The 124323-nt window shown below is 41.9% G+C and overlaps 1 protein-coding gene and 1 long non-coding RNA gene across 3 annotated transcripts; one reads left to right on the top strand and one right to left on the bottom strand.

Annotated features, from left to right (window-relative positions):
- Positions 1–22171: 22171 nt before the first annotated feature.
- On the bottom strand, positions 22172–86549 carry asic4a (acid-sensing (proton-gated) ion channel family member 4a). Of its 2 annotated transcripts, XM_058393662.1 has the most exons (11): positions 85464–86549; positions 51769–51864; positions 34993–35137; positions 33077–33204; positions 32202–32355; positions 27662–27715; positions 25901–26057; positions 25690–25781; positions 24632–24711; positions 24200–24310; positions 22172–22774 (listed from the first exon to the last, which is right to left on the bottom strand). In XM_058393662.1, the coding sequence occupies exons 1-11, from the start codon at positions 86055–86057 to the stop codon at positions 22646–22648; spliced, it is 1740 nt and encodes a 579-aa protein (XP_058249645.1). In that variant the 5' UTR covers positions 86058–86549; the 3' UTR covers positions 22172–22645. The 2 variants fall into 2 exon arrangements, with proteins under 2 accessions (XP_058249645.1, XP_058249646.1); XM_058393663.1 differs by lacking the exon at positions 51769–51864 and having other exon boundaries at positions 85464–86543.
- LOC131355285 (uncharacterized) lies at positions 74090–87703 on the top strand. Its single transcript, XR_009204845.1, has 3 exons — positions 74090–74233; positions 74767–74869; positions 86953–87703. It is a non-coding gene; the product is annotated as an uncharacterized LOC131355285 (long non-coding RNA).
- Positions 87704–124323: the final 36620 nt, after the last annotated feature.

Genomic DNA, 124323 nt, shown 5'->3' with positions numbered 1-124323 from the left:
TGAAGAAGAAATCCAGTCTAAAAGCTGAGAGTGGTGTAGATTTAATCGTCTGACTCTCTGACAGATCTCCATCATCTGAAGAAGAAATCAGTTTGTGATGTAGAAGCAGAAGATCCAGAGGAGCTCTGAAGTGAAGCTCAGACAGAAATCTTCAGATAAACACCACGTAGAGTGAACAGCCTTCATTCAGAAGCTTTGCCTCTTTAACACAGAGCTTGAAGAGTTTTAAAGGCTTGTTCTGCTCTGTGGTTTAAGGTGGAATGTGGAAGTGTGTCTCTCTCCAGAATCGATTAGATCCCCGTTACAGCGTGGAATAAAGGTGCTCTCCGAGTTTAATGGAGAAGAGCGTCAGGTTCCAGGAGGCTGTTGCTCAGATTAGTCCTGGTGTTTGTAGAGGAATTTAGAGCAGCAGCAGGAATTTTACTCTTCAAGACTCGCTTATCTCTCTAATGATGATAAAATGAGCTCAGACAAGTGAAGTAAGGAGAAAGAAGTTTTAAAGCACTTAACACAATTGAGCAATTATTTCTGCATATCAAGGATACGAAGAGATGAACTGCAGTCTGTAGAGTTTCAGCAGCATAACCTCGGTGGCTTGAAGCAGGATAAGCAGGATATGGTAAAAATTGCTCATAATTACTGAAGTACTGAGTCTGGAGCAGAGATGAGCACAAGGTCAGAATAATGGACTGATAAATGGACAAGCACTCGGATTGATGATTGATCCTGAACTGTGAATGAATGCCATGTGGAGTGGGAATGGACAAGAGTCTGAGACATGGACCATTTCTGGAGTGTCACATCACACGTTCCTTTATTTTTACAAGTTAATTAAGTGTGAACGCATTACTCATGTAATCAGATCTAGTTTTCCATCTAACGCAGGACTGGTGAGGAAACAGATGACTCTAACTGTAGAAACACACAACAGAGTCGTAGCCTGAACAAAGCGGCGTTCTCCTTTCTCATTAATCTCAAAGTGACAGCTCAGCGTGAGCGCTAATTCCGATCCCTCGATTCTTTATTTGCTCTCAGTCACGCAGTAAACATTCCCTCTTTTTACTTTCCTGATTGATTGTATTCATTTTGGGTTTCCCTTCCCTTAGGATACACAGAAAGCTGTCCCTCTGACAGAGTGTAGTGTGTAGATTGGGTAAACAAAAAAACACAGAAAAACAGCCTAAAGCCCATTAAAAAATGAATAGAGAAGAGGGAAACATTTTTATTCCACTGCATAGCAACTGATACCCAAACTCAGAAACATGCTAAGAACAGATAAGGGAGATAATTATAGGCTTTCAGTAATAATGCTAGAAGTAGGTTTAAAAATAAATGAAAAAGGATACTGGCTGATTGCAGTGCTGTCTACATTTACACATCTGTATGTGAAAATAGAAGTAAAAAAATGCATGTGCATGCAGATATATACACTATGTTGCCAAAAGTATTGGGACATCTGCCTTTCCATGCACATGAATGTAATATGGAGTTGTCCCGCCCTTTGCAGCTATAACAGCTTCAACTCTCCTGGGAAGGTTTAGGAGTGTGTTTATGGGAATTTTTGACCGTTCCTCTAGAAGCACATTTGTGAGGTCAGGCACTGATGTTGGACGAGAAGGTCTGGCTCACAGTCTCCACTCTAATTCATCCCAAAGGTGTTCTATGGGGTTGAGGTCAGGACTCTGTGCAGGACAGTCAAGTTCCTCCACACCAAACTCACTCATCCATGTCTTTATGGACCTTGCTTTGGTCACTGGTGTGCAGTCATGTTGGAACAGGAAGGGGTCATCCCCAAACTGTTCCCACAAAGAGCATGAAATTGTCCAAAATGTCTTGGTATGAAGCTGAAGCATTAAGAGTTCCTTTCACTGGAACTAAGGGGCGGAGCCCAACCCCTGAAAAACAACACCTGAACTCAATGATCTGGAGGGGTGTCCCAATACTTTTGGCAAAATAGTGTGTAACTTTAAGCATTCATGAAAACCTTTAACAGTGCTTTTCCATGTATGGAACCTTTATCCTTTTTCTCTTATCTATTTATTATCAGCATTTACATAATTTCCTGTCCAGTGTCACCCAAATGAGGATGAGGTTCCCTTCTGAACCTGGTTTCTTCCTCATATCATCTCAGGAAGTTTTTAGTGAGTGCTCAGCAGGGGTAGCTTGATGGACCTGCAATTTGAACTGACAACCTTCTGACCAGTAGTCCAATGCCTTAGCCACTAAGCTACCACACCCCACAACGAGAGTGCAGGATCCTACCGCTGGACCACCAGGAGTCTTCCAACCAGTAAAGAGTACTGTATTTAATACCTCATGTGAAGATGATGTTCTACAGGTACAAGCTACAGCTGGATGATCTCACTACACAACACAAGGCTGTTATAAATCTTTCACCTCACTCCTGTGTCCTGTAGGCTCCACTCATCATTCCTCAAACCTCTATTTATTTAATGATGTCATTTTTATTACCACTTGACTTTTATTTCACTTTTCTTGTTCTCTTCATATAAATATATCTAAAACTGCTATATCTGACCTTCCAACACAGCATTATTGTAATTTACTGTCTCCAGTCATCTTCTTCCTCTAGTCTAGGAGATCGTCATCAAATGTTTACAGCATGACCTTCAGTACTGGAGTGGAGCACTCACACACACCAGACAATACAACATGTGTGTGAGCTTTGAGTGCGCTGTGGTCATCTGAGACAGACGATAAAAACCCTTGGTTCCTGCAGTGGGTTCTCTGAGGAACAAGGAACAAATAAAAGCCACTTCCACATCTCCAACTCTTCTGCTCTTCTATTCTTAGACACTTATAGAACTCTTTATGATGGGCAGATGATGATGATGATGATGATGATGATGATGAGAGATTTGAGTGAGCAATTACAATCTTCCTTGTCTAATGGTCCATAAATTTAATTATCCACGTTGTTAAAGATTTCAAGCCTCAAAGTTAATGGGTTTTGCAGCAAATTGCAGCTCAAGACATGACAGGAACTAACAGGATCTCTCAGAACAAGAGCACATTTTTCTCAGAACATTCTGTTTTAAATCAGTTCTACAGTGATTATTTTTAATCTTCACGCTCACGATCTGAATGATGTCTTTCACCTTGATGAATGTGAGAGACCTGCTGAAGTCTGAAGTGGAAGATACCTCAGAAATATCAGGTGAGATTTTTAATGCTCTTGTCATTGTAATGAATTTTCTGTTTTGTAAGGATAGTTTATGGATGTTTTATTTCCAAAAATTCTTCCTCATTTGAGAGATTTTCTTTAACGCTCTGATCTTTAACATGATCAAGCAGAAGAAAGCTAGAAACTGGTGACTCAATGATGGAAAAGAATAATACCCTCATCTGCAGTCAGTGATAAATACACACAGTATTACACAACTCTCTCTCTCTCTCTCTGTGATTCATCAGACCAGTACACCTTCTTCCATTGCTCTTTGGTCCAGTTCTGAGGCTCACGTGCCCATTGTTGGATCTTTCAGCAGTGCACAGAGGTCAGCACGGGCACACTGACCGGTCTGCGGCTATGCGGCCCATGCACAACACATTGTCCTGCACTGTGTATTCTGACCCCTTTCTATCAGAACCAGCATTAACTTCTTCAGCAGTTTGAGCAACAGTAGCTCGTCTGTTGGATCGGATCACACGGTCCAGCCTTCTCTCCCCACGTGAATCAATGAGCCTTGACCGCCCATGACCCTGTCACCGGTTCACCACTGTTCCTTCCTTGGACCACTTTTGATAGACACTGACCACTGCAGACCGGGAACACCCCACAAGAGCTGCAGTTTTGGAGATGCTCTGATCCAGTGGTCTAGCCATCACAATTTGGCCCTTTGTCTTTGAGGACAAAATGTTCACTTGCTGCCTAATATATCCCACCCACTAACAGGTGCCATGATGAGGAGATACTCAGTCTTATTCACTTCACTGGTCAGTGCTCACTGTTATGGCTGATCGGTGTTCTTCAAGAACATGGTGATGGTAAACAGGTGAGAGTGATTAGAAGGTGAACATGGAAGTGTGTTGTAGATGTTGGAGTTTGGAGCGGCCATGTTTGTAGGCCATGGTGCGCTTTGGGAAATGGAGTTTGTGTTGGTTGTGTCAATCTGATGCATGAACACAAGTGACATCAGTACTATAAAACAAACAGCACAATAATAAAGAAAATATAAAAATTAATTGTCTTAATATCATTAGACACTAACCATAAATTAAAGTTATTGGACAAACTGCACTTAACTCCACTGTTGCATTTACTCTGAACGTTATGATAAAACTAGACAACATTATTTAAGATTTCTTTTATAATATAAACCTGCTCATGCCTGCATATGTTTTTTTCAGGGTTTATGAGTTATGATAAATGAAGATTAATGATTAAATATTACAGTAAAAGCCAAAGTATTAAATGTAGAAAATCAGACAATTAATGAATTAACTGAATATGTTTACTGACTCAGCTGACATTTGAGTTAAGTTGGAGCCAGAAACTGAGACAGAGGAGAGTTTCAAAAACGTAAAGGTGATAATCCAAAATATTATGCAAACTCAGTACCAAGGGAGGGGCAGAGGTCATGTGATCAGCCTACAAGAGACAATCCAGGATATAATTCACCATGTGTTTGTGAATCTCTTTTAGAGAGTCCTGTGTGTGTGTGTGTGTGTGTGTGTGTGTGTGAGAGAGTGTTTCAAGGCAGCCATGTCTGATGTCTCTAGGCTGTAGTGTTTGATCTACCAATCTCTGGGAATTTCACTCGCAACAGTTTCTAGACTTTATACCAAATATTGCAAAAGATAAACACAGTCCAGTGATGAGTGGCAGTTCTGTTGATGAGACAGCTCAGAGGAGAAGGCTACAGAAACTAAAAGAACCACCCTGTACCTCAGATTTCACAACAAACCAAACTTTGTGGTTGATGGGCCACATCAGCAGAAAACCACCTCAGACACGTGTCAAATAAGAGCAGGAATGAGAGGCTAAAGATCTTCTTCTGCTCTTCCCTAAACATAGCCATTTCCCATAATGTAATCAGAATCAGAATGCTCTTTATTGTGAGGTGTGCTCATGGCCAGAGGGCAAAACATATACAGTTCTTGGATGGTGGACAGGGGGGCAGAAATAATCCTCTCAGCCATCCTGATTGTCTGTTATAAATTCATTCTCTCTAATTTGGTGATAGAACCGTGATAGAGTTACACAGGGCAGGCTCGATGATGGCTAAGTAGCAGAGCATGCGACAGGTTGAACTTTTTTAACTAGTGAAGAAGAACATCTGTTGGGTCAATGTGTGTCTCTCAATTCAGGTTCTGAGAGATGGTAGTGCCCAGGAACCTGAATGACTCCACTGTAGCCACAGTGCTGTCCAGGATGTTGAGGGTGGGTAATACTGGGAGGTTCCTCCTTTTGTCCAATACCATCTCCACTGTTTTGAGAATGTCTAGCTCAGGGTTGCTGGGACCCAGACCAGACACAGGCTGTTCAACCTCCCATCGCTGTCTCTGATGACCATGGTTTCGTATGCAAACTTAAGGAGTTTGTCAGAGGAATCCTTAGCATTGCAGTCATTTGTGGACCAAGAGAAGAGCAGTGGAGAGAGGAGAGGAGTTAAGACTGGAAAACACCGCCCTAAAGTAAAGCTGCAGAACCTACCACTGTATCCGCAGGAATAATTCTACAGATGAAAAACTGTACAGGTGACTCTCCTTATCAATAGAACCGGCCCAGAGACCTGAAGGAATGTTGTAGTGCTTTCTATTCTGTTTATTTATACTAACCTTCCTGCTACTGTATACTGATAAAACACTCAGCTTCTTTACAGCAGAAATGCACTATGTACTATTTTATTCATGTGCTTGTCTTCTCCATGTGCTACCTGTTTTTCAACAGCTTTCTTAACTGCAGAATCTCCAGGTCAGCATAATCACTGGAAAACACAGTTGAATTTAATATTTAGAAAAGTACACCACAGTGATATCTGAAAAGGTTTCCAATCAGTACTGATTGAGCATAATAAGAAAAAGAAGAAGAAGAAGAAGAAGAGGACGGGGGAGAAGAAAGAAGAAGAAAATGACCTCTATAAATATCCACTGCAAAACAAATCATTTAGAATTCCTATAGCTCATATAACCCACCAGATATACTGTATACTGTACATAATGAATAAAAATCCAGCAAGAAATAGCATAATAAAGATCCTGGAGTTTTTATGCTAGAGCACACTGTTGAAAAACAGGAAGTGTTGAACAAAATTACAGCTGTCAGAGTGCACTTGAAAGCTCTGCCTTTCACTCCAGATTGAAGTGAAAGCTTTTTACAGTCTGTTAAAATTGCAAAGGTAGAAAGTCAAACACTGGAATGCTTAGCTTGTCACGGGACATACAGTCACAATGTAATGAGAGTGATTACCAGAGCAGATGAAACTGAATTCAGGAGGTCTTTGTTTAGTAATACCTCAGGAGAACGTTATTTGTAACCTGGAGGAAGAAGCTATCTTGTGCATGAGCCATTCAAAGATTTTAAGTAGACCGCAATAAAAAAATACGATTTCTCATTTCTGACTTGATCCTGAATAGAGTAATCTCGGGATGTCTCGCAATGCCAATGCCTGTATCTGTTAGTCTTCAAATCATTCATTCATTTGTTTTTCTTGTCCTCTATCTGCTGCTGGTTGCAGTGTAAATGTCTGTAACTGTGAGATAAAACATCTCCAGCAATTTCTCCAAGGTAATGACTCTTACTCCCAGGTCTCCATCGAGTGGGCTTCGTTATATGGCGTCTGAACCACATCAACTGGCTCCTCTCAATTGAGATGAGAACTGGCTCTTATTTGAAGATTGTAAGGCCATTAACTGTGGAGAAACCTCATTGCAGCCTCATTCTTCACAGTATCTCCCCACAGCCTGGGACAATAGGTGAGTGCAGGGACACAGACTGACCAGTAAACTGAAAGCTTCATCCAGAAACTGAGCTCCAGTTTTACCACCACAGACCCTTCGTGGAATGAGACATGGTCATGCTGAAGAGGTTTGTGTGCTTCACTGAACCTCTGGGATATCAGAGGTTCAGTATCAGAGGTATCAGATGTCACTCTGAGGATGAAAGGTGAGACAAAATGCAATACTTATGACACTAACTGTAAGACTGAATCTTGACAAAAGCATCTCAAAATGTGCAACACAACAACAACAAAAAAACCCATAAAGTTGATGGGCTACAACAGCAGAAGATCCACTCCTGTCAAACAAGAGCTGGAATATAACCTTACAGGGAGCAGTTAAAGATCCACTTAAGGCCAGATGATGTTCCAGTCCAGTGATGCCCAGATGATATTCCAATCCATTGATGGCCAGATCATGTTCCCTAGACATGGCCATTTTCAAAATAGTAATGTAGGCAATACATAATCTGCTAAAGTATCTTACAGCAGGTTTTGGTCAGTGAATTGCTGGATGTCCTGCTGGTGCTCTGAGAACAATGGATAATTGGAGCAAGGCTGGCCTGTTGGGACAAGACAGTGTCCACCCCACTCAGGGAATGTGCTGCTCTCATTTCTTGCAGCATAGAACATAGTCTCAGAACAGGCCTAGTTAATCAATGATGATTCAGAGCCAAGGCCAGGAAGCAGACAAGCAGATTAATCCAACTGTCGGCTAGCTGCAATGAGTCTCCACCTAGGGTTTACAATATTGAGATTTTGTCTGTTCCCTGAGCTAAAAAAAGTGTAGAAAACTCAAAACAAAATTTGTTCTAGTAGCCTGATTAGCATAAAACTAGATCATAGTGCCAGCAGATTTGATCTGAAGCTAGGACTGTTACACATTAGATCTCTTTCATCTAAAGCACTCATTGTTAATTGGACTGATCTGGGGATTAGTGTTCCATTTTTAACAAACAGGGATTAAACCAAACGAATTTGTAGCATTAAATGAATCTTGCCCATATATAGGATTCCTTATACAGCTCTGGAAAAAAATAAGAGACCACTGCCCAATCTCCAGATGTGAACCCTATTGAAAACCTCTGCTCTTCCCCAACAGCAATGAATCAGAAATCAGAAAACATTTTATTGCCAGGTACAGCAAAGGGTCAGCAAAGAGCACTTTACAGTACTAGGAATTTGTCTTGATGTCAGGTGCAAACATATACATAGGTATGAATTGTCTGTACAAATGTACACAATTTTACAAAAGAGCTAGAATAAGTTAAATAAATACTGTATAAAGTGACTTGCGTGAGAAGTAGTGCAATAGAATGTAAAAAATGAAAGCAACTGTCCAAACATATATACAGATGTGAGGCATGTACACAATCTAGAATGAGATAAGTATTGTGTACAAAAGTGTGAGTTTGAATGAATAGTAGTGAGAAACTGGTGGAGATCATGGAAATACATGCAGATCGGGGTTATTCCTCCAAATACTGATCTCTTAATGTTATTTACACAAAGCATTAACACAATCTGTTTACAAATGATTTGCATTTTGTTTTATTTGAGTTATTAAAGCTCTGCTAATACTGCAGGATCTTGGGTTATTTTGATGTGTTGTCATTTCCTTTAAATATACACTCTAAATAACAATAGTTATATTTGGAATTTAGGAGAAATATTGTCAGCAGTTCACAAAAACTGAAACAAAACTCTTCATCTCACCAATACATGGCCCTGGAAGAAAAAAACAGAAGAAACTCATTATTTTGCAATGGGCTCTTATTTTTTTTTCCAGAGCTGTATTTCTATACATCAGTCTCACCTAACAGGTAGGGGAGGAGGTGTCACGGTGATGAGAGGTGTCACACAAACACCTAGATACAAATTTAACACCTTCAAAGTTCTTTATACTAAGTTAAAATATGTAACCACAAAGAAATAAGTCTAACTAGACGATTATTTTAATAGTTATTTACAGAGCCCCAGGGCCATACTCTGAATTCCTCTGTGAATTTGTAGATTTTGTTTTAAACCTAGTTGCTTCTCTCAACAAAGCATTAATTGTTAAAGACTTTAATATTCAATTTGATTAAAGTAAAGACCCTCTGAGAACAGCAACTTTGAGTGTTGAGAGTCAGCATTTCGCTACACCCTAGATAATGTAGCTCCACTTAAAAGAAAAATAATTAGAGGGAAAAGCTAGCACCCTGGTATAAAGACCACACACAGATGCACAGAACACTGGGAATGTAAATGGAATCAAATTGAACTGGGAGTATTTTAAGTCTCATGGACAGAAAGCCTCCTGAGCTACAAGGAAATCTCTTAGTGCTAATAGATTAGCATATCTTTCCACTCTAATTGAGGATAATGAGAATAATCCTGATTTTTTTTAATTTAATACTATAGTAAAAGTAACTAAGAATAAAACCACTGTAGAAATAAATGCCATCAATATGCAGTAGCAATGACTTCATGAATTATTTTGATGGAAAGATTGAGAACATTTTTTGACTATTAGTTTAAAACCAGACTATTTAATAGCTAATCATGTAGATGGCAATATTACTATATCAGATCAGCGCTTAGAATGTTTCACTCCCCTTTGAGAGACTGATTTAATTTATTTATTTAAACTAGCAGTTATTAAAGCCCTAATTAAGAAAAACTGACCTCGAACACTGTCATCTGTCCAGCTACAGGTCAATATCAAACCTCTCCTTTACCTCCAAGATCCTAGAAAAGGCAGTAGCACAGCAGTTATGTTTTGAGCTACACAGGAATAACATTCATGAAATCAGTCAGGATTTAGGCCTCATCATAGCACAGAGACACCACTGGTTGAAGTGGAAATTGACCTGTTACTGACCTCTGATCAGGGTTGTGTCTCTTTGATGGTGTTGTTTGATCTTAGTGCAGCTTTTGACACCATTGACCACACTGATCTACTTGATAGGTTAGAACATGTTATTGGTGTTAAAGGAACAGCCCTCTCCTTGACTAACCGTTATCAGTGTGTAGATCTAATGTAGAAATAATGACTTATCTATGCATACTGTTATGTTCGGTGTTCCACAAGGTTGTGTTTTAGGCCCTCTCATTTTCTTCTTATACAGATTGCAGACACACACACACACACAGAAAATCAATACAGCAGTGTAGTTGTCAGGCAGTCAGTGTGAGTAAGTCAACTTTATCAAGCATGTGAGAAAGAGGTGTTAACAGAGACAGGGTTGCACTCTGTGGGATTCAGACTGATGTTATCACTTCCTGAATCTGCTGCAAACATTCTTTCAGCTGAAGGGTCACTACCACTGGGATAACCTCTGTTTTAATGGTCCTCGCTGTCTCTAGTTTCACCTTCAGTCTCAGGATTTTCTCCACCACCTCGTATCACTTCACATTCAGTGCAGAAAATGTTTTTATACAGAGTTAGTAGATGTCCTGTTTCATAACAAACTGCTTAGATGGTCAAAATGATTTGTTTAGCTTTGTTACTTCTCTTTATACATCTCTGATTGAAAGGTTAACTCCTCCCCATTCCCACCTCTCTCTCCAGAAAATATAACTACATTCATCTTGTAAAAATATTTTCAGATTATACAAATATAAAAAGTCTATTTCAGAGTACAGGTCTACATCAGAGTACAGCTCTATATCAGAGTACAGGTCTACATAAGAGTACAGCTCTATATCAGAGTATAGGTCTATATCAGAGTACAGCTCTATATCAGAGTATAGGTCTACATCAGAGTACAGCTCTATATCAGAGTATAGGTCTACATCAGAGTACAGCTCTATATCAGAGTATAGGTCTATATCAGAGTACAGCTCTATATCAGAGTATAGGTCTATATCAGAGTACAGGTCTACATCAGAGTATAGGTCTACATCAGAGTACAGCTCTATATCAGAGTATAGGTCTACATCAGAGTACAGGTCTACATCAGAGTACAGGTCTACATCAGAGTACAGGTCTATATCAGAGTACAGGTCTATATCAGAGTACAGGTCTATATCAGAGTATAGGTCTATATCAGAGTACAGCTCTATATCAGAGTATAGGTCTATATCAGAGTACAGCTCTATATCAGAGTACAGCTCTATATCAGAGTATAGGTCTATATCAGAGTACAGCTCTATATCAGAGTATAGGTCTATATCAGAGTACAGCTCTATATCAGAGTATAGGTCTATATCAGAGTACAGCTCTATATCAGAGTATAGGTCTATATCAGAGTACAGCTCTATATCAGAGTATAGGTCTACATAAGAGTACAGCTCTATATCAGAGTATAGGTCTATATCAGAGTACAGCTCTATATCAGAGTACAGCTCTATATCAGAGTATAGGTCTATATCAGAGTACAGCTCTATATCAGAGTACAGCTCTATATCAGAGTATAGGTCTATATCAGAGTACAGCTCTATATCAGAGTATAGGTCTATATCAGAGTACAGCTCTATATCAGAGTATAGGTCTATATCAGAGTACAGCTCTATATCAGAGTATAGGTCTATATCAGAGTACAGCTCTATATCAGAGTACAGCTCTATATCAGAGTATAGGTCTACATAAGAGTACAGCTCTATATCAGAGTATACGTCTATATCAGAGTATAGGTCTATATCAGAGTACAGCTCTATATCAGAGTATAGGTCTATATCAGAGTACAGCTCTATATCAGAGTACAGGTGTATATCAGAGTATAGGTCTACATCAGAGTATAGGTCTATATCAGAGTATAGGTCTACATCAGAGTACAGCTCTATATCAGAGTACAGGTCTATATCAGAGTACAGCTCTATATCAGAGTACAGGTCTATATCAGAGTACAGCTCTATATCAGAGTATAGGTCTATATCAGAGTATAGGTCTACATCAGAGTAAAGCTTTATATCAGAGTATAGGTCTATATCAGAGTATAGGTCTATATCAGAGTACAGGTCTATATCAGAGTACAGCTCTATATCAGAGTATAGGTCTATATCAGAGTATAGGTCTATATCAGAGTATAGGTCTACATCAGAGTACAGCTCTATATCAGAGTATAGGTCTATATCAGAGTACACGTCTATATCAGAGTACAGGTCTATATCAGAGTATAGGTCTATATCAGAGTATAGGTCTATATCAGAGTATAGGTCTATATCAGAGTATAGGTCTACATCAGAGTACAGCTCTATATCAGAGTATAGGTCTATATCAGAGTACACGTCTATATCAGAGTACAGCTCTATATCAGAGTATTGGTCTATATCAGAGTACAGGTCTACATCAGAGTACAGGTCTATATCAGAGTATTGGTCTATATCAGAGTATTGGTCTATATCAGAGTACAGGTCTATATCAGAGTACAGGTCTACATCAGAGTACAGGTCTATATCAGAGTATAGGTCTATATCAGAGTACAGGTCTATATCAGAGTACATGTCTATATCAGAGTATTGGTCTATATCAGAGTACAGGTCTACATCAGAGTACAGGTCTATATCAGAGTATTGGTCTATATCAGAGTATTGGTCTATATCAGAGTACAGGTCTATATCAGAGTACAGGTCTACATCAGAGTACAGGTCTATATCAGAGTATAGGTCTATATCAGAGTACAGCTCTATATCAGAGTATAGGTCTACATCAGAGTACAGGTCTACATCAGAGTACAGGTCTACATCAGAGTACAGGTCTATATCAGAGTACAGCTCTATATCAGAGTATAGGTCTATATCAGAGTACAGGTCTATATCAGAGTATAGGTCTACATCAGAGTACAGCTCTATATCAGAGTACAGGTCTATATCAGAGTACAGCTCTATATCAGAGTATAGGTCTATATCAGAGGACAGGTCTTTATCAGAGTACAGGTCTTTATCAGAGTACAGGTCTTTATCAGAGTACAGGTCTATATCAGAGTATAGGTCTATATCAGAGGACAGGTCTTTATCAGAGTACACGTCTATATCAGAGTATAGGTCTATATCAGAGGACAGGTCTTTATCAGAGTACAGGTCTATATCAGAGTATAGGTCTATATCAGAGTATAGGTCTATATCAGAGTATAGGTCTATATCAGAGTACAGGTCAATATCAGAGTACACGTCTATATCAGAGTATAGGTCTATATCAGAGTACAGGTCTATATCAGAGTACACGTCTATATCAGATTATAGGTCTATATCAGAGTATAGGTCTATATCAGAGTACAGGTCAATATCAGAGTACACGTCTATATCAGAGTATAGGTCTATATCAGAGTATAGGTCTATATCAGAGTATAGGTCTATATCAGAGTACAGGTCTATATCAGAGTATAGGTCTATATCAGAGTACAGGTCTATATCAGAGTATAGGTCTATATCAGAGTATAGGTCTATATCAGAGTACAGGTCTATATCAGAGTATAGGTCTATATCAGAGTACAGGTCAATATCAGAGTACACGTCTATATCAGAGTATAGGTCTATATCAGAGTACAGGTCTACATCAGAGTACATGTCTATATCAGAGTACACGTCTATATCAGAGTACAGGTCTATATCAGAGTATAGGTCTATATCAGAGGACAGGTCTTTATCAGAGTACAGGTCTACATCAGAGTACAGGTCTATATCAGAGTATAGGTCTTTATCAGAGGACAGGTCTTTATCAGAGTACAGGTCTATATCAGAGTATAGGTCTATATCAGAGGACAGGTCTTTATCAGAGTACACGTCTATATCAGAGTACAGGTCTATATCAGAGTACAGGTCTATATCAGAGTATAGGTCTATATCAGAGGACAGGTCTTTATCAGAGTACAGGTCTATATCAGAGGATAGGTCTATATCAGAGGACAGGTCTTTATCAGAGTACACGTCTATATCAGAGTACAGGTCTATATCAGAGTACAGGTCTATATCAGAGTATAGGTCTATATCAGAGGACAGGTCTTTATCAGAGTACAGGTCTATATCAGAGTATAGGTCTATATCAGAGGACAGGTCTTTATCAGAGTACACGTCTATATCAGAGTACAGGTCTATATCAGAGTATAGGTCTATATCAGAGGACAGGTCTTTATCAGAGTACAGGTCTATATCAGAGTATAGGTCTATATCAGAGTATAGGTCTATATCAGAGTATAGGTCTATATCAGAGTACAGGTCTATATCAGAGTACACGTCTATATCAGATTATAGGTCTATATCAGAGTATAGGTCTATATCAGAGTACAGGTCAATATCAGAGTACACGTCTATATCAGAGTATAGGTCTATATCAGAGTATAGGTCTATATCAGAGTACAGGTCTATATCAGAGTATAGGTCTATATCAGAGTATAGGTCTATATCAGAGTACAGGTCTATATCAGAGTATAGGTCTATATCAGAGTATAGGTCTATATCAGAGTACAGGTCTATATCAGAGTATAGGTCTATATCAGAGTACAGGTCAATATCAGAGTACACGTCTATATCAGAGTATAGGTCTATATCAGAGTACAGGTCTACATCAGAGTACATGTCTATATCAGAGTACACGTCTATATCAGAGTACAGGTCTATATCAGAGTATAGGTCTATATCAGAGGACAGGTCTTTATCAGAGTACAGGTCTACATCAGAGTACAGGTCTATATCAGAGTATAGGTCTTTATCAGAGGACAGGTCTTTATCAGAGTACAGGTCTATATCAGAGTATAGGTCTATATCAGAGGACAGGTCTTTATCAGAGTACACGTCTATATCAGAGTACAGGTCTATATCAGAGTACAGGTCTATATCAGAGTATAGGTCTATATCAGAGGACAGGTCTTTATCAGAGTACAGGTCTATATCAGAGTATAGGTCTATATCAGAGGACAGGTCTTTATCAGAGTACACGTCTATATCAGAGTACAGGTCTATATCAGAGTACAGGTCTATATCAGAGTATAGGTCTATATCAGAGGACAGGTCTTTATCAGAGTACAGGTCTATATCAGAGTATAGGTCTATATCAGAGGACAGGTCTTTATCAGAGTACACGTCTATATCAGAGTACAGGTCTATATCAGAGTATAGGTCTATATCAGAGGACAGGTCTATATCAGAGTATAGGTCTATATCAGAGGACAGGTCTTTATCAGAGTACACGTCTATATCAGAGTACACGTCTATATCAGAGTACAGCTCTATATCAGAGTATAGGTCTATATCAGAGTACAGGTCTATATCAGAGTACAGGTCTATATCAGAGTATAGGTCTATATCAGAGTACAGGTCTATATCAGAGTATAGGTCTATATCAGAGGACAGGTCTTTATCAGAGTACAGGTCTATATCAGAGTATAGGTCTATATCAGAGTATAGGTCTATATCAGAGTACAGGTCTATATCAGAGTACAGCTCTATATCAGAGTACAGGTCTATATCAGAGTACAGGTCTACATCAGAGTACAGGTCTATATCAGAGTACAGGTCTACATCAGAGTACACGTCTATATCAGAGTACAGGTCTATATCAGAGTACAGGTCTATATCAGAGTACAGGTCTATATCAGAGTATAGGTCTATATCAGAGTATAGGTCTATATCAGAGTACAGGTCTATATCAGAGTATAGGTCTATATCAGAGTATAGGTCTATATCAGAGTACAGGTCTATATCAGAGTATAGGTCTATATCAGAGTATAGGTCTTTATCAGAGTACAGGTCTATATCAGAGTACACGTCTATATCAGAGTATAGGTCTATATCAGAGGACAGGTCTTTATCAGAGTACAGGTCTATATCAGAGTATAGGTCTATATCAGAGTATAGGTCTTTATCAGAGTACACGTCTATATCAGAGTATAGGTCTATATCAGAGTACAGGTCTATATCAGAGTACAGGTCTATATCAGACTGCAGCTTCACAATCTCTATAGCCGTGTTTAATATTAATTTAAATTCCTTCCTTGAGGAAAGCTACTAGCATATAATTAAACCTTATATTAAATCCCACAATTAATTAAATAAAACAGTAAATCTAACCTGGAATTCACTCTATTATTAAAGCTTCCATAGCTAACATATAATTAAATATAACATATAATTAAGTCCTTATATCTGCCAAATTTTGTGAAAATTCTTGATAAATAGGCAATCATGCAAAACATCAAATATATTTTGCAAAACCTATTGCAAAATTAAAAACTGTTAAAATGGCAAAATAAAGTGATGTTTTTAAATACTTATAACATTCCTGTTCTTAGCTGATAAGCATCCACCAAAAAAAAAAATCATAGCTCTCTGTATTATGTATTATAAATTGTTCATCGGATGCTCAATAATGCAATTTACAGTTAATAGCAATATAATATAAACAGTTAATAACGATATTTATAAATATTTATAAGCTTTATTTATATTTATATGTTCAGTAGACACACTGACTGTGCTTTCAGCAGTTTATGATAGTTCTTAGTAAATTTTTGTAACTCTTCCTTCGTGTTCTGTTCAAAACTCTGAACACATCAAATTAATGCTAACTCTTTCTGTTGACTTTTTAGGAGTTTGCTGACATTATCTGTGGTAGAAATTTGACACACATCTAGATCTTAGTGACTACGGCCAGACTTTAAGAAGTTGCTAATTAATATTGATCCCACAGCAGGTTCAGCAGCTAATAACCTAACTGCAATTAGTAATGTCAGTCAAAACTGCACTGATCAATCTCTGAAAAGTAGCTGGAGCATTACTATATACTGCAAGAAATTATCTAGCATAACAAATGCTGAAGTCTCGAAGCTCAGGGAGTTAGTGGACCATGCCAATAGCCCTTTAGTGAAGTCCAGATTAGAAGCTAAGTTGGAAGAGCCAACATTACCAATGCAGTCATCTATTCTTGATAAAGGAAAGAAATCAGAAACTATAACCACATTCACCTGTCGGTAGTCTGTACAGAACCTATATTTGGAATCAGATTTGGGAACAAGTAAAGGTAAGTAAGGACTTGAGCTAGGTTTAGCTAAGCCAAGTTCCAAAAAACACCAACTTATTCCTTTATAGAAGCTCAGCTTGCCATATTAGCTGATTCAGAGGTAGAACATTGGCTTGAGAGGAAACCACCAAATAAATGTTACAACCCAGAAACGTTCTTCTTTTGTTCCTCTGGCCAGTGATCTAACTTTGAAGATAAGTCTGATAGCAGCAGGGTTTGACAATCTACCATATGCTTATATACACTATATTGCCAAATCAACCCTCCAAATCAATTAATTCAGGTGTTGTTTTTCAGGGTTTGGGCTCCACCCCTTAGTTCCAGTGAAAGGAACTCTTAATGCTTCAGCTTCATACCAAGACATTTTGGACAATTTCATGCTCTTTGTGGGAACAGTTTGGGGATGACCCCTTCCTGTTCCAACATGACTGCACACCAGTGACCAAAGCAAGGTCCATAAAGACATGGATGAGTGAGTTTGGTGTGGAGGAACTTGACTGGCCTGCACAGAGTCCTGGCCTCAACCCCATAGAACACCTTTGGGATGAATTAGAGTGGAGACTGAGAGCCAGACCTTCTTGTCCAACATCAGTGCCTGACCTCACAAATGTGCTTCTAGAGGAATGGTCAAAAATTCCCATAAACACACTCCTAAACCTTGTGGAAAGCCTTCCCAGAAGAGTTGAAGCTGTTATAGTTGTAAAGGGCGGGACAACTCCATATTACATTTATGTGCATGGAAAGGCAGACGTCCCAGTTTTGGCCTGGCTCGCAGTTTCTGCTCTGACCTTTTGGCCCATTGGGGTCATGGTACTGCAGTGATCTCCCCAAGCAGGAGACGTTTTAAGTGAGGGTGATGCTTTCAACAGTCTTCAACATGCTAATGTGACAACTGCAGACCTGCTGCTCTCAGTTAGGAGGATAACAGTGTTAAATCTATGCATTTTAACTATGTGTAAGGGGCAGAAAATGTACCAAACCTTGTCTCCTGGCTGAAGAATTCTGAGCTTTGCCCTTCTATCATAATTCCTCTTCAAGCAGAGCTTCATTATCTACATCACAAACCTTGTGTATTCTTTCACATATATTACTAACATAATCCAGCACATTACATGAGACAGCATCACTCTCAGACAGGAGGTCCCCCATTAAAATCTTCAGTGGACCTCAGACTGTATGTCTAAACACTGATTCTTCAGGACTGACTCTTGTACTGCTTCATGTACTGCAAATAAAACCAGCAGAAGGTCTACATCCCAATCCTGTTCTGTATGTTCACAGCACAGACGTTAGAGAATGATGAAACCACTCTAGGGCACCTTGTGATTTGGGGTGATATGTGTTGGAAATCTGATGATGAATCTTCAAAGAGATCAAAGCTTGAGATAAAATGTTAGACAGAAAGTTAGTTCCTTGATCAAACTGTTCTACTCTAGGAAGCCCAGAAACTTGAATTTAATCAGTGCTTTGACTGCAACTGGTACTGTGATCTTTTGTAGTGGAATAGCCTGAAGGTAACAGGTCGCTACTCACATTAGTGTCTACAAGTATAGTTTTTCAGACATCCTCTTGGGTGAAGGACCTACACAGTCAGCTAGAACATTAAAAATGCTGGGATTGGGTGTTAATGAGCAGATCTGGATTGGTTTACCTGCATAATGACAAATATGGCATGGAAGACAGAATTTAGTGACATCTGTCCTTTAAGCAGGCCAGAAGAATTGCTTAAGGACACAAGTATAAGTTTTACTAATACCCAAATGTCCAGACCAAGGACATGGGCCTTGTGAAGGACATGTTGAAGATACACTGACAATCTGACAACTTTTTTTAATGCTACATGTCTGGAGTCACAAAGGACACAAAGGACAGACACCTCTCCAGACTAGAATCAGATGGCTGAGCCTCACCAGGTCGCTCTCTGCTAACAATCAGTTGCTTCATGTCCCCCTTGTTAGGGCTTGTGCTCCCACTGGTGATGGAACAATTGGATAAGATTTCTTAATAGTTTCCTAAACATCAGCAATCCTAGTAAAAATATATAGACATGCCCTGACACTTCTCAAACTGAGAACAAAGAGTTGGTTTATTTAAAATTTCAGGAGCCATGTTACCACCAGCTAGGTCTTTACCTTAATATGAGATCTATTCCTTCTAAAGGCAATGCTTCATAGTGCCATATTAACCAGACCAGTGACTAACTCTGAGCATAAATGAACTTGATGCACTGGCAGTCTTACATAATCAAACCAAAACACATGAGTTCCACTAAATGTTTAAAGATAGCAGCTATTCAGGTCGGGAAGGTTTAAAAATGCTCTTATGTATAAGTACAAATTTATCAGTGAGTGTACCAGCTTCAAGCAGTGCTGAAACCTTACGTCAGATGGATGACTACCTTCTCAGGCACAGTATTTTTGAATTTTTCTAACAAACTGAGTTTTCTAAGACTCACTATCATAAAGGTTGAAGTGTACTATTTATCAAATCATTTCCCTTTCTCTGGAAAATTCAATAAAGGTTTGTGAACTCGTTTTTTTAGGGTACAGAACCTTTATGCTTCTGAGGCTCATTTCAGAATCTTGCAGTTTTTCTACAGCTTCCCAAAGAACAAACTTCATGAACCTTTCCTATCAACAAGCACTGCAAGCAAGCAAGGAAAGACCAAATCCCTTTTAGCCAAGTGAAGGTTGCTCTGTGTTCAAATACATTAAAAATAAGCATCTACTACAGCTTGCTTAAATGGAGATAGCAAGACAGATCTGTATACTTAAATCTGACTTAAGCAAAGTTCTGAAGAATCTACCTGAGGTTCAGAAGGAGGGAATACAGGAGGAAGTGGTGGAGATTTCCAGGAGGACTTTATGGGATCAGATCTGATGAAGAATCTCTTTCTCTGTCTCCATCTCCATCTTACAAAACACCTTTTCTTCAGACTACACCAGAACACATCATGCAGAATGCACCTTTAGATGAGGCACGTCTCCAGAGCCATGAGAAACTGATGAAAGATGTTTAACTCATGCTCTAACTCATGGAGGAACCTCTCCTTCCTCAACTGCACCAGAGGTCTGCATTTTTACTGAATCGTGTCCAGACTCTCCCACTGCAGTGTCTACTTGAGGACTTAAGTGAAGAACCTTAAATTCTAACAGATTAGCTAAAACTATTTGTTTGATCCTTCCTACAGGGCTCACAACCACAACACAAAACTACAGAAGCCAAAGGAACGTCAAAAGACTCACAGCCACCACCAAGAGCACAACTGCTTTTAAGCTAATGGCTCCAGCATTTATTTATTTAATTAACATTAAAAGCCTCTTGGGGATTTAAAGATCTCCTGCACAGGATGAGTGCACACTAGCTACGGCTCTGGATTTTTATTACAATACAGTATACGTTATTCTACTTTAAGCAGCTGTAACAAGTGGCCAGTTGAAGGATGACCAATGTAGCAGGTGGTCCTTAAGGGAGAGATTCCAATCCAACACTAACAACACAAACATTAGCATGATGTTAACAAACAGCAGCAACAGTTAGCAGAGTTAGCGCAAAGCAAAGAACAGACGCTTAGCACGGAAGAGCAGCAAAGCAGACAAATGCCATCACAAGCCAAGAAGTTAGTCAATAAACACAGTGTGTGTGTGTGTGTGTGTGTGAGAGAGAGAGAGAGAGAGAGAAAGAGAGAGAGAGAGAGAGAGAAAGAGAGAGAGAGAGAGCCAAAGGGCTGGCTCACCATCACTTCCATGCACACTTTAAAGACAAACTGAATCCCATTTCAGCCGCATCCCACTGATCATTTGGCTTAGAGGTAACGATGACTGACACTCAGTCCACCAATCAGACAGAGAGCTGCGGAGAGAGGGAGAGAGAGGAAGAGGGGGAGAGAGAGGAAGAGGGAGGGAGAGTGGGAGAGAGATACAAGAAGGAGGGAGAGAGAGAGGAAGAGGGAGGGAGAGTGGGAGAGAGATACAAGAAGGAGGGAGAGAGAGAGGAAGAGGGAGGGAGAGTGGGAGAGAGATACAAGAAGAGAGAGAGAGGAAAAGTTAAGAGGGAGACAGGAGGAGAAGGAGAAAGGGAGAGAGAGGGAAAGAGGTAGAAAAGAAGAGGGAGAGAGGAATAGAGATAAAAAGGATGAGATGAAGAGAGGGAGGGAGAGGGAAGGAGGATAGAAGGGGAGAGGGAGAAAGGAGGAGAGAGAGAGGAAGAGAGGGTGAGAGAAAAAGAAGGAGAGAGGAAGAGAGGGAGAGAGGAAAAGAGGGAGAGAGGAAGAGAGGGAGAGAAGAAAAGAGGGAGAGAGGAAGCAAGTAGACAGACACAGACCTGTACACACTAAAGCCCCTGCATGTATCACCTCATTATATATACTGTATCACTCTCACTGTATCTCTCAGGATGATCATCTATATTTATATTATTAATATGTGTTAAAAAAAGGTCTGTGTCTGTGAAACCCAACATTACTATACATGTTATCTTAAAGGTGTGAAATCTGTGTGTGTGTACGTGAGTATATTATTATTATTATTATTATTATTATTATTATTATGCTCTCTGATTAGAAACCTTCCAGAGTGTCACTGTGTGTTTTTAGGCACTCTAACCCGTGTGTGTTCTGCTGTCACGACCGCGACCTGAACACTCAGTACTGGACACAGCAGGCGCTGGACTGATGACCTCATTAATAATCATTAACAGCAGTGAAAGACTTCAGCTGGACACAGAGAATAGAACAGCGCTGTTTTCTGAGTTGTTCAGGTTGTTGTGTAGACATGGCTGTGATACTCTGAAGTGTAAGGATGATGAAATGTCTAGAGTTGTGTAATTGGGCTTTAAAATCCTGCAGCTGACCTCAGGGAGTTGTGGACCATGTGAATAATAATGAGACTTTATTCATTTTTAATTCTAGGGACTGCTACTGTAATCAGAAACACTGTCCTGAGATCAGCCCAGGATTTTTATTCCATCAGAAGTGTCTAAGACAGGGCTGAAGAGCTCATGATGTCAGAGCGCTGATGGAAAATACACACAAAAAATGATGCAATACCATTCAAGCTACAACAATAAAATAAATAAATATGACTCTGTTCATTGAATTATTAAATAATATCATCTCCTTTACACTGGACAAAAAGTAAATTTGAGGACTGATTCATATATGTTCATAATGAAGAAACTGAGCTGAGCAGATGAAGGTCAGCACAATCATTGTTCTGTATACACACTCATATGAACACACACACACACACTGATGAACTTCTCTACACAAGCCATATTAGAAAATCAATATCTTTTAATACAGATTAAGTGATTCATCATAAACAGTTGAATATAAACACTGTGTTTAGTGTGTGTCTCCTACAGAGACGAATATACACTACTGCTCTGATACACACTCGCTCGGGTATACAGCGAGAAGACGCTCGTGTCCAGCACTGACCGAATATCATGTCCCAGTTACTGAAGAGGGAATTTTACAGGACAGCTCAAACTTAAAGAGAGAAAACAGAGGAGAAGGAGCGCAGCTGGAGAAAGCTTTGATTAAAGTCCTGATCCAGCGTCCAAACTGCTCCAGCACTCCAGCATATCACACACACACACACACACACATACTGTCCATTCCAAGCACAGGTGTAGAAGGTGAGCTTTGGCTGGAGCTTTAACTGGTGAAAAGAAGATCCGAGAGAGATAGAGAGAGAGAGAGAGAGAGAGAGAGAGAGAGAGAGAGAGAGATGATCCATAGTGTTGGTCAGCAGGCAAAGTCCTCATTTTGATGACGAAGGTGATGATGATGATGCAGATGATGGTGGTGGTTTGGGAGGAAGGTTTTGGTGAAGGTCGCACCCTCTGCGTTTCTCTCCGTATGCTCACTGACTTCCTGTCAATCAAACACAGGAGAACGAGGAGCTTTAGTAACTCACACACTGAGACTTCAATATAACGTCATTTAACTGGATAATCCGGAACTCCAGATCCCACCTTAATTATTCCCGAATCTCAGACCGAGACTCAGAACGCCTCTCTCTGCTGAGACTCACCAGGAATTGTTAAGAAACAATGGAACTTATGATCAGGTCTCTGAGCTCAGAGTTTCCCGGTTTGGGGCGTGTCAGTAAAAAAACATGGTGGAATCAGTGGATGCAGTGTTTCACCGATCAGCCATAACACTGTGAGCAGTGACCGGTGAAGTCTGAGTATCTCCTCATCATGGCACCTGTTAGTGGGTGGGATATATCAGGCAGCAAGTCAACATTTTGTCCTCAAAGTTGATGTTAGAAGCAGGAAAAATGGACAAGTGTAAGGATTTGAGTGAGTTTGACCAAAAGGGCCAAATTGTGATGGCTAGACCACTGGATCAGAGCATCTCCAAAACTGCAGCTCTTGTGGGGTGTTCCTGGTCTGCAGTGGTCAGTATCTATCAAAAGTGGTCCAAGGAAGGAACAGTGGTGAACCGGAGACAGGGTCATGGTTGGTCAAGGCTCATTGATGCACGTGGGGAGAGAAGGCTGGACCGTGTGATCCGATCCAACAGACGAGCTACTGTTGATCAAACTGCTGAAGAAGTTAATGCTGGTTCTGACAGAAAGGGGTCAGAATACACAGTGCAGGACGGGTCAGGGCTGTTTTGGCAGCAAAAAGGGCGACCAACACTATATAAGGAAGGTGGTCATAATGTTATGGCTGATCGGTGTGTAATATGTAACAATAAAGTTTATAGCAGATTCAAATTAAAAACAAAAAAAATTAATAAAAATAAAACACATCTGATGATGTACATTTTTGTTCTTCATTTTGTGAGTTTTAAAAAACCTTTTTCTTTTTTGTAGTTAATTAAGAGAAGGTTACTGACACTCAGTAGGACATGCTGAGAAACAATGAGGCTCAGAAACTGATTAAGAAATGATTAAGTAACTGGATTTTTGACTGAAGGAGTTCAAATCAGCAAGGACCTTTATCATTAACTGCTCTGTTGTGTAACAGAGATAAATGTAAAGAAAATGCAAGAAAATGCAAATATGACTTGGTGAGAAACACTGAGACTCCTCGAAACTTGCTTGGGAGTGAGTGAGACTCAGGGAGGAGAATGTGCGAGAGTCTGAGACTTACTGAGTCACACTGAGACTCAGAGAGACACAGTGAGTTGATAATGAGACTCAGTGAGACTTACTATGATCTACTCACTGCTACTGAGACTTAGACACATGATGAGACTAGTGAGACTCGGTACAGCTTGCTAAGGCTCAGCTAAGCCTCCCTTAGGACTCCTTTAGTGAGATTATTATTATTATTATAATTATCTGACCTTTGTCTTTGTGTCCTGCAGGTTGACTGTAGCTACAGTGCTGGATTGTTGTTGTGGTCGTTTTTCTTCCTTCTGTGGCCTCAACACACGCTGTAACCTGAACTTAAGCACCTGCAGAGAGAGAGAGAGAGAGAGAGAGAGAGAGAGAGAGAGAGGGAGAGAGAGAGAGAGAGGGAGAGAGAGAGAGAGAGGGAGAGAGAGAGGGGAGGGGGCAGAGGGGGGGCAGAGAGAGAGAGGAGAACAAAGGACACAAGAAGCAGATTTGGGACAGTGATGGAGAGGAAAAGAGGAAGAAATGAAAGGATGAAGTGAATAAGGAATAGAGACAGCAGTGTGGATGAAGGTGAGAAGCAGCACTAATGAAACGATGTCTCAGAGATAAGTTCACTCATCAACTCCTTTCATTATACAGCAGCAGCAATTAAAATGTACCTCATAAATATAGTCGAGGATCTCGAGGACGGTGAGGATGCTCGCTCCAATGAACAGTCCCATCTGTCCTCCGATATCACCTGAGAGGAAAACAGGAATAAAGATGAAGGATGATTAGGACAGGGACCGAATGACATGGCGTCCATCAGGTGTGAGTGAGACTTGGGTCCTGAGGCCCACAGCACTGCAGTGTGCAGCTCCGCCTCATTGAACACACCCGATTCGGCTCATTAACTCAACACTGCTTCCTTCATGAGCTGAGCTCAAGGTGTTCCAGCAAGACACACAGATCCACACTCTCACCTTCCTGAGATGCAGCTAGCACACGGACGGTTTAACCTCCAAAACAAACAAAAGTCTGAGTGAACAAATGACTCATTAATCCAAAAAACCTATGATCATAAATTTTAGCCAAAAGGTTCAGCCCAAGATCCTACAGCAAATGAATCTATTAAACATGAGCCCATAAAATTTCCCTCTGTAAACATTATCTTAGGAACCTAACATCTCAAGAACCTCACTCCAGGAGTTACAGAGCAGGAACTTTAGACCAGGAAGAAACTCTGGACTATGAACATCACCGTTAGACCATGAAGTTCTGCCTAGGAGCTTTAGAATATGACCTTTAGTCCATGAACATAAGCTCAGGAACTTCAGATCATGAACGTACCACCAAGAAACTTAGAACATTAACATAAGAACCATGAACCTAAGACCAAGAACATTAGACTGTGTAGACCAGGAATTTGAGATAAAGAACTGAAGTCCAGGAACTTTACATGAGCTTTCATTCCTGATAAAGACACCTTCTTACAAGTTCTAACCTAATTATGGGACTTCCAGGATAATGTAAATGTTCTGTAATCACCATGGATTAGAGATGAGCTGCTTGCTCAATTAAGCTGATTCCTGTCCAGAGGAAAATGAAGAGGAAGACCTGAACTGACCTGAGCTCATCACCAGGTTTACAGGAACTCAGGAGAGAAAGGGGCTAGTGTTAATTACCTGACCGCACTCTTTTTTTATCACTAATGACTGACAGCAGCTCAGATCCTCACCTAATAACCCTGCAACATCGTAGGCTTTCTTCTGCTCGATGGTCTCATAGTTCAGGGCTTCGAAGAAAATGTCCAGAATGAGGAAGTTTTCTCTGGAAATTACAGGAACATTATCATGTTTTGAAAACTGAATAGATAAAATAGACAGATTACGTAGTAATAATAATAATAATAATAATAATAATAATAATAATAATAATAATAACAAAACCTGATGTAATCCTCTGACTTGTGGTATTTTCTGGACAGGTATCGTGCAGAACCTTTACTGGGAATCTTCACCATGGAAAGCTCTTTGCCGTATCGTGTCAGATTACAGGGCGTCTCACATGCACATGAGAACTCACCTGAACTCTTCTGCAATAGCTCTATAACACACACACACACACAGATGAGAAGGAGTGTGATGAAACTCAAGTGAGACCATGAGCTGAAAGCCTCAGCTAGAAATCTGTTAGACAAAGTGCAGGATTGGATTTATGGACTGTTTGACGAGCAGGATCGTAATTGCTCACATCTCTCATCATTGTCTCCTAATAAAGTGAGCTTCATGAGCTTTATGAGCTTCATAAAACACAAAGAGCCAAGCACAGCACCTCTGAAGACCTGGAGACCAGGATTTGACTCAGATTTGGCAGAGAACTGTGTTTAGAAGTATATATTGCAGTGTGTGTGTGTGTGTGTGTGTGTGTGTGAGAGAGAGACAGAGAGGACATCATTAATGAACACACACTGTAGTCCATGTGTGATGGAGTTAGAGTGCTCCTATTATGTGTTATTACAGTAATTCCAGTGCATCAGAGCTTACAGTGTTGTAATTTTCAGTCAGAGGTTGATGAAATGCCTTGGTGATTCTCCATAAACAGCAAGACCCAGGATGAGTATTGAGTATTTCACTGAAATCTCAACTCTGTAATCTTCTTCTTCTTCTTCGTCTTCTTCTTCTTTATATCAAGACCCTTCACCAGAAACTACACATCATGAATTTAAGTCCAGAATCTTCAAACCATGTCCAGAAACTTTCGACAATGTATGATGGAGTCTTTGTGCCCCTGTAAGTAATGAAGTTTTGATCAGCAATTCCTGAGCCCATCTATTACTGGGTGTGGAATAGCACCACACACACACACACACCCACACACACACACTTACAGAAGTAAAAGGATGTTTATTTAATTTACACCACTGGGCAGTTAAGGGTTAAGGATCTTGCTCAGTGACAACCTTCTAATCAGCAGACCAGTGCTACCAGCAGACAGAGCTACCACTGACTGCCCTTCTCTGGACCACTAGATCCCAACGCTGCTCTTAGAACCCTGCTCTTACAAGGCTGTGAGAACCATGGCTCTACAAGGTATACTAGATGTTGGGATGGCTTAGATGATGGTCACTTGGTCCAAGCATCTTCTTAAACAGCTTCTCCTACCAGGGTTTGGGACTGGACACACAGCTGCAGCTGTCTCTCATTCTCAGTGATGCTACAAATCAAATCTCAAATCAAGTGGACAGGAGGACCTTTTGGAACAATTTATGAAGCCTGGATGCAAGGAACCACTTCAACATCTGTCTCATTTTCTTGCAATTTCATCCCAATCCTTAAACAAGATCAGGATTAGCTTCTCATTAATATAATCTGCAAGGTCTAGCAAGAACCTCAGGGTGTGTAATTGACCAGCTGTGCTGTCCAGCAGATTCACCAATGATCTCAATTACACTTGGTCAAATCTTTTAAATCCTTGAACTGTAGAACTTTACTTAAGTTATCTTGAAGTCCTTGCCATTGTGTTGAAGTTCTTCGTTCTTATGCCCTAGAACCGTTCCATATGACTATCATGTAGCTGCTGTGTTAAAGCTAGCTCTCTGCTTTGGAGTGCACATGCTTCATAAACAAAGGAGTCCGAAAGGAAATCTCTATTTTACTTTAGTCAGCGGAGCTTGCAGGATCTTGGCAGAATGAAAAATACACGCTTACCCAAGGCTTTGTCCACGCACTTGAGCTTGTCAGGGGGGCAGATTTCTTCATTTCCTAGGAACAAAAAACAAAATGAATTTAATCAACCATAAAAAGTAAAAAAAAAAAAAAATCAGTATTACAGTAAAACAATTGCTGATACAGAAGATGTGTGAGCGGCCTGCTAGAGCGAGAAGATCCAGATCATCAGTCATGTTATGATGCAGAACATTCCTCAAGTCCACCTCTGGACACACCTTGTGAGAAGCTTTTTCTTGTGTATCTTCATTTTTTTGTGTTTTTATTCCACTCTGATTCTCGCTTCATTGACTCTGCTCTGTTTTTTAGGGACACTGATGGAGTCAGAACCGCTTCAGGAAACCAGCAACCTTTTACAGGAATGTTAGAAAGAGTAAGAATGATAGTTTTACCTGCCAGATGTGCAGCTAGCAGGTGACTGACATCCAATCAGGAAAAGGATGTCTAACTCCAGAAAACATGGTTAAATGACTGAAAGCTTAAAGTCACCATTTCTCTCCATGCTGGATAATGCTGCACCATTTGAAAGATAAAATAAAACTAAATTGGTAAGATTCCATGTTGTGTGTAAGGAGAGGCTTTTACCGCTGCTGCTAAATCAGGACATCTCTCCATCCTGTGAATGAATGGAATATTAAAGGAGAGTGTAATTAAAAAGAACAAGAGCCATGCTTGGTGGCAGCTCACTACAATGAACATATAAATCACAGAATCTTTCATTTTCAGACTTAATCATAATCATATATCACCTCCAGCCCAGTCCAGCTCCATCACCGTCTGGAGAATGGGCCAAGTAAACGTAGCTGTCAGTAGCTAACACTCTGGAAACAGTCTCAGAGGGAAGGTGGACAGAGAGATAAGACTCACGGCCAGATGCTGTCTGCTTCATGGATGGTAAATATGGATGTGTGTGTGGTAGAGAGAGAGAGAGAGAGAGAGAGAGAGGGGGAGAGATGACTGTGCAATTACTTCCTCTAGTGTCTGGTTCTCATTAGTCATTATTTTCCCTTTTTTCCTTCTTGCAGTTACCTGCTGATTCAGTCAGCCCCCAACCCTCAGCCATCCAACCCCCCTGGTGCTCATATTTAAAAAGTATTTACAAAAAAAATTGATTTCTTCTCCTTGCCAGGTCCTCGCTAACGGCCAGAACTCAACAGTGCGGTGATTAATTAGAGCGGAACCTAATTGTGGCATGTGATACGCATGGCTCTCTAAGCTAATGTTTGGCCAAGACCTCCTTTTTCTCATCCCATTAGGGATAAGATTGATTTGGAGACAAAACAAAAGGACCCCGGTCTCCATTAGACCCGTGGTGGCTCTGAGTTTTGGATACGCTGCACTCATAACTCATGGGCTGAAAGTTCATTAGCAGGACACTTGGATTGAGGACGAGGCTTTTGTCGCACTTCCATCTGAAAGCAGGCAGCCATATTCATTTTCACCCTGAATAGGCATTCAGACCATTCACCTCATCTAGCCATGAAAGAGTAGAAAAGATTAATGGTTACTCGTATAATAATCTGTCGTATAATTATGAGATTATTCTCATCTTTGCTCCTTTATACCGCCGGAGTCTCATTGTGCAGTGTTTCTGAGCTGTTCCTGAGCTCCTCCAGGTCATGATTCTAATGTTTTCTGCTCCATCTGAGTCACATTAAGCTTACTACAGGGGTCATCACCTGGTAGACTGAAACCCTGCTGAATATTTTAGTAGACTTATGGAAGGCTGAAGACCTGCCGCTTCACCAAGCACTCCAATTCGTTCAGTATCAGATACCTTAGAGAACTTCTACCGCTGTGCACTTGAGAGCATCCTAACCAGCTGTATCTCAGTCTGATACGGGAATTGCTCTATGATGGAACTGAAAGCACTACAGAGGCTCATAAAAACCACCCAGTGCATTATTGGGACCTCACTTCCTGCCATTGAGGACGTTCAGAGGAAAGCTCGTAGCATTGTCAAGGACACCTCTCATCCAGCCCATAAACTGTTTACCCTCCTACCCTCTAGAAAGAGGTTCAAGTGCTTTTACCCCACATTGGTCTCCTTATTGAACTCTTCAACCCACTAACTATATATATACACACTATATTGCCAAAAGTATTGGGACACCCCTCCAGATCATTGAGTTCAGGTGTTGTTTTTCAGGTGTTGGACTCAGTCCCTTAGTTCCAGTGAAAGGAACTCTTAATGCTTCAGCTTCATACCAAGACATTTTGGACAATTTCATGCTCTTTGTGGGAACAGTTTGGGGATGACCCCTTCCTGTTCCAACATGACTGCACACCAGTGACCAAAGCAAGGTCCATAAAGACATGGATGAGTGAGTTTGGTGTGGAGGAACTTGACTGTCCTGCACAGAGTCCTGACCTCAACCCCATAGAACACCTTTGGGATGAATTAGAGTGGAGACTGTGAGCCAGACCTTCTCGTCCAACATCAGTGCCTGACCTCACAAATGCGCTTTATGACATTTAATGTCTTTACATTTTGTTGCCTTGTACATATGCGCAATGAAAATAAAGTTGAATCTAATCTAATCTAATCTAATCTAATCTAATCTAATCTAATCTAATCTAAAACAATGCCTTGACTGGTGTGCTTTCTGCTTCCTCTCCCTGCTGTACTAACCCTTTCTCTAATCAGGTTTTAGTTCAGTGCTATTCTTAGTCCCTAGTCGACTAGCATGAGGTTGTTTTTTTTGTTCTACTGCCCAATGCTCTGGATAAGGAATTAGATCAAATAAACATGTGACATTAAAAACAGCTTGGGGTGTATACTCTGTTTCAGTCCTCTGTTTAAATCACATGGATTTATGTCAATCCTTTAGCTGAGCAGACCAGCAGATCTCCTCAGACCAGAGACCAGCTATAGGGTTTTAGAACATCAGGGGTCTGATAGACTTTCATTTAATTTACTCTTTCTGGTTGGATTAGAAAAACTGATCGACGATGGGAACAGAATGTGAGAAGGGGATTAAAGAGTGTTCATTCTCCACAGACATATTGATGTCATATCAGTGAGATGCATCAGACATATCAGTGTCACAACAATGTCCATTATTAAAAGCACTAGAGAAATAAAACTCAACTGAATTGATGGGATATCATGTGTTCTGAGTCTATACCACTATGCAGCTAAATATAACCACTTGAAATGCTCTTTTACACCAGAAACTCATCACTAATGGCTAAAGCATTAAAAGGAAGCTGTTGTTGACACTCACTTGTGTTTGTTAGTCACTTATCCAGCTCTTTGTAAGCGAGGTAGTTTATGTAAATAGACATTCAGAAATGAATCTAATCTACTGCTTCAGCAGAATAAGCTGGAGATAACACATCCATTAAACTGAATCAGATTAGAAGTGAAAGAAATTTAGCTAGGTTGTTTAGGAAAGCCATGAAACCTAATTGAATGGGAAAAGCATCAGAGACTCTAATCGTATAGAAGGTGTGCTGGAGCAAGATCTGAGGGAAATCCATGATAATATCTGTGTAGAATTTCGATTCTGAGTTGAAACTGGTCTAAGTTGTGGTTTGTTATCCAGTTAAAGTGGAGTTGTGTTGATGTTCCAGCATCCAGATGGATGTCGTAAATGCGTTCCATCATTTCTCATGAGGGAACACAGCAGCTGGTGTGAAAGTCTTAAAGGTACGTGCACACTGCTCTCCTCACCACTTGATGTTCACACCACACTCCTAATGGCCTGAAGGTGTTCAAGAACAGATCCGCTCCTTCAGCTAAGAAGATCCACACACTCATTAAGTTCACATCAACCTGAAAACCTTTCTGAGACTTGAACAATTCTTTACTTCCTGTTTTCTAAAATCTTTATTTGACGCAGGAGTAGAATATTAGCATTAGAAAAGTTTTCTCACTGATTCAACAATCTGATTCTGGGTTATTGTTAGATAGAAAAGATGAAAGAAAATACGATAGTGGGCCAGTAACCAGTAAAAGTTACGCAGATTCAATTGCACTTATATATATAAAAGAATGTAAGAAAGTTATATATATACACACACACACACACACTTTATTGCCAAAAGTATTGGGACACCCCTCCAAATCATTGAGTTTCATGCTCTTTGTGGGAACAGTTTGGGGATGACCCCTTCCTGTTCCAACATGACTGCACACCAGTGACCAAAGCAAGGTCCATAAAGACATGGATGAGTGAGTTTGGTGTGGAGGAACTTGACTGGCCTGCACAGAGTCCTGACCTCAACCCCATAGAACACCTTTGGGATGAATTAGAGTGGAGACTGAGAGCCAGACCTTCTCATCCAACATCAGTGCCTGACCTCACAAATGTGCTTCTAGAGGAATGGTCAAAAATTCCCATAAACACACTCCTAAACCTTGTGGAAAGCCTTCCCAGAAGAGTTGAAGCTGTTATAGCTGCAAAGGGGCGGGACAACTCCATATTACATTCATGTGCATGGAAAGGCAGACGTCCCAAAACTTTTGGCAATACACTATATATATAGTGAATGTAAGGGACAGAAAGAGGTTGATTACCAGGCATGTGAACCATGCGGCACTGACACTGCTGCAGAACTAGCTGAGTCTCACAGTGTAAATGACACGCACTGATACTGTAGGAGTCATAACCCGGGATAGAGGGATCAGCTGAGGAGCGACAGTTTCCCCACGGCTGGGGCAGATATGTCAACTACAGAGAGAGAGAGAGAGAGAGAGAGAGGGTAAATACCATTAGATAACACCTTTTATTCTGCTGTAGTAATGAAACCCCACAAGCTCCTACACTACTACAGTTATTATATTTATGATGGACTTTTATTTTTATCAGACCAGTTTAACTGCTCACTGGAAGTGAACTGAAATTGAAGGTGAAGCTCAGTAACTCAAAAACACTCAGCTTTTTAGATAACAGATAACGCAATATAACAATTTTAATGAGAAAATAACCTTATTACCTGTTTTCTAGGTGAAAAGTTCACGAATTAAATCTCACACACCTAATATTAATGTAGACACTGTATACGAATATGTTTACTAAATAAATCTAGCGTAAATGTCTGGGGGAATATTTAAATGTAGTTTAAAGTTAAACCTGCTTCGAGAAGAACTTTCCAGAACCCAGACCAGAACTTTCCCAGATCACATGACTTGAGTATAAAGTTCTGTTTGTAGCCATTTGCAGTCCAAAACTCAAGACTTTATTTATTCACATTCCTGCAGTTCCTTCACACTTCACAGTCTTACTAAGGCTAAAGCTAGTGTGAATTAATGAGAGGAGCAGGTTCATATTAAAACAGAAACAACAAAATGAGATTTTATATAACAGTGGTGTTTAAGGATACTACAAAAACATGGTGGATTCTTCATGTATTACGTGTATTTATATTACGTGTGTAGTGGGTGGTTTGTACCCTTTGCTCCTGACAAGACACGAAGGTCTGGAAACCCGGCGAGACGCCGAAGCCGAGCTGGTGGATGTAAGGCGGCTCATCCTGACTGTGGATCTGCACACGGATCCCTGCCTCTAAAGACGTCTCATCTACACACAGGAGAGGAAGAATATATGGAGAGAGTGTCAGAGAGAAACTGTGTGGATTTCACTTTCAATATATATGAGGCTGAGGTGACAAAAGTGATATTACAAAGGTTCAAAAGTCTGGGCTGACTGCCGAGAACTTATTAATAAGTTGTCAGATCGTATCTCTCAATACTCCAGTACAGCATGTCTTATTGGATAAAAGTTCCACCTAACAAGCTGGGATATGAGTGGAGAAGATCTTCACTGTGATGTAATGTATCAGGATAAATAAAGGCTTCTAGTTTCTAATGCTAACTCTGATATACTAATATCTGCAATAATTCTGATGAGTTCAAAAAAGAAGGAGAAGATAAGAAACATAATGAATTTTCACTAAAACAATCATCATCATCATCATCATCCTCTAAACCCTCTGATCCACCACCATCCTCTAAACTCTCAGCTCCACCATCATCATCATCATCATCCTCTAAACCCTCTGATCCACCACCATCCTCTAAACTCTCAGCTCCACCATCATCATCATCATCCTCTAAACCCTCTGATCCACCACCATCCTCTAAACTCTCAGCTCCACCATCATCATCATCATCATCCTCTAAACCCTCTGATCCACCACCATCCTCTAAACTCTCAGCTCCACCATCATCATCATCATCATCATCCTCTAAACCCTCTGATCCACCACCATCCTCTAAACTCTCAGCTCCACCATCATCATCATCATCATCATCCTCTAAACCCTCTGATCCACCACCATCCTCTAAACTCTCAGCTCCACCATCATCATCATCATCATCATCCTCTAAACCCTCTGATCCACCACCATCCTCTAAACTCTCAGCTCCACCATCATCATCATCATCATCATCATCATCCTCTAAACCCTCTGATCCACCACCATCCTCTAAACTCTCAGCTCCACCATCATCATCATCATCATCATCATCATCATCCTCTAAACCCTCTGATCCACCACCATCCTCTAAACTCTCAGCTCCACCATCATCATCATCATCCTTTGAACCCTCTGCTCCACCATCATCCTCTGAACCCTCTGCTCCACCATCATCCTCTAAACCCTCTGCTCCATCATCATCCTCTAAACCCTCTGCTCCATCATCATCCTCTGAACCCTCTACTCCATCATCATCCTCTGAACCCTCTGCTCCATCATCATCCTCTAAACCCTCTGCTCCATCATCATCCTCTGAACCCTCTGCTCCATCATCATCCTCTGAACCCTCTACTCCATCATCATCCTCTAAACCCTCTGCTCCATCATCATCCTCTGAACCCTCTACTCCATCATCATCCTCTAAACCCTCTGCTCCATCATCATCCTCTGAACCCTCTGCTCCACCATCATCCTCTGAACCCTCTACTCCATCATCATCCTCTGAACCCTCTGCTCCACCATCATCCTCTAAACCCTCTGCTCCATCATCATCCTCTGAACCCTCTGCTCCACCATCATCCTCTGAACCCTCTGCTCCATCATCATCCTCTGAACCCTCTGCTCCATCATCATCCTCTGAACCCTCTGCTCCACCATCATCCTCTGAACCCTCTACTCCATCATCATCCTCTGAACCCTCTGCTCCATCATCATCCTCTGAACCCTCTGCTCCACCATCATCCTCTGAACCCTCTGCTCCATCATCATCCTCTGAACCCTCTGCTCCATCATCATCCTCTGAATCCTCTGCAGTAGACTCAGACTTTTGGACTCCACATTAAATAATAATGTGTGTAAATTAAATATGAATAAGTTCTAAATGTTCTCACTCGTTTCTCTCCAGATGGGCAGATATTCATCCTGCTGGATGTCCAGCATGATCTCCAGGCCATTTCCCATGCCTCCCTGCTTTGTCTTTTTGGATGTAGTTTTATTTCCATTGAATGTGTAGCATTTCCCGTATCTCGTGTAGACCTGTGAAGGGAAAAAAAGAGACAGTAAATATACAGAAGTGTAAATATAAACATAAATAAATATAAGAAACAATATTAACTGGAAATGACCAGGGATTTATATTAACACTGAAACACTGAGCACTGTGTCTCATCCAGCGAGGGACAGAAAAATGCTTTAAAGGTGAACGTGAAGGAAGTGAATTTCTCCTTCCTTCAGTGATCTCATTTTATCATCATTAGAGAGATAAGCGAGTCTTGAAGAGTAAAATTCCTGCTGCTGCTCTAAATTCCTCTACAAACACCAGGACTAATCTGAGCAACAGCCTCCTGGAACCTGACGCTCTTCTCCATTAAACTCGGAGAGCACCTTTATTCCACGCTGTAACGGGGATCTAATCGATTCTGGAGAGAGACACACTTCCACATTCCACCTTAAACCACAGAGCAGAACAAGCCTTTAAAACTCTTCAAGCTCTGTGTTAAAGAGGCAAAGCTTCTGAATGAAGGCTGTTCACTCTACGTGGTGTTTATCTGAAGATTTCTGTCTGAGCTTCACTTCAGAGCTCCTCTGGATCTTCTGCTTCTACATCACAAACTGATTTCTTCTTCAGATGATGGAGATCTGTCAGAGAGTCAGACGATTAAATCTACACCACTCTCAGCTTTTAGACTGGATTTCTTCTTCATTAACTGGAATAAATGAAAGGTTGGAATCAACAGTGACACTTCCAGATATAAACTCCGATATAAAAGCAGGACAGAGGGAAGAAGTGACTTGTGAAGTGGACTTGAAAAGCTGGATATTATCTCTAGAATTCAGCAATTGTAAAGAGATAAAAATAAAAGCCTGGCGTTCTGCTGTTCCCAGCTTTCTGCTAGTGTTAAATTAAAGGTGACGTAAAGAGTGTTATTGAGACGCCGCCTCTCCAAGCTCTGCTCCTCTCTGATACAGACTCCAAGAGTTCAAGACTAAAACACTGACAGCTGAATGACAAAGAAGGAAGGTGACAGAGGAATAAACGGAGAGATGATGACAAACACACACACACAAACACACACACACACAAACACACACACACACTGATCTCAGAAGACTGTGGTGGAATCAAAGCAAAGCATTCTGGGTAAAATGAGTGTTCTGTGACTCAGTGTCACAGCTGGACTGGATAAACATCAACAGCTGCAATTAAGATCAGAGACAAACGGCAAATATCCAGGAGTTTCAGGAGATATTCAGATGAATACACACACAAACACTCCAAATGGTCTGATTACAGCAGAGCTCTGATCAAATCTCTCAGCACTTCCACACCAGAACCTCCAGAAGAACAGAACCGGAATCAAAAATCTCATTTCCACAAGAACGCCCTCACCCCTGATCTACACTCTCACTGAAACACCTTCCTCAACTCTTCTTCAGCCAGTTACAGATTTCTCTATGGAAGAAAAGCCCTCTGCTCTCGGGTTCTACACAGAAGCTGCAAAGATCTTCCCAGATGGAGAAACTGATGAACCCAGAAAGAAGCTACATTTTATTTTCCTCCTAAAACTACAATCAGTCGAGACCAGTCTGGAGTCTTCCTTCTTTAGTTTACACTGGAGCTACAAGGCTAATGAAGCTAACACCTAATAGAAGATGATCTCACCTAAAATATTTAACACAAATGTTCAAGAAGATTATTAAACTCCGTGATCTGGAAATGAAGAGAGAGAGAGAGGGAGAGAGAGAGAGAGAGAGAGAGAGAGAGAGAGAAGTAAACAAACAGTAAAGATGAAATTAAACCCCAGGAAGAAACAAACTCAGACACAGAGCGCCTTTCATGCTCCAGTTCTGCTCTAAACTCCTTCACTATCACTCGGCTGTCTGTCATTAAGCAGTGTGACTTTTTCCCATAATGCCACGGGGCAGAGAGCTGCAAGCTGAGACGCCAGTGCTTTAAATGACGGCTAAATTTTCTCCTGCTACGTCTCACTAAAAATCCTCAGAAGCCCGAGCCTGACTGTGTGGCTTTGTGGAACTGAAGACATGTAGAACTCAGGACTTTATTTTCATCTCAGAGCTGAACTGCTGCTTTAGAACAAAGTTTCTCAATGCTGACTTTTTATTTTAATAGATGATGTTAATTACAGCACGGAAAGTCATGCTATACCTTCTTCATTAACACCAGCTTCTAAAAGATGTCATTATCGCATGTTATGTTGAAATGCTATGCTACACACACACACACACACACACACAGCATTCACTCCAGCTTTCTTCCTGGAGTGATTCCTAAACACATTAGCATCTCATTAGCATAAATCTTCCCAGCTGCATTAATTGGCCTTAATTGCTTTCCATTAGCATTCCACAGGCACCATTTTCCCTCAAACTGCTGCTCCTCACTCTGAGATCTTCAGGGATTCATTTCTACACCTTCATGTGGTAAATGATGGAGCACCTGGTTAATGATGGCCATCTTTCTCCTCCATTATTCCTGATCTCCATACAGTTATGTTCAGCTGATTTGTAAGAGAACATTTGGAATGTTTCAGTAATAATCACCATGTCTTTCTTTTCTACAGAACCCTCAGACATTGTGCAGAGAGGATCTGAAGAGGAACCAGAGAGATGGTGGAATGGTGGTGACAGATGGAGGAATGATGGGAAAGGATGGTGTTGGAGATGCTGGACTGCTGGTGGATATGGTGGAATGGTGGTGGAGATGGTGGGATGATGGTGGTGGAGATGGCAGAGGAAATGGTGGAATGTTTAATAGAGATTGTGGATTAATAGTGAAGATGGCGGTGGAGATGCTGGATTGGTGGTGGAGATGGTGGAAAGGTGGTGGAGGTGTTGGATTAATGGTGGATTGGTGGTGGAGATGGTGGTGGACATGGTGGATTGGTGGTGGAGATGGGGAATGGTGGTGGAGACTGTAGATTGGTGGTGGAGATGGTTGATTAGTGGTGGATATGGTGGATTGATGCTGGATTGGTGGTGGAGATCGTGATGTGGTGGTGGAGATGTTGGATTAGTGGTAGATTGATGGTGGAGATGGTGGGTTGGTGGTGAAAATGGGGAAGGGTGGTGGAGATTGTGGAGTGGTGGTGGAGATGGTGGAGTGGTGTTGAAAACAGTGCTGGGGATGGTTAATAGAGATGGTGGAACAACACAGAAGCAAACATAAAATTAAGAAAGAACTGATCCATAAATGACACACTGCACATCTGATGTAAGAACAGCTGGATGGATTTATGTTTATCTTCAGAAAAACCTGAGACAGAAAATAAAGCAAGCTGGAGAAGAGCAGACGGTGAAGGAATGTGAGGATGATGTCATGGTCACTGCTTCACACTGTTGTGTCCACTGTCCACTGCACTGCAGCTACAAGGTTTACTTTAAATCCCTGATCCATCTCCTCATCTCAGTCATCAATATAAACAGCACTAAGCAAATGCAGCAGAAACATCTGACCACTGAGGAGGGGAAATAAGACATGGACAGAAAGGGGCAGGGTCTAACACAATGCCACTTTATTAGGAACACCTGCAGGCCTGCTGATTCATCCAGGACTTCCAAGTCTACTGCAGCGTTCAGAAATTTCCACAAAAGTCTTATCGCTTAACCTTTTAGGATTAACAGGTTATTTTTCAGGACAAGGTGGACACACCCCTCATAGTGACCAATAAGATGTATCAGAAAGCATGCAGGGCCTCTGATTGGTTGATGTTCAGAAGACTGTAGTGCAGAAGCCACAAGTTAGATTCTCCAGAGTGAAGGAAGGAGGCAGATTACATGCTCATACGGGCAGCTTAAACCTTTTACGAGAGTATGAATTGCTAGGGGTCTCTCTCTCTCACACACACACACACACACACAGACACACACACACACACACACACACAGACACACACACACACAGACAGCGTGACAGCTTCAAGTCTCTGACCTATAGCTGCTCTCATTTCAAATTTCATGCTCCATTTTGTGTGATGGCTGGTGTGTGTGTGTGTATGTGTGTGCATGTGTGTGTGTATGTGTGTGCATGTGTGTGTGTGTGTATGTGTGTGTGTGTGTGTGTATGTGTGTGTGTGTGTGTGTGTGTGTGTGTAAGACCACTTCAGGCCAAAACACTGCCGGTTGTGCGTCTGCCATTAACATCACCAGGGAGAAGGAACAATTTGTGTTTTGGGTTTTCAAAACGTCTCTTCATTCTTTTTCATTTCTCGTTCTGTTTGGAACTGTCGCTTCGTCTGAATTCAAATCAAACGCACAAAAGCACTCTGAACTTTCCTTTTTATTCAGAAATACTAACACACACACACACACACACACAGACACACACACAAACACACACACACACACAGATACACACACACAAACACACACACAGATACACACACACAAACACACACACACAGATACACACACACAAACACACACACACACACAAACACACACACAGATACACACACACACAGATACACACACACACACACTCGCGCGAGTACTCTGAGCATCATTTCAATTTCTCGTCCTGTAAAAAAAGCTTCTAGAATCTTCTTCATTCATTTCCTGCAGCTTCAGGACCAGGTCTCACAGCTCTCAGAATGACACCAGGCTCAGAGAGATGATGAAACTCAGGTCCAGTGATACTGATTAGTTTCTAAAAGACGTCCCACAGTGAGGACAAAATGACTGTCCACATTTAACCTTCAGGACGTTCAGCGTCTCCTCACTGGCTTTAACATTCACAACATGAAGCAGAAGGTTTCCTCCTGAGATGAACACATCTGAGACCTGATGACCTGCTCGCTCCTTTTCACATCAGTTTCTCTCTCAATATCATGAATTATGGTTTCAAATGTAAAGTGGAGTTAGAAAGAATTCAGAGCATTTGACTTCCACACTTTATCATGTTGTGGATTTGATTTTGATAAATGTATGATTTTCACCCATTGATCTAATCATCTGTAATGATTTTGATTGTTTTTTTTAATCTGTCCTATGATGGAAATAAAAATGTAAAACTAGAATATAAAATATAAGAAATACACTAGAAGACAGGAATCTAAAATAAAAAATAATATCAAGTATAAAAGAATATAAGAATGTAATACAAAATATAATATAAAATAAATCATTATACAATATATAAAAAAATTAAAGAAATAAAAATAAAATAAAATAAAAAATAAAATTGGGTGCATCCTGTTTTGCTTTAATTATCCATGAGATGCATATAGAACTGTACTGGTGTCCACCTGATGCAATTTGAATGAAGTGGACATCATTTGGAAAAGTCACATCTGTATCTACATTTTAAGCCAAAAACCTGAGGATCTCCATGGAGAGATTGTTTTAAAACAATCAAGACAAGAATATTGAAACAACTTTGAAGGCTTGGAATGCTCCCAGGACCTGAAATGGTGAAGGCTCTGGGTTGTTGGTTGGAGGATTGGGGTTCAAGCCCCAGCACCACTGCTCCACTGTTGGGCAGCTGAGCAAAGCCCTTAACCCTCCCTGCTCCAGGGGGCGCTGTATCATAGCAGCCCCTGAGCTCTGACCCCAACATCCTCAGCTGGGATACGTGATGATAAGAATTCCACTGTGATGGAATGTACAGTATGTGTGGTGATAATAAAGACTTCTTAACCTTAGTTCTTCACAACCTAGAACCTTCCTAGAGATGGCTGTCTGGCTGATTTGGACATGGACTTGGACACTACAAGAGGTGTAAATGTTCTGTGAAGAGAACGGAGAACCTGTTGGATGGAAATCCATCACTGCAGCACTCCTGCAATGATGGACTGGCAAAATATTCTCAGGTCTGATCAAACAAATATTTCAGTCCTTGAGCAGAACAGCAAGGGCTTTGTCTGGAGAAAAACGGGTACTAGACATCACCTGGTTAACACCATCCCTACCCTGAAGCATGGTGGTGGCAGCATGAAGCTGTGAGGTGAGGCTCAGTGACAGAGACTGGGACACAAACTCAGACTGGAGCAAGAGTTCAGCTTTGAACATGACAGTGATGTTAAACCTACAGCACAAACATGACTGGAGAAACTTCAGGGCAAGTCTCAGCATGTCAGTGAGTGAAGACTAGGCTTAAACCCCATCTGTGAAGAGAGCTGAAACTGGCAGCTCACAGACTCTCACTATCTGATCTGAGAGGATCTGCCCTGAAGAAAGGAACTTTCTGAATCCACTGAAGATGAGAAGAATCACAACTAAAGCTGAATAACTCGCTAACGTGACATGTTAATGACATTTTAATTATGTAAATATATTTTAGAGGAAAACCTGGTGTTTTAATTAAGCGGTCTCTCTGTTTATAAACTCCGCCCATCACTCACAGCTGTCACTCATCAGATCAGATGCTCCCGCTGCCATGTGGCAATCAGATAATTAACAAGAAGAAGACTATACTGAAGAGCTGATAAACAGATATTTTTATTGAAATTAAATAAATCAGGGCAGATTTTATTCAACAGCAAACATTCTTCAGTAGGAAGATAAGTAGAATAGCTGAAGAGCATTTACTGTGATACATGAACCATGAACTACATCAGGAATAAAGAAATGATAAAGAATAAAAAAATATGTTGGATTGGTGGTGGAGATGGTGGATTGGTGGTGGAGATGGGCAGGAGATGGTGGTGGAGATGGTGGATTAGTGGTGGAGATGGTGGCAGAGATGGTTGCATGTTGGTGGAGATGGTGGATTGGTGATGGAAATGGTGGATTAGTGGTGGTGAAGATTGTGGATTAGTGGTGGAGATGATAGTGATGGAGATAGTAGATTGGTGGTGGAGATGATGGTAGAGGTGGTGGAGATGATAGTGATGGAGATAGTAGATTGGTGGTGGAGATGATGGTAGAGGTGGTCGAGATGATAGTGATGGAGATAGTAGATTGGTGGTGGAGATGATGGTAGAGGTGGTGGAGATGATAGTGATGGAGATAGTAGATTGGTGGTGGAGATGATGGTAGAGGTGGTGGAGATGATAGTGATGGAGATAGTAGATTGGTGGTGGAGATGATGGTAGAGGTGGTGGAGATGATAGTGATGGAGATAGTAGATTGGTGGTGGAGATGATGGTAGAGGTGGTGGATTGGTGGTGGAGATAGTTGATTAATGGTGGAGATGGTGGATTAATGGTGGAGATGGTGGTGGAGATCCTTAAATAACACACTGAACATCTGTAGTAACTTTTCATATTAATATCTTGAAAGAAAGTAATTCTTAAACAAGCCCAAAAATGGAAACAGAAAAAACTAAAGCATTCAATGAGCCCAAAAGTTTTGGCACCCTATAAAAGGAGGACGAGTCACACTGCAATGGCCGAGATGCGTTACTAGAAGATTAGAAGATGCTCTTGACTGTTCAGTCATCATGTTGCTTTTTGTTTGTTTTCATCTCTCTGTAAGCTTCATGGAGTTTTCTGAGCATGGCTTCAGGTACAATGTTCTGCAGAACTCTCACACAGATGTTAATAAATATTTGGAGTGACAGTTCTTCGTCTTTAAAGTGCATCAGTAGCCTCAGGTAGACTTGTGCAGTTTTAGAAGGAGGTTCACTCTGAACATCAGGGAGAATCTGCCACGGGTCTTCTGGAGATGATGACCTTCAGTTTACCTTCAGGTAATCCCTGACAGCTACAGCATGGTTTAGTCTGAGAAGTGGTCTGAGATCTTCCCTTCATTCATTCTGAAACACTTCATTTTATCTGGAAAATATCAGCTCTTTTACTTTCAGGTGTTTAAGATAAAACGTGTGTCCAGAGATAGAAACAAAAGAACTGAAGATTGAACACGTTTCCCTAAAAGTGTAAGAGCTTTTCTTTTAGTTAAAAAACAATAAGAACTGACTCTGACTCTGAGGAGCTGAACTGACGCTGACTCTGAGGAGCTGCACTGACTCTGACTCTGTGGAGCTGAACTGACTGACTCTGTGGAGCTGAACTGACTCTGTGGAGCTGCACTGACTCTGTGGAGCTGCACTGACTCTGTGGAGCTGCACTGACTCTGTGGAGCTACTCTGACTGACTCTGAGGAGCTGCTCTGACTCTGTGGAGCTGCACTGACTCTGTGGAGCTGAACTGACTGACTCTGTGGAGCTGCACTGACTCTGACTCTGTGGAGCTGCACTGACTCTGTGGAGCTACTCTGACTCTGACTCTGAGGAGCTGCTCTGACTCTGTGGAGCTGCACTGACTCTGACTCTGTGAAGCTGCACTGACTCTGGCTGGTAATCAGGAGGTAATGAAAGCATTTCAGAAGGATGATTGCAGTCATTAGTGCTGAATGAAACAATGTGTGTTGTGGAACAATTAATCTCTGAACTAATCCAATTCTCCTCACACACACACACACACACACACACACACACACACACACACATACACACACACACACACACACACACACATACACACACACACATACACACACACATACACAAACACACACAAACACACACACACACACACACAGTGATCTCTGGTGTCCAAACAGACACATAAATAAAAGCTCCCAGTTTAATCTGGAGGACGCTGCTGGACCATTCCTCCTCAGGGGCGTGTCCCATCTCATCATCACACGCTACACAACAACAACTTCACACATCCTTACACACGTCCTCACTGTCATTACACACGTCCTCACACGTGTCCTCACTGTCATTACACACGTCCTCACTGTCATTACACACGTCCTCACACGTGTCCTCACTGTCATTACACACGTCCTCACACACGTCCTCACTGTCATTACACACATCCTCACACGTGTCCTCACTGTCATTACACACATCCTCACACGTGCCCTCACTGTCATTACACACATCCTCACACGTGTCCTCACTGTCATTACACACGTCCTCACTGTCATTACACACATCCTCACACGTGTCCTCACTGTCATTACACACGTCCTCACACGTCCTCACTGTCATTACACACATCCTCACACACGTCCTCACTGTCATTACACACGTCCTCACATGTGTCCTCACTGTCATTACACACGTCCTCACACACGTCCTCACTGTCATTACACACATCCTCACACGTGTCCTCACTGTCATTACACACGTCCTCACACACGTCCTCACTGTCATTACACACATCCTCACACACGTCCTCACTGTCATTACACACATCCTCACACGTGTCCTCACTGTCATTACACACGTCCTCACACACGTCCTCACTGTCATTACACACGTCCTCACACGTGTCCTCACTGTCATTACACACGTCCTCACACGTGTCCTCACTGTCATTAAACACGTCCTCACACGTGTCCTCACTGTCATTACACACGTCCTCACACGTGTCCTCACTGTCATTACACACGCCCTCACACGTGTCCTCACTGTCGTTACACACGTCCTCACACGTGTCCTCACTGTCGTTACACACGCCCTCACACGTGTCCTCACTGTCGTTACACACGCCCTCACACGTGTCCTCACTGTCGTTACACACGCCCTCACACGTGTCCTCACTGTCATTACACACGTCCTCACACGTGTCCTCACTGTCATTACACACGCCCTCACACGTGTCCTCACTGTCGTTACACACGTCCTCACACGTGTCCTCACTGTCATTACACACGCCCTCACACGTGTCCTCACTGTCATTACACACGCCCTCACACGTGTCCTCACTGTTGTTACACACGTCCTCACACGTGTCCTCACTGTTGTTACACATGCCCTCACACGTGTCCTCACTGTCGTTACACATGCCCTCACACGTGTCCTCACTGTCATTACACACATCCTCACACGTGTCCTCACTGTTACTACACACGTCCTCACACATGTCCTCATTGTCATTACACATGCCCTCACACGTGTCCTCACTGTCGTTACACATGCCCTCACACGTGTCCTCACTGTCATTACACACATCCTCACACGTGTCCTCACTGTTACTACACACGTCCTCACACATGTCCTCATTGTCATTACACATGCCCTCACACGTGTCCTCACTGTCGTTACACATGCCCTCACACGTGTCCTCACTGTCATTACACGTCCTCACACGTGTCCTCACTGTCATTACACACGTCCTCACACGTGTCCTCACTGTTATTACACACATCCTCACACATGTCCTCATTGTCATTACACATGTCCTCACACTTGTCCTCACTGTCGTTACACACGTCCTCGTGCTGACATGTGTCCTCACTGTCATTACACACGTCCTCACGTGTCCTCACTGTCATTACACATGTCCTCACACGTGTCCTCACTGTTGTTACACACGTCCTCACGCTGACACGTGTCCTCACTGTCATTACACACATCCTCACACGTGTCCTCAAAGTCAATACACACGTCCTTACACTGACACGTGATCTCACTGTTGTTACACACGTCCTCACGCTGACACGTGTCCTCACTGTCATTACACACATCCTCACACGTGTCCTCAAAGTCAATACACACGTCCTCACACATGTCCTCACAGTCAATACACACGTCCTTACACTGACACATGTCCTCACTGTCGTTACACACGTCCTCAAACGTGCCCCCACTGTCATTACACACGTCCTCACACTGACACGTGTCCTCACTGTCATTACACACGTCCTCAAATGTGTCCCCACTGTCATTACACACGTCCTCACACTGACACGTGTCCTCACTGTCAATACACGCATCCTCACACGTGTCCTCACTGTCATTACATACATCCTTACACTGACATGTGTCCTCACTGTCAATACACACGTCCTCACACTGACACGTGTCCTCACTATCAATACACACATCCTCACACTGACACGTGTCCTCACACTGACACGTGTCCTCACAGTCAATACACACGTCCTCACACTGACACGTGTGTAACTGAGAATTTCTCTGCATGTAAGGGTCATTTTTTAAAGAATGATATCAGAAAGATCCGCACAATTCCCTCAGTCCTGAGTAAAGATCCTTAAGAATGCAGTTGTCTTGAGCACAAGCACATAAAAAGTGTCTACATTTACGCTCATAGTGCTAATAACATTCTTATGAACGCTAAGAAACCGGCTCTCACTTATTACTATATAGCTGGGATGTACACGCTGAAACACGTAGGACGAGCTGAGACGTGGTGTGTGATGACAGGCTGACACACCTGACAATAAACTAACACACCGGATCCCTCCTGAGTGCTGGGTGTTTTATAGCACGGGGTAAATGTGTGAATTGACTCAGATGTTCACACAAGCAGCTGCAGCACTGAAGATCTTCTCCTGAGTGGAAGTAAACACAGTGGAGCCATGAAGCAGCAGAAAAACTGCACAATGACAACACAGTGCTGTTCAGAAGGAATAAGTTTCCAGGCGTGTGTGTATGTGTGTGTGTGTGTGTGTATGTGTGTGTAGGTGTGTGTGTGTGTGTGTGTGTGTATTGATTCTAATTGATTTACACAGGATAAGTGATCTCAGAAATGGGCGTCTTCCTCGTCACATCTCATTTGAATACACATATGTTGATTCGATATTAATTTATTAAGTGCTTGTTGAAAGCCTCTTGGTGGTCCAGCAGCAGGATCCTGCACACTTATTACGGTGGCCTGGGTTCGATTCCCGGGCAGTGCGCTAACTCAGCCGCTGAAGAGTTAACCCTCGGTGCCGGTCCCAAACCCAGGTTAAATGGGAGGGTTGCATCAGGAAGGAAGAGGGAGCAGCCGGAAGAAGAAGAAGTGTTTGTTGAAAGGGGGTGTGGCCACATTGGCTCTCTGACCCATCCTTATAAAGATGGTGTATATTTATTTGCTGTGTCATAAACTCTTTTGGTTTCAGCGAGATAGAAAGCGATAGAAAAGTGTGAGTGCTTCCTGGAGTATCTTTATAGAAGCCTAAACCCTCTTTTCCTGTAGGATACATCGTGATCTCTACCAACACCTCGGAGCACATCACCTGGAGTTATTTCTACTGTTTACTTTATAGAATGGAAAATACACAGGAAGCTTTTAATCCAGAAGTGTGAACACACCACCTGTAAAACAGGACAGATCTGGACACCACCTGTAAAACAGGACAGATCTGGACACCACCTGTAAAACAGGACAGATCTGGACACCACCTGTAAAACAGGACAGATCTGGACTTGACTAAAATGCCAAAGATGTCCTGATAATAATTCTGCTATAACAGTGTAAAATAAATCCAATCTTTAGGACCAAAAAGAGCGGTAGGTTTCGGACTCATATAGACTTTAATGCTTTAATCTCAGAGCTTCAGTCTTTACCACATCCCCTGATTACTGTGTTCCTGCCTCTGACTTCCTCCAGTTGCTGCCTCTGAGCCTCAGACGTAAAACTCTGACTCTTTTCCACACCAGCAGCCTGATGGTTGTCTGAAGACCTACGTCTTCACCAGGAGCTAACAAGTTAACCGTTACACTGTGAGGCTTTAATCATGCAATCAGTATTCAGAATGTTCCAGAATAACACTACACTATTAATTAATACCATCATCCCTTTGAAGTCAGCATGAGGAGATCTGAGGAGAAATCATCTTAATCAGCGGTATCTCTTATCTCATGGATTATATTTTTATGGATGAAATAAAAATGAGCGGTCTCTTTAAGCTGAGCAGATGAATGCTTGGTCAGATCTTTCAAACCCTAGGGTCATTTTCAGTAGAGGATCAATGGCCCCAGATTGTGTTCAGGAGTAAAGGCTTGTGTGTGAAGATGGAGGCATTAGCTACATGCTGGAGATGTTAATGTTTTGAATGGGGAACTGAGAGAGTCATCTTCAGCATCTTCCGCATGAACAGCATGAACACATGATATTCTCGAAGACTCATGAAGTCGCTACGGGCTTCAGACGTCCTTCTGGGTTTTTCTTTCTGGCTTGTCGTGTGGATGAAGAGATGATCTCGGCCCTGTAAGTGTCAGCTCTGGGATTTGGTCAGATTTATGCAGCTAAAGTTTTACACCTTAGTAATCGTCAGTGTTTGTGTCCCCAGAAAGAGAACAAGAAATCGATATCAAGGGCATAAACAGCTGAAAGCGCCATCTGTTCTGCTTCATCACTGACACTTTCCCCACCATCAACCCTGCAATTGTACACCATCTCTCAGAGGAGTTCCACTGCTCTCTTCATCTGAATTCACCACATCCACCTGACCACGTGGGGGGGGGGTCTGTGTGTGTGTGAGAGAGAGAGAGAGAGAGAGAGAGAGAGAGAGTCTGTGTGTGTGTGTGAGAGAGAGAGAGAGTCTGTGGGTGTGAGAGAGAGAGAGAGAGAGAGAGAGAGAGTCTGTGTGTGTGTGAGAGAGAGAGAGAGAGAGAGAGAGAGAGAGAGAGAGAGAGTCTGTGTGTGAGAGAGAGAGAGAGAGAGAGAGAGTCTGTGTGTGTGTGTGAGAGAGAGAGAGAGAGAGAGAGAGTCTGTGTGTGTGAGAGAGAGAGAGAGAGAGAGAGAGAGTCTGTGTGTGTGTGAGAGAGAGAGAGAGAGAGAGAGGGAGAGAGAGAGAGAGTCTGTGTGTGTTAGAGAGAGAGAGAGAGCGAGAGAGAGAGAGAGAGAGAGAGAGAGTCTGTGTGTGTTAGAGAGAGAGAGAGAGCGAGAGAGAGAGAGAGAGTCTGTGTGTGTGTGAGAGAGAGAGAGTCTGTGTGTGTGTGAGAGAGAGAGAGAGTCTGTGTGTGTGTGAGAGAAAGAGAGAGAGAGAGTCTGTGTGTGTGTGTGAGAGAGAGAGAGAGAGAGTCTGTGTGTGTGTCAGAGAGAGAGAGAGTCTGTGTGTGAAAGAGAGAGAGAGAGAGAGAGAGAGTCTGTGTGTGAAAGAGAGAGAGAGAGAGAGAGAGAGAGAGTCTGTGTGTTCAGGCTCTCCTTCTTTATCCTCTCATTACTCTGCTGTTCCTTCAGCACTGAATCACGACAGGAAGAAAAAAAATCACTGTTATAAAAGAGAAGAGTTCCTAAACTGGAGCCCAGAGGAACACCAGGCTGAAGACCAGTTAGTCCAGTTTACTGAGAAGATCTGAGGCCTGAGGAGGGAATTAAACCCTGAGTCCCATCTCACAGCTTCATAACCACACTGAGAGAACAGCAGGAGATCAGATCACTCAAAATCACACGCCTTATTAAAATAAAAACATTCTCATAAAGACTTTTACATCCAGGAGGATGAAGATTATAGCTGCACTACAAAATATAACAGAAATAGAAATCTAAAATATAAAGATGCATAAAATTATTTTGTTATAAAAAAAGAAAAATATTTATTTGTAAATAAAGTAATTTAATAGTATTATTTAATGTTATCAATAATAATAATAAATTATTATTATTTAAGACTGCTTAAGAATTTGTTTTTATATTTTTTATATAATAACTTTAATAATAATTAGTGGGGAGGAGAAGGAGGAGGATGAAGAAGAAGAGGAGGAGAAGGAGGAGGAGAAGGAAAAGGAAGAAGAGGAGGAGGAGAAGGAAGAGAAGGTGGAGGTGTAAGAGGAGGAGAAGGTAGAGGAAGAGGAGGAGGAGGAAAAGGGGGAGGAGGAGGAGGAGGAGGAGGAAGAGAAGGAAAAGGAGGAGGAGGAAAAGGGGGAGAAGGAGGAGAAGGAAGAGAAGGAGGAGGTGGAAGAGGAGGAGAAGGAAGAGGAGAATGAGGAGGAGGAGGAAAAGGGGGAGGAGGAGGAGAAGGAAAAGGAGGAGAAGGAGAAGGAGGAAGAGAGAAGGCATGTAATTAAATTTAAAAACCCCAAACCTTAGCGAGATCAAAAAAAAACGACAAGCCTGTATTCAAGACCCCAGTCATGAGTTGTGCTCAGAGGAGTGTGTGTGTGTGTGTGTGTGTGTGTGTGTGTGTGTGAGAGAGATCACAAATCCAAACTCCCTCCATCAGTCCGGTTACAGAAGACACGATCTCTCTCTACTTCCCATCAGCCGGGGATTCTCTCCATCAGCCGGGGATTTGAGGGAAACTTCACACCGACTCACGGATAACGCTTTCCCTCTCAGAGATGGAAACTCATTTCAAGGCTGAGTCCGCTTCAATTTTCTGGATCAGTGACATGTTTTAGGCGACTTGGACACTAGTGCCCTTATCACGCCTACCTACAGGAGGGAGGGGACACTGACGCTCTGTGCTAATGCTCTGTGCTAACGCTCTGTGCTAACCGTCATGCTAGGAACAATCTAAAAATCATGATGACATCAGGGATGTGCTTCTGACTCGCTTTCACTCCAGCAGGTTATATTTCCAAGCTAATTAGCAGAAGACGTTATTGATGGTTTTCCAGCAAAAGAAAGAGAGGAAAGAGAAAAACAAAACACTCACAGAACATCAAGAGTTTCAGCTTTTTAACCTTTCTGTAAAAGGTTTTTTACAATAAATCTCCAGTGACTGTCTGTAGAATCAGTTCATTTCTCTGGGGGGGGGTATAGAGAGAGAGAGAGAGAGAGTGTGTGTGTGTGTGTGTGTGTGTGTTCATTCTCCGACTAATAAAAATCAGATTAATTTGTCACACAGAAGAGTTCAGGAGAGTCTGAGATCATCTAGACTTCTAACCCCCCCCCCCATCATCCTGACTCATGTAATAACGTACTAGAGGGAAAAAAAGTATGTTGTTAATTAAAGTGTTGATGATGTGGAGCATAATCTTTTAGGTATTTACATAAAACACTGAGATTTTAAATTGTGAGAATCTGTGTGTGTGTGTGTGTGTGTGTGTGTGTTAAACTCTCTCAGGTGTTAAAGGCTGCAGGATGTTAGCGAGTGTTAGCAATGGCGGAGCTTCAGCAGCAGATGTGTGTTATAAAGAGAACAGCAGTCTGGGGATCTGGAGACGGAGAACGCTTCGGTTCCACTCACATCACTGCTGAGGAGCCGAGTGAATCCCACTGAAATAACACACACGGCTGTAAGGACTCAAATATCACTAATATTTTATTATGAAATAAATAAAGAGTAATAAGATGAATGTATGCTCTTTATCTGTACACAAAGATATCACGGGTTTATTTCAGAGAGAAGCTAACGTGGGCAGAAACAACAATTAAATTAATTAAATGAATGTTAGAATTTTTTGTAAATATAAAACTTAACATAAAATACTTTTTTCATGTTTTTCCTTAGTAAAAATGACTAAAGCTGTGAAATTCAGGTGGTAGCTTCAATTTTATCGTTACATTTTGTTACACGGTTATTAACGTGTTAGTACAGTGTAACTAATGCTACATAACTGAAAGATTTTTTTTCAATACAATTTGGATTAAAATATCAGTTTAAACTGAAGCTTTTAATAATGTTAATGAAAGGTTCAGGTTCAGAGCGAATCTCTCCTGAGGCTCTGGTGGTGTGATGTAAACTCACACTTTTTTTTATCTATCTTAATGGAACGGGTGTAGAATGAGTCGCATGGTTAATAACCATCATAATAAAACATCAGAGCTGCTGATTAACCTGGAGGAAGTCTCTCTGATCGCAACAGAAAACATTAACGCAGTGTGTGCTGCTCGTTTGGGGTGGAGTGCCTGAGGTCAGGGTTCAAAGTGTTAGAAAGTGTCTGATCAGAGAAGGAGAACAAAAACAAACAAACAAATAAACAAGAGAGCGCATGCTAATTAGCATCAGAGTTCATTTGATTTGTTAAGAGTTCATTTTTGGTGCTGATACTAATGCTACCTATGTATTAGCCTCACCCTCAGATGCCATGCCCACAACACCGCTGGCTGATCGTCATCTGTCATCTGACTGCTGTGGAGTCCAGACTTTCTGCCTTCAGTCTGAATCTCTGGCTAGATGAGACAAGTGGAACAAAAACCAACTACAATTTTATTCCATATTAACAAACTCCAAACAGTTTACTGTGTCAGAACACCAGACTGAGTGCAATCAAGAGCATGTGGAACTCAGTGGAGCCTCCAGGATGTCAGAGGAGGAGCTTTTAAAAGTTTCCAGGATGTCAGAGAAGGAGCTTCTAGGAGCTTTGAGGATGTCATCAGAGGAGCTTCAAAAATCTTCCAGGATGTCAGAGGAAGAACTTCTAGGAGCTTCCAGGATGTCATTGAAGGAGCTTCTAAAGGCTTCCATAATGTCAGAGGAGGAGCTTCAAAGAGCTTCCAGGATGTCAGAGAAGGAGCTTCTAAGAACTTCAAGGATGTCAGAGGAGAAGCTTCTAGGAGCTTCCAGGATGTCAGAGGTGAAGCTTCTAGGATGTCAGAGGAGGAGCTTCTAGGAGCCTCCAGTGATGTGAGTTAATATCCGAGTTTAAAACACCTGCACAGATCGTTCCAGAGTCATACATCGACTCCTTATTGTGGAGTAAAAACTGAGCTTCTGCCATATGTTTGCTTTCTCCAGACTTTAAAGGTGGAGCTCCTGTGTGTAAAAGTTTCACAGGTCTAGTAATATAAGATGATTCTGAGTAAACGTCAATTTATATGGACATGTAAAATTCTGTAGAGACAATTAAATCATCTCACACACGATTTGTGTTCCACTTCCACCGACTCGCTCTTCTACTGAATAGATAAATATGAATAGTGGACAGACGGGTGGTCAGGACGCACCACTCACCCTGAACCCAGAGTCAATCAGATTTAACTAAAATGATCTTGAAAGATATCTGAAATATACGCTAATAGACTGTTATTAACAATTATAATCATCTTGTAATATTGGATACTGTGGTCCGAGAAGAATAATTTACCAGAATTCATCTTAAAATATTCATCATGAACAGTAAAATCTCAGTGTTCCTGAAGATGAGACTGACTTTTCTCAGAGTGGATCTGATCTCAATCACCTCACAGCTAGAAGATTAAAACTCCACACTGAGCAGCAACAAGCAGAAACTGAAGTCAGGTCCGAAGATCCGAATCAGATCCGTTTAACAAGCGTGAGGTTTTAATCTCCACCATCGCTGCAGCGACTCCGACAGAGAACAAGCTAATCTGATTATTTGCTACCGAAACCCACGGTCCTGAAGACGAGTGTGTGTCCTCACACAACCCGAACACACAGACAAACATCATGAATAATAAAACACAACAATTTATCATCAGTGCAGCAGCCGCTGAGTCGACTCACGGTGCTCCAACACAATCCCGGCGCTCAGATCGGATCGGTCCACACGAACAGGTAACACACACAGCTTCCTGTCTTTAGATTTTATTTCATAAACACAATCATTCACTTCTTAGCCTTAATACACCTGGAAGGAATACTTTCTGGTAAACACAACAGCTCTTATGAAGTCGTTTCCCTGCGGCCTGCCTGCTGTTTATCTGAGCTGGAAAAGATGATGTGATGTTCTGTTCTCTTCCAATTTTCTTTACAAAGATAAAAGTTATTAAAAGTTATAAAACAAATGATTTGCTGCCGAAATCACTGTCACAACATTGATTGGTTTCCTCTGAGGTAGAGAGAGATGGCACTGTCCTCATCATAAATATCTACTAATGTTTTTTTATGTTTGCTTTTATATCCACTATTACACATACACAAGCATTCATCTAATAAGTAAATAAGTCAACAGATAGATAGATAGATAGATAGATAGATAGATAGATAGATAGATAGATAGATAGATAGATAGATAGAGGCCGTGCTCAAGAGCCCAACAGTGGCAGCTTGGTAGTGCAGGGGCTTGAATCAACATCCCAGAGCCTTAACCACTTAATCCACCACCACCTAATAGTAGTGATGGAGGTTGTTAGCTCATGAAGAGCATCCTGAGTATAGAGACATCATTAGAGCATCATTAGTACAGGATTTATTCCATTCTGTAGACTCCTTTATCTAGAGCAAATTATGTTTATAAAAAACTGAAGGGTAAGGGCCTTGCACAAGGGCCCAGCAGTGGCAGCTTGGTGGACCTCTGATGCAAACTCACAACCTTTTAATCAGCAGCCCAACGTCTAAACCACTGAGCTACCACATCCTCCAGATGCTGAACAATTTTTTATAATAATGAACTTTTCCCCATGTTCTTGTTGTGTCCATGTTGATCACTGAGTGTCTTTGTCATGTTCCACTCCACAGTGGAGGTTAATATGAAGCTCATATGAAAGTAGAAACTCAGGACTATAAGAATTTGTAGTGTTTTAAAAGGATTTCTGTTTTTCTTTAAACTGCTAGCGGTGATATATTCAAAGAAAAGTTCCAGGCTTGTTTTTTTCCACACAAATGTTTGTATCTTCAAAGTAAACGTTGATCTCAAACCCATTTCTGCTCTCTGAGATGCTCCGAGTGCTTGTTCATCTAAAAAACAGCTGAAATTTCATCTTCAACCAGTAAACTTCTGTGTAAGGTTCTCCAACAGAGGGAAAAACACACGTTTGTTTAAACTGATGTCTCATAAGACCATTTCAGGCTCTAAAAGCTGCTAGGGCTGAGCATCTGAGCCATCTGATTGAAATAAACCAGAACAATCCCAGATTCTTATTTAGTACAGTAGCTAAACTAACAAAACATCAGATTTCTGGAGAGAGTATTCCATCACAGTTTAGTAGTGAGGACTTTATAAATTTCTTCACTAAAAAATTGATAGTATCAGGAACACAATATTGGATGTTCAACCACTGACAGCATCCGGTGATCCAGACCAGCCTATAGCTCCACACTTAAAACTACAATGCTTTACCAGCATAGGGCAGGAAGAGCTAGTTAAACTTATCACCACGGCTAAACCAACAACGTGTTTGTTAGATCCAATTCCAAATAGATTGCTGAAAGAAGTGATACATGCAGCTGGAGAGCCTCTTCTTAATATTATTAACTCCTCGTTATTTCTAGGTCATGTTATTAAGCCTCTTCTTAAGAAACCAAAACTAGACCCTGATGAAATATCAAATTACAGACCGATTTCAAACCTTCCGTTTATATCAAAAATACTAGAAAAAGTGGTGTCAGCTCAATTATGCTCCTTCCTACAGGAAAACAATATCCTTGAAGTATTTCAGTCAGGTTCCAGGCCCCATCATAGTACAGAAACTGCACTAGTTAAAATCACTAATGACTTGCTTTTAGCTTCGGACCAAGGCTGCATCTCCATTTTAGTCCTGCTTGATCTTAGTGCTGCATTCCACACTATAGATCATAATATCCTCATAGATCACTTACAAAATCACACAGGTATGCAGGGACAGGCATTAAAATGGTTTAGATCCTACCTGCCTGATCCATACCACTTTGTAGATTTAAATGGAGAACTGTCCAGTGTAGTGCCAGTGAAATACGGGGTCCCACAAGGGTCAGTTTTAGGACCTCTGCTTTTCTCAGTATACATGCTTCCATTGGGTAACATCATTAGAAGGCATGGGATTAGTTTCCATTGTTATGCCGATGATACCCAGTTATATATCTCATCAAAACCAGATGAAATATCTAATTTGTCTAGACTAACTGAGTGTGTCAAAGATATTAAAGATTGGATGACTGATAATTTCCTATTACTAAATCCTGATAAGACAGAGATATTACTTATTGGCCCAAAAACCAGTACACAGAAGCTCTCACAATTCAGCTTGCATCTAGAAGGATGTACTGTTACTACTAGCTCAACAGTGAAAAACCTGGGCTTAATATTAGACAGCAACTTATCCTTTGAAAATCATATTTCCAATATCACAAAAACAGCCTTCTTCCATCTTAGGCAGCTTAGGAACATTTTATCTGTATCTGATGCAGAAAAACTAGTTCATGTATTCCTGACCTCCAGACTGGACTACTGTAATGCATTACTAGGTGTTTGTCCTGCATCTTCAATAAACAAGCTACAGTGAGTCCAGAATGCAGCTGCCAGAGTTCTTACCAGATCAAGAAAATATGATCATATAACCCCAATATTATCATCCCTGCACTGGCTACCTGTGAAGTTTAGAATTGACTATAAATTAGCTCGACTTGTGTACAAGACTCTAATTGGTTTATCTCCCACCTATCTCTCCAGTCTCCTAACACGTTACAATCCACCACGCTCTTTAAGATCACAAAATTCCAGACTTCTAGTAGTTCACAGGATATTAAAGTCCACAAAAGGGGGTAGAGCATTTTCGTATTTAGCTCCAAAACTTTGGAATAGTCTTCCTGACAGTGTTCGGGGCTCAGACACAGTCTCCCAGTTTAAATGTAGACTAAAGACTTATCTCTTTATCCTGGCAAACATCTAACACATCCCATAACCTTGTGCTCCAGTACATCTGATTAAATGCACATTCAGATAGTACTGCTAATATTATGAACAGCAGCTACGCTAATGCTGTTCCATTGTTTCCCTTCTTCTACCCATCCCGAGGCATACAGAGACTGTGCTCCAGTGGTATCCGGAGATGGACCAGCTCCAGCCGGGTTCTGCTTGTGAGGATTGGGATATTCAAGCAGCGCCATGGACAACAACCTCCTTATTGATTTACATAACATTATACACATGCTGTATCTGCATCACACAACTGTCACCCAATTGAGGATGGGTTTCCTTTTGAGTCTGGTTCCTCTCAAGGTTTCTTCCTCTTACCATCTAAGGGAGTTTTTCCTTGCCACAGTCGCCTCAGTCACCTCAGGCTTGCTCACTTGGGATAACATCTAGGACTGTCTGTCTGTCTGTCTGTTTATATGTTTGTTGTTTTCTTATGTCGTTTCTCATGTAAAGCTGCTTTGAGACAATGCTCTTTGTTAAAAGCGCTATACAAATAAAATTGAATTGAATTGAATTTCTGTTCCACCAGCAGACTGGAACACCAGAGTTATTATAAAACATCCCTGAAGTAAAAGCATTTACACAGTAAAAGACATGATGATCTGAGAAGCTCCTCAGTATGAAGATGTGTGCTGTGCTGAGATTGTGTAGATGTTGAGATCTGTCAGACACAGGAACACCTCAGCTGCTCAGTCTTTCACAGCATTCAGCTGTTCTCATTTCATAAGAGGCTTCATTACTGAATGAACTCCTCAGAAGGTCAGTGGATGAGGGTTTGAGGGAAGATCGAATGAAGAACCTCCTGCTGTAAACCGTTCCTGTCTACAGTGCACGACTCGGTGCTGAGTTTTAGGAAGCTTGATGAGAAATTTCCCCTCAGAGAACATACCGATCTCAGCAGTCTCAACTCAGAGCAAATCTCACTAACGCTAGAGCTAAACAGAGCAATCTGATGGATCTGCTGCTTCCTCACTGACTGATAACAGAACTTCTGCTATAAGAGAGAGAGAGAGAGAGAGAGAGAAAGAGGGAACAAGTGGTTTTACTTTCCATCTCTTCCTGTCTCACTCTCACAGCATGAAAGCGACACAGCTGCTAGAAGCTAATGCCAATTAGCACGTGTCAGCAGAGGCTGGACTTAAAAGACACCAGAGAAAAGGTCATGTATTAAACCTGTTCCATTATTCCTGCTTTATTCATCTTCACATTATTTTTCCTTTTTTATTCATAATCACATTGCTCCCTCTTTATTCTGTATCATTCCTTCTCCGTTCTTCATCACATTGTTGCTTTTTTCCCCTCAGGTTTATTTACATAAAATACAGGATTTAGTAGAAAAATAGAATGTTGTAGCGACTGATCTAGCGTGCTAGCTAATCTCAGGCTAGTTTGTAAAATGCTGAAAACTAGCAGCAGGTTCAAGAGTGAAGCATCTCAGAGAATGTCTGTCAGTTTCAGTCTGATCTTTAAATCATCATCAAAGCCACAGGGACTAAAGACGGCAAAGTGCAGTAACCAAAACACACCTCCGCTAGATCAGATTCAACCAGACTGAGCCAATTAAACTATGTGATTTCCTGTAGAACTGTACAAATCAGTTCTGATGGTTAACTCTGATCAGATTCATCATTGTTTAGAGACAATTCCACTGATTAAATCCTGAAAAAACCACATATCCCAGAATTCCACACCATCACTCAATACTCCCAGATACATTGTTCATCTCAGGATTTACTATCATCTACTTCCACAAAAAATTCCACTACCCATAATTTCACAACATCTCTAACTACATCAGGGACACATTCCACGTCCCAAAATTCCACATCAACATTGAATATTCCCAGATTCATAGTTTATCTGGGGGTTGATCACCATCATCTACTTCCACAAAAAATTCCATGCACCAGAATTCCTCCCCATCACTAATTAAATCCTGAACAAGCCACATATCCCAGAAATCCACAACATCACAGTCTATTTCCTGGACAAATTCCTTATACCAGAATTCCACACCATTACTGAATAATCTAGAAAGATAGTTCATCTCGGGGTTCATCACTATCATCTACTTCCACAAAAAATTCCACAACCTATAATTCCACACCATCACTGACTAAATCCTGAACAAACCACATATCCCAGAATTCCACATCATCACTCAATATTCCCCGATTCATTGTTCATCTTGGGGTTCATCACCACCATCTACTTCCACCAAAAAATCCACTGCCTGTAATTTCACACCATCTCTAACTACATCAGGGACACATTCCATGTCCCAGAATTCCACACCATCTCTGAACACTCCCAGAATCATGGGATCTCATCACCTCATCATTTCTGCATTGTGTCTGTAACAGTGCTGGTTTTAGGGTCTGGATTTTGTTGTGCACTCTTTCAATCCCATAATGCACCACAGCAGGAAATCTCTCACTGCACTCACACTCATGATTCTCCATGATGTTTAGATGTTTCTCCTCAATCCTACTGCAAATGCAACCAGCAGGTTCATGGATTCAGGTAGTGAGCTTTTCTGAAACATGTGGCTTATATTGTCACTAGATTGTGGGAAGTGGGAAGTGGGAAATGTTTGAGTGGGTAGCATGCTAACATTAGCTACAACAGCGTGTTAATAAAATAGCACTTTATCCAGCACACACACTGGTGTTGTGTATATCAGAGTGTGTGTGATTTATTGAAACCCTTATTTTACACAGTGAAGGATTTCTAACACAGAGCTGGATCTTCTCAGTCCACTAGTGTTTCAGACAGGAAGCAGCTTGAGATAATCAGTGTGTTCCTACAGACATGTAGTTCTTACTTATTACTATATCAGAGATATCTATAAATCCTAACAGACGGAAGAAAATTGCATCTCTAATCTCCATCCTCGCATCACACACTGATCTACACTCGCCTCCGCTCCAGGAATCAGGCCAGAAATCAAAGGGAATAACTCACAGGCTAACGGTTTAGAGATCTGATACTGAGGTGTTTAAATGAAACCCTGCTTCCTGCTGCTTCAAGGCTTCAGTAAAGGTTCCTGAGAACCGAGAACAGACACACACACACACACACACACACACTAAATTGTCCTGTTTACACACACCTGTCACTTTACATGCCACTTTACATTTTTTATATTAACCCTGTTTATGTGTCACTTTAATATTTGCACTCACTGTATACACTGCTATCTGTACAAAAGTCAGCCTATATGTTGTTTGTCTGCACTGTCTTGTCTTGTCATCCTGTACACTTCTGTTGTATGTCTAGTTTTTATTGCACCTTAAGTATAGTTTAGTTTTATCTCTATGTTATATCTCTATGTTTGTCTGCGTCTCTGTACTTTGTCTGTGTTCTGTGTAGCACCTCTGGTCTAGGAGGAACGCTGTTTCACTTCACTGTGTACTGCATCTGATATATATGGTTGAAGTGACAATAAAGCTTCTTTGACTTTTGACTTTGACTTGAGAGCACCTGAAAGCAAAACTTCTGGAAAATTCTGTCCTCAGCACTGAAGAAGAAGAAGAAGAAGAAGAGAAGAAGAAGAAGAAGAAGAAGAAGAGGATGAAGAAGAAGAAGAAAAAGAAGAAGATGAAGAAGAAGAAAGAGAAGAAGAGGAAGAAGAAGAGGAAGATGAGGAAGGAGAAGATAAAGGAGAAGCAGATGAGAAGAAAGAAAAGTACAAGGATCACAGTGAACTACAGCAGGAACTGGAAATGAAGCCAGGTGTGAAAAACCTGCAGGTCGTTCCACTTTTCTTCACGTCTCTCAGAACAGATGTGTTTATATTTTAAAGAGTTGTGTAATCAGCTATGTAAGCCCACGAGGACATGAAGAAACTGATCTGTGACACTACATTACACAAACACACACTCCAGGAGGAAATTCTGATCTTCTGGTAGTTAAAGGTGTTTATCAGCACAACAGCTGGGTTATGTTATTATTGTACAGCACAAACACACAGTACAATAAAACCACGAGGTAACCACAGCTTTTATACTCAACTGGGTTATGAATATCTCATTTAAAAGAACTTTTTCTCGTCTATCATTTAACACTAATTTCTGATACTCATGTGAACCTTCAGTCTTCAGTTTAAACTCTGCACCTGAGGAAACACTCGTCTGAAGTTGAAGGCTACCAGAATTCAACCCTGAACAACATGAACCCTCTGTCACAATAACAATTTTTATAAAGACATGGATGAGTGAGTTTGGTGTGGAGGAACTTGACTGGCCTGCACAGAGTCCTGACCTCAACCCCATAGAACACCTTTGTGATGAATTAGAGTGGAGACTGTGAGCCAGACCTTCTCGTCCAACATCAGTGCCTGACCTCACAAATGTGCTTCTAGAGGAATGGTCAAAACCTTGTGGAAAGCCTTCTCAGAAGAGTTGAAGCTGTTATAGCTGCAAAGGGTGGGACAACTCCATATTACATTCATGTGCATGTGAAGGCAGATGTCCCAATACTTTGGGCAATATAGTGTATGTTTATTCAGAATAAATTAGAGACAACATCTAGATTCTGGAAACATCAATAATTTTTGTTTTCTTGACCATTGCCATTATGTAAAAAAAAGTTTAATGGTGTTATGGAGAGGTGTGATGGAGTGGTGTGATGGAGTGATGTGATGGAGTGATGTGATGGAGTGGTGTGATGGAGTGGTGTGATAGAGCGATATGATGGAGTGGTGTGATGGAGTGATGTGATGGAGTGGTGTGAGGGAGTGATGTGAGGGAGAGGTGTGATGGAGTGGTGTGATAGAGCGATATGATGGAGTGGTGTGATGGAGTGGTGTGAGGGAGTGATGTGAGGGAGAGGTGTGAGGGAGAGGTGTGATGGAGAGGTGTGAGGGAGAGGTGTGAGGGAGAGGTGTGAGGGAGAGGTGTGAGGGAGAGGTGTGAGGGAGTGGTGTGAGGGATGAAAGATGAAACATGTCTGATCCTCCTGCTTCTACTCAGGTACCTGGAGGATATTCAGCACCATGCACTTAACATGCATCAGTAACTTGTGTGTGTGTGTGTGTGTGTGTGTGTCTCTACTCTCATCTCCATAACGACCAAATAATCACTAATCACATAACCGTGCTCGAGGAGCAATATTAGAAGAGATCAGCCTTAAAATGGTCCAGACTCTGATGAAGGCAGATGGGAGAACAGCGTTAATGCCGGTGGTTTGTAAACATAAATGAAAATGATCCTCTACTAATGAAATAAAATGACAAAACAAATAGCTGTAACTAATCAAGCAGAACGACACACAGCAGAGCCGCACTGAAGCACACACACTTACAGAAATAATAAACAGAGTAACGACTAAACGAGGCTCGTTACTGAGGATTCATCAGTGTTTATATAGAAGGAGATTTAATTAGTGAATAAACCAGTACACACATACATACACACACACACACACAAAATTACAAATAACACAAATTCATGGACCATGCCAAAAATAATAACTGGGATAATTAATCCACTAAAACTTTATCATTATTTTCCTTTTTTGGGGGACAGTAATGCAAGATAATTTTTTTCCTTTATTAATTAACTAATTAGTAAGGAATTATTGGAGAAAATGGGCTAAGTGGTATAAAATGTGTGAGGATGGAGAATGAATTCTGTAGAATAATATGTTTCGTCACACACACACACAGTCTCTCACACACACACACACACACAGTCTCTCACACACACACACACACACACACACACAGTCTCTCACACACACACACACACACACAGTCTCTCACACACACACACACACACAGTCTCTCACACACACACACACACACACACAGTCTCTCACACACACACACACACACAGTCTCTCACACACACACACACACACACAGTCTCTCACACACACACACACACACAGTCTCTCACACACACACACACACACACACAGTCTCTCACACACACACACACACACAGTCTCTCACACACACACACACACACACACACAGTCTCTCACACACACACACACACACACACAGTCTCTCACACACACACACACACACACAGTCTCTCACACACACACACACACACAGTCTCTCACACACACACACACACACACAGTCTCTCACACACACACACACACACACACACAGTCTCTCACACACACACACACACACACACACAGTCTCTCACACACACACACACACACACACAGTCTCTCTCACACACACACACACACAGTCTCTCACACACACACACACACACACACAGTCTCTCACACACACACACACACACACACAGTCTCTCACACACACACACACACACACACACACACAGTCTCTCACACACACACACATACACACACAGTCTCTCACACACACACACACACACAGTCTCTCACACACACACACACACACACACACACAGTCTCTCACACACACACACACACACACACACAGTCTCTCTCACACACACACACACACACACACAGTCTCTCACACACACACACACACACACAGTCTCTCACACACACACACACACACACAGTCTCTCTCACACACACACACACACAGTCTCTCACACACACACACACACACACACACACACAGTCTCTCACACACACACACACACACACACACACACACAGTCTCTCACACACACACACATACACACACACAGTCTCTCACACACACACACACACACAGTCTCTCACACACACACACACACACACACACAGTCTCTCTCACACACACACACACACAGTCTCTCACACACACACACACACACACACACAGTCTCTCTCACACACACACACACACACACTAAAGAAGACTGCAGTCGACAGTCGATAACTTCACTCTGATACTACAGACTCAAAACTCTTAATGACCAGAAATGACTCTGTTTCCTCCAGCAGACTCGGCACTGCTCATCTCTACAGTCCACAGAAGATTTTATGGATATTTTTAATAATCACTCTATCCAGCGTCACACAGATGAAGACTCATTTTTGAGTCTCCAGGTTTCTTCCTCATGTGAAGTTCACCTCTGGCCTGCTCATTAGAGACAGGTCTATTTCTGGATTTCTGTAAATCTGTTTTGTGGAAATGTACGTTACTAAAATTGCTAAATAAATAAAATGTGTTCTCTAAAACTTAATCCAAGACTAAAACATACAAAAGTATAAAAGCCAAGAGCAGCAGTGCAGGAAAGCCATGAAAACAATGCTGACTTCAAAAGTGTCATAAAACCATGCAGTATCTATCACACAGAGATCTATCACAGAGATCTATCACACAGAGATCTATCACAGAGGTCTATCACACAGAGATCTATCACACAGAGATCTATCACAGAGATCTATCACACAGAGCTCTATCACACTGAGATCTATCACACAGAGATCTATCACACAGAGATCTATCACAGAGATCTATCACACAGAGCTCTATCACACAGAGATCTATCACACAGAGATCTATCACACAGAGCTCTATCACACAGAGCTCTATCACACTGAGATCTATCACACAGAGATCTATCACACAGAGATCTATCACAGAGATCTATCACACAGAGCTCTATCACACAGAGATCTATCACACAGAGATCTATCACACAGAGCTCTATCACACAGAGATCTATCACACAGAGATCTATCACACAGAGATCTATCACACAGAGCTCTATCACACTGAGATCTATCACAGAGATCTATCACACAGAGCTCTATCACAGAGATCTATCACACAGAGATCTATCACAGAGGTCTATCACACAGAGATCTATCACAGAGATCTATCACAGATCTATCACACAGAGATCTATCACACAGAGATCTATCACACAGAGATCTATCACAGAGATCTATCACAGAGGTCTATCACACAGAGATCTATCACACAGAGCTCTATCACACTGAGATCTGTCACAGAGATCTATCACAGAGATCTATCACAGAGATCTATCACAGAGATCTATCACAGATCTATCACACAGAGATCTATCACACAGAGATCTATCACACAGAGATCTATCACAGAGATCTATCACACAGAGATCTATCACAGAGGTCTGTCACACAGAGATCTATCACAGAGGTCTGTCACACAGAGATCTATCACAGAGATCTATCACACAGAGATCTATCACACAGAGATCTATCACACAGAGATCAATCACAGAGAGATCTCTCACAGAGATCTATCACACAGAGATCTATCACACAGAGATCTATCACACAGAGATCAAGCACAGAGAGATCTATCACAGAGATCTATCACACAGAGATCAATCACAGAGAGATCTATCACACAGAGATCTATCACACAGAGATCTATCACAGAGAGATCTATCACAGAGATCTATCACACAGAGATCTATCACAGAGATCTATCACAGAGGTCTGTCACACAGAGATCTATCACAGAGATCTATCACACAGAGATCTATCACAGAGGTCTGTCACACAGAGATCTATCACAGAGGTCTGTCACACAGAGATCTATCACAGAGATCTATCACACAGAGATCTATCACACAGAGATCAATCACAGAGAGATCTCTCACAGAGATCTATCACACAGAGATCTATCACACAGAGATCTATCACACAGAGATCAAGCACAGAGAGATCTATCACAGAGATCTATCACACAGAGATCAATCACAGAGAGATCTATCACACAGAGATCTATCACACAGAGATCTATCACAGAGAGATCTATCACAGAGATCTATCACACAGAGATCTATCACAGAGATCTATCACAGAGGTCTATCACACAGAGATCTATCACAGAGATCTATCACACAGAGATCTATCATACAGAGATCTATCACAGAGATCTATTACAGAGATCTATCACACAGAGATCTATCACAGAGATCTATCACACAGAGATCTATCACACAGAGATCTATCACAGAGATCTATCACACAGAGATCTATCACACAGAGATCTATCACACAGAGATCTATCACAGAGATCTATCACAGAGATCTATCACACAGAGATCAATCACAGAGAGATCTATCACACAGAGATCAATCACAGAGATCACAGATGATGACATGTTTGCAGAGCTTGTATATTAAACTAGGAAGTTAAGAGAAAGTGATGATTGTGGAGGAACAGTGAGGACAGAGGGATCATCAGCAGTGAGGACGTGTCCCACGTCCCAGCTACAGTAATTACAAACACACTAACTACACAGAGTTCTACACTGATACTCAAAGTTTCTACAACGTTGAAAGGTTACTTTCATTTCCTTGTAAAAATCACTGATGAGTTTTTATATGCAAACCTTCTCAAGATGAAGAATCTCGGTTTATACCAGGTATTGTTAAGCTAAAATCTTTTATTTATTTTTAACTTGGTAATTGGAAAGAGTCTCACACTCCCTCTCTATGTCTCACACACACACACACATACACACACACACTCCAAACACTGAAAGCCTAAACAATACACACTAATCATCGTCATCCTCATCATCATCTCAATGAGAAGAAGCATTAATACTGAAGCTAAAGCTAAAAGTGTTGATCCTCGACAGATCCTCGATCAGCTCCTCCATCCTGAGGATTAACACCACATATCACATCTGTATCATAAAGCTCATAAACACACACTGTAAGAGTTGTGGGATTGATCTGATCAGTCTGATGGACTCCAGATCCTTCACCCTGCTCAGTCTAGACCTCAGTAACATCAACACACGCCCACGCTGTTTACAAACTGTGCTGTTATTCTGAAATTATTCTGAATTAAAACGATCACTAATTTGAAAGCAGCTTTTTTTGCTAAAGATATATTTACTCTGATCTGTAGGCAGACTGTCATGCTGTACCCAACACATGATAATTCACAGGTCTGCACTGCACTTCATTACATAATTCCAGCCCTGCTGCTTTAATTCACACTGCGTCCGGCGTCAGACTCCCACTTCTTAAAGATTACTGTACCTTAAACTGAACAAATATAGACAAGCAGCTTCATACAGTTTCAGCGGTCAATATTTACCTGCAGAAAAGAGCAGTCTTTATTTAGCACTTGGAAAAGCTTTGGAGGTTTCATCAAAACCAGACAACATTCTGCAGCGATGAAGCATATTAAAGTAAAATAAACTTCCAAAATCCTCAGAGGTAAATGGAGGGAAAGTGGAGCTAAGCTGTATGTCACCTGCATATAACTGATAAGAAAAGCCATGAGAGCATCCAGGACTGGAGCCAGTACTGAGTACTGACCCCTGAGGCAGCATGGGATGAGATCCATCCATCAGCAAGTAAACCACTATCAGGTGATATACAGTACATACAGTATCTCTACTTTTAATGCCATGTTATCATTTCATCAGAACAATCTTCTGATTCCCTCAGAATCATATTTGAGTCTGATATGATTTGAAGGGGTATAGAGTTTCTCCTGAAATTCTCTGAACACTGAGTAACCATGATACGTTCATCTCAAACTGTCCCTCTGGGGTTTAATCACTAGCTCAATCCCTGAGGGGTTTAATCACCAGCTGGGGGTCTTCTGTTACTGAGGATTAGGTCTGGTTTTAGCTATGAAGCTTAATTTACATTTATATTTCATCATTCCTGAAAATTCTCTCATCCAGAGCAGACAGATGAAGGAAGAGTGATATAATCATCTAGCAAACCTGCAGAGATACATCACCTGAAAAACAGTGATAGAATGATAGTGACAGAGTGATAGTGATAGAGTGATAGTGATAGTCATAGTAATAGAGTGATAAAGTGCTCTAGATGGTGAACATTGCCAAACAAAAATGTCAGGACTGAAAATTCTGCAGCTAATTAACATGTGAGATGTAATACATGGTCATTGCAGATGAAGTGAGGAGTTCTCCTGAGGAGATACTGCTGAACTGAAGGTCTATACATATTTTCAGAATGAAGAGAAAGCTCCATTTCCATTTGCAGCTTCTTCCACCACTGAGGAGTGAGGATGATGATGATGATGATGATGCAGCGAGATCTTGCACTATGAGAGAAAGATGTTCCAGTGCACTGAAGATGAAGACCTGACTTGGTGAGAAGGTGTGTAGATCTGAACCAGGGCTGTTGGATAATGTGGTGAAGTCCTGTAAGAATTTATATGAGAAATAGTTTCATGCTGCAGCATTAAATTGGTGCAGGTCATCAGTAGGACCTGAGAGAACTTCTGAAGGTTCTGAAACATTCTGATGTTTCACAGGGTTTCAAGGAACCAAGCAAGTAGATGCAGTAGTTAGGTATTAAGAAATAGCTAATGTTTGTTCAGAAGCTAATGCTTGAGCAGATTCTGTGACCATAAATGGTTCTCCTGGAGATGAAATCTGCATGATCTGGAGGTTCATGTGATGTGATTAGACAGACAATTATGGCTCAGTGTTTAAGGCTCTGGACTGCTGATCAGAAACTTGTAAGTTCAAGCTCTGACACCAAGCTACCACTGCTGTGTCCTTCACCAAAGCCCATAACGCACTGAACCTGCACTCAGACCCCTGCTTCATAATTAACATAAAAGAAAGGAATCTACACCTGTACTCACTGACAATATAGACTTCCACAAGATTCCTAGCCACATGTCCTGGGTGGATTGACCCTCATCATCAAGGGTGAATCCAATAAGGGGGAGGTCTGTGGGGGTGTGGATATCAATCACCATCCAGAAGGAGATGTCAGAGAAGCAGGACAGTGAAGAAGAAGAAGAAGAAGAAGAAGCAGAGGAGAAGAGACATGGAGCTAAGTGTCTTTGGTGTAGAAGAGGAACCATGAGAGCTGATCAGTAAGTCCTGGGATGTAGTAGAACAAGCATAGACCATGTACTGACCCCTGATGAAATCCAGTACTGAGGTTCAGTGAATAACATGGTGTAAAGACATTATTAGATTGATCTTAATTAGCAAAGCACATCAGACTTCACTGTATCACTAAACTCCACCTCACTGACACAAACTATACTGAACTATATACTAACTATACTGAAAATTTCATTAAAGTCAAATATATAAACTTATAAAACAGACAGAACTCAACTGTCTCTGGAAGAGTTGCATAACAAAGCTGTCAAGACCTCACAAGCTCCGAAGCTCCTGTGGCGTTGTGTTAGGAGAAAAAAAGAGAAAAAGCTGAAGGGAAGATAAGTGTTAAGGGTTGAGGTGAAACTCTTTAACCCCAGTGGAGCTTCCATCATTAGCAGGTTGCTGAGTGAGAAACGCTGCAGCGTTAATAAGATGACACTTGAAACGGCGCATCGATCGAAGAGGCTGAAAAACATCTCATAATCCGACTGCTACGGCAGCCACTTTAAATGTGCTAATTAGGATCATCGATCTGATAGCATGATGCTAGCACTGAGGGGAAATCCTGCTTTCTTTAACAAACTATAACTGCTTTTATAGAACTTTTCTTCGCTTTTTTTATCTCAGATCTTCAGATGAGATCAGAACTGCTCAAACATCTAAGCTGAAGTTGAAATTCCATTCACTTTTGTAGCAATAACCGCAGCTGCCATGCACATTAGCATGGAGTAAATGTTTCAGAGAGAGAGAGTGTGTGCTGCTTTCTGACCTGTAGCTGAGTGAGTGACAGAGCAGTGACAGATATAAATGTGAGTCTTCATCACACTGGACACACACATAAACACTCTGACTCCCTCGACTCCACTCTGAATTGCTCATTTATTTGTGCGCTAGGGTTCTGGTTAGACTCCAGCTGGGTTCCATGTTGGTAAAGTATGTGGTGTGATTACAGGGGGATTGTTAGCCATCATATATTACACCACACACTGCTGAGTTCTGGACTCTGATTGGTGGATCAGGTGTTGATTAATTCTCTCTCTCTGACATTGGCACAGGTTTATATTAACACACTCGCTCTGATATACGTTACCGTTTCCATAGCAACAGCTCATCCACAGGAAGCTGGATGATACGTTTTCTTTATTGGTCACATATACATTACTGCACAGTGAAACTCTTTCTTTGCAAATCCCATCCTTGGAGGTTCGGGTCAGAGCGCAGGGTCAGCCATGGAGCAGGGTGGGTTGGGGGCCATGCTCAAAGGGCCCAGTGGTGGCAACTTGGCAGTGTTGGGCTCAAACCCCAACCTTCTGGTCAATGACCCAGAGCCTTAACCACTTGAGCTACCAAAACCTGGACAAGCTAGAATTTTGGTGTTGTTATAGAATATATAAAGGGAAGGATGTTTCTAGCTGCTATAACACAAGTGACAACAAAAACAAACTCCTTTCATGGATGTTCCACAACACCGGGTGTGTAAATTGATTAAATGTATAGGATGTGTCTTTCTTTAATGAAAATAAACTGTGTTAAGTAGCTGTTGTGTCAGAGGGGCGAACCCCCTGGGGGACGCGATGTTCCAGAAAAATAATCAACTTTTTGGTGGGAACAGTTCAGCTCCATCACTCCAACCTGACACACAGCATCTTACTGAGGAGTTTATTCCAGACTTTTGGTAGATTCACATACACACACTCAGAGAGAGACAGAGAGAGAGAGAGAGAGAGAGAGAGCTGAGAAGATTTCTGCTCGAGTCTTCAAGTGTTCTTGAAAGATCCGAGTCTTCAGGCATTTCTGAGAACATCAATATTCTCCTACACTTTAACAGGAAGCTCTTTCATGTTCAACACTTTCAGACTGTGTCAAAGAATCTCTGTAAAATATATATGGAAATATCTCCTTTCCCAGCTGAACAGCACATCACACACACACACACACACACACACACACACACACACACTGAATTCATGGATTTAAAGATGGATTTTTAGAAGAGATTACTATTTGTTGCTTCAGTCATGTGTAGAAGTCATGTGTAAGAGTTATAGAGATTTAGTTTATACACACAGTTCAGTGCAGAGTGTGAAATAAAAGATTAATATAAAACACTGCTTATTATTCGTTCTCGTTGTGTTTCACTTCTTGTACATTTGTAGTTGCAGGAACTGTGTCCAGTCATTGGTCTGTTAGCAGTTCTGTGTTTAGCCGTTGTTTATTTATGTATAACTTCTTTTTTTGTTTTGTTTTTTTGTGAAGGCGTATCGTGTATATCTGTACTGACTTGTGTTTTCCTGTTTCTCAGTGAAGCAGATTGTGTTTGGACTTCAATCATGGAATAAACTTCATCATGGACTGACCCACAGGTGGACACTGACTCTCTTAGTTTTTCTTTTAATAAATCTTATACTCACGTCATGCCTACCCCTCTCTCTCTCTGTCTCTCTCTCTGTCTCTCTCTCTTTCTTGTATGTTGAATGCTTTTACCGCTTTGCTTCTAAAAGTGAGACCATGATGAAAGTACACACAGTGTTTAGCAGGAAATTGTTAGCGTTTTGTTGGTGCTGTAGCGGAAATCAAGCATGTTGACTCACAGTCCAGAATGTAAAGTGTGTTCAGGTCAGAAGGGACTTTGCTTAACCTTCAGATCATTAGATTAAAAATGAGCCAGAAATGTCAGGTCATTATGGATTACGATTCTGGCCTGAGAAAACGAATACATGAAATCTTTATTACCCATCAGGCACTAAAGGATGGACAGGCGGCCTTGACAGTAATTCAGATGTCTTAGTATTCTTCCTTCTACTCTTAAAGTTTACTTTTGGATGCTGGGATGTCTAATCACTCGAGGGTTTGATCAAAGCAGCTGCCCTGAACTCAAACCCTCACATCCCACCCTGAGATTAATGCTCTTTCCTGACAGCTCTCTCACCTGTCTAATCACAGATTAGACTTCATACTTGAGTCACACCAAAATGGCCCAAAATGTTTGTGATGATACACGACCAAACCAGCGACCACCAAACAACAAGCAGGAATCATGACTAGAACCTCACAGTATGATCTGTGCTGACAGATGAAATCCCCAAACCCCTGGCTGAAGCCTCACAGCCGACTGAGTCAGAGTTTGATGATGGCTCCTCCGGCTCGGCTCCGTCAGAGAGATTAAACACACGAGGAGCCTGGACCCTGTCTGCTTCCAGAAGATAAAGAGCACAACATAGATCTCATGAAGGATCCCTGGGTCAGGGCAGAACTCAAATCCATCAACAATCTGAGAAAAGAAACCTGAATTGCAGGATGGTCAGAAGCACCATGAGCACACTGCGGAAGCAGCTTCAGAAATCAGAGTCTACACCTACAAGTGCTTTATTTCATTAAGTATAAAAGAGGTGACAGACATTTGGAAGTATATTTAGCATTCACTCTCTATTATCTAACAAAATGTTTCTGCTCCAGCTCAGCTCACAGTCTATATCTGCACCTGCTTCTGTCCCTGTCACTAATCCATGTGTAGATTCTGTTCCCATTTCTTATCCAGCTCCAGACCCTGATCCTGATCCAGCTCCAGACCCTGATCCTGATCCAGCTCCAGACCCTGATCCAGACCCTGATCCAGCTCCAGACCCTGATCCAGCTCCAGACCCTGATCCTGATCCAGCTCTAGACCCTGTTCCAGCTCCAGCCTCTGATCCAGCTCTAGACCATGATCCAGCTTCAGTGTTTGATGCAGCCTTATTCTCAGTTCCAGACCCAGGACCTAGTCCAGCTTTTAGTATCTGATTCAGTCCCAGTACCTATTGTTACTCCAGTCCCTGATATAACTTTAATCACTGTTCCAATCACTATCCAATCCAGCTTTGACTTCAGTCCCTGATTCCCAGACTTCCTCTGGGAATGGGTAGGAGTGATCAGATTTCCTCATGGAGTGGGTGTGAGTGGTCAGACTTCCTCTGGGGGTGAGTAGGAGTGGTCAGACTTCCTCTGGGAGTGAGTAGGAGTGGTCAGACTTCCTCTGGGAATGGGTGGGAGTGATCAGACTTTCTCTGGGAGTGGGTAGGAGTGGTCAGACTTCCTCTGGGAATGGCTGGGAGTGATCAGACTTCCTCTGGGTGTGGGTGGGAGTGATCAGACTTCCTGCTGGAGTGGGTGTCAGTAGTCAGACTTCCTCTGGAAGTGGGCAGGAGTGGTCAGACATCCTCTGGGAATGGGTAGGAGTGATCAGACTTCCTCTGGGTGTGGGTGGGAGTGATCAGACTTCCTCTGGGTGTGGGTGGGAGTGATCAGACTTCCTCTGGGAGTGGGTGGGAGTGCTCAGATGTTCTCCTGGAGTGGAGTTTAAAATAAATTCTGCACATGATGTAGAGATCTCCTAACATCATGAAGGAGGATTCGAATAAACCTTTATGTGAAAGTGTCAGAGAGACACAGTGCAGTTCAGTCAGGCCATGAGAGTTAAATGAAATTCATTAGAAAAACAAACAAAGACAACAAAATGTTCTGTGAATTTTACATGCTCTTGCCAACATGGCCCTCGACTCCTATATTCTGAAAAAAAAACACACACAAACACATATACACACACACACACATATACACACACACACACACATATACACACACACACATACACACACACACACTTTTCTGTGAAAAAGAAAATGAAGAGTAATTGCATGTTTATGCAACAGATAACGCAGACTGCTGAACAGCGGGAGATGGAGGGACGAGCTACTGCCAATTTCTCTCCAACTCACTCCTCTAGATGAGACCATTTACACACATGCACACACACACACACACACACAGATAAGAGTTTCTGTGTTTCTCTGTAGGCATTAATGCGAGTGGAATGCGAGTGGCTCGAGCGTTATTGATGAATTCGCCTCATCATGGAGGTCTGATATCAACTTTCTGTTCCGAGGGAAAAACTTCACCGCTGTACAAAATGCTGAAATGTTTTATTTTTTTATTTCCATGCCAGAGCCTGTATGTTTAATTTATTACCATAAAAACACACAAGCTGTTGGATATTCCAGGCAGGCGGAGCTGCGAGCTCTCCGTTCTCGTCTGTATTTCACACCTTGTTTGGCTTCTGCAGGTTGTGCTGTAATGATATGCTAATCTCTCCTGACTTTTCCCACTGTTTGGGTCGGAAACACTTTTATTTATGCAACAGGAGTGTAGCTTTTCAGTCTACAGAGAGAGAGAGAGAGAGAGAGAGAGAGAGGGTTTAAAGGAGAAGTTCACTTCCAGAACAAAACTCTACAAATAATTTCCTCACCCCCTTGTCATCCAAGATGTTCTTGTCTTTCTTTCTTCAGTTGTAAAGAAATGATGTTTTTTGAGGAAAACATTTCAGGATTTTTCTCCATATAGTGGACTTCAGTGGTGCCCGTGAGTTAGAACTTCCAGAATGCAGTTTAAATGCAGCTTCAGAGAGTGCATAAAAAATTGTAGAGAGTTCATAGAGTTCAGAGAGTTCATAAAAAAACCGTATACTTTTTAACCACAAAAGCTCGTCTAGCCATAGTTCTGGGATGCGTCTGCGACACTGCGTACTACATAATCACTTCGAAAGGTCACGTGTGACGTAGGTGAAGCTACAGACCCAGTATTTGCAAAGCAAACGCAAATAAACCACACTCTCTTTACTCACAAAAAGGTAGAAGGAGTGTTGGTGATGTCCAGGAGCAGAGCGAGTGACCACAGTCAATCACTCAGGAGTTTTTAAAGGAAATTTTTGAGCAATCACATTATTTCCAAGCTGACGTAATCTTTTAGATTTAAAACGATTTCCATACACACACACACACACACACACACATGAACTGACCATTGTAAACAAAAAACTGACACAAAGGCATAGAACTGTGTGTCATTCCACACAAGAACTTTGGAGAGCTCCTCCTTCTCCACACTAGTAAACACTGCGTCTGTAGCTCTGCCTGCGTCACACGCGACTTTCTGATGTGATTACGTAGAAAGTAGCGCCGCGGACGTGCATCCCAGAGCTAGTGCTAGATGAGCTTTGAAGCTGCATTTAAACTGCATTCTGGAAGGTCAGACTCACGGGCACCACTGAAGTCCACTATATGGAGAAACATCCTGAAATGTTTTCCTCAAAAAACATCATTTCTTTATGACTGAAGAAAGAAAGACATGAACATCTTGGATGACGAGAGGGTGAGGAAATGATCTGTAGAGTTTTGTTCTGGAAGTGAACTTCTCCTTTAAGGTGATCTTCACTCTGTTGTCTAATGTCCTGAATCGCATCTTCAGCTTGTCTCATTAAACCTAAGACAAAAACTAAACATGAGTAAAACTTTGTGCTTTAGTTTCAGGTATCAGAACTGCAGGTCTACAGCACTCACTTTAATTGAAACAAACTGCATTTCATCAGCTCACTTTTATTTTTAATTTTCATCATTGAAACCTTTCTACCAGTTAATTTACTGCAGTTATTTAATGCCCCACATGCTGAACCCCGGCCACCAGCCTGAGCAGCGTTCCTTTATTTCATCAGCTCATGTTGTTTATTAGAGAGCTAGAAGGCACTGCTACAATCTGATAGAGTCTGCAAACAGCATGTGATTATTTCCGAGCTTTACTTTGTGCTTGTGTGTGTGTGTGTTCAGGTCATGTGACATGTTTGTACTGAGCCACATGGTGCTTAGCATGATCCTGTTGAAAATCTGCTTCTCTTCTCATTCATCAAGGAGAAGCTTGTGCTGCTCTAACACACAACATCGAAGCTGGATGATCACAGGAGTTAACGTGTCTCTGTGGTGCAGAGCAGAAACGTCAGCGGTGTAACGGGAAGTGAGTATGTAAAGCCATTTGTTACTGCAGAAACACTTCATCCTCACTGAGAAGAAGGATGAGCACTTGCAGGTTCCTCTGTGTTCCTGTTGAAAATCATCCATCAGCAATACAACAGTGCACGAGCAGCATAAACCTGCACACACACACACACACATCTGGAGGAGCACAGGAGCTCCGATCGAGCCGAGGTCAGGAGGTCGTCTGATTTAACAGATGGTCCAACATGAGGCCAGAGAGAAAGGCCAAGAGGAACTCGTACAGCGTCCAGCTCATGCTGAGATAAAGCCAGCTCCGGACCATATGCTCAGATAAATACCCAAATTAGAAGAGAAATTATTATGGACTTATTGTATTCACCATGATTAGTTTTCCATGAGAGCGTATTCCAAAGAGTTTATTTTTTATTTGCAATTTATAACAATTCCTACAATCCCAAAATCTCAGCTTGTCATATCCTGTCTCCTCTGAGTGACACTGACACTGGAGACTCCTTACATTTCTGACACAGAACATTCACCACATCGACCATCTCACACGTTTTTAAGCATCCACTGTACACTGTGAACTGAGCTGTTGCTATAGCAACAATAACATATGAATGCCATTAATATAAAGTGTCAGAGCAGCTGCTCTACAGAACCATCAACAGCTTCTGACCAATCCACAGCTCTGTGTCCAGCTCCACTCTGGAATTGTTTCTCATTAATCAACTTCCTGGCTTTGCTCTCCACACAGTAACAAGCTGAACTTTTACCATCCAGAGCTTCTGAGTTCTGAACTCTTCATATCTTTTGATTAGTGTAGAGGACGAGGTGGAGAAGGTCAGAGAGAGACGAGACAAAACTGACCGAATCTGTGAGCAGCGACACTTCTCCTTTAATACTTTAATGACTCTCACTGACTGTGATGACCATGAGGACGAGCTGCAGGAGACACACACACACACACACATTTACTCACACACTTTCACTCACTCTGATTAAACACTCTATTAATCCCTAACTACACACACACACTCACTTTGATTAAATTATTATTAAGTCTATTATTATTATTAATAATATTTTCCTCATTGTGTAAAGGAGGAAGCAGAACCCTCTGTAGAGAAACAAGTGGATCTGATCAATCATCATCACACAGGACGTCATTTCCTCCCACTGCATTTCAGTTCACAATCCCAACACACACACACACGCACACACACACACACACATACAAACACACAAACAAACACACACACACACATACAAACACACAAACAAACACACACACACACACACACACACACATACAAACACACAAACAAACACACACACACACACACACACATACAAACACACAAACACACACACACACACACACATACAAACACACAAACAAACACACACACACACACACACACACATACAAACACACAAACAAACACACACACACACACACACATACAAACACACAAACAAACACACACACACACACACACACACATACAAACACACAAACAAACACACACACACACATACAAACACACAAACAAACACACACACACACATACAAACACACAAACAAACACACACACACACACACACATACAAACACACACACACACACATACAAACACACACATACAAACACACACATACACACATACAAACACACACATACAAACACACAAACAAACACACACACACACACACACATACAAACACACACATACACACATACAAACACACACATACAAACACAAACAAACACACACACACACACACACATACAAACACACACATACACACATACAAACACACACGTACAAACACACAAACAAACAAAAAACACACATACAAACACACACACACACACATACAAACACACACACACACACATACAAACACACACATACAAACACAAACAAACACACACACACACACACACACATACAAACACACATACAAACACACACACACACACACACACACACATACAAACACACAAACAAACACACACACACACACACATACAAACACACAAACACACACACACACATACAAACACACATGTGAAGATCTCCAGGAGTGAGAGCAGGCTGAAGCTCTGAGAGAAGGTTTCTCTCTTTCTCCTGTTCAGTCTTTGTGGATTTTATCCTCTGCTGCTTCAGGAGACTGCTTTCAGCTCCAATGCTGCCTTTATTTCACATTTTTATTATTTTCATGAATTTAGAATTAAGAAATAAATGTTTAGCTTTTTTTTAAAACTCATTTCAACTTCATTAATTTTTTTCTCTATCTTATAAAAAGTCCAAGCTTTTATTTATAAAATATTTTTTTCTTAAATCTTTTCTAGAGCTCAGAGATAAAGCTGTATTCATTTAAATATTCTTTCTTTCTCTTTGTCTCTTGAGTCTGTAATAACATTTATATTATTATTTATATTTAATATTTATAAAATTAATAAAAAGTTCAGGAATAAGTCTGTGTTTTGATCTGGAGATCTCTTCTAGAGATGATTTTTTATAAATCCTCTAATATTCTACTTTATAATTGTATTTTATTTCTCTTTGTAACTTCTCGAGTGTATTCTCTCAGTATATTTTGTGTTTCTCGCTCAGGTCTAGAGCTCATAAATAGCAGAGTGTTTGTGTTAGAATAATATTGAAGATTTCTCTGGGTCACTTCTGGAGCTGTGAGTGCCTCTGTGTTGTGAGGAGGAAAGAGGCGGTCTCTCGGGATGCGAGTGTTAATGGCCACCATCAGCTCCTCTGGCTGTTGGATCAATGTCAGCACAAATTTCCAGATTGCTTTCCAACCTATCTGTGATTGGGCTTTAATAGGTTATTGAGCGGCGGGCGTTTAGGGAGCGCGGGGGCGATATTTCAGGATATCGACAAATCACATCCACACAACCTTCTCATTAGCATAGATCAGGACAAAGAGCATTAATCTTCTACAGCGCTGATGGAGAGAGTTCAGATCTCACACCAACGCTGGATAAACTCTTAACCTTCTGTGGGAAAAGTTCACACAAACCCCGGTCTCACAGCACCCGCTAACACACACTGTAGTGTTTAACCATGTCCCTGTGCACAAAGCAGCTCCATGTAGACATGAAGGTTGGAGAAGGTGGAAGATCTGGAGTGTCCTGCACAGAGCCCTGACTCTGGAATCTCCTCAACATCCCAAAATCAGAGTCTGATCTCACTGAAGCTCCTGCAGCTGAATGATCATTAATGAGATGAGATGAGATGTTCAACAGGTGACGGTCAGGGGTGCAGAAACTTCTGATCATCCAGTGTATTTACCTTCCAATTAAAATCACTTCAACTGAATATGAACAGGGACTTCATCTGTTAATATATGAACTTTATGATTCATCTCAAATCATCAGATCCTGAAGATCACACCGAGGAACGTCCTGGACATCAAAGTCATAGAAACAAATCCACTGAACAAACCTCAGGACTCACACACACACACACACATTCCTCCAGCAGGACTGTATATGAATAAATAAATAAAAACAAATGAAAATCCATATTCATGCCTCCTGAGTGAGGCGACGCTGTGTGACACTTCATTGGGGAAAGTGATGTGAGGTAATTTGGCTCTTTCTAGTGGCTTCATTAGAGTCTAATGTGTACTTCGGGACACTTCCTAACCGAGACGCTCGAGCTCTCGCACGGCCAACGCCGGAGAAATAACAAATCAAACAGCGGATGATGAATTAAACGCGTCTGAAGGTCGAGCGCTTTGAGATGAACGATGGTCTCTGCGCCGAAGGGGGCCGTCATTAACCAGCGTCATCGTGTGAAGGGAACGGAGCCGAGAGCGAGGAGACGCTTCACTGAACACCAGAAGGCAATCTCACAATGCTAACGCTGAAAGAGTGAGAGAAGAAAAGAAACAAACACAAAACAAACAACAACAGGGCAAGATCCAGCGAGCAGCAGCTCCATTAAACACTGCGAGCTCACTGCAGAACTGCTCCAGTCATTACAGTTACATTATTTATGTGAGGTTTCTCTTAAAAAGAAGAAATGATTAGGGCTGCATTCGCATTTTTTTTTTTGTTTCGAGGAAGTGCTGCCTTGCACATTTTAATGCTGAAGAAAGCAGTGTCATTAAAATAGCACAGGGTTTTGCCTGGTGTTCTTTTCTAGCGAGCTAGCGTAGCACTTGATATTAGCGCCAAATGCTTTACCATGAAGATGGACTCTAGTCTTAAACCTAAACCTAGTGGATGAGGTGCTTTAACAGTTAGGTTCCTGAATACAGAGTTAAAGATTAACAGAACTTTACAGCTATAACAGCTTCTGGGAAGGATTTCCACAAGGTTTAGGGGTGTGTTTATGGGAATTTTTGACCGTTCCTCTAGAAGCACATTTGTGAGGTCAGGCACTGATGTTGGACGAGAAGGTCTGGCTCACAGTCTCCACTCTAATTCATCACAAAGGTGTTCTATGGGGTTGAGGTCAGGACTCTGTGCAGGCCAGTCAAGTTCCTCCACACCAAACTCACTCATCCATGTCTTTATGGACCTTGCTTTGGTCACTGGTGTGCAGTCATGTTGGAACAGGAAGGGGTCATCCCCAAACTGTTCCCACAAAGAGCATGAAATTGTCCAAAATGTCTTGGTATGAAGCTGAAGCATTAAGAGTTCCTTTCACTGGAACTAAGGGGCGGAGCCCAACCCCTGAAACACAACACCTGAACTCAATGATTTGGAGGGGTGTCCCAATATTTTTGGCAGTATAGTGTATATATATTTAACCATTATAAGAAAGAAACTCTCTGGGAATAAAAGGCTAAAGCTAAAATATTTAAAGGTTCTTTCAACTCCAGTGCTTCCAGTTCAGAGATACAGGTTCCTCTGTCCAAGCCCTGAGCTGAGAAACTCTCTGCCATTTTAGTGACCATTATGAAACCAAGTATTATTCTGCTTGACCTCCTGGACCACACCTTTTTAAAAACAGAAATAAAATGATGTGCTGTGACTAAAACGTGGCCTTTTCCTCTTTCTCTCAAGCTCTGAGCGACGGGATTAGTCATTATTCCACCTGGAGCTCATTAGGTTAAAGCTACCTTTAGCCTGACTGGCAGCTTGTAATTCCTCTGAGCGCAGGATGCTGTGGAGCTCAGAGGGTTCTCTCACTCCTGAGAACAGTGAGGGTCTGTCCAGCATTAGCAGATAATCATTCTAAAGCTGCTTCACTGGAGATCTTTCTGTTCTGCAGCAGGTGAAATGACCAAATTTCAGAAAATCTCCAAAACATGAACCCTGTAAAGTTCAAGCCTGTTTAGATTAAACGGAAAATGATGCTTCATGAGACATAAAATAGAATAAAATAAACCACTAAGGAAAATAAATAATATTCTACTGAATCCATCCCATATGAAAGATCAGCACTATAAAGTGTTCATATCTATAGCTCTGGCTACTAGTCAGAAGGTCACAGGTTCAGAACCTCAGGACCATCACAGGTTCAGAACCTCAGCACTGCTGGAGCCTTAAACCTCTCTGCTCCCGGGACGCTGCAGTATCACTCACCTACTGCTTATACACCTCACAATGAAATGAAAAGAATCTCACCCTGCTGTCAGAGATATGAGGTTAATAAAAAAAACAAAGCTCTTCAGGTTCAGTATCTTCAGTGGGTTTAGTTTCAGTATTCTCAGTAGATTAAGATTCAAGAGCATCAGTAGCTTAAATATCAGCAGCTTCAGTACTTTTAGCTGCAGTTATTTTTGCATTCAGTAGTTTTCCATTCAGTAGTATCAGGAGTTTTAAATTCAGTAGTATCAGGAGTTTTCTATTCAGTAGTATCAGGAGTCTTATGTTCAGTAGTATCATGAGTTTTATATTCAGTAGTATCAGTAGTATCATGAGTTTTATATTCAGTAGTGTCAGTAGTATCAGGAGTTTTCTATTCAGTAGTATCAGGAGTTTTCTATTCAGTAGTATCAGTAGTATCATGAGTTTTATATTCAGTAGTGTCAGTAGTATCAGGAGTTTTCTATTCAGTAGTGTCAGTAGTATCAGGAGTTTTCTATTCAGTAGTATCAGGAGTTTTATATTCAGTAGTATCAGTAGTATCATGAGTTTTATATTCAGTAGTGTCAGTAGTATCAGGAGTTTTCTATTCAGTAGTATCAGGAGTTTTCTATTCAGTAGTATCAGGAGTTTTCTATTCAGTAGTATGAGGAGTCGTATATTCAGTAGTATCAGGAGTCTTATATTCAGTAATATCAGTAGTATCAGGAGTTTTATATTCAGTAGTATCAGAAGTTGTATATTCAGTAGTATCAGGAGTGGTATATTCAGTAGTACCAGTAGTATCAGAAGTTGTATATTCAGTAGTATCAGGAGTGGTATATTCAGTAGTACCAGTAGTATCATAAGTTGTATATTCAGTAGTATCAGAAGTTGTATATTCAGTAGTACCAGTAGTATCATAAGTTGTATATTCAGTAGTATCAGAAGTTGTATATTCAGTAGTATCAGTAGTATCAGAAGTTGTATATTCAGTAGTATCAGTAGTATCAGAAGTTGTATATTCAGTAGTATCAGTAGTATCAGAAGTTGTATATTCAGTAGTATCAGGAGTGGTATATTCAGTAGTATAAGGAGTGGTATATTCAGTAGTATCAGGAGTTTTAGTTTGGAGTATTTTTTGGAGTAAGTTTGTATAACTGTGTGTCTTGGTGTGTGTTAGTGTGTGTGATAGCGTGTTAGTATGTGTTACTATGTACTTGTGTGAGTTAGTGTTAGTGTGTTTGTGTGTGTGTTAGAGTGTGTTAGTGTATGTTAGTGTCTGTGATAGTGTTTGTGTTACTGGTGGTGTGTTAGTGTATGTGTTAGTGGTGGTGTGTTTGTGTATTAGTGTGTGTTAGAGTGTGTTAATGAGTGTTAGTATGTGTATTAGTGTGTGTGTTATTGGTGGTGTGTTATTGGTGGTGTGTTAGTGTGTGTGTGTTAGTGAGTGTGTTATTGGTGGTGTGTTAGTGTGTGTTAGTGATGGTGTGTTAGTGTGTTTTAGAGTGTGTGTGGTGTGTTAGTGTGTTTTAGAGTGTGTGTGGTGTGTTAGTGTGTGTGTGTTAGTGGTGGTGTGTCAGTGTAAGTTAATGTGTGTTAGAGTGTGTGTTAGTGTGTGTGTGTGTGTGTTAGTGTGTGTGTGTTAGTATGTGTTAGTGTGCGTGTGTTAGTGGTGGTGTGTCAGTGTAAGTTAATGTGTGTTAGTGTGTGTGTGTTTATTAGTGTGTGTGTGTGATAGTGTGTGTGTGTGATAGTGTGTGTGTGTGTGTGTGTGTTTGTGTTAGTGTGTGTGTTAGTGTGTGTGTGTGTATGTGTTAGTGTGTGTGTGTGTGTTAGTGTGTGTGTGTTTGTGTTAGTGTGTGTGTTAGTGTGTGTGTATGTTAGTGTGTGTGTTAGTGTGTGTGTTAGTGTGTGTGTGTTAGTGTGTGTGTGTGTGTTAGTGTGTGTGTTAGTGTGTGTGTGTTAGTGGTGGTGTGTCAGTGTAAGTTAATGTGTGTTAGAGTGTGTGTGTGTGTGTGTGTGTGTGTGTTTATTAGTGTGTGTGTGTGATAGTGTGTGTGTGTGTGTTAGTGTGTGTGTGTGTGTTAGTGTGTGTGTGTGTGTTAGTGTGTGTGTGTTAGTGTGTGTGTTAGTGTGTGTGTGTGTGTGTTAGTGTGTGTGTTAGTGTGTGTGTGTTAGTGTGTGTGTTAGTGTGTGTGTGTTAGTATGTGTATTAGTGTGTGTGTTATTGGTGGTGTTAGTGTGTGTGTGTTAGTGAGTGCGTTATTGGTGGTGTGTTAGTGTGTGTTAGTGATGGTGTGTTAGGGGTGGTGTGTTAGTGTGTTTTAGAGTGTGTGTGGTGTGTTAGTGTGTGTTAGTATGTGTGTGTGTGTTAGTATGTGTTAGTGTGTGTGTGTTAGTGGTGGTGTGTCAGTGTAAGTTAATGTGTGTTAGAGTGTGTGTGTGTGTTTATTAGTGTGTGTGTGTGATAGTGTGTGTGTGTGTGTGTGTGTGTTAGTGTGTGTGTGTGTATGTGTTAGTGTGTGTGTTAGTGTGTGTGTGTTAGTGTGTGTGTGTGTGTGTGTGTGTTAGTGTGTGTGTGTTAGTATGTGTTAGTGTGTGTGTGTTAGTGGTGGTGTGTCAGTGTAAGTTAATGTGTGTTAGTGTGTGTGTGTGTGTGTTTATTAGTGTGTGTGTGTGTGTGTTAGTGTGTGTGTGTATGTGTTAGTGTGTGTGTTAGTGTGTGTGTGTGTGTGTGTTAGTGTGTGTGTTAGTGTGTGTGTGTGTTAGTGTGTGTGTGTGTTAGTGTGTGTGTGTTAGTGTGTGTGTGTGTGTTAGTGTGTGTGTGTGTGTGTTAGTGTGTGTGTGTGTGTTAGTGTGTGTGTGTTAGTGTGTGTGTGTGTGTGTTAGTGTGTGTGTGTGTGTTTTAGTGTGTGTGTGTGTGTGTTAGTGTGTGTGTTAGTGTGTGTGTGTGTGTGTGTTAGTGTGTGTGTGTGTGTGTTAGTGTGTGTGTGTTTTAGTGTGTGTGTTAGTGTGTGTGTTAGTGTGTGTGTGTGTGTGTGTGTTAGTGTGTGTGTTAGTGTGTGTGTGTGTGTGTGTGTGTTAGTGTGTGTGTTAGTGTGTGTGTGTGTGTGTTAGTGTGTGTGTGTGTGTGTTAGTGTGTGTGTGTGTGTTAGTGCTGATCACAGGTCTCAGTGAGGCGAGTGCACTGTTCCTCACCACACCACATTAAAGACTCGACACCAGCACTTTATCATCACTAACACACAGATCCCTCATGAGCAAACATCCATCTTGCTCTACACACACACACAAACACACACATACACACACACTCTCTCTCCCAGGAGCTTCCAGAGCACTGCAGCTTACATAAGCTGGTGTGTGGAGGTGAGTGTTGTTGATGTAGGTGACGTGTCTACAGGAAGCTGCACTGAGGGACATCCCAGAGGCCGAGCTCTCAGAACCACTGAGACAATGTCCACTTAAAAACTCTGAGAGAAAAAACACGCGCACTTTTCAGAAGAGAAAATGGCTTGTGTTCGATTGGACACGGTTTACATGAGTCAGGATGTGGATGGAGGGATAGAGGAGGTGCTGAGAGGTGGAGATGAAGATCGTGTCATTAATGAGGAGTGACACTGTATTTGGAGCACTCTGTAAAGAACATGTGGTATATATTAACACACTCGCTCTAATATCTTATTGTTTCTATAGTAACAGCTCATTCACGGGAGTGTGTATGGCAGTTACGTGGATGACAAATGTGCGTAATCTTTGATCTGGAAGGAGTCTCCGGTGTCAGCGCTGTGTATCACTCAGAGATAAAGTTCTCCACATCTTCAGGACAGAGGAGTTTACACGTCTTGGTGGTTTCTCAGGAACATGACACGCTGTGATAACTTCTCTCATCATGTGTTATTTACAAAAAAAAGCAAGACATCAGAAATGGCTTTGTTAGATCTGGAGGCGGAGCTTATGACTGTTCACACGACTCAACAGAAGCTTCCAGAGACGTAAGAAGTAAATCGTACAAGAAGAAAGCTCCTGAAAGTAAACCAGAGAAATAAACTGCAGCCAAATTGCTAGAAATCTCCGAATAAAACCTGGAGTCAATTACAGCACAGCGTTTCCATGTGCCTCCATTTTAACTACTGACTTCTCTACTGACTCACAAGCTCAGAGGTTCATGAACCTTCAGGTCAGAGTTCATCTGAACGAAGCTGGAACAGGTCTATCACCTCCTGGTCCTTTCCCTTTCGGTGAGTCGGCTGATCTGACAGACACGTTCTATTCAGGAGTTCTGAGGATTTCTACCACAACAACGTTTCACAGAGAGTCCAGGAGACCTACACAGCTGTCACTCATCCCACAGTCTCATGCTGATTGGAGGAGAAGAAGATCTCTGTATGTTTTTCACTGATGATCTGATAATTACTGAAGTCCAGGTTTTTTTTTATTCAGAAGACGCTGACACATCTGCTGGAACCCGAGCTCCGAGGACGTGATGAGTTTAATAATGAACTCACGATGAACTGAAGTTCACCCAGAAAGAGTAGAGTTCCACACTTTCTAAACTTCTACACATTTTCCTCACGAGCAGTGTGTCATCATTGCGCTGTTCCAGAGAAGGCAAAACAGCTGACTCAACATCTGTCTGAACATCTGTCTGACTGTGGAACACCATCCCATCCTATCACCATCCCATAATACTACAGAACTGTTCAGTGAAGCGTTACTGACAGACTTACACAAAACATATACAGTTTAATACTAAACACACATACATCAAGGATATAACACACACACATACACACACACACACACACACACATCAGTGCATTACACATACTCCACAATTTACGCACATTACACACACTGAACATAGACACAAAACACAATACACAAACTACACAACACACACACACTGTACTATAGTCACACTACACAATATACCCACTACACAATACACAAACTACATTGCAAGAACTACACACGAAACACACACTGCACAATACACTCGCTACATCACACACACACACACAATGCACGCAGAAAGAAAAGCGCACAGTAAAGTTTCTGGACTCACCACGGAAAAGTCTCGCGCTGAACAGTTGTGCCCGCTGAAGTTGCAGCTCTTGAGCATGTCCTCGAGCTGGTGTCCGGTTCGGTTGAAGATGTCCTGCATGTCCGGTGCGGGGTACTGCAGGTCAGCCGCGCGGTGGCCCTCGGTGTTTTTGGGCGGGAGACCGGTCAGATTGGCCAGGTGGTAGATGTCTGCGTCGGTGAGCGCGGAGAAGCGGAAGCGGTTTGTGTTGCAGATGGTCACGGCGGGGAAGAGCAGCTCGCGCGCGGCCTCCTCGCGCAGCGCCGTTACGTGCGCGCGCTGCAGGTACGACACGGCGCACTGTGACGCCTGGTACAAGAAGAGCGCGAGCGACGCCAGCAGCGCCACGGCCCAGAGCGCGCGCCTCGCGCAGCTACCGCCGCCGCTGCCCGGTACGCCGAACACGTGCTTCATCCCGTGAAGAGAGCACGAGCTCGCGAAACCGGCCAGGTCCTTCACCGGCGCGCGGCAGCTCTCCTCCAGCAGACTCGCGCGCTCTCCTCCATCCACTCTGCCTCTCCGCTTCTCCTCCTCCTCAGAGAATTTAATCTTACAAACGAACTCGACCGGCATCATGGGCTCTGACAGAAGCTCGCGCGTCCGGCGGCTCCGGGGTTGATTGTGTTTTTTTCCCTTCCCCGCGCGCGCGCGCAACAAGACTTCAACTCCAGAAAGAGAGAGAGAGAGAGAGAGAGAGAGAGGCAGACAGACAGATAAAGAGAGAGAGAGACAGAGTGTTGTGTTGTGATTGATGCCCAGTGATGGGGTCCGTGTGGTTAAGCCTCGGGATCGTGATCTCGGTTTTCCTCGCGCGCTCCTCCGTTCCCCTCTGTGATCCTCGGACTGAGAAAACAAGACCTCAACAACTCCTAAAAGAGTGAGAGAGGGGGTGGGGGGCTGCGCTCTCTCTCTCTCTCTCTCTCTCTCAGCGCACTACTTCAGTAGCATCGCGAGCTCTGAACATCACCGGTGATAAAAACACTCAAACCAAAACACACACACAAAAAAAACATTTAACGAAGAGCACGCGCTGTTTCAGAGCCACACTGACCGGAAATAACAGTGGCGCGAGCTGCTTAAATAATTTAGGTGACTATCTGCTCCATTATTTGGGGGGAAAAAGCACCCCCCCCCCCCTCTCTCTCTCTCTCTCTCTCAGGCACGTGCTCTGTCCGGTACCGTCAGTTTGTGTTGCGTGTCGGTGATGAACACTGTGTACACCTCACTGTGTGGATGGAAAATTAATAAAAATAAAAAATAAATCAGAGTTCAAAGGTCTCACCAAATTCTATCCAAGTAAAGATTCTGGAATCTGATCAGTGAACATGTCTGATCTGATCTGATCTAACATCATGATGAGAAGACTAAATCTACAATATCATAAAACAATTCAAATAGATGAATAAGTCAGTGTGTAAAACTACAGTATCCTCATCATCTGATCTGAGGTCAGTCCGATCTCTCTCCACAGAGTGAGCTACAGTCTTCTTCCTCCGTCTGATCACGATGCAGTTGTTTCACAGCTGGAGGGGGAAAAACGTACAAATCTACAAAGTCGGAGGTGGGTGTGTCTGATCTGGACGAACACGAGCCAGGAAACGGCTCAAACATCTGATGCTCCTGAATGATGGGATTTCATTTTTATGAAGAAATCGGATTTGAATAAACAAACAGAATAAGAAATGTTACTCAGGGCTTTATTTACAGTCTTTTCAGCTAGAGTGATGGAAGTTATGTTAGTAAAATAAATAAATTAAAAATATTTAACAACAGTTTTAATATTTATTTACCTACAAAATAATCTTTCTATTGAAATTCTTATTTTTAATTTAAAATAATTCACTGCTCTAATTATGTGACTGAAGGAGATTTGTGTTTGTGAATGTGGTCAGGGTTACAGCAGCCCCGGTTCTGGAATGGCTCCTGAGTGTGAAACACGGGTCAGAACCCAGGCCTGCTGCTGCCGCTGCTGTCCTTCACAGAGATAATGATCAATATCTGATTACATTTCATTTTAAACATTTACATCAGATTATTTTAGACTTTATGGGCAGCAGCAGAAGAGGCAAGAAGTGAGGATGAGGCTGATTTCTTCCTCTCCAAGACTGTAGATTCATCCAGGTGATCAGTGAGAGGCGTGTCAGGTGATCAGTGAGAGGCGTGTCAGATGGTCAGTGAGAGGCGTGTCAGATGGTCAGTGAGAGGCGTGTCAGGTGATCAGTGAGAGGCGTGTCAGGTGATCAGTGAGAGGCGTGTCAGATGGTCAGTGAGAGGCGTGTCAGGTGATCAGTGAGAGGCGTGTCAGGTGATCAGTGAGAGGCGTGTCAGATGGTCAGTGAGAGGCGTGTCAGGTGATCAGTGAGAGGCGTGTCAGGTGGTCAGTGAGAGGCGTGTCAGATGGTCAGTGAGAGGCTTGTCAGGTGACCAGTGAGAGGCGTGTCAGGTGGCCAGTGAGAGGCGTGTCAGATGGTCAGTGAGAGGCGTGTCAGGTGGTCAGTGAGAGGCATGTCAGATGGTCAGTGAGAGGCGTGTCAGGTGACCAGTGAGAGGCGTGTCAGGTGATCAGTGAGAGGCGTGTCAGGTGATCAGTGAGAGGCGTGTCAGATGGTCAGTGAGAGGCGTGTCAGGTGACCAGTGAGAGGCGTGTCAGGTGATCAGTGAGAGGTGTGTCAGGTGGTCAGTGAGAGGTGTGTCAGGTGGTCAGTGAGAGGCGTGTCAGGTGACCAGTGAGAGGCGTGTCAGATGATCAGTGAGAGGCGTGTCAGGTGATCAGTGAGAGGCGTGTCAGATGGTCAGTGAGAGGCGTGTCAGGTGACCAGTGAGAGGCGTGTCAGGTGATCAGTGAGAGGCGTGTCAGGTGGTCAGTGAGAGGCGTGTCAGGTGGTCAGTGAGAGGCGTGTCAGGTGATCAGTGAGAGGCGTGTCAGATGGTCAGTGAGAGGTGTGTCAGGTGACCAGTGAGAGGCGTGTCAGGTGACCAGTGAGAGGTGTGTCAGGTGACCAGTGAGAGGTGTGTCAGATGGTCAGTGAGAGGCGTGTCAGGTGATCAGTGAGAGGCGTGTCAGGTGGTCAGTGAGAGGCGTGTCAGATGGTCAGTGAGAGGCGTGTCAGGTGATCAGTGAGAGGCGTGTCAGGTGATCAGTGAGAGGCGTGTCAGATGGTCAGTGAGAGGCGTGTCAGGTGATCAGTGAGAGGCGTGTCAGGTGGTCAGTGAGAGGCGTGTCAGATGGTCAGTGAGAGGCTTGTCAGGTGACCAGTGAGAGGCGTGTCAGGTGGCCAGTGAGAGGCGTGTCAGATGGTCAGTGAGAGGCGTGTCAGGTGGTCAGTGAGAGGCGTGTCAGATGGTCAGTGAGAGGCGTGTCAGGTGACCAGTGAGAGGCGTGTCAGGTGATCAGTGAGAGGCGTGTCAGGTGATCAGTGAGAGGCGTGTCAGATGGTCAGTGAGAGGCGTGTCAGGTGACCAGTGAGAGGCGTGTCAGGTGATCAGTGAGAGGTGTGTCAGGTGGTCAGTGAGAGGTGTGTCAGGTGGTCAGTGAGAGGCGTGTCAGGTGACCAGTGAGAGGTGTGTCAGGTGATCAGTGAGAGGCGTGTCAGGTGATCAGTGAGAGGCGTGTCAGATGGTCAGTGAGAGGCGTGTCAGGTGACCAGTGAGAGGCGTGTCAGGTGATCAGTGAGAGGCGTGTCAGGTGGTCAGTGAGAGGCGTGTCAGGTGGTCAGTGAGAGGCATGTCAGGTGATCAGTGAGAGGCGTGTCAGGTGGTCAGTGAGAGGCGTGTCAGATGGTCAGTGAGAGGTGTGTCAGGTGGCCAGTGAGAGGCGTGTCAGGTGATCAGTGAGAGGCGTGTCAGGTGATCAGTGAGAGGCGTGTCAGGTGGTCAGTGAGAGGCGTGTCAGATGGTCAGTGAGAGGCGTGTCAGGTGACCAGTGAGAGGTGTGTCAGGTGACCAGTGAGAGGCGTGTCAGATGGTCAGTGAGAGGCGTGTCAGGTGATCAGTGAGAGGCGTGTCAGATGGTCAGTGAGAGGTGTGTCAGGTGACCAGTGAGAGGCGTGTCAGGTGACCAGTGAGAGGTGTGTCAGGTGACCAGTGAGAGGTGTGTCAGGTGACCAGTGAGAGGTGTGTCAGGTGGTCAGTGAGAGGCGTGTCAGATGGTCAGTGAGAGGCGTGTCAGGTGACCAGTGAGAGGTGTGTCAGGTGACCAGTGAGAGGTGTGATGTCTATGGAGGAAAAACGAGAGGAATTTCTATAAAAGTTAGAATAAAAGAGTTTTCTGTTCATCCTGATAAGAATCTTCTCTATGAAGCTGTTGACCGAGGTCAGGCTTTGCAACCTCCATTTCCTCTGTTTCCCCTAGTTTCCTGTTTCCTCAGTTACTCCCATTTCCTCTGTTTCCGTTATTTCCTCAGTTTTCTCTTTTTATCAGTTACCTCCATTTACTCAGTTTCCTTTTTTCCTCAGTTACCTCTGTTACCTCAATTTCCATAGTTTCCTCTGTTACCTCAATTTCCATAGTTTCCTCTGTTTCCTCCATAGTTTCCTCCTCTTCCTCCTCACTCAGACTGTGACAGCGTATTGCTGGAGTGATAGGTGAGCATGAAACATTGTGCTTGTCTGGGGTTTGAACATTTTTCTGCACTTCGAAGGAAAAAAAATGTCTGTTGTGAACCCTCTAATCAGTGTCTCTTCTCTGTTGTTGTCAGTCACATGTAATCCTACAGGAAGTGGCTGCAGAGTGGGTGGAATGCAGCCACTTTTATAAAACCTCTGTTACGGATGGTTTTGGTCTCAGCAGCACTTCAGAAAAACATTTTAAAGTGCAGAGTGATGACAAGCTGTTTTTTCTTTTAACTCCTGACCAATCAGGGCACAGTTTAGGGACAAAAGACAAAAAAAAAAATCAAACATGGAGGACAAAGTGGAATGGATTAATTAAAGTCTTGTTTGTGAAAATCAGTTTTATATAGAACATGTTCTGAAGCACACAGGTACCTACTGGAAGAACACTGACCTGATATTCATCCTGTAGTTACAGTCCCCTTCTAAAGTATTAGAAATATCCAGAAATCAAAGCTTTTGATCTCAAACACAAATATCTTCAGTCTATAACAAAAACAAAAGAACTGCCCTGCTGTTCCAATACTTTTGGAGTGTATCGCATGTAAACAAATTAAAGGCACTCACATTATTTGTGCTTTGTAAGAAACATGTTCTCTCTGAGAAGCTTGAAGTGCAGCAGGTCGAAGAGCAGAGATGTTCTGTTACAAGAACAGGAAGTTCCCCGGTAATCAGTGCAAACAGCAGATCTAAGAAAAAAAAAGTTAAAAGCCTGTAGACTTTGTTGTTCTCGTAAGGATAATTCCAGACTTTTTTTTGTTTCTGTCTGGTTAGAAACTAGATGTTTATTGGTAGTTCCCAGAATATCAAAGTCCACAAAAGGGGGTAGAGCATTTTCATATTTAGCTCCTAAACTTTGGAACAGTCTTCCTGACAGTGTTCAGGGCTCAGACAGTCTCCCAGTTTAAAAGGAAAGACTTATCTCTTTATCCTGGCATACATCTAACACATCCCATAACCTTGTGCTCCAGTACATCTGATTAAACACACATTATCATCTAGTGCTTGCTAATATTACCAAACAGCAGCTACGCTAATTCCTTTCCACTTGTTTCTGTTTTTCTACCCATGCTGAGGCATCTAGAGATTGTACCAGCTCCAGTAGACCTTCAGTGAGAAGAGGCCAACCCTGTGAGGTTCCTGAGGGATCCAGAGATAGAGCGGCTCCAGCCAGATTCTGCTTCATGAACATTTTGGACATTCGAAGAAAAGATGTTAACCCCATGTGGACTTTGAGGACAACAACCTCCTAATCAATACACAAAATATCATTCTACATATGCTGTATCTCCATCATTGAGCGTCTGAAGGCTTCAACATGGAAGAGTTGGTGTTGAAGCTATAATGAACAGAGATGTTGAGCTAATTTATGAGCTGCTCAGGAGCTCCTGGTCACACAACTCCAACTGACTGTACATGACTGCAGAAAGGACATTGTTCATAATCACAATCTGTGGTGTTTAGAATAATTTATAATCACACTCTCTGATGTCACCTAAATGAGGATGAGGTTTCCTTTTGAGCCTGGTTCCTCTCAAGGTTTCTCCCTCACACCATCTAAGGGAGATTTTCCTCACCACAGTCACCTCCGACTTGCTCAGGGATGATTTTGTCTAACATTAATCTTGGACTTTTGTACTATGTTTCTTATGTTCTGTAAAGCTGCTTTGAGACAATGTCCATTATTAAAAGTGCTATACAAATAAAATTAAATTGAATTTCTTGTTGTCTTGCTGAATCATCTTTAGGTTGAAGGTTCAGTAGAAGATATGAGGTAATCATTACTCTGTAGTTGTGCTGTAGATGCAGGTAGGAGTGTTTGAACTCGGGTGGCTTGGGCAGCAGGTATAGCTGAAGGGAAATGTTCAGTGTCTGAGCATCTAAATGCTGAATAAGATGCAGTTTATTACAGGCAGATACACAGCGAGGAGTAATACAGTTGAAGTTATAAAAGCATTTTATTGCAGGGTTTCTGCATCATTCAGGAAATGCAGAGGTTTCAGTCAGACGTTCAGCAAAACTGAAGAGAGAAACTTTTAGTAACTGACCTAATGTTCGAAATACAGGGAATGAAAGCTAAATACTAGATAAAAGCTTATAATCCCACTAAAGTACAGCTCTTCAAACACAAACACCGCTCACTGCCTCACTTCATTTCACCCTCGCAGACCTAAAATAAAGAAGAATGAATTTATTTGTAGTCAAATATACAACAATCAGCCATAACAATATGACCACCTGCCTAATATTATGTTGGTCCCCCTTTTGCTGCCAAAATAGTCCTGACACGTCTGGGGAATCTGGGGAATTTGGAGGTGGAGTCAACACCTCAAACTGGTTGTTGTCGTCATCAAACCATTCCTGAACCATTTCTGCTTTGTGTCATGGTGCATTATCCTGCTGAAAGAGGCCACAGCCATCAGGGAATACCGTTTGCATGAAAGGGTGTAGATGGTCTGGAACAATGCTTAGGTAGGTGGTACATGTCAAAGGAACATCCACATGGATGCAGGACCCAAGGTTTCCCAGCAGAACATTGACCAGAGCAGGACACTGCCTTCGCCGGCTCGCCTTCTTTCCATAGTGCATCCTGATGCCATGCGTTCCCCAGGTAAGAGACGCACACGCACCCGACGATCCACGTGATGTAAAAGAAAACGTGATTCATCAGACCAGGCCACCTTCTTCCATTGCTCTGTGGTCCAGTTCTGTTTAAGCTAGCAGTTATCAAACCCTTGATTAAAAAACCGGACCTCGACCCTGGTCAGCTGTCTAACTATAGACCGATATCAAACCTGCCCTTTATCTCCAAGATCCTAGAAAAGGCTGTAGCACAGCAGTTATGTTCAGACCTGCATAGAAATAGCATTTATGAAATGTATCAGTCAGGATTTAGGCCTCATCATAGCACAGAGACAGCACTGGTTAAAGTGGTCAATGACCTGTTACTGGCCTCTGATCAGGGTTGTGTCTCCTTACTGGTGTTACTGGATCTTAGTGCAGCTTTTGACACCATTGACCACACTGTTCTACTTGATAGACTAGAACATGTTGTTGGGGTTAAAGGATCAGCCCTCTCCTGGCTCAGGTCTTATTTGACTGACCGTTATCAGTTTGTAGATCTAGATGGTGACTTCTCCATGCATACCAAGGTTATGCTCGGTGTTCCACAAGGTTCTGTTTTAGGCCCACTGGTTTTCTCCCTATATATGCTACCCCTTGGTGCAATTATTCATAAACATGGTATTAGCTTCCACTGTTATGCAGATGACACACAGCTATATGTTTCAGCTAAATCAGATGAGAGACACCAGCTTATTAAGATAGAAGAATGTGTAAAGGACATTAGACATTGGATGGCCACTAACTTCCTCCTGCTTAACTCTGACAAGACAGAGGTGCTTGTACTAGGACCACAGGCAGTTAGAAGTGAGCTTTCTGATTACAGAGTAACGGTGGATGGTCTTTTGGTTTCATCTTGTCCAGCAGTAAAAGATCTTGGTGTGATTATTGACTCTGGTCTTTCATTCGAAGCTCATGTAGATAATATCACTCGGGTAGCCTTCTTCCATCTCAGAAATATTGCTAAGATAAGAAATATGACATCACTTCATGATGCAGAGAAACTAGTTCATGCTTTTGTTAGCTCTAGGTTGGATTATTGTAATGTCTTACTGTCTGGATGTTCCAGTAGGAGCAGAAACAAGCTCCAGTTAGTCCAGAATGCAGCAGCTAGAGTCCTAACTAGAACCAGAAGATATGAACACATCACTCCTATTTTAGCCACACTACATTGGCTCCCAGTCAGATTTCACATTGATTATAAAATACTGTTACTGACCTATAAAGCACTATATGGTCTCGCGCCGCAGTACCTGAGCGATCTTTTAGTCTTTTATGATCCGCCACGCCTACTCCGATCAAAGGGTGCTGGTTACTTGGTAGTACCTCAAGTAGCAAAGGCTACAGCAGGGGGCGGAGCTTTCTCTTTCAAAGCCCCAAAATTATGGAACAGCCTTCAGATTAGTGTTGGGGATTCAGACACAGTCTCAATGTTTAAGTCTAGGCTGAAGACACATTTCTCGCAAGTCGCTCAGGTTTGCTGACTGTGAAGTGGTTGGACGCTTTATGTCCCGGGAAGCCTTCATGTCTGTCTCCTTCTGGCTCTCCCTTTTAGTTATGATGTCATAGCTAGTCTTGCCGGAGTCCCTGCCTGCACTTTATATATAATCTTACATTATCCTTAAACATCACATGATTAGAATCATACTTAATATCTTTCTCTTTCTCTCTCTACTTTCTCTGTGGAGCTATACACCCCACTCCTGAGCTCCCAGTGTTTGCCAGTTTCCAGTGTGACCGCTGCCCTACCCATGGTCAGAGTCTCGTCACTTGGTGGTGCCCACTGATGCTGTGGATGGATCTGTGTGGACCAGGAGACAGCCATGGACAGAGCCACTTGGGGACTTTCACACCATCACAGATCTGCCATTTCATCTGTCAGCTTGTGACAGCAAAGAACTAGTGTCTATAATGACCTTAGAAACTACACTGACCTAATAGTTCCTCATGGGTCATTGGTTGCTGTTGTAGAAAGGACATTAATCAGTTACAGTTACATTATTTACTAATTAGTGTCACCCAAATGAGGATGGGTTCCCTTCTGAGCCTGGTTCCTCTCAAGGTTTCTTCCTTATTCCATCCCGGGGAGTTTTTCCTTGCCACCGTTGCCACAGGGTTCTCATTAGGGATAATTTAGTTTAATTATTAAATTCAATGATTTACTCTTATTTCTAGTTATTTAGTTATTTTTTATTTTAATTCCCCCCCCCCCCTTTCTCTGTTTTTCTTCTTTTGTAAAGCTGCTTTGAGACAATGTTCATTGTAAAAGGTGCTATACAAAATAAATTGAATTGAATTGAATTCTGATGCTCATGTGCCCATTGTTGGTGCTTTTGGCAGTGCACAGGGGTCAGCATGGGCACCCTGACTGGTCTGCATATATGCTGCCCCATACGCAACAAACTGCCCTGCACTGTGTATTCTGACCCCTTTCTATCAGAACCAGCATTAACTTCTTCAGCACTTTGAGCAACAGTAGCTCGTCTGTTGGATCGGATCACACCCTTCGTCAAACTCACTCAAATCCTTACACTTGTCCATTTTTCCTGCTTCTAACATCAACTTTGAGGACAAAATGTTCACTTGCTGCCTAATATATCCCACCCACTATGATGAGGAGATACACAGTCTTATTCACTTCACCTGGCACGGCTCCTGTTATGGCTGATCAGTTTAATAGGCAGCATTCCCAACACTGGAACGGTATCACCTACAGCATTACGCACCCAAACACCAAGTCCACAGCCAGCTCTGGGGATGATGTGCTGATTGTTTACTGCTTCACTATTTAGAAACATGATTACATGATTAAAGGGATTGATTAAAGTTAGAGAAAGATTGACTGTAGGTTTGAGATGGTCCACTAAACCGGGTCAGTAATTAGCTGTAATAGCCTGAGTTTTCAGTCCATTAGATGCTCATAACAATGTTGATGAGGTGGAACTGAGCTTGGATTAAAGCTTCTCCTGAACACTTTCTCATTTTCCTGTTTGAACTCGTATATTTATGCAGGTCAGTAACCTTTCACTAGCAGCAGTGTGTAAAAGACCAGAACAAAGCAGCATTTAGAGGAGAATTAAACAGCTTTCAGTTTGAAGGCCACAAAGTTCAGCAGAGCAGCATTAGTGTAGAGAACTGAACACACCACAAACAGCCAATCAGCTCCAGTCACTACAGTTTATCTTTTATTAACGAATCAAATGTATAGATGCATTTAATGTTGATGAAAGTTAAATTGTCTTTATTTGTCATATATACAGCACAGTGAAATTCTTTCTTCACATATCCCATCCTTGGGGGTTGGGGTCAGAGCACAGGGTCAGCCATGATACAGCACTCCTGGAGCAGGGTGGGTTGGGGACCTTGCTCAAGGGCCCAACAGAGGCAGCTTGGCAGTGCTGGGGCTTGAACCCTGATCTTCCATAACCACTTAAGCTACCACCACCCCAAAGAAGTCACTTCCTGTTCCAGCAGCAATAAAGCAGCCATTTGAAGATGAGTGATTTGTGTTACAGCTGCTGCTGCTGTTGTTTACTTTAGTGCCCTCATTATCATACAGGTACAGAATAACGTTAATGAGATAAGTATTTCCCGTTTGTTAATCATGATATACCATGATTATTGCAGAATAACCATTTAAATGACTGAAATTATCCTCCATTTAATCACACGGTCCATTAAACCCGCAGCATGTTTTTATTTCTTGAGGATATTTCAGATGAAAGGTGCTCAGCTGTGTAAATCATTCTGCTGTTTCATTGGCAAAACCAGACAGAAAGGGAAATTATGTTTGTTAAATTAAAAACCTTACAGAGAAAAAATACTAAAAGGATTTTAAACATTTTCCAATTGTGCCTGTAAACAGACACCAATTTCAATCAATTTTATTGACCTCACCAGTGGACAGAACTCAGTATACAACATTAAAGGCAAAGGACTGATTTATTTCTAGTTTCTATTTTATATTTCAGACATGGTGCATAAAGTGTCTTGTTTTAGCTCTGTGTTAAATCTGGAGCTTTGCAGGGTCAGGTCTTTCACACACATGAGCAGTACAGAGTCTTTTATTCAGGCTGTGTTATGAATCATCAATAAAGTTTGAGTAAAAGGTAAGAGGGAGAAATGAGTAATGCAGAAATACAATAAAAGAACTTGCTATTCTTTAAAAAGACCCAAGGATAACAACAAGGCAATGTACAAAAAGTTATGAAACATGAAGAAGCTGGACTAAACCTGGCTGGATTCAAGCTGCAAACCAGAGACATGGAAAAAACTCCACCTGAACAGGGTCAGACACAAACGGGCAAGATGAAGCTCCTGTAATCTGGGTTCATTGCTTGGGTCTGACACTCAGGGCCTGGGTGTGGTTCTAGAGAAGACTCAGAGCCTGGGTGTGGTTCTGGAGAAGAATCAGAGCCTGGGTGTGGTTCTGGAGAAGAATCAGAGCCTGGGTGTGGTTCTGGAGAAGAATCAGAGGCTGTATGTTTTTCCAGAGAAGACTCAGAGCCTGGGTGTTGCTCTAGAGAATACTCATTACCTGGGTGGGGTCTGGAGAAGACTGAGAATCTGGGTGTGGTTCTGGAGAAGGCTCAGAGGCTGGATGTAGTTCTGGAGAAAACCCATAGGTTGGATGTGGTTCTAGAGAAGACTCATAGGCTGGATGTGGATGTTGAGAAGACATGGAAACACATGACCTGAATAAAAAGGAGATGATTTTATCTAGTGACCAAATAAAGAAAACAAATAAATTATCACTTATAATAATATTTCTAAGCATGGCTGATAACGGTGCCTTAAAGAATTTTGTTAATAAAAACAAAATGTAGCTATACAGGAAATATTTAATTATACCAAAGAGTTTTTTTATGTGTTCAGGAAACAAACAAGAAATAAACACACGCTCCGGAAATGCAGAAGACTAAAAGGTTTTCATCCAAATGCACTTTTAGCTTTTGATGCTGATGTTGTAATGTTTTTCTGGTGAAAAAAAAAAACAAAACAAATCAAAAGGTCTGCAGTTTGTTTCCTTTTCTCCTTTGAGTGCTTAAAGAAAGAAAGAAAGAAAGAAAGAAAGAAGAGGAAAAACTACTTTGCCTTCATAAGGAAAGCTAAAGGTCAGAGTCTGATTCCTTTACAAAAGAAAATCATAATCAATATCTATTCTTTTGAATGCGTTCTACAAGTTATCAAAATCACAACCTCTCAGAAAATAGTAAAATAATACAAACTACCGTTTACACCACTCTATACACTGAAGTATTTAGAATATTAGTATTATCAGTAGTAGCAGTAGTATTAACAGCAGAAGATAAATAATAATTAATAACAGTGAGTCTCTCAGTTAATAAACAGTGTACACCAATCAGGCATAACAAGGTGTGCTGTGGAAATCTGGCTCCAAGAAGTTGTGAGGTGGGGCCTCCATGAAGGAAAACAGCCCTGACCCATCCTGCACTGTGTATTCTGACCCCTTTTTATCAGAACCAGCATTAACTCCTTCAGCAGTTTGATCAACAGTAGCTCGTCTGTTGGATCGGATCACACGGGCCAGCCTTCTCTCCCCACGTGCATCAACGAGCCTTGACCGCCCATGACCCTGTCTCCGGTCCACCACTGTTCCTTCCTTGGACCTCTTTTGATAGATACTGACCACTGCAGACCAGGAACACCCCACAAGAGCTGCAGTTTTGGAGATGCTCTGATCCAGTGGTCTAGCCATCACAATTTGGCCCTTTTGGTCCAAACTCACTCAAATCCTTACACTTGTCCATTTTTCCTGCTTCTAACATCAACTTTGAGGACAAAATGTTCACCTGCTGCCTAATATATCCCACCCACTAACAGGTGCCATGATGAGGAGATACTCAGTCTTATTCACCTCACCGGTCACTGCTCAGAGTGTTATGGCTGATCGGTGTATATTTGATGTCTTAATGTAGAGTGTGACAGCTCTATAAGGAACAGATGGTGGTGTGTCCCAGCTCACAGGTTTAATAACTCAGAAAAAGATGCAGGAGGAAGAACTAACCCTCGTCTTCCTCACGGAGAAACAAATCCTCCCCCTAGCACACTCTTAATTTATAGCTCTGATATACTGGAATAAAGGAATAAAACGTTGTGATGATTAAATATTTAAAACGGCTCAGCGGAATAAGAGTAGTGTAGTTTTTAGTAGGTGTATAAGGCACTATATCACACTCTTAAAGCCGGAGACTCACCGCTTCTGCCTCCGAACCGCAAACAAACTGTGCTCAGAAAATGTCAAATACATCTCACTAATGATGCAGTGTAATGAAAACCTCCTCACGACTCTCCACAGTGTGAAAGAAAACACAATTGTATTGTAATAAATGAAGTGTAGCGTTATTAAAGTGCATTAAAGCACAGCACTGTGGAGTTCTGGCTTCTGATTGGCTCAGAGTTGTTGTTAATTAATCTTCTGTAAGAGGCGTGTGTGAGGGATGTGAGTGATTCTACTGCTCTTAGACATTATAGTTTGGACAGAAACTTCTACAGAGGATGCTCCACATGTTAAAAGGTGTAACGGTTGCCATGGTGATGTTAGAGTATGTGTACTGTATTTAAAATTTATGGAAGGAGTCTCCAGTGCCAGTTTCTCACTATTAGGATCTTCTTCTGTGGATGTCAATATCATAATAAATCAACAAATCAAAGATTCATTTGCAAATCCTGCAAGTTGGGGGTTTGATTCCCGTCTTTTCCCCGTGTGTGTGTGTGTGTGTGTCTGTGTGTCTGTGTGTGTGTGTCTGTGTGTGTGTGTGTTTGTGTGTCTGTGTGTGTGTGTGTGTGTGTCTGTGTGTGTTTGTGTGTCTGTGTGTGTGTGTCTGTGTGTGTGTGTTTGTGTGTCTGTGTGTGTGTGTGCGTGTCTGTGTGTGTTTGTGTGTGTGTGTGTGTGTGTCTGTGTGTGTGTCTGTGTGTGTGTGTGTGTTCTCCAGTTTACTCCCACAGTCCAAAGACATGTCTAGTAAAGCATCTATAAATTAATCATAGTCTGTGTGTGTGTGTGTGTGTGTGTGTGTGTCTGTGTGTGTGTGTGTGTGTGTGCGTGTGTGCACTGATTGATAGATCGAGTCCCTGGGGAGGAGAAGTGCTACAGAAAATAAAAGTTTTAAGAAGCAGGTTAAGGTGAAGCAAGAAGCCATCATTTCCTGCTTCAAACACACACACACACACACACACACAGAGGAAAAGTGCTGAGTTAGCATTTCTGTGGTTAGCACTGATGAAAGGAGAGCGTTGGTGAGGAAACAGCGTCCTGACACAACGGATTAGGAGAGGAATAAATCATGAAATGCTGCTGTATCATCTCTGCCCTGATCAATCACACCTGATCAATAATTCTGTCTCCCGGCTGATATGAAGGAGACACCAGAAGACACCTGCTAGCCTGATTAGCATCAGGTAGCCAGCAGCTAACGGCAGGGCTAATGACACTTTTATGGATTAATATCACATTAGGGGCATTCTGAAGGAGGAAGAGGAGGAGATAGAGGTGGAAAAGTAGAATAAGGAGGAGCGGAGGAAGATGAGGAGGAAGAAGAGGAGAGGAGGTAGAGGCAGAGAAGTATTATAAGGAGGAAAATGTATAAGAGGAGAAGGAGAAGGGGGAGAAAGAGGAAGAGGTTGAAAAGGAAAAAGAGGGGAAGCAGAAGGAGGAGGTAGAGAAGGAGGGGGAGGAGGAAGAGGAGAAGGTGGAGGAGGAAGAAGATGGGGAGCAAGAAGAGGAGGAAGAGGGGAAAAAGAGAGGGAGAGAGAAATAGGAGAAGAGAATAAAAGAGAAGAAAAGGGAGGAAGAGGAGGAGGTAGAGGCAGAGGAAGAGAAGGAGGAAAGGAGGAGCAGAGCTCCACATGGCTCCAAAACCTGAACATATTTTCCTTTAGGCCAATTTCTGTTCTAATTTAACATTTTCTTCCTGTTCTCTTCAGCCATCAGAGGTTTTTATGCTGCAGATGAAACCTGATGCTGAAGAAGTGCTCTCATCTCTTAAAACCATCATCTCCTCGCCAAAGCAATCATTTTACAGTGAGCATGTTTGTGTGTTAAACCCAGAGTGAGTTCCCCATCTCTGCGTCCTGCCCGGCTGCTCGTCCACTGAGAGCGTTAGGAACGTCGGAAAAGTTGAAGAGAACGTGTCGAGAACTACTGAAATGGAAGTTAATACAGTCTGCCTTCACACAATGGAACCCTTTCAGATAATTATAAAAAATGCGTTAAAACCCAAAGTCCTTGCAGTACAGAGCTTCCAGTCAGACAGGAAGTAATGAATAACGTCCCGAAGACCAAAGATGTGCAGGTTGGAAAAATGGTCCACGTACCAGAGGAAAAAGGTTCGTCTATTTTAAATGAAAATGTCTGGAGTCAGCTAATGTGCTTTACCTTTCATCAGTTAGAAAAGAAAAAAAATCACAATGGGCTTCATTATGAGAAGGAGAGGAGAAAATAGCAGGCGTTTTGTTAAAAACGGTATTTCTGAAGCTGCATTAACGCCGGACTTTCTGGCGGCCGCCAGCGTTAATTAGATGAGCAGCGTGCAGAATGCTGAGTGACCTTTAGCGCTGCGGTTCCTTCACCCCCAGATTGGGACATTTAGTCATCACTGTGACCAAATTATCTTTCTGCTTCTACCTGCTGTGTCAGAAAATAGAGCTTAATTAGAACAGGAGTGAAGAAAAGAGGAAAAAGAGAGAGAGAAAATAAAGAACAGCAGAGTCAATCATGTACAGGTTATCATCTCCTCACTCTCTCGCTCAGCAGGAAGTCCAGCCAGCTCGGAGATGAAGAAGAGAAGTTCAGAGGAAAGTCAGACACCAGGTGAAATGCTGAGGATCAACCTGCACCTCAGTTTGGCCCCAAAGTGCAGATGCTGATCGAGTGAGCTGCTGTTCTTTTATCGAGACAAATCTTTCAACCAGAAAACCATTCACCAGCATATTTTACAAAATATGATTCATACAGTGATTATTATTTCTTATTAGTGAAAAAACTTCATACATTCAGTGATACACTATATTGCCAAAAGTTTTGCGGTCAAAAATTCCCTTAAACACACTCCTAAACCTTGTGGAAACCCTTACCAGAAGAGTTGAAGCTGTTATAGCTGCAAAGGGCGGGACAACTCCATATTACATTCATGTGCAGGTAAAGGCAGATGTCCCAAAACTTTTGGCAATATAGTGAACAATGTGTTCTCCCTGAAGGCTGAAAGACAGGACCTGATACTGCTGAAACCCTAGAGAATGCTAAATACCATGCTAATGAGTACTAATGTATCAGATGTGCTGGATGAGTGCTAATGTATCGTGCATGAGCGAGTCACTCAATAAAGTCATGGCATAGGGCAGGAGGTACATTCTGAAGGCTGAGCAGGGATGAGTGAGCACTTCACACACATTTGCAAGTAAAAATGTCTGTGTAAATCTGAGGGGTAGAAAATGTGCTGTCTGACTTCTACTCATCATGGGTAAGCTTGGAGGTAAGTCATATTATACACTAATGATCAAGGGCATCTCATTCTCTCCTGGATAACCAAGAGGCAGGAAAAGCTGGTTACAACAGTTTGTTTAATGATTCTTAAATTATGCCTCATGCTGAGAGGTCACTCATTTCAAACATTTGCAGAAAAACTAGGTCGAAGAAAACCCCACCACAGGCCAGGGTTACTCCCAATGCCAATGTGTGATCCTAGGGTGAGGTGATGAAATGAAAAATAAATAAATAATTAGAAAACTATACAAAGAATGTGTGTGTGTGTGTGTGTGTGTTCTGTCAATTTAGACCTTGAGGTACTACCAAGTAACCTGCACCTTCTGATTGAAAAAAAAAAAAAGATCACTCAGGTACTATGGCGCGAGACCATTTAGTGCTTTATAGGTCAGTAACAGTATTTTATAATCAATGTGAAATTTGACTGGGAGCCAATGTAGTGTGGATAAAATAGGAGTGATGTGTTCATATCTTCTGGTTCTAGTTAGGACTCTAGCTGCTGCATTCTGGACTAACTGGAGCTTGTTTCTGCTCCTACTGGAACATCCAGACAGTAAGACATTACAATAATCCAACCTAGAGGTAACAAAAGCATGAACTAGTTTCTCTGCATCATATTTCTTAACTTAGCAATATTTCTGACGTGAAAGAAGGCTACCCGAGTGATATTATCTACATGAGCTTAAAAATGAAAGAATGGAGTCAATGATCACATCAAGGTCTTTACAAAAAGGTCATCGAGAGTTTCTCTGTAATCAGAGAGCTTCCTTCAGGCTGTGTGTGCTCCTAGTACAAGCACTTCTGCATGTTAGACTTAAGTAACAGTTAGCTACTAAGCATTAGCACCTGCACTTTACCTTAGCATAGATAATTTACAATGTACAAAATGTTCAAACTGATAACGATCACTCAAATAAGACCTGAGCCAGGAGAGGGCTGTTCCCTTAACACCAACAATATTTTCAAGACTATAATTAGAATAGTGTGGTCAATGGGGTTAAATGAGGTCAAACAACACCAGCATGGAGACACAACCCTGATCAGAGGTCAGTAACAGGTCATTGACCACTTTAACCAGTGCTGTGTCTATGCAGTGATGAGGTCTAAATCCTGACTGATACATTTCATAGATGTTATTCCTATGTAGGTCTGAACATAACTGCTGAGCTACAGCCTTTTCTAGGATCTTGTAGATAAAGGGAAGGTTTGATACTGACCTGTAGCTGGACAGTTGACAGGGCAGAGGTAGGGTTTCTTAAATCAGGGGGTTGACAACTTGAAACAGAGTAAAACATCCAAATCTCCAATCTAATATAGAAATATTGTCATCTACATCATTAGTTATCAAATTGCCTGACTTTGAATTTATTAGGTGTATCTCAGGAGGCTTTCCTTCCATGCTGTTTGGAATACTGCTAATTTAAGTGGAGCTACATTATGTAGAGTGTAGCAAAACATTTACCCTAGGAATTCAGTTACCTGACCAAGTTCTGTCATCTAATCAAAGTTGACTTGACTCTCGGCTTGATAACTATGTCAGATGATGTGAATGTATGTACGTTTGATGCAGTAACATAGCCGAGGTTCATATATTATGACTAACACATTTTCAGTGAGATTAGGATTGATCTGAGATTGTGTCAGACTGTGGAAATGTGACTGAATTTTCTATATTTACTCTGAGCCATGAGTTTAATCACCCCACAGAGTGTGACTGTTGGGACCTATTATGATTACTGAATCTAAAATGGACACAAATGCTGTTCTCAGAGAGTCTTGTAAATGATCAAAATGTGTATTAGGGTGTCCAGTGATTACTGCTTTGTCTAAAGAAACAGCCAGGTTTGAGATAAATTCCAAAGCATATTTATTTTTTGGTGGCTATACAGGTTATGTTATTATAAAGAACCTCATGAGTGCCAATTTCATATCCTGTTTTTGTGTATAAAAGGAATTTCAGAATACAATAATAAAACAATAACAAACATTAAATTAAACACGTTATAACAAGCTGTTAATATTCATCAATAAGCTCGATAATGTAATATTTATTACACTATACTGCCAAAAGTTTTGGGACGTCTGCCTTTACATGCACATGAATGTAATATGGAGTTGTCCCGCCCCTTTGCATCTATAACAGCTTCAGCTCTTCTGGGAAGGATTTCCACAAGGTTTAGGAGTGTGTTTATGGGAATTTTTGACCGTTCCTCTAGAAGTACATTTGTGAGGTCAGGCACTGATGTTGAAGGTCTGGCTCACAGTCTCCACTCTAATTCATCACAAAGGTGTTCTATGGGGTTGAGGTCAGGACTCTGTGCAGGCCAGTCAAGTTCCTCCACACCATGGAGCAGAAAACTAAAGACTCCTCTCAGCATATGTGTGTACACCAAAATGACATTATTACCATCACATAACCTAGCTTGTTAGGAAGCTGGGGTCAGATTGGGTCAGCTGTGATACATGGCCTCTGGAGTAGAGAGGATAAAGAGCTTTGTTTAAGGGGCCAACAGTGGCAACTTGGCACTGCTGGGATTTGAAGTCATAACCTTAAGGGCAGTAGACCAGAACCACTGAGCCACCACTGCCTACTGTTCGGGTGAAATATTTTCTCAAAGCCTGGAGTAAAACCTGTAAACGCCTTCACAGTTGGTGGCGCTCAACATCACACTGTACATTTGATTATATAAATTTCAATCTTTCTGTAGCATCACCAGCTACAGCATCAGAACTTGCTTGCTGGACAGTAGGCGATGAGTATGATACAGAAGGTTTATACAAGTCTGCCAGTGCCAGTGGGAGACCGACACTGTGCCCTGATCTGAAGTGTGTCTTGCATTTTTATTTATTAAAACAAAACAGCAAGATGAGCACAAAGACAACACTTTTATAAAGTAGTGCTGCAAAAGTCTAAACTCCTCAGGAGCTCTTGGTTGCTGTTGTAGAAAGGACATTATAAACATTTACACCATTTCCTGTCCAGTGTCACCCAAATGAGGATGAGGTTCCCTTCGGAGCCTGGTTCCTCTCAAGGTTTTTCTTCCTCATCTCAGGGAGTTTTTCCTCATCATCTTGGCCTCAGGCTTCTTATTAGGGATAAATATTAGAGATGAATAGCAACTTAACTTTAAACTTTATCATTTTTTTTCTGTTTCTATACTTCTGTGGAGCTGCTTTGAGACTATATCCATTGTTAAAATTGCTATACAAATAATTTGTATTTAATTGAATTAAACTCACTCGTCCATTTAACATATTTGCCCCGTTCCATGGTGTCGGAACTCAGAGCCCCTCTCTGAGTGGACACTTCAGGGTGGTCCTAGAGCCTTTTTCAATTACCAGTATTTTCAAAAGTCTTATAGTTCAGTTCAAAATGCAGGTAAAAACAAAGAAATAAAGAACTCCTCCAGGCTTGGATGAGAAAAAGCAACTGGCTTTATTAAAAAAATATCACCGGGAAATGGCACTCAAATACACAGATTCATCAATCGATGGGGTCAAGTATGCCCCCCTTCACAAATCCCCCAGTATATATACCTTCTAGCCCAGTTTGGATTTTTTTTACGTTAACTAATTTTCCCCCTCAGACACAGCCCCACCTTCTGTGGCCTTCATACGGCCTATGTGTCACGAGTTTTAATTTAACATGTGTTAGTTGTTGAACTGTCTGATCTTATTAGTTCTTACTTATAACTTCAGAACTTATTTAAAACATTTAGTTTATTACCCATTTATCACTTAAATTTTAACCTACATACCCTACATCTGAACCTACATGTTCCAGAAGTTTGTGTACTTGTTTATTGTTCATGTGTGGTTCATGGTGATTGCCTGGAAATTACTTCGAATCCTGGAACCCATTATTTAAGGAAATTAGGATTTTTACCATTATTTACCTTAGTTTTCCCTCGTGATGTGAAGTAAAAGGGGTAAAATGGCTCTTTCTTTTTTAAGTTGAGTTAGTTTATTTATTTAGGTTAGGATTGGTCAGTTTATTTTAATTTAGGTTAATTTGGTTCTCTAAATCTTCTCCATTGCTTCGAGCACTTTGACGCTTTTAGGTCCCTATCCGTATTTTTCCATCACGTTCATGCTGGCCTGCCATTCAGTGTTTTCTCCCTATGTTTACATTAACCTCAGCCACTAAAATAATATTTTTCCACTTGAATTTAACTTTGCCTGCCTTTCCTGGCCCTTGCGCTTCAATAACATCTTCTCCAAACTCACTTCCATCTCGGAACCTGTGGTTTTTTTTTTTTCATTTTACCATGAGGAGTTTACCGTCGTACCTCCATCCATTTACCTGGGTAAGTTACTTCTTATTTTATAGGTGCTGTGATAAGAATCTTATCTTACATGACACTGACTCGAATGTCCGAGAGAGAGAGAGCTTAGGATCATTTTTTTTAAAATTAAACCTAATATAAACTGTATATATTATAACGTACAAAAATTATATGGCTTTCTCGCACCTAAGCTCAAGGATTTCTGTGTTTTTCCTAACTTTCTCAACAGAGCCATGGAGTGCGGACATGCCAGAAAGTTCAAGAATAATTCTACAGCCCAAAGGCCTGACAATGCACCAATCATAATGATGATTCAGCCAGATAATTGCTCAGCTCTGTTTTGTGGTTTTATTTTTTTTTTCCTGTAATGAACCAACTGGTTCCTTACACAATTTTACATCTAATAAACTACGCAAACTTTACCTGATTCTATGTCTATTTGTTATGTGCTAATTTCATCTACTGTTTGTTATAAGTTTAGCTGTCAACTAATGAATATGTAAGGTGATTAATACTGAAAGGATTATTAGATAATTAGTAGATCAGGTAAGACAATAGGCAAAATTAATGTTTATGAAAATGAGGGTAGGTAATGATTAAAGTAAACTTAACTATATTAAAAATCATCATAGATTTGATTAAGCATAACAGAGTGAGTTTAATGATTAAACAATATATTTCAATTTAACTAGTAATGTCTCTTTGTTTTTTTTGTTGTTTTGTTTTTATATATTTTTTCTACATTTTTCATATTTTCTTATGTGTTCCTTATTTTAATGATAAAAATGAATTAGGTTTGTCTTAAAGATTTAAGGACAGAAATCAACTTTATGAGATGGTTAAGGAAATCTAACCTTCCTGTAATGATTAAAAGTTAATAGTGATTAATGATTAAATGTATGGAAGATATAATTTTCAGAAAATTTTCCACAATGGGATAAAATAATATCTTTATCATGGGGCTCACCAGAGTTGAAAAGCCTTGACCCTCTTCCTGTAATCTTCCAGTTTCTATTGTGGTATATACAATACAAACACAACATATCCATCCATCCATACCCACTTTATTCCTAATTAGGGTCACAAGGATCTGCTGGAGTCTATCCCAGCACACATTGGGTGAAAGACAGGGGTACACCCTGGACAGGTCACCAGTCCATCACAGGGTCAGACATATAGACAGACAACCACACATACACACTCCTAGGGGCAATTTAGAATTACCAATCAATCTAATGTACATGTTTTTGGACTGTGGGAGGAAACCGGAGTACCCGGAGTATTTATTATTATTATTATTATTATTATTATTATTATCATCATCATCATCATCATCATCATCATCATCATCATCATCATCATTATTATTATTATTATTATTATTATCAAAATCTACTGGATAAAAATAATTTAAAAAAAAAATTTGAAACTGAATGAATGAATGAATGAATGAATAAATAAGTCATCAGCTCACTCCTGTGTGACATTATTGAACATTTCCACAACCCAAGAAAAGCTGGGGCTGCTTGAAGATAAGGTTCTGAGGTGTAGCACAGTGCTGGAGGCAGTAATTATTAGCAGTAATGACAGTTTTACAATGTAGAGCCTCTACAGTGCATCCGTGAGCTGCAACAATAATTGTGTGGACGAGGGCAAAGATAGTCGTCCTGCCTCATACTGCCTGTGTGTGCTTTTACAGATATAACCACACCCTGAGTTCACAGAATGACCAGTGTTTCTGTGGCAATGAGCCATCGCCAGTCAGTCATCGCCTGTCGCTTATAGTGCTTAATGTAAACGGTACAATTCTGACCACTGTTATGACCTGTGTGGTGGTGTTCCTGGTGAAATTCAATTTCAAATTTTATTTGTCACATACGAAATCATACACAGTACGACATGTAGTGAAATGCTTATTACGACTGTCCTACATTTGAAGAAAGAATTTAAAGTGTGTGGACAAGAAAAGTATATGGACATAGGTAATAAAAAATATATATAGAAAAATAGGAAGAATAAAAACTTGACATGATAAATTATGAAAAACACCAATAGTTATGTAAAGCCAATTATGTATCATAATAAAAATATAATATAAACATAAATAAATAATAATAATATAATACAATATATTATATTGTAATATAATAATGTAATATAATATAATATAATATATTATTTATAAAAAAAATATATATATATATATAAATAATATTTATGTATAAACATCAATAATATATAGTATATAGTATATACATGTATGTAGATAAAAAAAGACAAATATAAATATAAATGTAATGACCATAAATAATACGGTATGTGCAATGTGCATACATAAGATAAATATATATATAAGGGAAAATATAAATGTCCAATTTTAACAGGAATAAAGATATCTATTGTACAAATACCAATTGTAACAGTAAAGTGTCGGTGCAGTATGCACACAAAGATGTACAGTGGGTGTGGTTATTGTGTGTGAAGAGTAGTGCAGAGTATACAAGTAGTAATGAATTGGGGAACTGGGTCTGCTGCTGATCTGGAGAGTTTATTGCTGCAACTACGTGGAATAAACAGAGAAGGGCTGTGCAAGTCTACAAATTATGGAAAGTAAATTAGCTGAGTGATTGATTTTGATGTTATGTGTCTTGGACAAACTCCTGTCCTAGCTCTGTGTTGTTCTTGTGTTTGATCTTTATGTTGTATGTTTCTGTAGCACCAGGTCCTGGAGAAACGTTTCATTTCACTCTGTACTGCATCAGATACATGTGGGGGAAATGACAATAAAGACTCTGGAATCCTGAATCTTAGTCTACCTGGTTGGTTGGTTGGTTGGTTGATTTATTGACTGATTGGTCATTTGACTGTCTGACCAACTGTTTGACTCATTTGGTTTATCACACTGGAGATAGATTTGGTTAAACTCCTGCAGAAAATGTAAAGCTTATTGTTGTCAGTCTAAACTCATTCTACTGCAGTAGCCAGAGATCTACAAAGATTTTTAGTATCTATTCATGCTTTGTGTCTCTCTCAATTGAAAGAAATCTTATTTTAGTAAATCTTTCAGGTTGGCTGCACATTTCCTGGTGTGTAATTACTCCTGAAGGAGATACCAGCCACTGAACCCAAAGATCCATCATCAGACACACCTGTCACCTAACCTAGTTCCTGATTCCTTATATAGCCCCGCCCTCTGTGTGACTCACTAACACTGTGATGATGTTCAGCTGATGGAGATGAAGATAAAACACTGAGCAGATCTGACTCAGGAAACAGGAGAGTAATAAATACTTACAGAAAAAGGAGTGCAGTGATTATGGAGGCTGGATTAATCGCTGATCAATGAGGAAGCCCCCAAACACACACACACACACACACACACACACAATGAATCGTTTCTATTGGTCAGCAGTCTAGATAACAGTCTTGTGTGTTTTAGGTCATTCGCTGGTGATTTTCTAGATTTTATTGTTCCATTGGGATGTGTTCTTGTGGGCAGTGTGCTCATGATCTTCATAGCCTGAAGCAGGAAGCTATTTAAAACTTGGTGTTCTTCTGTACATGCTCCTGAACCTTTTTTCCAGATGGCAGGAGGAGAAACAGACTGTGGAGGGGATGGAAGAGGTCTGTAATGAAGCTGGAGGCTCTGGTGTGCTGGAGGATGGCACTGATGACATTTCCTGCTCTCGTCACTTTCCTGTTCAGTTTTTTTTTTTTTTCATGTTTCTGAAGCAGGCAGGTTAGTATGCTCTCCTTGCTGCTGATGGATGTCAAGAACACCCCAGGAACTTCATTTTGCTTACTCTCTCCACAGTAGCACCATCGATGATCAGCAGGAGATGATCGATGTCCTGCTGATTGAGGGAGAGCATGTGATTCTTACATCAATCTGCCAGCTGCTTCACCTCATTGAGAGCTGTATCAGTGTCAGCATCCAGCGTGATGTCCTTCTTCTGTTCAGAGCTTTCATCACCTGAAAATAACCTGGTGCCTCTGAGGATGACCTGACATGGACAGAACACCATGAAATTACTGTGAATGATACCACACAAAAACCATAAAGATGGCTGTGGAGGTTCTTCATGAGATCACGTACTGCAAGAGCTGAGAACAATTTATACCCAAGTCTCCTTCAACAATTATTATCTTCAATTAGTGTTTACAATGTTTTATAATCCCACTCTCAGTATTTATAATGATTTATAATCCCACTCTCTGTGTTTATAATGATTTATAATCCCACTCTCAGTATTTATAATGATTTATAATCCCACTCTCAGTATTTATAATGATTTATAATCCCACTCTCTGTGTTTATAATGATTTATAATCTCACTCTCAGTGTTTATAATGATTTATAATCCCACTCTCTGTGTTTATAATGATTTATAATCTCACTCTCAGTGTTTATAATGATTTATAATCCCACTCTCTGTGTTTATAATGATTTATAATCCCACTCTCAGTGTTTATAATGATTTATAATCCCACTCTCTGTGTTTATAATGATTTATAATCCCACTCTCAGTGTTTATAATGATTTATAATCCCACTCTCAGTGTTTATAATGATTTATAATCCCACTCTCGGTGTTTATAATGATTTATAATCCCACTCTCTGTGTTTATAATGATTTATAATCCCACTCTCAGTGTTTATAATGATTTATAATCCCACTCTCTGTGTTTATAATAATTTATAATCCCACTCTCAGTGTTTATAATGATTTATAATCCCACTCTCGGTGTTTATAATGATTTATAATCCCACTCTCAGTGTTTATAATGATTTATAATCCCACTCTCGGTGTTTATAATGATTTATAATCCCACTCTCAGTGTTTATAATGATTTATAATCCCACTCTCTGTGTTTATAATGATTTATAATCCCACTCTTGGTGTTTATATTGATTTATAATCCCACTCTCAGTGTTTATAATGATTTATAATCCCACTCTCTGTGTTTATAATGATTTATAATCCCACTCTCAGTGTTTATAATGATTTATAATCCCACTCTCTGTGTTTATAATAATTTATAATCCCACTCTCAGTGTTTATAATGATTTATAATCCCACTCTCGGTGTTTATAATGATTTATAATCCCACTCTCTGTGTTTATAATGATTTATAATCCCACTCTCAGTGTTTATAATGATTTATAATCCCACTCTCTGTGTTTATAATGATTTATAATCCCACTCTCTGTGTTTATAATGATTTATAATCTCACTCTGTGTTTATAATGATTTATAATCCCACTCTCTGTGTTTATAATGATTTATAATCCCACTCTCAGTGTTTATAATGATTTATAATCCCACTCTCAGTGTTTATAATGATTTATAATCCCACTCTCTGTGTTTATAATGATTTATAATCCCACTCTGTGTTTATAATGATTTATAATCCCACTCTCTGTGTTTATAATGATTTATAATCCCACTCTCAACATTTATAATGATTTATAATCCCACTCTCTGGTGTTTGTTTGCTCTGTACAGGAACATGAGCATGAGATACACTATATTGCCAAAAGTATTCGCTCACCTGCCTTGACTCTCATATGAACTTAAGTGACATCCCATTCCTAATCCATAGGGTTCAATATGACGTCGGTCCACCCTTTGCAGCTATAACAGCTTCAACTCTTCTGGGAAGGCTGTCCACAAGGTTTAGGAGTGTGTTTATGGGAATTTTTGACCATTCTTCCAGAAGCGCATTTGTGAGGTCACACACTGATGTTGGACGAGAAGACCTGGCTCTCAGTCTCCGCTCTAATTCATCCCAAAGGTGTTCTATCGGGTTGAGGTCAGGACTCTGTGCAGGCCAGTCAAGTTCATCCACACCAGACTCTGTCATCCATGTCTTTATGGACCTTGCTTTGTGCACTGGTGCACAGTCATGTTGGAAGAGGAAGGGGCCAGCTCCAAACTGTTCCCACAAAGTTGGGAGCATGGAATTGTCCAAAATGTCTTGGTATGCTGAAGCATTCAGAGTTCCTTTCACTGGAACTAAGGGGCCAAGCCCAGCTCCTGAAAAACAACCCCACACCATAATCCCCCCTCCACCAAACTTTACACTTGGCACAATGCAGTCAGACAAGTACCGTTCTCCTGGCAACCGCCAAACCCAGACTCGTCCATCAGATTGCCAGATGGAGAAGCGCGATTCGTCCCTCCAGAGAACGCGTCTCCACTGCTCTAGAGTCCAGTGGCGGCGTGCTTTACACCACTGCATCCGACGCTTTGCATTGCACTTGGTGATGTATGGCTTGGATGCAGCTGCTCGGCCATGGAAACCCATTCCATGAAGCTCTCTGCGCACTGTTCTTGAGCTAATCTGAAGGCCACATGAAGTTTGGAGGTCTGTAGCGATTGACTCTGCAGAAAGTTGGCGACCTCTTCGCACTATGCGCCTCAGCATCCGCTGACCCCGCTCCGTCAGTTTACGTGGCCTACCACTTCGTGGCTGAGTTGCTGTCGTTCCCAAACACTTCCATGTTCTTATAATACAGCTGACAGTTGACTGTGGAATATTTAGGAGCGAGGAAATTTCACGACTGGATTTGTTGCACAGGTGGCATCCTATCACAGTTCCACGCTGGAATTCACTGAGCTCCTGAGAGCGACCCATTCTTTCACAAATGTTTGTAAAAACAGTCTGCATGCCTAGGTGCTTGATTTTATACACCTGTGGCCATGGAAGTGATTGGAACACCTGATTCTGATTATTTGGATGGGTGAGCGAATACTTTTGGCAATATAGTGTATCTGAACATGTGATACAGATTATAGTTATATATGCCTTTATTTTCTCTCCTTCATGTAAGATTCATATCTCACCAGCTTTACAGACAGGCTAGTACCTGATGAGTGTGACTCACATGCTCATTAATAGAAACCGAATAACTATAACACATTCATTCAGCATGTCTCTGAGGACCTCGTTAACAAACTCTTGAAAGACAGAAGGAGGAAGGACCAGCTCATGAACCATAACCTGATAGGAACCTGCAATGCTTGTGCATCCATTTACACTGACCAGGCATAACTTTATGACCACCTGCCGAATATTGTGTTGATCCTCTTTTTGCTGCCCAAACAGCCCTGACCCGTCCTGCACTGTGTATTCTGACCCCTTTCTATCAGAACCAGCATTAACTTCTTCAGCAATTTGAGCACCAGTAGCTCGTCTGTTGGATCGGATCACACGGACCACTTCACCTCCCACTGCTCAGAATGTTATGGCTGATAGGTGTATATCTCTCATATAGATCAGGTTGGAGTTGCTTCATGCTTGTAGTTGAGTAAATAAACTGCCCTGTATAAACTGCTCCAGTGCATCTGGCCAGATGATAAAGATGATATATCCTCTAGCTCACCCACAGGGGAAGTGGAGCTCAAATTTGGCCTGCTCCTAGTTTTTTAGTTAACAAGATTCTTATGACTTTTGTGATGAGGTTCATCAGGTATTTGTCTGCTGTGAAGCTGGAATAATAGAAATTTCACATGACCACTAGGTGTAATTGTTAGAGCTATATATTTGTGTGTGTGTGTGTGTGTGTGTATGTATAAAATGCTACTTCACCCACACCTCCAGCAATCTCACCTGAATATTGATTCCCAAGCTCACTGAACTTCTTTTACTCACGCTTGAGCCATGTGCTGATTACTGCTTCTCTGTGTACTGATACACTTTTCTTTCCCCATGTGGTGATTGGTTATTGACCTCTACCTGTGCGACAATCTTGCTGTTTAGATTGAGAGTTAAATTCATCTGTCTGTGGTGCAAACCTGTTCCAGACAGGTTCTTAATTAGAGTGATAATTATAGGTCTAGTTCTGATGGATTTTAGTCTCTAGTCTTTTCTCTAGCTCCCACATACAGCAGGTACAATAACAGGATTGAATAAATCCCTTCTGCTTCACTCAATTGCAGAGAACCAGAAACTCATAGAGGAAACGAGTGTGTTCTGGATTTAAATGTGTCTGAGGCGGTCAGCTCTCACAGGGCGGTGCAGGTGGGGGGCTTTGACATTTATGCTATTGAGCTGAATACACTATTTGCAAGCCACATTCTGTAATCATATTCTTGCCCTTTTCCGCCAGCCTTTCACCGGCATCCAACCGAGAACGGGATTTTAAAAGTGGACCAGAATAATAGCATAAAAGTTTAGAAAAAAACGTAGCAGGACACAGCAAGCTATAACTGCTTAATAAAGGATTAAAAAAATGTACAGATGGAAATGCAGGCTAGTCTAATCAGGCCCAATTCTATTCAAACATGTCCTTTTACAATAAAAAGGTCATGAACATTAAAACTACACCGAGAAATAGCTGGAAATAACACTTCCATCAAATGCTCACATGCATTTTCTTCAAAGTGAATTTTTTTCCTTTTACACTTCCGGCCCTGTCAACACAATAAGTCAGAAAATGTAAATGTGAGACCCAGAGCTCCTGCTGAGTGAAGTCACCAAAGGACATGTAGCGCTGAGGTGAAGAACAAAACCAGAAACACGTGCAGAAAGTCATGGAGATTCCCAGAAGAGACTGACAGCTAGCTCGGGTATGAGTCTCAAGTGACAGTGACATCTGAAAGGAAGTCAGATCTTTAGCGCTGTTGGCATTGACATAACCTAATTTGGTTGTTTTCCCAAGAAAGAAAACAGGAAGTGGGGCAAGCTTCTGCTTTATGGTGCAACTTCACACTGACACTGACAAATAGCATGCACTGTGTATCTCATCATTTGGTTATCACAATCAACAATGGTGACTCTTCTTGACCAGTGAGGTTGAGAGTTAAAGTCCAGTAAGGGTGTCACAGGTGCTGCAGAATGAAATTATAGCACTCTTCTGCTGCTCAAGTCATAACAAAGCTTCACTGATGGCTACACTGATGTACTGATTATATACAGATAAAGAGGTGGGACTTCTTCAATGTTCACAGCCAATCACAACTGACCTTATTTATGAGCTGAATTTATAAATCTGATTTGTTGTTGGTCATCAGAGGTGTGTCACAGATGGCAGACTAACAAAGATGCTTTACATAAATAAATAGTAAAAATAAAGAAAAATAAAGAAATAAATGACACTGGGTTTTCTTTTAATTTGTCACTTATGTGTATCTGACCTTCACCTATTTTGGTGGTATATTAGATGGATGGTTATGGCACCTGTTGGGTTTGACACTAATAAAAAAGTTACTTTTACTACTCAACTAAACCTGTGTGTGGCAGCAGGGGGCGTGATCAGGGGTGTGATCAGAGGGGCATGGTCAGGGGTGTGATCAGGGGGCATGGTCAGGGGTGTGATCAAGGGGCATATTCAGGGGTGTGATCAGGGGGCATGGTCAGGGGTGTGATCAGGGGGCATATTCAGGGGTGTGATCAGGGGGCATATTCAGAGGTGTGATCAGGGGGCATGGTCAGGGGTGTGATCAGGGGGCATATTCAGGGGTGTGATCAGGGGGCATATTCAGGGGTGTGATCAGGGGGCATATTCAGAGGTGTGACCGGGGGGCATGGTCAGGGGTGTGATCAAGGGGCATATTCAGGGGTGTGATCAGGGGGCATAGTCAGAGGTGTGATCAGGGGGCATGGTCAGGGGTGTGATCAAGGGGCATATTCAGGGGTGTGATCAGGGGGCATGGTCAGGGGTGTGATCAGGGGGCATGGTCAGGGGTGTGATCAGGGGGCATATTCAGGGGTGTGATCGGGGGCATAGTCAGAGGTGTGATCAGGGGGCATATTCAGGGGTGTGATCAGGGGGCATGGTCAGGGGTGTGATCAGGGGGCATGGTCAGGGGTGTGATCAGGGGGCATATTCAGGGGTGTGATCGGGGGCATAGTCAGAGGTGTGATCAGGGGGCATATTCAGGGGTGTGATCAGGGGGCATATTCAGGGGTGTGATCGGGGGCATAGTCAGAGGTGTGATCAGGGGGCATATTCAGACGTGTGATCAGGGGGCATAGTCAGAGGTGTGATCAGGGGGCATATTCAGGGGTGTGATCAGGGGGCATAGTCAGGGGTGTGATCAGGGGGCATAGTCAGACGTCTGATCAGGGGGCATGGTCAGGGGTGTGATCAAGGGGCATATTCAGGGGTGTGATCAGGGGGCATAGTCAGACGTGTGATCAGGGGGCATATTCAGGGGTGTGATCAGGGGGCATAGTCAGACGTGTGATCAGGGGGCATAGTCAGACGTGTGATCAGGGGGGATATTCAGGGGTGTGATCAGGGGGCATATTCAGGGGTGTGATCAGGGGGCATATTCAGGGGTGTGATCAGGGGGCATATTCAGAGGTGTGATCAGGGGGCATATTCAGAGGTGTGATCAGGGGGCATGGTCAGGGGTGTGATCAGGGGGCATATTCAGGGGTGTGATCAGGGGGCATGGTCAGGGGTGTGATCAGGGGGCATATTCAGGGGTGTGATCGGGGGCATAGTCAGAAGTGTGATCAGGGGGCATGGTCAGGGGTGTGATCAGGGGGCATGGTCAGAGGTGTGGCCAGGGGGCATGGTCAGGGGTGTGATCAGGGGGCATATTCAGGGGTGTGATCGGGGGCATAGTCAGAGGTGTGATCAGGGGGCATGGTCAGGGGTGTGATCAGGGGGCATATTCAGGGGTGTGATCAGGGGGCATGGTCAGGGGTGTGATCAGGGGGCATATTCAGGGGTGTGATCAAGGGGCATATTCAGGGGTGTGATCAGGGGGCTTGGTCAGGGGTGTGATCAAGGGGCATATTCAGGGGTGTGATCAGGGGGCATATTCAGGGGTGTGATCAGGGGGCATAGTCAGAGGTGTGATCAGGGGGCATGGTCAGGGGTGTGATCAAGGGGCATATTCAGGGGTGTGATCAGGGGGCATAGTCAGAGGTGTGATCAGGGGGCATGGTCAGGGGTGTGATCAAGGGGCATATTCAGGGGTGGGATCAGGGGGCATGGTCAGGGGGGTGATGAGGGGGCATATTCAGGGGTGTGATCAGGGGGCATAGTCAGGGGTGTGATCGGGGGCATAGTCAGAGGTGTGATCAGGGGGCATGGACAGAGGTGTGGTCAGGGGGCATATTCAGACGTCTGATCAGGGGGCATGGTCAGGGGTGGGATCAGGGGGCATATTCAGGGGTGTGATCAGGGGGCATAGTCAGACGTCTGATCAGGGGGCTTGGTCAGGGGTGTGATCAAGGGGCATATTCAGGGGTGTGATCAGGGGGCATAGTCAGACGTGTGATCAGGGGGCATATTCAGGGGTGTGATCAGGGGGCATATTCAGGGGTGTGATCAGGGGGCATAGTCAGACGTGTGATCAGGGGGCATATTCAGGGGTGTGATCAGGGGGCATGGTCAGGGGGGTGATGAGGGGGGTTATTGAGGGGTGGGGTCAGGGGGCATAGTCAGAGGTGTGATCAGGGGGCATATTCAGGGGTGTGAGCGGGGGGCATAGTCAGACGTGTGATCAGGGGGCATATTCAGGGGTGTGATCAGGGGGCATATTCAGGGGTGTGATCAGGGGGCATAGTCAGACGTGTGATCAGGGGGCATATTCAGGGGTGTGATCAGGGGGCATGGTCAGGGGTGTGATCAGGGGGCATATTCAGGGTTGTGATCAGGGGGCATAGTCAGACGTGTGATCAGGGGGCATATTCAGGGGTGTGATCAGGGGGCATGGTCAGGGGTGTGATCAGGGGGCATATTCAGGGGTGTGATCAGGGGGCATATTCAGGGGTGTGATCAGGGGGGATATTCAGGGGTGTGATCAGGGGGCATGGTCAGGGGTGTGATCAAGGGGCATATTCAGGGGTGTGATTAGGGGGCATATTCAGGGGTGTGATCAGGGGGCATATTCAGGTGTGTGATCAGGGGGCATGGTCAGGGGTGTGATCAGGGAGCATAGTCAGGGGTGTGATCAGGGGGGTGTGGTAATGGAGGTCTTATTGAGGGAATGGTCAGAGGTGTGATCAGGGGCATGATCAGGGGTGTGTGTGATCAGGGAGGCATGGTCCGGGGTGTGATCATGGGGTATGGTCAGGGGTGTGTGTGATCAGAGAGGCATGATCAGAGGGGCATGGTCAGTGGTGTGATCAGCGGGCATGGTCAAAGGTGTGGTAGGGGCATGGTCAGGGGTGTGATCAGGGGTGTGGTCAGGGGTTTTATCAGGGGGCATGGTCAGGGGTGTGATCAATGGGGTATGGTCAAGGGTGTTATCAGGGCCATGGTCAGGTGTGTGATCAGGGGCATGGTAAGGGTTGTGATCAGGGGGCTTGGTCAGGGGTGTAATCAGGGGGCATGGTCAGGACACATGATCCAGGGGCATGGTCAGGGGTGTGATTAGGGGGTGGTCAGGGGGGCGTGGTCAGGCATCGATTGCGAACGGAGAAGCAGCATGGTGAACTGACAGGTAACTCAAGCTGATTTTAACCTGTGTGTATTTATCTCCAGCCTATTCATGTGTGTTTTGTCTTTTCAGTGATTCTGTGAGTCAGAGAGAGAGAGAAGGATGGAGCTGCTGGAATCAACACAAACACAACACGCTCACCTCAAACTTCAACTCCAACTTGAACTGGAACACAGCGAGCTGTAAGCAGGTTAGAGGTTTCAGTTTCGGCTGATTCTGTGTAATATGTGAAGCAGCGTGAGAACGGAAAAACACTTGAGGGTGAAAGAAAGGAAAGGAAAATAAAAGAAACATGAAGCTCTCAAAAAGCTGCCACCCCATCCCCCTACCCACCCACCTACACACACACACACACACACAGGGTTCTACAGTAGGTTTTCTTTAATTTGAAGCAGTCAAACTCATTAGATGAAAAGTCAGGAGTATCATAAGTCCAAAACTTCTGAGCAAAATAAAAGGCATCATAAAATATATTCAGTGCCTTTATTTCAGAAATGTGTTTCTGTAAAGCTGCTCTGAGATAATGTCCATTGTTAAAAACACTATCCAAATAATAATAATAAAACTGAATTGAAATATTAACTCAATCTTATTCTAATCCTGAATATATATTTCTATTTTATAATTTCTCAAATCTATTCATATCTTCAAACTTCCAAGGTTTCCCAATCTAAACAGTCCTTCTTCTCGCTCAGTTATTTATTAAACACATCCTGATTTAGGTTTGAGGTGGTGGGAGTTAGGAGACCTTGAGACCGTGCAGATCGTTGTGTCTGCAGGACTGGAGTTTAGAAGAACTGCCCTAATCCTTCCTCCATCATTTGTCGTGACTGAGTATTGACAGGAAATGAAAGATTCATGCGCTCGCTGGCCTCACCTAGAGCATAAACCGTTCCCATAATTCAGAGCCTATGGCTTACAGCCTGAAATGTGTGTGTGTGTCTACATATTGGAAATACTGATTACACACATTAAACCTGGACTTCAGATATTCAGTTCTTGTAAAAAGATCATAATTTCTACCTGAAGGAAATATGAAACCTAAGGACACTTACAGACTGCTTTTAAACATTTTCTGTTTATTAAACTCGTCTCACAAATAATTTGTTTTCGCAAACTTACAGTCCTGTCCACTATGGACTCTCCTCCTAATCTGCACTCTTCTTCTTCCTGTGAAAAGAACCCTAACTTAACACCAGTTACCAGCAGGATCTCAGTAAAGTCTAACATAACTTCTGGGATCGTCCTCAATTCACTGCCCTGGGGTCAGATCAGACATTATTCTGATTCCAGCAGCAGAAGCAGGACATTCTGGGGCAACATCAACTTTCAACCTCCACAAAGTGGTGGAGAAGAGCTTTGTGGAAGTGATGTTTCAGAGTTATGTTCTAGCAGCATCCTCACAGATCATCTCTTCTGGACAGGTATTTAGCAAAGACTCTTAGATAGCTGTTTCCAGAGATTGCCTACACATTACACCTGGTATGGTATTCCAAAACTGTAGAGGAAATTCAGGTAAGAGAAAACAGGTATGATAGACCATCTCTTAAGACAGAAGCTGCTGTAGTCAGCTGACACAAGCACTGTGCCATCTTGTTAGCTTGTGACCTTTGAATTGACAAGGTCAGAACTTGTTTGAAGAAGGACTATCACTCCTTTAATGGTCTCCATCCACTCAGAAGCCTCCAAGATCATGAGCTCATTAAAGAAAAATGTGTGATAAGCAGGGCTGAAAGTAGAGGAAGTACTAATCATGTTATACCATAAACCCCCTGTAGACCATCAGATGTTCCATCATATCCATCACAGGAGATTTATTCAGAAGAGGAAGGTCAGACCAGTCAGAGGCCATGCTTTACTCACATCCACACTGCTGCCTCTAGAGACTCACTCTGTTGAAATATTCTGTAAGAAATAGAAAGACATACCAGAAATACCGCTCCTCCATACAGCAAGGGTTAATTCCGTATCTGGTCAGAACACATCCTGAAAAAAGATAACGACTGAGTTCTTATTAACCAATTCCCCAGGTCACATGACATCAGGAATGAATCTCTATCATCATTAGAATAAGGAGTGTGACACCACCATCAAACTATCACTTACACATTAGCCAAGCAAATGTGTTTATAAATCTGATTTTCCAAACACACCCTGAGCTCCGTTAGCGCTAAAGTAAGACGTCCAGTGGAGAATTTCCATTAGCAGGGTCCCTCATTTATTCCAGCGCCATATTTGAAGCAGGACTAAATGTCTTCCCGCTGGGCTGAGATCACTATCACATCGACTCCTGGGACGTTTTCCGGGTGTGAATGGAGCTCTGATTTGTAGCTGAACGTCTGCAGGATCCAATCAGCCTCCATAGAGAGGAGCCGAGACGGAACGGTTCCACTGCAGGGGGAGATACACATCAACTCCTCACACTCCCTCTACCACTGGAGCTCAATGCAGAGATGACCAATCCACAGCTAGATCCAATCTGAGTGCAAAAAAGATTACAATACATGAGTGTGTGTCCTGGGGTCAGTGTCCTGAGGTGTTTAATTAGCAATTCTCTGCTTCTTTTGACATTTTCAAAAAGTTTGTGAAGGTGACATCATCTTGTAGCACCATAGGTGAGGGCCCAAACAATGTGAGGAAAATAAATGCGCTCCTGTGCATTACTTAATAACAAACTGCAATATCATTAGTAAACATGGGAACCTTAAAGATGTAGAACCCTACAAAAGTTTGATGTAGAACCCTATGACACAGTTTCCCTGTCAGATAGGATTATAAACAAGAACTTTTCAGGAAACAGCAAAGAACCATTTGAAAAGTGCTGGAAGTAAACATTTTCTAGGAGTCTAATGTTTTGATAGATACAGGTAACCTCAACCATTCTTGCTGAGATGGATCAAGAAAATGTAAAAAAGTGAAGTTTTGTGAAATTTTTTATAAAGTCTGCAGTCTACTGTAGGGTTCTACAGAGAACCTTGTGTGCTATCAAGTGCATACATTAATGCAAAGTACTAAATGTTACCTACTGGGAAAAGTCTGTCTTTCTTTTGCTTTCATATCTCTTTGTTTTAAATGAGGTGTGTGTGATGAAATCCGTGAACAGCAGAAGAGTGAATTCCACCATCACCAGTGTTGTGTGTATGAGTTCTCTCAGAGCCGCGGGTTGCACATCGCTATCAAATCCCACTCAGCTGGACTACAGACAGATTCCAGACTCATCCTGCGGTGGCCGAGAAGTGCAAAACACAATAACAAATCCGGAAACACAAGGAGAATTCCAACAGAGCGGAAAAGGTAGGTATAGTGTGTGAACAGAATTCTTCCCTCTGATCGGACGAGACATGGGTCACTCAGGATCTACAGGAAGTCCAGCACTATCTGCAGCAGTAGAAAGTGGATTGGTGTGTGTATGAACACAGCTCTGCTCTTATAGCGCTCCTTACATCCTTTAATCTGGAATAGTTTGAACATTCCTGGTGTGTTTTAAGAGATCGCAAACTAATCTTTACTCCATGATACACTATCAGTATATCCAACATCACACTGACCATATGAACGTCCTTCACCACAGTAGAGCTGAATGAACTCCATTTTCTTGTAATGATAAATATACTGTATATGTTTGTTATTTTCTTTAAAAGATTTAAAGTTGCACTATTGGATAAAAAAATGGTTTACTGTGAAGGCAGAACTCCACACATGTACAAGAAATAAAGTTAGATACACAATTTCCCACTTCCTGTATATCCCGAGTGACAGATGTCTCGTCCAATCAGAGGGAAGAATTCCATTCCCACACTATACCTACCTTTTCCACTCTGTCTGATTCGTCCTTGGAATTGGTTTGAACTTCTCAGCCACCATATGGTCCAGACTTATGTTTGGACTCATATGGAAGTATAATAGTGCCTAAATTCCTGAAAGTAAACTAACATATTGAATCACATGAACTGAATAAAAACAAAAAAGGAGTTTGAATGTTTCTGCTTTGCAATTTGATCTGAATGAAAAAAATAATTCCTTTTTGTCGCATTTTGTCGACATGAGTATTAATGCCTGAATTATTTCAACCTGAATTTGTGAGGTATTATTTGTAAATGCTGTAAGGATTTTTTTCATTCCGATCAAATTGCAAAGCAGAAAAATTCAATAAATATACTATTTTGCTTTCAGGAATTTTGGCACTATTATACTTCCATAGGCTAAGATGAACATGATGAAGAAATCCTCAGAGATGCTGATGTATTAAGTACATTTTAAATGTTTTCATTTTCCAGCTTGAGAGGTTTTAAAAATCTGCACCATGAATCTGATATTGTTTTAAACATTTAAAGCATTGATTTATTTATTGTCAGTGATTACTGTGCCATGTAAATAGCACCAGAGCAGAACACATCATTTGTAGTCTGTGTGTGTGTGTATGTGTGTGTGTGTGTGGTTGTGTAGTTTGCTGCCCAGTGCAGTGTGATGTGTTCTTTGCTGGTGTTTATGGGCAGTTAACTGCTCTAATAAAACAGTCTGAAATAGCGATGTCGTGAATCAGTTCGTACTTTAACTCTGTAGGAGCCGATAAATTTCTGGCCATCAGGAAAAATCAACTTCTGGTGTCTACAGAATGCATCAGATGCTCTATGGGTCGAGACCGTGCTGAGTCAGTGCTCTGTTTAAGTCCTCTATGGGGAGCTGAAAGTTCAGCCTCTCTATTTATGAGACTGCTTCTCTGTGTTAATGATGAATAAAGCAACCAACAAAGAACAGCAGCTCAGCTCAGAGGCATCAGCCAGTCGTTTTATTGCTGTAAAAATATGCGAGGGATTTGGAGAACGATGGAATTCAAGCGGTGAATCGTAACCTCCTATTCACTGGGTGCTATCATGACTTTGTTTCTTTTCTTCACTTCGCTGTAATAGACATGCATTGTGTTCTTCCACCCAGTCGCTGTACTCGAGCTGATGTGACCTGCTGCAGTTCACTCGGAGATCATCCTGCAGCGGCAGCAGTGAAAAAAACAACAACATCAGTGAATTTCCAGCAGCAGAAAAGAAAACAGCAAACGTCGACACACAGTGCTACACTTTATTCTGAATACACAATGTGTGAACACAGCCACCAGCGACAGCACTGCATAATCCATCACGCTGAGGTGAGGTGAGAGAAACCGTATCGGAATATGGAAAATAATTCTGCATCTTGAGAATAAAAGATACAGGCAGAGAGCCGGCACTGAAAACATTCATCTCCCCTGGAGACTGAGTTTCTCTAACCTTTACTCTACCTTTTCCCTGAATTGGAGCTCTTCCATGGCTTGTGGTGATGAGTGTTTCTGACTGGACCGTGTCTCGGTGTCTGTTATCCCTCAGTGCTGTTGCCATGGCTCTTTGTTTTTTGGATGCGGTGCCTGTTGTGTGCTCTTTG

This window comes from Hemibagrus wyckioides, linkage group LG06 (genome assembly GCF_019097595.1).
Source record: "Hemibagrus wyckioides isolate EC202008001 linkage group LG06, SWU_Hwy_1.0, whole genome shotgun sequence".
NCBI classification, from domain to species: domain Eukaryota; kingdom Metazoa; phylum Chordata; class Actinopteri; order Siluriformes; family Bagridae; genus Hemibagrus; species Hemibagrus wyckioides.
The sequence above is the reverse complement of the archived record's forward strand: the minus strand, read 5'-3'. Positions and strand labels throughout refer to the sequence as shown.

Coding starts and splice junctions, on each gene's coding strand:
- asic4a (XM_058393662.1), bottom strand. CDS start 86,057: ATGATGCCGGTCGAGTTCGTTTGTAAGATTAAATTCTCTGAGGAGGAG. Junction 33,205..34,992: donor GCCCATCTGGAGAGAAACGA/GTGAGAACATTT, acceptor TCCTGTGTGTAG/ATGAGACGTCTTTAGAGGCA. Junction 22,775..24,199: donor TGCAGGACACAAAGACAAAG/GTCAGATAATTA, acceptor TTTGATTGACAG/GAAGTCAGTGAGCATACGGA.